A 139,630-nucleotide genomic window follows, 5' to 3' on the forward strand; every position below is an offset into this window, starting at 1 on the left:
CAAGTATTACAGAAGCATGTTGGGTGGCTTGAGAGAAGAAGTGTGGTCTTATTCTTCCAGTATTCTTGTCACCTCCCTCACCCACTAAGGGTAAAGCCCAATCTTGAGGAAAGGGAGCAACAAAAAGGTCGAGATTTGTGTTATCTTGGAGGGCCGAGGCCTCTTTGGCATTCACCCTGTCCGGAAGACTAGCTTTATCCAGATCTTGGACCACTACCCTCCCACACACCTTTTTTAAAAAATAGTATTTTTAGTTATACATGGGCACAATATCTTTATTTTGTTTATTTATTTATTTATATTTTTATTTTTTTTAAAGAGAGAGAAGAGAGAAATTTTTTTTTAATATTTATTTTTCAGTTTTTGGTGCACACAACATCTTTATTTTTATTTTATGAGGTGCTGAGGATTGAACCCAGCACCCTGCGCATGCCAGGCGAGTGCATTACCACTTGAGCCACATCCCCAACCCCTTGTTTATTTATTTTTATGTAGTGCTGAGGATCGAACCTAGGGTCTGATCACTCTACCGCTGAGCCACAACCCCAGCCCCCATCTTTTATTTAGCAGGTTTTTCTATTACCACTTCCTTCTTGGAATTCAACTCTTTCTCCTCCCACCCCCTTCAAATTTTCTTTAGCTACACACATTCCAGCCTCCCCCCCCCCCCCCCCCCCCCGCCATATTGTGTTTGAAGTCTCTGCAGATACTCACCTCCAGGTGACACTGCTGTTCCCACCTCTCATCGTCATCCCTTGTCAGCCTGGCCTCTCCCTACCCTGGCATGGTTCACGCCAGGGTCACTGATGGTGTCTGTTGCCAGAACCAACAGAATCACTTGATGTTTAGCAACCTGTGACCGTGCTTGAGCCCCTTTTCTCCAGCTCTCTTGGATGATGCTCTTCTTGCCCCCGTGCTTTCCTCTCCCTCTTTGAGGATCCCTCTTCCCACTTTATGGGTTCCTGCTCTGCTGCCAACACTGGCAATTCCCTGGGATTCACCCCAGACCCATCTTTCTCCTCCTTCTTCACACTCTCACCAGGACCTACCCCAGCATTCTGCAGTGGGGTCCAAAAGATACCTCCAAACCAGGCTTTCCTCCTAAGACTCAGATCCACACACCCACTTGCAGGAAGTGAAGATCCCAGTCCTCACTAATTCCTTTTAATTTTCCCCCCTGCCTGCAGGACCAAAATAACATATCTTAAAGGCCCTGCTTCCCCTTTGTCAATTCCCCAAGGCCATGATCTCATCTCTTGTCATTTCTGACCTCCCACGTTCATCGTTCCCATCATCAGTTTCTCAAACATGCCCTTCTATCTCATGCCTCATTCTCCTTCTGCCTCATGCCCCTTCTGAAGCACCTCCTCCCCACTTGCAGTCTCCTGACTTAGGCTGCCTTCAAGGTTCAACTGGAGTGCTGCCTCCTCCAGGAAGCCTTCTTGGAAACTCACACCCTCCCAGCCCAGGTAAGACACCCTATGGTCTCCGTGCTTCCCTTCTCATAGCAACCATTTTGCTATTTACCCATTTGCTTTCTCCACTGATCCCAGAATGGGGGCCTTGTGGTTTGTGGTTTTTTTTTTCTTCTACCTAGCAAAAGACTTTTATAATCGGCCTCAAATTAGGCTTTTTGAATAAATGATGAATAAATGAGCAAAGGAATGAATGAATGCCCACTCTGTGCTCCTCCTAGGGACCAGGTGATCTACTCCTTGGCCTATAGGCTTCCTGATCAGAAGTAAAGGGTTTATACCAGAGTTTCCATTAGTTCCTGAAGGGCTACATTGTTCTTCTCTCCTCTCTGAGATGATAGGTATTTCAAGATCAAGGGGAGCACACCATTAGTGCAAAAGGGAAGTGCGAGAGGTGAGGCTGGTCGGGGGCTTGCGCTCACCCAAGTAAAAACTGGCAAGCCAAAGAAGCGAGCCAGGTCATCTCTGATCAGAACAACTCCTGATCAGCAATGCGTGGGCTACCTGGGTTCCCTTTTCTGATTGTGATAGTGGTATTTTCCTCCCCCACCTCTGAGTCATACTGACAACTTCCCTCCATGCCTCTGGCCTTCTGACCACTTCTCTGCTCATTTCTTCCTCAGTACCTTTGTCCAGTGGTGCCTTCAGCAAGCCCAGGAGCTCAGAGTCCCACAGCTGACCTTCCAGTCATGAGCAGGACATGGACGGCCCTCCTGCTATTCCTGGGTGAGCATGGGCCCTGAGGAAGGGGGTCTCAGGAACCTGGGTCAGAGTGCTCCAGGCCCCTGAACTGTGGGGATCAGGGTCTGAGTAGGGAGAGAGACTTGGCACTAGGGGGAGGTTGGTATGCCTATAGGGCTTGGGATCTGGAGTTTGTGGAGGGAAAGGATATTAAGGAACCAATTTTGGGAGAATTTGCTGCTGGAAGAGAGGTGAACCACATTGACAATTCAGAGGTAGAAGAAATCAATTTTGTGCTGTGTCCATAGTGCCCCTTCGGACCCCACATTTCCCTAGATTCTCCTTCATAGAAGCCTCAGAGATAGTGGTAGGGAAGGATTATATTTAGAGCGTGGGTATTGCTCTGTGGAACTGGAGAATTGGAACTTGACAATGGAACAATGGGTGAAGAGCCATCTGTATACTGTGCAAAAGAGAAAAATGAGATGAATCTAGGAGCCCAGGAGGCCAGGGGACTCTGGGGTATTGGGCTTAGAGAGTAGAGCAGGAAGTTGGGGCCCTGGAAGATGGGACTGAGCAGGAGGAAGACCCTTCTCTCCAAAGCTCTCTTCTCACTCTCTTCATCAGCTTCATCTCTTGGCTTCAACTTGGACACAGAGAAGGTGACAACCTTCCGTGTGGACAGTGCTGGGTTTGGACACAGCGTAGTCCAGTATGCCAACTCCTGGTGAGGACCAGTAGTGACTGACTTCTAGCTTTTTCATCAGTTCCTCTCCCCACACAGAGCCCTGTCCTTTCCCTTCTCGCACTCCAGGGCATTATTTGCATACTTTCTCTCTATTGGGTGTGGCAACTTTTCCTAGTGATGAATGTTTGGTCTGATAGTAGACACTGTCTTGTTTTTTTAAAAAAATAATTCATTTATTTATCCTTGTTTTAAAATTTCTATTGGTTCTTTTTAATTATACTTAGCATTAGGATTAATTTCAACACAATTAGAAAAGCACGGAGTATAACTTGCTCTAAATCAGTCCCCAATACTTCCTTTTCCTGCCCCACTGTCTTGCTTTTTCAATAATCACAGCTAACATTTATTGAGCACTTACTAACTGTCAGGCATTTTAGCATGAATGGTATAGATGGGCACTAATTTAGTCCTCACCACAACCTTATAGGAGTCAGCCATTCAACAAATATATATTTAACATCTACTATATATTTCAGAAGCAGGGTACATAACAGAGAATGAGTCAGACAAAAGTGCTGCCCTTGCAGAATTTAAATTGTTCTTAATCTCCATTTTATAGATGAAATTGAGGCTCAGGGAGGAGAGCAAACTTTCTGGAGTGGCCGTCAGGCCCCAGCCAGGCACTCTTCACTGCAGTGTTCTTTGTCTCTCCATAGGGTGGTGGTTGGAGCCCCCAAGGAGATAAAAGCTGACAACCAAACAGGTGGACTCTATAAGTGTGACTACAGCAGGGGCACATGTAAGCCCATCCACCTGCAGGGTGAGTCACTGCCCTTGCCTGGGACACAGCACCAGGCTCCAATGCTCTAGGACCAGCGGAGAGCACAGGTGTTCCATTGGCCGGCTTCAGCTCTGTCTGCAGCCCCTCGACCTCAGACAGGAGGTTCCTGTACCCTCAAGACCTTCCAGCCCATTGCACCCCTGCACTCCCTCAGCTCCTTCAAGACCTGGAAGCCTCCTTCACATGTTAGACCTTTTTGTCTCCCAAGTTGAGGGGATGTCTACCCATATCTTACTGTTCTTGAGGGTGAATATGCATGTGTCTGTCTCCTTAGTCCCTCCGGAGGCTGTGAATATGTCCTTAGGTCTGTCCTTGGCAACCACCACCAAGCCCTCCAAGTTGCTGGTGAGTTTCCCTGGGTCACAAAAGGGTCCTGAGGGAAGGAGTGGGGACCTGGGACTCCTGAGATTGGTGATCTTGTGGATGGTAGAAGTGCTGGGATAGGAGGGTGGGCAGGACAGGGACAGCTGCTCCTACTAGCCTTCTGTGTCCCCAGGCCTGTGGCCCCACTGTGCATCATGCATGCAGAGAGAACATATATTTGAATGGGCTCTGCTTCCTGTTGGTCTCCCCCTCTGAGCAGGGCCAAAGGCTCCCAGCTGCCTTGCAGGGTGAGTTTTTGGTGATCTTTTGGGGAGCTCACATATATCCAACTGGGGGTGCATTGGGGTCAGAGAGACTTTTACCAGAGTGATAAGAAGGGGGATCTAGAAAAAATTTTACTAGACAGTGTAGTGACTCCAAACATGGCTTCCCTGCTGGCTTTGAAACCCTGTCCCATCACCGTTCAACGTACAACGTTTCCTATGTGACCTTACCCTCTGAGCTTTGGTTTTGTCATCTGCCAAATGGGGATAATAACACACCCCACACTGAAAGTAAGATAAGATGATCTGTGGCCAGAGTTTAGCACAGTACCTGGCACAAGGGGAGAGCTCCATTAATGCAAACTGCTATTATGTTTAGAGAGAAGGGGATTAATTTTCTTCCAGTGTGCTCTGAGATAGATATAACCAATTGATTTGTCCAGCAGTCTGGGAATGGTGGTAAGGGTGCAATCTAAGTTGTGTGTGTGTGTGTGTGTGTGTGTGTGTGTGTGCGCGCACGCGCGCACGCACAAGGGCATGTGTTCATACAGGTTGAGGCATCGGGCTTGTCTTCTCTGGTGTTGATGGGGAATCCAAGATAAGGAGGCTAAACAGTGAGTGAGCTTTTCAGACTTACCCATGTCAGACTGAGGCCACTCCCTGGTTTCACATTCACTCTGACGCCCTTGGAGAAAACTATATCTGACTACTGAAGGGTGTCCCTTCTATCACCTCCTTGGGTGGAGACTCCACCCACAGGGGCCATCAGAACCCCCAGGATACCAGTCTTACTATGGGAGCCCTCCAGGGAAGGAAGAGGAAGCTTGGAGGTGGGAATGGAATGGGGGCCTCCCCTGCTGATCTGGAAGTTTCCTTTTTCTGAGGACAGATTCCACATTTGCCCAGGAGAAAAGTAAGGGTGTATATTTAAGCTGAGAACAGAATAGGACCAGTGTGTAGCTGTGGCCAGGAATGATATTAAAAATAGTGAACAAAAGTACAGTTTAGCACTGACCAACAAGAACAAACACTGACCAGGGCTAGCAAGGCTTCTTTCTTTGCAAGAATTTGGGGTAGAGGGGAATAAGTGGGGTCAGGTCCAGGGGTAGGGGAGGCTCTCAGCTTCTTACCATCTGGATGGAAGGAACTTTCACTTTTCTGTTTTTTGATGGACGAGGCTGAAGCAGCTCAATCACAATTGTAGCCTCTCTGAGACCTTAGGAAACTCAAGTGCTCCATTTATTATATTTATTTTTTAGTTTTTTAGGTAGACACAATATCTTTATTTTATTTTATTTTATGTGGTGCTGAGTTTTGAACCCAGGGCCCCGCACGTGGGAGGCTAGCTCTCTACCACTGAGCCACAATCCCAGCCCCCCCCCCCCCCCCCGTACTTTCTAACAAGGAGAGGACCAGGGTGTTGGGGCTGAACTCTGATTGTCAGACTGGAGTGAGGGGGAAGGTGTTGGGAAACTGAGTTCTTGTGACCAGAAAGCTAAGGTCATGGGTTCTTTGGAGAATCCACTGGAGGACCAGGGCCACCTCCTTCCCTAGAATGCCCAAGGCAGAATCAGGATATCGTGTTCCTGATTGATGGCTCAGGCAGCATCTCTCGCACAAATTTTGCCACAATGATAAGATTCGTGAAGGCTGTGATGAGCCAGTTCCAGAGACCCAACACCCAGGTGAGCTCTTGGGAGAGGGGTGCAAGTCTGCTGGGCACTGCTTGGGGCAGGCTTGCTGGGGAAAGTCTGGGGACCTGGTGAAGCAGTCTCATACCCCAGCTCTATATGGTTCTCCCAGTTCTCTCTGATGCAGTTCTCCAGCAGATTCTTGGTACACTTCAATTTCAACAAATTCATCTCCAGTTCGGACCCTCTAACACTGTTGGATTCTGTATACCAGCTACAAGGGTCCACTCACACAGCCACAGCCATCCAAAAGGTCATGTGAGTCCAGACTTCTCCTACTTCCTTTCCCAAAGCATCCAGGTCTTCCTTTGAGCCTCATCTGCCTTCTCAAGAAAGGGACAGGCAGAGACTGAAAATCTAGCCTGGGACCCCCTTGCCAAGTTGGGGACTCTTGAGTGGGACTGCAAGGGGCATGGCCTCCTTTTTACAAAGCCCTCAAAGGCTGCTGTAGTTCTGTTCACAGGCCTCTGGACCCTCTTCTTTCCTGACAGAAACATACTGTTCACCACCCAAAGTGGGGCCCGCAAGGATGCCACCAAGATCCTGATTGTCATCACTGATGGGCAGAAGCAAGGGGACTACCTGGATTATAAGGATGTCATTCCCATGGCTGAGGCGGCGGGCATCATCCGTTATGCAATTGGGGTAGGGCATAGAGATGCTACCTACTACTACTCCCCAGCAGGCAACTTCCCTTTCAAGGGTAGAGATTCTACTGCCTTCTGGATTAAAACTCAGCTTGGGGACTCATGATCCTTGCCCTCAAATCTTTTGATGCTATCTGAGCCTTATTTTTCTCACCTGTGCTATAAGCCTGACGTGCAGTGTTCTTGGAAGAGATCAACACCCAGACATATAGGAATATTGTATTTCTTATTTTCATGGAGTTGGTCTTTTCTCTGGACAGGTTGGAGAGGCTTTTCAAAAGATGCATTCCTGGAAAGAATTAAATGACATTGCATCGAGGCCTGCTCATGAATACATATTTAAAGTGGAGAACTTTGATGCTTTGAAGGATATTCAAAACCAGCTCCAGGAGAAGATCTTTGCCATTGAAGGTAAGTCAGAGATAGAGCTACTTGCTTCAGAAATCCTCATCCACAAGGGCTTTTCCTTCCTTCCTTCCTCCTTTTTTTTTTTTTTGTACTGGGGATTGAACCCAGGGCCTTATGCATACAAAGCAAGCACTTTATCAATTGAGCTATATTCCCAGGCTCTTTTCCTTTTTGAATCTAGATCCCCATGTCATGGGCAATAACCCTTGTTGTAGGTCTTGATTTCCAATCCTAGATTCTCCTGAGAATCCTTCCTGGACTTGGAAAGGCTGAATTTCTCCCTGAAATCCAAACATCATGCCTTCCCCAGGTACGGAGACCATAAGCAGTAGCTCTTTCGAAATGGAAATGTCCCAGGAGGGCTTCAGCGCTGTGTTCACACCTGTGAGTGGGGTCCCTTCAGGCTGACAAAAAAGGATGAGGAAGATTGGGAGGAGGGAAGGCAGAGGAGGAGTGGATGGTTGTGTAGAGCCAATGGCAGACTTTGTTTGGCTTAGGCTGCCCTCTTGCTTTGTTCTGCTCAGCCCTGGAATCTTTTTCTCCCAGGATGGACCAGTACTGGGGGCTGTGGGGAGCTTTAGCTGGTCTGGAGGTGCCTTCCTGTACCCCCCACATATGAACTCCACCTTCATCAACATGTCTCAGGAGAATGTGGACATGAGGGACTCTTACCTAGGTGAGAAAAGGCTGTGGTGGGGGACAGGTAGGTGACAAGCTGTGGGAAGGGGAGGAGAAGCCTTAGTGCTGATGCTGGGCCCCCTCAGGTTACTCCAGTGAGCTGGCCCTTTGGAAAGGGGTACACAGCCTGGTCTTGGGGGCCCCTCGCCACCAGCACACTGGGAAGGTTGTCATCTTCACCCAGACATTCAGGCAATGGAGGCCGAAGGCTGAAGTCACAGGAACCCAGGTTGGTGTGGAGGGCCCATGTTGGTGGAACATGAGGGCAGGTAGGGTGGCTAGGAGCAGGGAGCTGATAGGGCAGGTCCTGGTACCTGGGGAGAGGCAGGACCTGGCCCAGAAAGGAGGTGCCTCTGGCAGGTGCAGGCAAGATGACTTCAGACTCTCCCCCCAGGTCGGCTCCTATTTTGGGGCCTCCCTCTGCTCTGTGGATGTGGACAGCGATGGCAGCACTGATGTGGTCCTCATTGGGGCCCCCCATTACTATGAGCAGACCCGAGGAGGGCAGGTGTCCGTGTGCCCCATGCCCAGGGGGGTGAGTGGTGATGGGACCTGGGCTGGGTGGGGCCCGGGTGTGAGGTGTGGATTGCCTGGATTGGACCTGGCACTGTTTTTTTTGTTCTGTAGAGGAGCAGGTGGCAGTGTGCGATCATTCTCCGTGGAGAGCGGGGCCATCCCTGGGGTCGCTTTGGAGCAGCTCTGACAGTGCTGGGAGATGTTAATGGGGACTATCTGACAGATGTGGCCATTGGGGCTCCTGGAGAGGAGGAGAACCAGGGTGCTGTCTACTTATTTCATGGAACCTCAGGACTAGACATCAGTCCCTCCCACAGCCAGGTGAAGCACAATTTTTCCTGTCACTGTGACAGCTTCCTCTTTGCTTCTCCTCCTTTCACAATATCAACTGGAAAAATGTCCCCCTTTAGTACATTTTCCTCCCTGCCATAGTACTGGGCATATTGTGGAAGTGAGTAAAACCCGAAGAATTGAGGCATGGGAACACTCACTGCTGTACGCCCTGCTTTGTATGGAGACTGGATGCTTGCATAATTTGCAACTCAGGCCTTTTAAACCCACAGAAGCTTTACCAGACTAGGCATTAGCAAACCCATATTCTTCTTCTTTTTTAACCTTTTTATTCATGCATTATGATTATGCATAGCAGTAGGATTCGTGTTACATGTTCATGCATGCACACACTAGAGCAGGATAATTTGGTCCCTTTAATTCCCGAGGACCTTCTCTTTCTTTTTCCTCCTCCTTCTCCCTGGTTCCTTTCTTCTACTCCACTGCTCTCCCTTATATTTTCGTGAGATCCCTCTCTACCTTGTTTCCTCCTTTTTCTTTCTAGCTTCCACATATGAGATAAAACATACAACCCTTGACTTTCTTAGTTTAGCAAACCCATTTTACAGATGTGACTTGACTTGTCCAAAGTTCATGGTGGACCAGGAATGACCATTAGGTTGGTTTGGGTCTTCCGACTTCTAGCCCAGTTCTCAGCCTTTCAGTGGCTCCTTGTTGCTCATGTAGCTGCCTCAGTCAGCCAGTCCACTCACTCCTCCATCTCACTGGATGCTGTCTGATTTTATTCCATTCCTGCCATCAGTGATCCTACCAAATGCCCATATAAGCAGGAACCTTTCACCCAGTGGAGCAAGAATTCCCTGAGAAGAGAAAGCTGATTTCCTTGGCAAAAAAAAAAAAAAAAAAAAATCAAGAAAGCCCAAATTAAAACACAGGTGAAGGATCTGAGTAGATGTTTCATCAAAGAAGACTTGAAAAAAAAAAGAGGGCGGTGGCCAATAAGCACATATTCACATCATTAGTCATCAGGCATCAGCAAATCAAAACCACAGTGATGTACAACTTCATACCCACGAGAATGACTAGAATCAAGAAGGTCAATTGGTGAGGATATGGAGAAATTGGTGCCCTCATTCACTGCTGGTGGTAATATAAATGGGTGCAACTGCTTTGCAAAATAGTCTGACAGTTTCTCAGAAATGTTAGAGTTGCTCTGACTCAAAAAATCCACTACTGGAAGAAGTCCACACAAAAACTTGTACATGAGAATGTTCTTTGCAGCATTGTTCATAATAGCCCAAAGATGGAAACAACCCAAATGTCTATCTGCAGATGAATGGATAAATAAAATGTGGTATGCCCACTAGATAGAATATTGTTCAGCCATAAAAGTAACAAGGTACTGACACATGCTACAACATGATGAATCTTGAAAACATTATATTTAGTGAAAGAAGGCAGTCACAGAGGACTATATATTACATGATTACATTTACATAAAATGAACAGAATAGACAAATACAGAGAGACAGAAAGTAGCACAAAAAAAGGTATCAAGGATGGTCCCTGTAGTTCTACTAATATCTGTATATTGGTCAGGTTACTCACCTCTCTGTGCTCAGTTTCTCTTTGTAAAATGGTGATCATAAGAGAATCAACCTCATATCGCTGCTGCTATGAGGGTGAGCATGATGGAGGGCTCATGATTACTCTTATAATCAGTTAATGTTGTAACTACTGTTAATATAGGTTCAAGAAGAGGGGTCTAAAGAAGAGGGTGAAAGACCTTGTGGAGAATAACCAGAAACTGCATTCAGTCCACACTAATTTGTTTAACTTCCGCTTGCTCGGAGGTATATCTGGGTAGATCCTTCGTTACAAATACCACCTGGGTTCTACCTGAAAGGCCTGACTCCAAGAGGAAGCCTTTCTGAATTCACTGACCCACCAGGATTTCCCCTTCCTTCCACTCCATCACTTGTCTCATCATACACTTGATTGGACTGGCCTTGCCTTGTTCTCTGCTGGCTCCTACACTAACCCTGAGCACACAGCACTGAGGTCAGCTTTTCTGAGAGTTGAGGCCCTGAGCATTGACTTGATTGTGCTGTTTCTACCCCACTAGCCTTGCCATCCTTAGTAATTGGTAAGTTTCTCTTTTTATTTCATTATTTTTCTTAATAACTATTATTCTGCTAGTCCTCACAGTGCAAGAGATTTAAGGGGATTAGGATTGGGCATTACAGCAGTAATGGAAATAAAGGGAAAAGAACCCACAGGAGTAATGCCCAGGCAGGTAGAATCTGGGTCTGGGTGTGGCCACCCCCATCCCAACTCGGCCTCTCCTGTTCTTTGAAGAGATAGCAAAAGGTGCCTTGGGCTTGGAGGCAGACAGTATGAGGTCTGGAATCAGCCTCCAAAAGGTCGTGGGAATTTGGCACAATCCCCCAACCTCTCTCTTTTATTTGTGAAATGAAAGGTGAGACTAGATGGATTCTGTGGTCACTTTTAACCTTGAGATTCATCAAAAAGTCACTGACTACTTATTTGACCATACTCTACGTGCTGTTCTAAAAACTATATGAATAAATTCATCTACGCTTATAGTTACACTTGGAAGTATTATTATTTCCTGTAGAAGATGGGGGAAACTGAGGTACATAAAGATTTGTGGAGAAGTTAGAATTTGAACCAGGGACTAACTGAATGAATGAATGAATAAATGAAACTCAGGTCAACAGCATAGCCTTCTAATCTCCACTTCTTTACTTCTTAGGAATTGTTTCTTTTCTTCAGTCATAATTTTCCCACTATAACCTCTTCTTTTTAGGCCCTTCTTGGTGACCTCTTTTCACATCTCACCCTTTCTATCTTTCACATTCATACCTCTTATTTTTTTTGTTGCTTATTTCCAACTTGTCCCATTACCCCATTTCACTCCATTTTCAGTTGCTATAACAAAATATATGAGGCTGAATAATGTATTTTTAAAAAGGCCCTTGGCTTCATCACATCATGTCAGATGGTGTCATGGTGGGAACACATGTGAGAAGTTGGGATTACATGGCAAGACAAGATGTCAGAGAGAACAAGGAGAGGGGATGGTCTTGTTCTTTTATAACAATTCTCTAGGGAACCAACTGGGCCCACATAAGAACTACTTAATGCTTTGAGAGGGCAATGCCCCAAAGACCCAATTACTTTCCACTAGCCTCCACCTCTTAAAGGGTCTGCTGCACCAAGAACCAAGCCTCTAATAAAGGAACCCTTGGAGGACCAATCAAATCCACACTGTCTCCTCCTGACTCACCTTCTCTTCTAAATAGAGAATTGCAGGCTCTCAGTTCTCCCCCACACTCCAGTATTTTGGGCAGTCACTGAGTGGGGGTCAGGACCTCACCATGGATGGACTGGTGGACCTGGCTGTAGGGTCCCAGGGACAAGTGCTGCTGCTCAGGTAAGAACAGATTCCTTCCTCAGATATTCCCCATGTGGTCCTAGGTCCAGATCGGATACCTGCACCCCCGTCCCCCATTGCAGGTTGTGCTCCTAGGAGCCAAGGACCTGTTCTCAGCTTGATGTTCTGCCCACAGGACCAGACCTGTTCTCAGGGTGTGGGTGACCATACACTTCACACCTGCAGAGATCGCCAGGTCTGTGTTTGAGTGTCACGAGCAGGACTCCTCTGTCCAGGAACTGGGTGATGCTACTATCTGTCTTGATATTTATGGAACTCCCAAGGACCAACAAAGTGAGTCCTCTCCCCCTCTTACCCAGAACACCCTGACCTCTGGAGTTCTCCTGCTTAGGACTCCTGTCTCCTGCCTGACCTTTACCTACCTGGGGAGTTTCTAGTCCACTCAGCCCTCTGCATGCCCTTCTTTCCCTACAGATAACCTCCAAAGCTCTGTGACCATTGACTTAGCCCTTGACCCCGGTCACTTGAGTCCCCGTGCTGTCTTCAAAGAGACAAATACCAGGATCCTTACTAGAGTCAAAGACCTTGGACTGAACAAGTACTGTGAACCTGTGAAGTTGCTCCTTCCGGTGAGGGGTCCTCAGATGGATGCAGGGAGAGATGTGGGTAGAGGCCATTTGGAGGCTGGCAGCAGGCTGTTCAGGGAAAGAAAAGGGCATAGAATCTGGCATGCAGATGGTGCTTCAAACATGTTAGCTAAATGAGTGAAGGAATGAACAAGGTGGGCTGCAACTGCAAGAGGTTACACAATTGGATTTCAGGAAAGAGAAAAGGGCTGCTGAGAGAACTCAGGAGCTTCCTTCAGCTAAGCTCTTTCAGGCATCCAGTGGGCACTTATTTATGGCTTTGCTTCTCTGAGACAGGCCCTGTCCTAGGGGGACACAGCAGGGAACAAAGCAGCTATTGCTCACAGGAAGTTCTGGGTGGGGTGGGGGGAATTCCAAACCAAACAAGTTTCCAGATAATAGGTGTCAGGTTGTGAAAACTACTAGGAAGAAAGACAAAATCAGGAGGATGTCAGGGAGGCCTCTTGGAAGAGTGTAGTTTGAGAAGACATTGAGCAAATCAAAGGAGCCATGTGTGAATATTGGGCAATGATTCTGCATGGTGGGGATAATAAGAACAAATATGTACTGAGTGCAGATAGCTTTCATTATTACTCCTTTTACAGATGCACTTAGTAACTTTGCACAGTATTTTTTTTAACACCCTCCCTTCAATGTCCTCTAGTCCTGTGTGGAGGACTCATTGACACCCATCATCTTGCGTCTCAACTTCTCTTTGGAGGGCAAGCCCATCCCTTCCTTCAGAGACCTCCGGCCTATTCTGGCTGCAGATTCTCAGACATACTTCACTGCCTCGGTGAGCCCTGGTGTTGGGGTCTCCCAGAGGGATAACACAGGATGGCCTCTGGATCTCTGGAAAATCCTGTGTTGTCTTTCTCTCAGCTCCCCTTTGAGAAGAACTGTGGGGATGACCACATCTGCCAGGATGACCTTGGCATCACCTTTGACTTCTCAGGGTGAGCTTCCACCTGCTTGGGCCTGACTCTGGGCCCCAGCCTCACTCCCACAACCTGGGACACCTGTCTCTGGCTCCCTAACATTCCCACCTGGGATTAAGAACCTGTCACCTGTCTACTTTCCACCTTCCTACCCCACATGTTATCCTCAGAACATTTCTAGCCTCAGTCACAGAGTCATTTCCTCCTTCCACCCCAATAACCTAGCATGAAGACCTTGGTGGTGGGAAGTAACCTGGAGCTGAACGCAGAAGTAACAGTGTCAAATGACGGTGAAGATTCCTATGGAACCACAGTCACCTTCTTCTACCCAACAGGGCTGTCCTATCGACGTGTGTCAGGGGGCCAGGTATTCTTTCTGGGGATGGAAGAGGCTGGGAATCAGGATATACCTGTGCTAGGTTCAATGCTCAGGCTGGTTGGCCACTGCTCAGCAGCCTCTACTGGTCCAAGAGATCTGGGCTGATCTTGGTTAGATGGATATAGTTGTGCTGTTTGGGGTTTGTCCCTGTTCATGCCTGCTATGTTTGACTTTGGGCATTTTTTGGTGGGGGTACTGAGGATTGAACCCAGAGGGACTTAACCACTGAGCCACATCCCCAGCCCTTTTTATTTTTTTATTTTGAGACAGGCTCTTGCTAAGTTGCTTAGAGCCTCACTAAGTTGCTGAGGCTGGCTTTGAACTTGTGATCCTCCTGCCTTAGCCTCCTGAGCTGCTGGGATCATAGGCATGTACCACCAGGTCCAGCTGAACATTGCATTTTTAAGACACTGACTAGGGCTAAGGATATAGCTCAGTTGGTAGAGCGCTTGCCTCACATGCACAAAGCCCTGGGTTCAATCCCCATACCAAATTAAAAAAAAAAAGACATTGACTATCAGAAATAAGTTCCTAGGAGGCTACTAGTATGGAGAAAGGGTAGCCTGCTTTAAATTTCTTTGTATGCCTCATCATATCCTCATTTAAAGGAAAACTTATCTCAACCCTCAAGTATTTTACAATATGGTTCTGTAGAAAGAATTTCTTGATTACTTTGAATTGGGGTTTAGCAAAGTTTTGCTATTAAAGGGCTAGATAAGAAATATTTCAGTTTTGAGGACCTTACACTTTCTGTCCCAGCCACTCAATTCCACTGCTGTAGAATGAGAACAGACATTGATATGAATGTGTATATGAATGAGCAAAGCTAGGATCCAATAAAATTTTATTTATAAAAATAGGTGGTGGGCTACTGTTTGCCATTCTCTCTTCTAGAAGACAGAACTATGGCTATTGGGAGTCAAAGAGAAACAGATTTTTTTTGCAAAAAAAAATTATTAGGAGAAAATTTAAACATTTGCAAAAGCAGCGAATAGTTCAACAAGTTTCCTAAAAACTTATCATGTAGATTCAATAATTATCAATATTTTGCTCAATTTGTTTCATCTTTTGTTTTCTTTTGCTGAAAATATTTTAAAACAAATCCCAGACATTGAGTTCTTATTTTACTCTGTAGTTCTGAACAATGGAGACATCTTGCATGACCCCAAAGCCCTTATCTCACTCAAAAAAAAAAAAAAAAAAAGAATGATTCCTTGGTATTTAGACCAAAGTCAAAGTTCTCTGATGGTCCCAAAAAATGTCTTTTTGTGCCTGGTTTATTTGAACAAGGATCTACACTAGGTCTGCATGTTAAATTTGTTTGTTATGTTTGCTATATTTCCCTTAGTCTAACATTTCCAATAGGATCATACTTTTTTTTAACTGGTTCCAAGTTATTTTATCCTGAATTTATTTTTAATGCCAATGACAACAAAAAACCTCTTTTACCTGAGTCATTTTACAGAACAGAAAACATGATTTCCTGAAATGGCATTTTAGAGAACTTAAAGGAAAGCAGTATTTGACCTGAGAAAGATGGAATGCAAATCACTTTGTTCACTTAGGGAGGGCTCTTCCCATATTGCCCTGTCACTGAAAGTGTTTCTAGACATATCAACCAAAGGCAATATGTAGACCTTGTTAGGTATTGATTTTAGCAAATGAGTAGTGAAAAATACCTGGAGATTGTCCAAGAAAATGGAACATGAAGTGTATATTAAGTAGTTACTGTTAATTTTTCTGGGTGTGGTTTATTGGGGTTTGTGGTTATGTGGCCCCGTTGCTTTGGGCTTGTGGTGAGGTATCTACTTGGTGGTAGACACTGAAGTAAAGCTGGATAAAACCATATGAAGTCTGGAATGTGTTTTAAATTATTCAGAAAAAGAATAAATGGAATGAATTTAACAAAATCATGTTGTATTCATATATGAAGGTACAAAGGGAATTTCACCAAAGGAAGTTTAGTAGAGCAGAAGAGGGAGAATATTGGGAGGAATAGGAGGGGCAAAGGGAATTCAAATCAAATTCCTTGCATGCATGATTTTATCACAATGAACCCAAATACTACATATAATTTTAATGCTCTATTAAAAAATAAATTATTCAGGAAAAGGTGAAGATAGCTGAATAAAACAAGTACCTTTAGAAATGACAATAAATAAAAAGGGAAAATTCTAATAATTAGAGATGTCTACCCTAGGAGGAAGTTTGCAGATAGAGTGTAGGGGATAACATGAAGGTAGATTGCTCAATTTGTTTTGTCTATTTTTTTCTTGTGCTGAAATCTTTGAAAACAATACCCTGCCTCGTCCCTACATTAGAGTCTCTTTGAAATTCTAATAAATAAGCATCTGTTTTTTTTTTTCTTCCTGTCTACCTTTTTCTGAAATCAGCTGAAGCTGCGCCCTGTGCACTGGACATGTGACAGCACCCCATCAGGGAGCCAGGGTACCTGGAGAACCAGCTGCAGCATCCACCACCTCATCTTCCACGGGGGCACTAAGGTCAGCCTGGCTTCTGCACACCCCCTCCTCCCCTGCCTCCACCAGGCTTTACTCCTTTGTGACCTCCCTATTCCTTTCTCTTTCTCAGATCACCTTCTTGGCTACCTTCGATGTCTCCCCCAAAGCTGTGCTGGGAGATAGGCTGCTTCTGACAGCCAATGTGAGCAGGTGAGATGGGCCAGGCCCAGGGGCAGCACCCTTCTCACCACCAGCCTCACATCCCATCCTCGTCCTCTGGGGCCTTTGAAAACTGACTTTTCATCTTTTTTTCAGTGAGAATAACTCCCCCAGGACCAGCAAGACCACCTTCCAGCTGGAGCTCCCGGTGAAGTATGCTGTCTACCCCGTGATCAGCAGGTACCCCACTGAGACCTCAAAAGGGTTCTTCTCCATCTTCCTAATTGGGAGAAGGAAGTGGTTTTCACCTCAGCAGCAGGTGAATGTCTGGGTTATTTTAGGTTTTATCATTATCCTTTCAAGTGCTAGGTAAATCTTCTAGTAGTGCTTATTAATCAATGGTTGTTTATTGTGGGATAGATATTATATCCTGCATTTAATAATCTAACAGAGCTTATAAATCTCAGAACACTTTCCAAAAATCCCCAAGATTGTTTCTTGGGTTCCTATTGTGTGCATGTAATAATGAACCCCACTATTATGTATAATTATAATGCACCAATGAAAATGTAGGAAAAATTAAAAAAAATAATACCAAAAAAGAGATTTTAAAAAAGATTCTCTTGGGTTCCCTAGGATATATGAGACAAGTCCCTGACTTGAGGTTTTTTACAACCTTATTGAGTAGCAATGTTACCCTGATCCAAGCCAGAATCTCATCAAGGGCTGCTCTATGGTTCTGTACCCTAAGATGGTATAGGTGTGTTAGTCAGCCTTTCCTCAATATAACAAACACCTGAGCTAATCAACTTAAATATAAAAGATTAATTTTGTCTTACAGTTTTGGAGGTTCTAGTTCATGATCAGGTGGCCCTGTTGCTTTGGGCCTGTGGTGAGGTATCACATCATGGCAGAAATGCTCACCTCATGGCAGAAAAGAAAGATACTGTGTATCACAGTTCCCTTTAGGAGCAGGCCCCAAATGACCTAAAGACCTTTCATTAGGCCACACCCACCTCCTAAAGGCTCTACCACCTCCCAGAAGTGCCACATGGGCCTTTGGCAGACATTCAATATCCAAACCACAGTAGTGAGTTTCCAAGGGGAGACTAGGGCCTCCTGTAAGAGGTGGTCTCAGATAAATTTTGAAGGGTCTACAGCCTTGGTCTTGACCAACAGTGATTCTGAAAGGGGCTCTTGGCATTTGGGCAGGACACTTCTTTTCACAGAGCAGATTTATACTATAGGACTTTAGAATCCCCTCCCCCTTTGCCCTCCTGGTAAGAATAAGGATAGATGATCTGCCTGCTACAGAGATTGGATGTCAGGAAGAAGTTGGATAAAAGGATAGGGCCTTAAAATGCTGCTCAAGGGGATTAGATGAGGTGTTTAAAACGAAGAAGTAGCCAGTTTTTAAGCAGATAATTTCCTTCAACAAATGCCTTCCTAGTGTTTGCTATGTGGCAGGCACAGTGCTGTGGTTACTTGCTATAAATTCATTTGACCTTCAACAAAAATCTATTGAGCTCATATGCATCATCAAAGCCAAATATAAGCCTCTGCTCTTATGGGACATGCCTCGCTAACTGATCACTTCCTGTTTAGAGTTTCACTTTCTCATTTGCACCTGCATGTTTGGGGTATCCCAGCCAGATGCATGCTGTGAACTTGTTTGCTGGGGTGTATACTGGGGTTCTCACACCTTCTTTCAGGGGACCCATAGGTGGGGTACACTATCATTATGTGTGACCCTACAGCTCAGCCACACTCTGCAGATGTGGCTCTGTGGGTGGGGACCCTCAAAGGGGGCCCCAGGCCCAGTCTGAAGCATTTCTTGCAAAAGAAGAATGAAACTTAAATTAGGAATAGTGGGCTGGAATTTGGACTGTGCAGGCAAAGGAGAGGTACCCAAGGGATGGAGCAGTGAGGGTCAGAGGTGAGACCAGCCATCATGTGAGGGTCCTTCCTGGCCACTGCATCTCTTGGCTGGGGCTCAAGTAGACCTCAGGAAGTATTGTGACAATGAGACCCGTGACGAGTCTGTTGTTGGGACCCCTCTCCCCAAGCCCCAGTTCAGGAAAAGCCAAGGAAACAGGAGAGGAGGGCCCTAGGGAAGGCCTGTGGGACTTCAGAAAGGGGCACAGTGCTTAGTAGGCACATGGTTGGCAGGGTCAGCTTGAGTCTCCCCCAATCTTTGCTGTGTCCTGTATGCCCACCAGCATCCTACATGCTCATGAAGGAATGAAAGAACTGAGGTGCAGAGAGGGGCAGGCTCTGGCTCCCACCCTCCCAGAAGCTAGTGGCATAACTGTTCTTTTCACTGCCACCCTGCTCAGTGCCCAGAGAAATCTCCTCTGTGGGCAATCCTGCAAGTACTTTACACCCATGTCAAAGCTTGGCCCTACTCTCGAAACCATCCTTTATCCCAACTCAGAACTCATTCCAAGTCATGCTGAGGCCCCACTGTCCACCTCTTTCATCATGCCAGAGTCACAGCCTCCTCAGAAGACCACCATGGATCTTCGAATTCACTCATGCCTTTTCTTTCTCCAGCCACGACCAATCCACCAAGTACCTCAACTTCTCAGCTTCAGAGGAGAAGGGAGGCAGTGTGGCCAAGCACAGATACCAGGCAAGTGGTGGAGACAAAGGAGCTTGGTCTAGAGAAGGAGCCCTGGAACTGGAGAGCCAGGAGGGATGTGAATCTGGCATGGGCTGTGCCCTCACTGCCTTCTGTGCAGGTGAATAACCTGGGACAAAGGGACCTGCCTGTCAGCATCGACTTCTGCGTGCCTGTGAATCTGAATGGAGCGCCTGTGTGGACAGAGGTGGAGGTCTCTCCCCTTCAGGTACCCAAAGACTGTGTTTGGTTCCTCCATTAACGTCCCTTACCTGGATTCCCTGTTTTTCCTCTTGAGCTGCCAATGTCCCAACTGAGACACTTGTTCTTTTCATGTATTCTCCCAGAACCCGTCCATTCAGTGCTCTTCAGAGAGACTAGTTCCCACAGAGACTGACTTCCTGACTCATATTCATAAGAATCCTGTGCTGGTGAGGTGGGCTCTGGGCTATTCACCACTTTAGCCACATATCAGAGAAATTTAATTTAGGAATCCTGTTACATCAGATTCAGATGTGGATGTTTCCCTCTAATCATGCAGTTTAAGTCTGTCTTCTACCTTCAAACTCACCTCCCTATGGCCTGATACTATGTCTCTTTACCTAGGACTGTTCCATTGCTGGCTGCCTGAGGTTCCGCTGTGACATCCCCTCCTTCGGCATCCAGGAGGAGGTTGACTTCATCCTGAAGGGCAACCTCAGCTTTGGCTGGGTCAGCCAGGTGTGTAGGCCCCTTCCCTCAGATTCAAATGGTACCTGATGGGTCTGCACCAAGTCTTAGGCCAGGTCATTTGCTGAACTCTAAGCTTCCCTCCCCAGATCCCCTCACCCTAACACTGTCTTGCAGACATTGCAGAAGAAGGTGTCGGTCATGAGTGTGGCTGAAATCACATTTGACAGATCTGTGTATGCCCAGCTTCCAGGACAGGAGGCATTTTTGAGAGCCCAGGTAGTGACTGTGTGGTAGGCAGTGGCCAGGCTGGTAAGAGGCTACTGATACTAAATCTGTGTTGCTGGGTGGGGGGTTTGCAAGCTTAGAGGGAGGAGGGAGGAAGGTCCCTGGGCAAGACAGTTGCTCTGAAGAGTTTGAGTGCTCCTGCATCTCACCTCTTGGAGCAGGGCCTAGGGAAGGAGGGGAGGGAGCTAAAGCCAGGAAAACTGGGTTGGGGTTGGGGGTTTCTGAGATTGCATGAGTCCCAATACTTTCTGATGGGGTCATCTCTACTCCAGATGAAGACAGTGCTGGAGAAGAATGAGGTCTATGACCCTATCCCCCTCATTGTGGGCAGTTGTGTGGGAGGTCTGCTGCTACTGGCTCTCATCACTGCCACACTGTATAAGGCAAGTTTAAACCCACTCTAGCCATGAGGGTAAGAAAGAGCTCATTTTGGAGTTGGATGTACATTCTCATTAAGTCTCTTCATATGAGAAATTCCCTCCCCTCATATTATCAGTCACCAATCCCCCCCCGCCGCCATTTGTATCTTCCTGATTCTCAGATATCATCTCATCTCTCCCTTTCTTTTCTGCTCCTTTACCTTTCTAGTCTTTCCCTTTGCAGCAGAACATAACATAAAGCCATGAATACTTGGATTTGAATGTTGATACCACCATTAATTATTTCTTTGACTGTAGGAAAGTGCCTAGTCCACTGTAAGTCTTTACTTTTTTCATTGTGAAGCTGATTGTACTTATGGCTGACAGAATCTGGATCTAATTCTAAATGATAACGAGTACAAAGCTCCTTATGCTGTGCTTTGAACATAGTAGGAGTTCTACAAATGGTGATCCCTTCCTCTTCCCCATTTCACCACTTTTCCTTTCTCTTACTGGACTTCCTGATCTTCTCCACAGGTTGGCTTCTTCAAACGTCAATACAAGGAAATGATGGAGGAAGCGAATGGACAGCTTGTCCCAGAAAATGGAACATTAGACCCCCAAGATGCTCAGTGAAAAATGACTTCCTGTTCTCCCTGATAGGTTTTCTAGTTCCTCTTACTCTCACCTATGTTGGGCCTAAGGGGGAAAGAGCATTCCACACGAAGGAGGCTGGGATCAGGCTGCTTTCACTTTTTGGGAAAATGCAATATGTCTACCCAGAGTGTCTTGTCTGGGAAGTTTTATTCATCTTGTCAAGGCTCCAACTGGAAACCCTGAGGACTGGGTCTCTGCCATGATCTACAGGGCTTGGAATTTCTACCCAGAAATCCATGGACTATAGTCTCAGGTTCCAGTCTCCCTCCCTCCACTAGCCACCAGTGATCTTTCTAAAATACAGAACTAAATGAGTCACTCATTCTCATCCATTGTCAGTGGCTCCCGTTACTTTCAGGATAATGTCTGAACTCTCATCTTGGTGTTAGACATCTCATTCCATTTCTAGAAGGTGGGCTTCATAGCACACAGCATGAGATGCTCTGTGTCTCCTTGTCATCCTCATTCTTAGTAAATTACTGTCATGTCAGTTCCTAGCTTTGTTTTGGGAATTTCAGTCCAGATTTCTCAAACTGAATTGGGAATGAAATGACTGTACACTGGAATTCATAAAGCTGGCTTCTGGCATTGGTCAGCATTGCTAACTGGGAGGGAGGGTATCCTCTCGGGAGGGATTCTGCCCCAGTGCTACTGAAGCTCAACCAGTTCCAGGTCCAAAGAGGCCTAAGCCCCTTCCACTTTTTGAGGCCCCCAATATAATAAATGAAGAAATGCCAGAACATTTTTAAAAAGTGTGTTTTAAATGTTTGCATTAGTAAATTAAAACATGCACAAAAAGATGTATGTACCTTTAATGGAAAATATGTTAAAAGTTCAGGCATTTTATGGAGGTAAGTCTTGGACATTAATGCCCATGGGGTCCCTTTACCATGGTGGACTCTGGCCAGCCCTGAGACCTGGAGTCAGGCCAAGACAGTTAACCAGAATGGGGATTAGGACCGTCCCTATATTGACGATAGATAACCTGACCTCTTACTCTACTCTGTTCTCTTGACTGTTGCTAATGGAAGCTGATGGAGCTGTGGAGAAAGACTTGGTGGGAAGAGGCAAGAACAGAGAAATGACAGCCTTCAGTGGCTTCTCTTCCATCTGGAGAGGTCATTGGAGTGAACCAATACACAAGTGTTTCTCACCAATCCTAGCATGTGTTGCAAAGCATACTGATTGCATATGGTTAATGATTCAATAACACTCTTACTTCCATATCAGGAACTTGCTTCTCCCCAAAAGGTCATTTAGTTACATTTTTTAAATGTAACTAAAAAGAACATATGTAACTAAAAAGAACAATCTTCTGCTATTTGTTCTTTTTAGTTACATATGACAGCAGAAATCTATTTTGATGTATTTATACAAACATGGAATGCATCTTATTTTAGTTAGGATCCCAGTCTTGTGGATGTATGTGATGCTGAGATTCACTGTAGTGTATTCATATATGTACATAGAAAAGTTATGTCAGATTCATTCCACTGTCTTTCCTATTTTTACCCCCCCTCCCTCCCCTTCATTCCCTTTGTCTAATACAATGAATTCTTCCTCTCTCCCCCAAAATCAATAAATAGGATGGTATTAAACTAAAATGCTTCTTTTTAAAAAATAGTTATTTTTTAGTTATAGGTGAACATAATATCTTTATTTTATTTTTATGTGGTGCTGAGGATCGAACCCAGTGCTTCACGCATGGTAGGCGAGTGCTCTACCTCTGAGCCACAACCCTAGCCCCTAAAATGCTTCTTCACAGTGAAGGAAACAATCGAGTGTGAAGAGAGAGCCTACAGAATAGGAGAAAAATTCTGCCACCTGCACCTCAGATACAGCATTAATTTCCAGGATATACAAAGAACTCAAAAAGTTTAACACCCCCCCCCCCAAATACAACAACAATAACAAACCCAAATAACCCAATCGATAAATGGGCAAAAGAAATAAACAGACACTTCTCTATGGAAGAAATATAAATGATCGGGTGAATTCATTGGCTGTGGAATTGGAACCAGAGGGTATTCTGGCCCCTGGAGGCTGGGGCTCATGCACCTCACTCCTTTTCTCAGTGCACCGACAGTTCGGAAGATTTATCTGGCAGCGTATGCATCCTGAGAACAGGAGTTGAATTAGTTCTCAAAAATGGGAAGAACCTACATTGTAGAAGAGAGTGTTGGCCAATATCTTTCAAACATCAGTCTCCAAGGAAAAGCTTTTGTCTCTGGTCTTTTGATAGGACAGAACACCACCCAAAGAAGAGCAAAATGAGAACCTCAAACATCCCAAAGCTAAGTTGGATAATTTGGATGAAGAATGGGCCACAGAACATGCCAATCAGGTATCCAGAATGCTACCAGGGGGACTTTTAGTTCTTGGAGTATTTATCATTACAACTTTGGAACTGGCAAATGATTTTCAAAATGCCCTGCGCAGACTAATATTTGCCATGGAAAAGTCTATGAATAGAAAAAGAATGTGGAATTTCACAGAGGAGGAGATCTCAGAACAAGTAATACTTCACATTTGCTCATCTACAAAAAAAAAAATATCTTGTCAATATTTTGGGTCATGATGTCCGTGACCCAAAGAGTTCAGCAAGACCAGCCGATTGGAAGTATCAAAGTGGACTGTCTACTTCATGGCTTTCTCTAGATTGTACCATTCACATTGATATTCACATTCCACTTTCTTCTACTTCTGTCAGCTATACTCTGGAAAAAAATACAAAGAATGGACTTCCACACTGGGCCAAGCAAATAGAAAATGGTGTTTATTTGATTAATGGACAAGTTAAAAATGAAGATTGTGATCTATTAGAAGGACAGAAAAAATCTTTCAGAGGAAATACTCAAGCAACTAGTCATTCTTTGGATGTGAGAGTGCTAACACAATTGCTTCTGAATTCAGACCACAGATCTACAGCCACAGTTCAGATCTGCAGTGGTTCTGTAAACCTTAAGGGTTCTGTGAAATGCAGAGCTTATATTCACAGCAACAAACCCAAGGTTAAAGATGCTATGCAGGCAGTGAAGAGAGATATATTGAACACAGTTGCTGATCGTTGTGAAATACTATTTGAGGACCTGCTTTTGAATGAAATCCCAGAAAAAAAAAAAGATTCTGAAAAAGAGTTCTACATTCTCCCTCGCCGAGTTTTTGTCCCCATTCCTGGATCCACTGTAAAGTTATGTGATTATAAATTTGGTGATGAATCAGCCGAAGAAATCAGAGACCATTTTATAGGATGTTAGATCATATGGTTCAAATAGAAGATTTGGAAATTGCAGAGGAAGTCAACACAGCTTGTATGAGCTCTATGAATAAATGAAGCTTCATTGGAACACAAAGATGATAAACAACTAGAGCAACCAATTAAAACTACAGTAATGTTGAAAATTCGGCAAAACATAGGTGTGATTGCAGCATTTGCAGTTGCAGTTCTTGCTGCGGGTATCTCCTTTCATTACTTCAGTGATTAGGGTGAGGCACAAAGAGCTTCCTGATCATCCAGAGAACATTGGTCAACAACTATGAATAATAAAGATATAAACAGTCCCTCTATAGTCAAGACACTAGCAGTCAGATCTTCTACCACACACACACACACAAAAAGAAAGAAATATAAACGGTCAACAAATATATGAAAAAATGTTCAACATCTCTAGCAATTAGCAAATTAAAACTACATTGAGGTTTCATCTTACTCCAGTCAGAATGGCAATTATCAAGATACAAGTTACCAGAATACAAGTAACATTAATTTAAGTATTAAATGTTGGTGAGAATGTGTGGAAAAAGTTACACTCATTCATTGCTACGGGGTCTGCAAATTGGTATAATCACTCTGGAAACCAGTTATGGGGTTCCTTAAAAAAACTGGACCTGGTTATACCACTAATCGGTATATATCTAAAGGAGTTAAAACCAAAAGGTCATTCTTTTATCATGCCACCTTTCCATCATAGAGCTCACCACGGTGCCTGGCAGTTAGCTGGGGATCAAAACATGGCAAGCCATTCTCTGCCTTCAAGAGATCCTACTGGTGCTGCCACCACCAAGGTACTTGGGCCATATATGTTTCAAATAGGAATAGAACAAGGAGGCAGTTGATCATAAGATCTGAAGGGAAGTTCACCTCCATCCAAAAATATCCTCCATTCACCATAATAGGGTCAAAAATTCCTTTGGATTTTGAAATTTTGAGTCCCCAGAATGATCAATTATTGTGCAATGTCCCCTGGCCCTAGAGTTGTGTTTTCCCAAATGTGTTTCATAAAACCATTAATGATCTCCTAAGTGGTAAATTTTGGAGAAAAAATAAAGCAAGAAATGATTTTATCCTCATAGATCTCAAACACTTGGAACTGGCAATTTGAATAGAAATAGTGCTGCCCCCTTAATAATTGTGTTCTTTTTTTTAAAGATTATCTTATTCTTAAAGCTTCCACATGGCTCTGAGGACTGCAAGGGCTCTTGTTTAACATTCAGGCAACAAGACATAAATTTCATATAATATTATGTGTTATTTTTTATATCCATTACATTTGCATTTTGGGGGTGCTATTGTGTTGTACTATATCCTCAAATCACAAAAATGAACCAATGGATTAAAACCCTGAAATTTTTAATAAAAATAACAATTAATACAATTTAGAATAATGTCATCAAAATCAGCATTGACTTTGAGTCCAATGCACACATAGAATAAAAATATATGCGGGGCTGGGTTGTGGCTCAGCAGTAGAGCGCTTGCCTAGCATGTGCGAGGCCTTGCGTTCGATCCTCAGCACCACATAAATAAAAATAAAGATATTGTGTCCAACTACAACTAAAAAATAAATATTAAAAAAAGAAATATATGAAATCTGGCATGAGTGATTTTTGAGTCAAAAACTAAAATATATCTAGAAACTATTGTACCATCTAAAAATTGGATTTCTTGGTTTTGGTATGTATTTGTTCCCAGTCTGTTTTCCTTTCTGAAACTTTGTCAAATAATAGTAGCACGAAGCTATCAGAGTTTTTGTGTCATTTTCAAACAAAGCAAAATGACCTCTGATGTAAAGCAACAAAGATTTCTTAAAACAACTGCAACATGATGCTTTCCCATCCACAATCAGACAATGTTATCAACTACAGAAAAGACAGCAGAGTTACAGTGACATAAATCAAAGTTGCTTTTATAGCAAAAGTGGGTCAAGTCACATAATTTCCAAGATGCTTATAAAAACAACAGTGAAGTTAATGCCTACATTGGATTATTGATTTTGGCTGCAAGTAACAAGAGAAAAAAATGCATAAGAACATATAAAGGGTCTTTCCTTAACAAGAGGTCAAGGTGCAGGTTGTTTAATTCATTGGTTTGACAATTATATTAAGATGCAGATTCTGACAGGTGTGGTTAGTCCTAGCTACTAGGGAGGCTGAGGCTGGAGAGTTACTTGAGTTCAGGAGTTTGGCACCAGCCGGGGCAACACAGGGAAACCCTGTCTCAATTAAAAAAAAAAAGATACATATTCTATCCAATTTTCCATCAGCCATCCAACCTGCCTAATGGGAGACAATATTTGCAATTAGTGTGGCTTTTGTCCTTACCATTCTCTTTTGGTTTCAAGAGGGATGCCATAACTCTGGGCATTATATTCTCAGATACTTTCAGATAACTCAGATAGGAAAGAAGGAGAGTTTCTACCCACATATCTCTTTATCAAGGAGGTACTTTTAAAAATATATTCTTATGTTTCCCTCTTCCAGGATTGATTCCACTTCCTCACTGTATGAGAACATGATCTTCTGCTTTTTGTAGGCCTAATAATAAGAGGAAACTCTGCCAGCCATGAGGAATTGCTGAGGTGAGGCTGGTGGTTGTTGAATAGATTTCCCACAGTGTCTGGCAAATATTTTGCTTGAAGAATAAGCTATGGGCAAAAATTCTTCAGCAAAGAAGAGCTTGGGCATTGTGTGATGTTAGGATTGGCTATTGAAATTTCTTAAATTTCTTAATTTAAAATTCATTTAAATTAAAATGAAATTATGTTACATACTTTTCCCTGATTTGAAGTTGTTATTTACTCATTAGGAAAACAAATAACAAATGACACATCATTGGGCATAATTAAATGTGACCTAAGACAGAATTAAGGTCCATTTACCACTATCCCTAAATCCAGAACTTAACTCTCCCTTTTAGAAAGCTCATTGACTTAGTACCTGATGAAGGTCTGAATATAATATGAGAAACTTCTCTATAACTGAGGGATTCATGTTTATCAGAAACTCCAGAGCTATCATACACAGCTATCAACACATGGCACCATTCCTGGTGACCTATGATTGATTGCAAGTTAGGATTTTCATGTTTAGTTAAAGAATAAGTGAGTAATGGGACAACCTGCCGAATGGGAGACAATATTTGCAAATTATTCATCTGACAAAATATTAATATACAGAATATATATGGAATGCAATAGCAAAAACCTCACAATATGATTAGGAAGTGGGTAAATGATCTGAAGAGATATTTGTCCAGCAAATATATGGAAAATGCTCAATATCATTAATTATTAGGGAAATGCAAATCACAATCACAATGGTATATCTTCTTACTCTAGTTACAGTGGATAATTATTTAAAAAAACCCAAAGCTAACAAATGTTGGCAAGGATTTAGAGAAAGGGGAACCCTTGTTTACTGTTGGTGGGAATGTAAATCAGTACAGCCACATTGAAAATAATATGGGTGTTCCTTAAAAAATTAACAAGAGAACCATAAGATGTAGCAGCCCTGCTACTAGGTAAATATCCAGAGAAAATAAAATAATTATACCTGCATTCCCATGTTCATTGCAGCACCATTTATAATAGCCAGAATATGGAATCATCTAAAGTCTCCATTGACAAATGAATTAAAATAGAAAGTGTGCTTTATATACACAATGGAATGTTTATTTGGTCATAAAAATGAAATCCTGTCATTTGTCACAATGTGGATGGAAGTGGACATCAGATTAAAAATAATAAGCTGGGCATAGAAAGACAAATACTGCACTCATTCATTTATGGAAGCTAAAAATAATTGATCATGTAAAAATATAAGTGGTCATTATTGTGAATTGAGCTGCAATAAACATTGAAGTGACCATGTCATGGTAGTATGCTGACTTTAAGTCCTTTGGGTATAGACCAAGGAGTGGGATAACTGGATCAAATGGTAGTTTCATTCCAAGTTTTCTAAGGAATATTAATACTTCTTTCCATAGTGGTTGTATCAGTTTTCAGTCCCAACAGCAATGTATGAGAATACCTTTCTCCCCACATCCTTGCCAACATTTATTGTTACTTATATTCTTTATAATTTCCATTCTGACTGGAGTGAGATGGAATTTCAGTGTAGTTTTAATTTTACTTCTTTAATTGCTAGAGATGTTGAATATTATTTCATATATTTTTTAACCATTTGTATTTCTTCTGCTATGGAACCAACTTCAGTGTCCTTCAACAGATGAATGATAAAGAAAATGTGATATATATATATATATATATATATATATATATATATATATGCACACACACACACACACATACATATACACAATGAAATATTACTCAGTTATAAAGAAGAATGAAATTATGGCATTTGATGGTAAATGGATGGAACTGGAGAATATCATGGTAAGTGAAATAGCCAATCCCCCAAAACCAAAGGCCAAATGTTTTCTCTGATAAGCAGATGCGGATCCATAGTGGAGCAGTGTAGGGGGAGGGTGGGGAGGAATGAGGAAACTTTGGATTGTGTAGAGGGGAGTGAGTGGAGGGGTGGGGTGGTAGGGATGGGTAGGATGGTGGAGTGAGACAGCCATTGTTACCCTATGTACATGTATGATTGCACTACTGGTGTGACTCTTCACTGTGTACAGCCAGAAGAATGGGAAGTTGTGCTCTATTTGCATACAACATGTAGAAATGCATTCTGCTACCATGTGTGACTGATTGGAACAAAAAAAAAAAAAAAAAGAAGGAAGACCAGTAGAATAGAAGAAGGGGAACAGGGAGAGGGAGGAGAGGGAAAAGGGAGGGACTTGGGAATGAAATTGATCAAATTATACTATTTTATTGTGTGAGTGTATGAATATATTATAACAAATAAAAGGAAATTTTTTAAAAGAATAGGATCCTAATTAGAATAAGTTATACTCAATGTATGTATAATATGCCAAAATATATTCTACTGTCATGTATAACTAAAAATAACAAATAAAAAGTAGTGGTCATTAGAAATAGAGAAAGGAAGGGGTAAAATGGGATAGAGAGGAATTAGATAAGTACCAAAACACAGTTAGTTAGACAGAAGGAATTAATTCTGGTGTCCTATGGCAGAATAGGGTAACTATAGCCTGAAAGAAGACTCCATAGGTTTCCAACACATAGAAATGAACAGTATCTGATGGGACGGAAATGCTAATTTCCCTGATTTACATATTTTAAACCTGTACAAGCTATTGGACTGTACCCCATAAATATGTGTGTGTGTGTGTGTGTGTATGTGTGTGTGTGTGTGTATTTTGGTGCCAACGATTGAACCCAAGAGCATTTAATCACTTAACCAATTCCCAGCCCTTTTTTGTGTTTTATTTAGAGAAAAGTCTCACTAAATTACTTAGGGCTTCACTAAGTTGCTGAGGCTGGCTTTGAACTAATAATCTTCCTGCCTCAGTCTCCCGTGCCACTGGGATTACAGGTGTGCATCATCCCATCTGGCAATATATATAATTACTATGTGTCAATTAAAAAACAAACAAGAACAGACAAAAAGACAAGAGGAAAGAAGCAAAACAAAGCACGTGAAAGTGTCACTTAAGCTGTGAGGACCTGTAACTCAGGCTCTCCATTACTGGGGCAGGCCTGGGTCATTCTGGTAAAAAGTTATGAAAAACAAATATACTTCCTCACACTGATTTAAGATTATGAGATATGTGGTTTGATTATTTTTTAGAAATAACTTTTAAAAAGTTATTGACAATTGGTGATTCTTGTAGTTATAGAGATCCTGGGAAATCCTCTGAGGATGCCCTGAGCTTGGGAAACGTCACCACAGCTTTGGGAGCCTTGGCAGCTCTGAAACTGGGCCTGGAAGGAAGATGTCTTCATGGCAGTGTGTGGTGTTTATAAGTTTGAATCTTATTGCATTCTGCCCTTATTGTTCTCTAAAAATGAGTAGGAAAACAAAAAATTTTGCTGAGATAAGTGATAACAAAATTGAGTCAAAGTTGGAAGCTTTAGCAATTGTTGAAATCAGCAAAACTTTGGCCTCAAGCACAATTTGTGAAAGGAAGTCCAAAATTAATGATTATGTATGAAATGTGATACCATTCAAGATTGTGTCTAAAAGATAAGATGTGATGAAAATGGAGGAAACGAAAAGACCTTTAAATTTTTGCATTAAACAGAATAATCAGAAAAGTTATTTTGTGGTTCCAAACTCAGAGAGAAGTTCACAAACTCATTGAACTGATGACAAGGTGCTTGCAGGTCGCTCAGTACGAGAGGGAGAAAGCTGCCTTTCAACCTGGCTTGACAGCCTTTGCAAGGAAGTAAGTAAATCAGCCTCAAAGTCAGTAATCACCGTCCTTGGCCTAGTGTCCTCCAAGGGCATTGTCCATATGTCAGAATTATTTTTTTCTGTCCATTAAGCATTAGCTTGAGTAAATTTAAGTATTTTTTTGTTTAGAAAAGTTTTATATTGTTTATTCTTGAAAATCTATGTTTTAAATGTTTTAAATAACTGTCACTTATAACACAAAATAATTTATGCCATAGGTGGAGATTTTGTCGTGTGTGTGTGTGTGTGTGTGTGTGCGCGCGCGCGCATGTGTGTGTCCGTGTATAAACAAATAAATTAATAAATCTTTTGTGCTGGGGATTGTACCCAGGGTCTGTCATATTTTAATCTTTAGTATGTTTCTGAGCTTTTTTTTTTTCAGGTTGATGCACTGTTTTTCACGATGGCATATTTGTACATGCACATAATATAGTTTGATCAATTTCAATCCCCATTACCTCCACTTGCCTACCCCTTCTCCCTTTCTCTGGTCCCCTTACTTTGCTGGACTGGTCTCCTTTCTAGTTTTACAAGATCTCTAGTTTCTACATATGTGAGAAAACATATGACTCTTGACCTGAATCTGGCTTATTTTTCTTAATATGGTACTCTCCTCTTTCAACCATTTTCATGCAAATGACATAATTTTGTTCCTCTTTATGGTTTAATAAAGATCCAGTTTGTATATATACCACATTTTCTTTACCCATTTATCAGTTTAAAAACACTTAGGCACTTTCCAGACTTGGCTATTATGAATTGTGCTATTATAAACCTGTGTGTGCATGTATGCTGACCTTAATTCTGTGGTTAAATACTGAGGAGTGGTATCATGGTCATAAGGTGGTTTTGTGTCTTATCTTTTGAGGAGCCTCCATTGGTCTCCACAGTGGCTGAAACAATTTATCATCCTACCAACAGTATATTAGTGTTTCTTTCCCCCCAAAGCCTCACCAGCATTAACTGTTGTCTTCTTGATGATTGCCATTCTAACTGGAGTGATTCACATTTTTTAAAAAATATTTTTTTAGTTATAGTTGGACACAATACCTTTATTTAATTTATTTATTTTTATGTGGTGCTGAGGATTGAACCCAGTGCCTCACACGTGCTAGGTGAGCACTTTACCACTGAGCCACAATCCAGCCTCATGATTCTCATTTCTAACTGGAGTTTTGATTTTTCTGATAGGTTGAGATGTTGAACATTTTTTTCATATAATTGTTGGCTATTTATACTTATTCTTTTGAGAAGTGTCTGTTTAATTCATTTGCCCATTTATTGAATGAATTTTTTTGGTGTTGAGTTTCTTTGAGTTTTTTACATATTCTAGATAGTAATCCTCTGCCACAAGAGTACCTGTCAAAGATTTTCTCTCATTCTGTAGGTTCTCTCTTTACACTGTTGTTTCCTTTGCTGTGCAAAAGTTTTTAAGTTTGATGCCATCCCATTTATCAATTCTTGGTATTATTTTCTGGGTCATATGTTCCTGGGCTTTCCTACATAGGATGCTTTTTTCATGTTTTTGAGAAATATTTACTTATTTATGCTTAATTGCAGAATATTTTGAATAGGCATAAAATCATACAGAATAAATAACAACCACTCATTTATCTACTTGTCAAGCTCCTCCCCAATTAAGCAAATATTAAAATATGAAGTGTTGAATGATAAGTTTAAGAAATGTTAAACAGTCCCTATCCCAACAGAGTCAATAGCTCTTCTTCATAGATTAATTTTGCCTGGTGCTCATTATGCATTCTTCTGTCTTTCATTTAAGATGAAACTGAGTTCATTTATGTGGTTGCCTACTTCTCTAGTCTGTTTCTACTACTGCTGAGTCCACTGTATGTATGAAGTTATATAACATTTTGGTTATCCATCCTCCTCTTGTGGGGGCCTGCTTTTTAACCAACACCCTGACCTAGGGGAGGCTACCTCCACCTCCCCAAGCCCTTGACACTCTGGGGTGGTACCCCACACTTCATGCTCCCATTGCTGTGTTGGGGCCTCTACTGCTACCTATCCAGCTTCCTTCCCTTCTACTTATGTGCAGTCCCAGGAAGCCCCAGAGAGCTAGGGGAGGGTGGTCTTCTGAAAGAAAGAAGTCAGAACCCTGTAGGTGGTGGTGGTGGGGAGAGTAAGAGGCATTTTTTTCCCAGATTGTCTTTGGCCTCTGCCCCAGGTCTGTTCTATGATTAACCAAGATCCTCTTCCCCACTTGCTCCTCCTCCCACCCCTTTGAGGGCCTGAGTCATTATTTTAACAACCCCCCAGGAGGCTGAACCCCTTCAGTGCTCTGTTGTCCTGCCCTTCACTTCCCAGTCAATGTGCTGCTCAGTGATGGTTTTCAGAGTTTTGCTTCTCCTGAATGGTGAGTTTGGGGCTTTCAGGACTGGGGAGAAACTCTGTGGAGCTGTATGTGCCTCCTGTAGGTCGGGCTGGAGGCTGGCGTACAGTTCTTACAGTTCACATGAGTTGCGAAGGGAATGGTGTTGGGAGGAGGGATTGCTTGGAATTTGGAGAAATATGATCTGAATGAAGGTGAGGGGAAATGGGCTTATGAGTTATGCTCAGTGGAGAATGAACATCTCTCCAGTTAGTCATGTTTTCCAAGGCCTTTCTGCTTCCCATTCGTGGAGGCCCTGGTGTGGGTGGTGTGTAAGAAAGAGAAGTCTGCCCTAGCATAATTCTGGGCGAGAAAGGCCATAGAAACCACCAGGGAGGTGGTCAGGATACTATCTCTCTGGGCCTGATTTTCCCCCAAGTCCTGATTTCAGACATGCTATCCTGTTGACAATATAGTACGCAATTTGACAACTGTCAGGAGCATATTCATATGTCATTTAAAAATGAGATCTCACGCAAAAACTCAAGATTTACATCTTTTCCTTAGAAATTGAAAGGCCTGGAAGTTCTTGTAACTAGATCCTGGTAATGGCTGCCCCCCTTAGAAAAGGCACAAGCTCTAAAGGATCATTATTCCCTTGTGCTCACTTCTACCCCACTTCACTACTGAAGTTACCTGCCTAATCCATGAGGCACTCCACTCTGTGCCCCTTGATATCTTCCCACTTATTACATATTAAGAACTTCTTTCAGGCTCAGAAACAGAATAACTTGAAGGTATGGAATGTGAAGCTTCTTTGCATGTGGCCACAGTAGTGTCCTGACTCCCTAAACATTTGGTCTCTTCCCAGAATCCCAGCGTTCAGGTGTCTCTCTGTCACCACCTCTCTAGATACTTATCCCTCTTAGAATTCCCCTATTCTTGGAATTGGAGTTGACTCCTCAATCCAGAGACAAATGGAAGTTCTAGAAAAATGGGAAAGAAAGATGGATGCTTGGGAGTAAGAAAAAACTTTTTGATCTAGGGGTCACCTCCTGATGCTTTGGAGCTTAACCACCAGCAAGGGGATTGTGACCAGTTGAGGATCGGGAGAGCAGGTTGGGATCCTGGCTGTGCCAGTGACTTGTGCTGTTCAGAATCAGTGAACAAATAGGAATTAGACAGCTGTGAAAGGCACTATGCCAAACACTGAAAAACAAGAAAAAAATCTTTTCCTCATGTTGCACTGAGAGAGGGGACATGAGAAACACACAATTACAAACAATTAATCACAAACTTCTAAGTCTGTTCCCCATCTGATTCTTGGGGTCTCTGTGTAATAAGAAGATGGAACAGGATATTCTTTATGGAGGGTGCCCATATGCCTTGGAGAAGTCCCTGTCACATTGTTAATGGTGTCCCTTTTACTCGCAGAAGGTCCCATTTTAGACAATAAATTTTATGGGCACCTTATCACATTCGTGATCTAACATACCAGGAAGCAATTGGCAATTTCAGATCCTGGATACCCTTTGAAGTAACTTTGAGGGGGTATTTCCTCAGATTGTTGTCCCTTGCTTCGAGGTTTGATCATATTTGAGGTAGGCAGAGGAATGGGAACCACGCAGATGGCAAATCAGTAGGCACAGTGGAAGGAGTGGCTTGGTCCTCCTGGGCAGGTGAGAACCAAGTTGGAGTGGGGTGGGGTATCAAGAGTCCAGGAAGACAGAGAGGATGAGGCTTTTAGAATCACTTCCAAGCCCCTACTCCTTGTATTCCTCAGTCCTGGCTTTTTATCATGGATTTAACCTGTATGTGGAGGAGCCCACAGTCTTCAGCAAGGATGCAGCTGGCTTTGGGCAGACCGTGGTGCAGTTTGGTGGATCTAGGTAAGCCCTGCTCACTTCCCCACCGCCATTCCCACTGGGTCCTGTAGGAAGATGGCTGCCCGTGGCATCCTAGGAGTTGTCCTGGAGGAAGGGTGGCCTGGGTGAGGAGTCTTCCCATGTCTCTTCTGAGGCCTCTGACACCACCATATGTATTATCACAATCCCAGGAAGGGCCACAAAACCCTAGGAAAGATCCATCCTTGAGAGGAAAGCCTTGAACCTGCTGTCCAGATAGGGCAGCTTCTTGGTTGGCAAACTGTGTAGTTGCACAATGCCCATACTCATTAAACTGGGAGTTTGATGATCTGCTCTCAGGCTCTTGAAATTCTTTTTTTTTTTTTTTAAAGAGAGAGTGAGAGAGGAGAGAGAGAATTTTTAATATTTATTTTTTAGTTCTCGGCGGACACAACATCTTTGTTGGTATGTGGTGCTGAGGATCGAACCGGGCCGCACGCATGCCAGGCGAGCGCGCTACCGCTTGAGCCACATCCCCAGCCCTGAAATTCTTAATGATTTTATTTTTGTAGATATATATTTTCTTTAGTAAAGTCTGATGGGAGGGTGGAGATGTGCTAGGAGTTTAGGGTCCTCACCTTATGAGAAGCCCACCTCCCACTACCTCCTTGGGAAGGAATTTCAGCTGCCTGCTCCCCTACCCCTGTCCAGTGACTGCTGGTGCCCTCCTCCCCTGGCATGAGCTAGACAAGGTCAGAATTGGGTGCCTTCGCCTGGTAAATATCCTGGAGCTTGAGGGAGTGTGACACTAAATAGAAAATAGAATGTACCAGAGAGGGAGGGAGGAAGAAAAGGGTGTGTGGGGGGGAGAGAAACAGAAAAATGGACAAAGCTCTTCTCAACCCCAAGAGGCTCCACATTTTCATCTTGCATTGGGACCCATAAATTATGTACTATCCCTGCCCCCCAGGAGTTTCCATTCTCTTGTTCCAAAGATGGGGACCCAAGGAGTTCAAGTCACCATGTGATGCAGGTGTGACAAAAGCATGGGAAGGCCAAGAGGGGAGAGAGCAAACCCAGGAGGGGAATTCCAGGAGGCCCACAGAGGAGGTGGTGTTGGCTGAGAGCCAGAGAGGACAGGTTTTTGATTGAGTTTCAGAGGTCACTGGGTTCTAAATGAACATCCCTCCCGCTTCCTCACCCAGCCGCAAGGGGGGGGGGAGATCGTAGCAAGTTTCAGGTGCTAGGTACAGGGATTTTATTTATCTAGATATCTATCTATCTTAGAGATGTGATGCATACACCAAAGTGCATAAAACTGAAGGTTCCAATTCAATGATATTTGGGGGGGGGGGAGATACTGGGGATTGAACTCAGGGGCACTTGACCACCGAACTACATCCCCAGCCCCATTTTGTATTTTATTTAGAGACAGGGTCTCACTGAGTTGCTTAGTACCTTGCGGTTGCTGAGGCAGGCTTTGAACTTGTGATTCTCCTGCCTTAGCCTCCGGAGCCACTGGGATTACCGGCATGCTCCACCATGCCTGGCCCCAACTCAATGATATTTTTTTGCTGTGTATACTTGGGTAACTACCACTTAGATCTGGCCTTCCCCCGGTCCTGCCCCTCCTAACCACTCAACAAATGTAATCACTGTTCCAGCTTTCATCACCATTAAATTGTTTTCAGACCCTATTAATAAAAAGGGATTACAACACTGATTATTATTTACCAATATTAATTACCAATATTATTATTTACCAAACAATATCAATAAACATTAAATAGTTGATGATATTCTAATTACTACAAAGTTATTGTTCTTCCTGGCTTCTGTTGAATTATAATCCAAATATTTAAAAAATTGAGTGCACCTGTAAGGAATGGGTTGGATAAAGAAAATACTTGCAGGTTGACAGTTTAGACTAATGCTTGTTCTGAGTTTATGCCAGCAGCTTCGGATCCAAAGCTGCTACTCCTCTGGCCATCTGTTAGGTTTTTATCTGAAAAGTTTTAGATATTCAATGAGTCATGATGCAAAGGAATTGGGACTTTCTGTGAAGAAACAGCTCTCCTAAAGGAACCCTAAAACTGTCCATTTAACTAAGCCTTGCTCAGCTAATTAAAATACCCCAGTATTTTGTCTAGTTTTCTCCTCTGGGTGGGGAAGTTGTTGGTAGTGATGTTTCCAAAATTTAAAAAAATTTTCTTAGGGAATTTTGCAAATAAAATATTTGCATGAATATGATAATAGATGTGGATATGGATTCTGATATAGCTCCTATAAATTGTGCACCCAATCTAAATTGTTTACATTGTGTTTAAATTAGTTCAATTGTTTGAAAAATCAACTTTTTTTTTTTTTTAAAACATGTGGCTTCATGAAATTGTTCCATTTAACTTGAGGTGATTATTTTGGGAGTGGTTCAAAATGATAGCATCTCAGGAACACAATGTACTTACCAGTATTTGGGAAATGTCAGTTTTATTTTCAGATAGTTTTTCAACGGGCAGGTGGGGGGCAGGTAGGTAAATGTTGTAAAAGTCCAAAACATTTATATATCCAAAATACATAAATATTTTTATGTGTGCACACTGAAAATCAAACGAAAACCCCAGCATGGTCCTTAGCATTTGTAGTTAAACTCAGGCCCTGATTTTTGAACTGCCGCTCAAGAAGCAAATACCAAGAACTTCCCTCACAAAGTCTCACTTTCTCTTTGCAAGATACTTCCTTGCTTCCAATCTGCCATTCTCTCACCTCCTTCTACTCTTTCATGGTTTTACCTCCAGGCTTGTGGTAGGAGCCCCCCTGGAGGTGGTGGCAGTTAACCAAACAGGACAGTTATACGACTGTACGTTTGTCAACGGCACGTGCCAACCCATCTCATTACACAGTGAGTGATGATCCTGATATCGGGACCCTCCACTCTCCTAGGCCCAAGCATCCCCCCTCAGCAGCTTCCAGCCCAGGCTCTCCCCCTAAATGAAGGTATGCTGTTGAGTGTAACCATGTGTATCTGTCCTCTCAGTCGCACCAGAGGCTGTGAACATGTCCTTGGGCCTCTCCCTGGCAGCCTCCAGTAATGGCTCCTGGCTGCTGGTGAGTTGCTCTGGGTCACAGGAGGGTCACGAAGGGAGAAGCAGGGGCTGGGGGAGGCTGGGACAGAGAGGAGGGGAGAAGGAGGGGGACTGGAGGCCTGCTACTCACAGGTCTCTATCTCCAGGCCTGTGGCCCAACTATGCACAGAGCTTGTGGGGAGAACATGTATGCAAAAGGCTCCTGCCTCCTTTTGGGCTCCCATATGCAGATCATCCGGACAGTCCCAGTTGCCCTGCCAGGTAGGTCTCTTGGAGACAGGGATTCTCTGAAGACATGCTGGCATTGAGGAGTGGGTGGAGCATGAAGCCTTCTTAACCCTCTGTACCCATGTTCCTCTCCTGGAGGACTGTGTGTGGCTAAGCAGAGGCTCAGCAGGTCCAAGAGGGTGGGAGGCCTCAGATGGTAGAGGGGGAGAAGGTCTAATGAAGGCAGAGAAGCCCATGCATTGACTGTGGGAGGTCTGAGGGTCTTACAGTTGCCGACAGGTGTATGGACACTTCTTGGGTTTCAGATAAAAGGCCTTAGATGGTAAAAACATGCAGTAAGGATGAGAAATCCATGAAGAGGCAGTTCTGGATGGTTCCCTGCTGCACTGCCAGGATTCTCCAAAGGAACTCTTCCCCTATAAGGGGAGCAAATGTCAGAGTTTTGAGAAGTGTGATGGACAATTTTATCAGTGTCAATGTCTTCCACAGAGTGGGACCTTGGCCATGACAGCAGCATCTCTCTGAGAGTCAGTCTGCATAATGGTGGTAACCAAGTTTAAATTTTCCACGTCCATGTGCAACAGTTTAATTTTCTATGCTTCAGTTTCCTCACTGGTAAAATGATGCTTAATAATCATGGTGATTGTAGGGATAAGGTCATGGCTCAGTGGTAGAGCACTTGCCTAGCATGCATGAGGCACTGGGTTCAATCCTCAGCACCACATAAATAAATAAATAAATAAATATTAAAATATAGTAATCATGTTGATTATAAAGATTAAAGGATTTAATGTATATAAGGTACCTAGATCCCTGCCTGGCACATAATAAATATGTAATAGCTCTTATGATCATCTTCAAGCTGAGGACTCTTATCTTAGGACTAAGAGGAGGATACAGATAAACTTCCTCATCTGTGATACAATTAGGAATTCCAGCGGCTACTCAGGATGCTGACTGAGAACAGTGCTTTAGATTAGAGAAGACACAAAGCCAGGCATGGTTTTGTGGTGGGCTTTTCACCAAAAATTAAGCAACAGAAGAAATATACTGAAACCAAATTGTGAGAAAAAAATCTATACAGGAGACAGAATGGAAGAGGGTGGTCCAGGGGCCTTGGGGAGGGGGACCATGTCCAGTCTGAGATGTCTGTGAAGCCAGGGATAGGTAATGTGGCATTTAAACATGAGGAAATAGCTGTCTTCTCACAGATGTTTCTGGAACTCATAGTGTGAGATACCTAATGAAAATGAACATAGGATCAGAAACCTGGCACAGCAAGGCAGGTTTGGGTAGAGATGGAAAGGTTCACTGAGGTCCACTGAGTACCACCAGAGTACCAGGAAGTCCATGGTGCCTGATAGACATCATCGTATTACATCCTTACAAGATCCCTGGGTGGTAGACTGGATGATTCCCATTTAACAGGTAAAAACACAGATTCAGAGAGATGAGTTCCCACCAGTAGAAAGAGGCAGAGCTCAGAGCTTGAGCCAACATTGCTGACTGCCTTAGACCTTTTTCAAAAGGTGCTCAGCTCCATCCAACCAGCTGTTGGAAGCCCTGTGGATATAGTAAGAGGAGCAGGAAACAGGAGAGATATTATGATTAAAGCTTGCTGGTTTGATAAAGGACAAGGGTGATGATTGCAAGGTATGGGTGAAGGAGGGGTCACCTGAGGGATTCTCAGTTTGCTGTGTGGATGATTAGATTTTCTAGTCATCAAAGAAGCAGGAAGGGAAGTGATCTTCCACTTCTCTTCAGCATCCTTAAAGCAACAGGCAATGGAGCAGGTGGGGTAGGGGCAGGGCAGGGAGAGAAGAAAAGACCGTTTTACAGTAGAGGGCAGGAGGCAGTTACTGCTGCTCTATGGTACAGGCTTCACACCTCAGTGCTGTGGTAGCCCACTCTTCTAACACCCGATAGAGACACAGGATGTGGGTGTTGGTGGAGGCACCAACTGGGTCTTACACACAGGACATGAACCCCTGCATGAGTGCAGGGCAATCTAAAATGTCTTATTTGTTTCTCTGCGTGTGGCATGTCTTTCCCGTTATAGTGTGAACTCCACTAGAGCATAGATTATGCCTTTTAAACTAGGATCTCAAGGTCAGATTTTCCCAGAAATAGACTCCTAAGTTTCATTTGGGAGTGTTCTGGAGCAATACCTGTGAAAGGACTGGGTTGAGACAGGATGGAGAGTGATGCAATTCTAACAGAGGCCTTAGCCCACTCCTGGAGAGTGTGGATGTGGGTTGCCCCCAGTGTAGGAAGGTGTAACCCCAGGCAAGGCCATTCCCTTCTGCTTAGGTGATTCCTGGGAAGGACCTCAGCTGAGAGCATTGGCAGCCCTGTAGCTAGAAAGGAGTGCTTCAGTCTTGAAGTGGGGTGGGCCTGGGTGGCACACAGCAGGATCCACCATAAGTGTATCCAACAGGTCTTGAAAATGCCCAACACACAGTGATGATAGTAATAACAGCAACACTTACAGAGGGCCAGGCCCTATCTTAAGCTCTTTATATACATAGTAATTAGTTTTATTCTTGCAGTTATCAAATGTGATAGGCACTATTTACAGACAGGAAAATTGGAAGCCCAGAGAGATGAACCAATTTGCCTGAATCACCTACTAGTAAGCAGGAGAACTGGGATGTAGGGCCAGGGAGGTGCCCAGGGCCAGGGAGGCTCCAGAATGTGCACTTTGAACCACTTTGATAAACTGCCTCCCCACGTTCTCTAATGACATCCCTAGAGCATGTGTTTACTGACTGAATGAATGTGGAGCTCTATCCTCTCTACCTCCCCTTTTCCAGGTCATGTGGAAGGAGGGGAGCAACAGGGGCTCCATTGAGGGGAGAAGAAACTGGAGTAACAGATTGGGGTCTTTTTGGAGGAGGGGTTGGGAACTGGGTGGGAATGCCATGCCCAGCCCCCTGACTCTGTTGAGTGGGAAGGGATTCTGGGACCCAGAAGATTAAGGGGCTTGCACAAGCATCTTTGATTCCTCTTCCCTCTCTGCAGAGTGTCCAAATCAAGAGATGGACATTGTCTTCCTAATTGACGGCTCTGGTAGCATTCATGAAAGTGACTTTAACCAGATGAAGGACTTTGTCAGAGCTGTGATGGACCAGTTTCAGGGCACCAACACTTTGGTAAATACTGGGCACTGAGACCTGATTAGGGGAGCAAGACAGACCTGGGAAGTGGGCCTGGCATCACTGGGGGTGGGTTGGCTCATGGAGCTATGTCATGATGAGGCTAGGGCCAGGGTCAAGGTCCCAGTGCAGGGCCAATTTGAGTCTGACCAGTGGCATTTAATATGTATCTGTATACCACATGTTGTTTAAAAACTACAAGAATGAGATCCTAACTAGAACAAGATATACTCCATACATGTATAATATGTCAAAATATACTCTACTGTCAGGTGTATCTAAAGAGAACAAATTTTTTTAAAAGAAAAAAAAATCATTGAAAGGCAGCTGGGTACAGTGGTGCATGTCTGAAATCCCAGTGATTTGAGAAGCTGAGACAGGAGGATCACAAGTTCTAGGCCAAACTTGGCAACTTAGAAAGACCCTTAACAACTTAGTGAGACTGTCTCAAAAATAAAAAATGAAAACCAACTGGGGATATAGTCCAGCAGTAAAGTACCTCTGGGTTCAATTTCTAGTATCAACAAACAAACAAAAACCCAAGGAAAAAACATTTAAAGAACATAAAAATAATAATTTTGAACTGTGCACGGTGGCATGTGTCTATAATCCCAGCTACTCAGGAGGCTAAGGTAGGAGGATGGCAAGTTTGAGGCCAGCCTGATCAATTTAGCAAGGCCCTGTCTCAAAATAAACTTGAAAAAGGGCTGGAAATGTAGCTTAGAGGTAGAGTGATCACCTAGCATGTGAGAAGCCCTCAGTTCAATCACTGGTACTGTAAAAATAAAGGAAATAAAATGAAACAAAAATAATTCTGCTGTGAAGTTTGGCTGAAGTTAACTCAGCCAAGTGAGTAGTGCTTTCTTCATTATGTTTTATGTATAACTCATGACTTCTTTATTACTTTCTAGTAACTACTTTGTATGTAAATACAAATTCTTAGAAAGAGAGGAAATATCTAAATTGATTTCACGTGTTATACATTTTTTAATGTAAGTTTAACAAATATTATCTTTGGCATGGCTATTCTTTGTAAATCATGAAAGAAGCATTATTTAATTTTGATTTTCCCAGGTTTTTTTTTTTGTGTGTGTGTGTCTTTAGAGCAATTGTCCCCCTACCCTGTGTTTCATTACATTATTTGTAGGGCCTAAAACATATGGGGACGATTTGTAAATCCAAAGTTTTTCTGAGATAGAAAGTCATTCACTAAAAATAACACCAAGGGTAACCCACAACAAGCTCTGATCCCTGGGCCCTCTGCCTTGGTCTTTGCAGTTTTCTCTGATGCAGTACTCAAACCTCATGGAGACTCACTTCACCTTCACCGAATTCCAGAATGGTTTGAGCCCTCAGAGCCTGGTGGATCCCATCATCCAAAAGAAAGGCCTGACGTACACGGCGACGGGCATCCAGAAAGTGGTGTAAGCAACCCCCCTTGCTGTCCCTGGCTGCCATACCACTTCCTAATGCTGAGTCAGTACAGCTCACCTCAGGCTGTGGGAAGCTCTGAAGAAAGAGGTTAAAGGGGAGTGTGGGGGCTGCAGCAGAGTCCTCCCTGGAGTGCCCCTGGCTCCTCAGTGCTAGGTTTCCCTGATATGGGACTAGATTTCTCTATAGCTGAGTTTCCCCTTTGTCTGGTTTTGGAGATGCTGAACTCTGGCAGCCCACCTGGGGCATTCAGGGGCATGGGCTTTGATTCAGATACATCTGGATTCTCTTGCTTGCTACTTGTCTGATCTGGGAGTTATTGACTCTAACTACCAGAAAATGTTAAGGAAGGGTAGACTCACAACTTGTCCGCAAGAATTAAATCAGATCCTATGTGTTAGGGGCTTGGTCCTGGGTATACAAGGAGGTGCTAAATAAATGGCTGAGGTTTTAATCCAGAGAATGGCACCACCCCTCTTTACCTACCAGGCAGTGACAAGTGTCTTTTTTGTATCTTTCTTCCCACTAACCTCCTTCCTTCCGTCTCCTTTCTTCTCATCCATGCATGCCCTCTGTGTTAACGGGGCACTTATTCTGTGCCTGCCCACCTCGGAGTCAGGTGGTCCATGTTGAAAATGACTTAAAAGGTGGAACTAGAAAGAAGAGGATGTGGTTCTTGTGGGAAGGAGCTGGTCTGAATGTCTTGAGTCCTTGGCTTCCTACACACCTCTGAGTGCTGTGCTGGGTTTGGTGCTGGAATGTGGTGGGAATCATCCCAAATAAGATATGCTGCAGACAAATGTAAACTCTTTGCTTATGGGTGGTTCTTCTGCCTTGGACACTGATCCTTTGGAACTGGAAAACCAAGAGGCAAGCTTCTGTGAATTTAAAGTCACACAGGAATAGTCCTCTCCCTGAGTTCCTTCCTTAACATTCAAAGTTCTTCCAGTGGTGGGGCCTGGGAGGAAAGGTAAAAGAGGCAGAGGTGACATGGTTCTAACCAAGTCCAGCCCTCTTCCTCATGTCCCAGAGTGCACTGCGTTTCCTAGCAGTTTCTCTGCTCCCCAGAGCCAAGTCCATCTCAGAGCTGGATCAGCTACTGCTGGGTCCTCCCTGATATTAACTGTTTTTTTTTAAATGAGCAATAGATTATTATTTTATTTTTCTCATGATATAGTTCCTATTCATAATTTACATTTTAAATCAAAGGCTTTTTAATATAGGATGTGTGCCCATTCTAGAAAACTATAAATATGGTAGAAATAAAAAAATATAATTGTGTCACCAAAGACATCTAAAGTCAAAGTTTGGTCTATTTCCTTTTGATATTGTTTCAGGTCATAGCTGTGTATTTTATTAACAACTTTATATTACCACTACTGCAATTAATGCTACCACCATATTTACCATACACCATTTACTGAAAGAAACATTATATTGTTACCAGTCACACTACATATAAACCTGACAGTTTCATATTTTTTAAAAATACCATTTACAAATAATAAAATGGAAATTCAGAAAAGTAAAACAAGTTTTATAGGTGACAGGGCTACAGTTGTAACTTCAAAGTCTTTTTAAAAAACATCTTTTATTTTTTGGTACCAGGGATTGAACTCAAGGGCACTTGACCACTGAGCCATATCCTCAGCCCTATTTTGTATTTTATTTAGACAGGGTCTCGCTGAGTTGCTTAGTGCCTTGTAGTTGCTGAGGCTGGCTTTGAACTTGTGATCCTCCTGCCTCAGCCTCCCGAGCCACTGGGATTACAGGTGTGCACCACCATGCCCGCTAAACACATTTTATTACATAAAATTTATCCTAAAAACTCTTCTGTATTCTGCTTTTTCTTAAAAATGTTTAATCTCCCTCATATAATCTCCATCAATACTCTTTATAAACAGATTTTTTCATTTCTACTTTTAATTTTTTATCTTTTAAAATGTTCTTATGACTGTGACATAGTTATACGTAACAGTGGGGTTCATTTTGATATAATCACACATGCATGCAATATGATTTGCTACATTGCAGTTCCCAGGTCTTCCTCTTTCCCTCCCCTCCTCCCTCTCCCTGTTCTCCTTCTTCTACTCGACTGCAATTCTTTCTATTCACTTACTGTTTTATTAATTGATGCTTTGTATATATGCATAAAGGTAGAATTCACTATGGTATATTCATATACCATATGAATATACCATATGTGTACATAGTATAATTTGATTAATTTCATTTTGCAGTTCCTCCCTTCTCCCATCCCTCCTCCCTGTCCTTCAATCCCTTTCCTCTACTGAATCACTCACTTTTCCCTTATTTTGTCTAACTTCTGCATATGAAAGAAAATATTGATGCTTGACTTTCTGAGTCTGGTTTATTTCACTTAGTAAGATGTTCTCCTGTTCCATCCATTTACCAGCAAATGCCCTAATTTCATTCTTCTTTATGGCTGAGTTAAACTCCATTGTATATAAATGCCATTTTTTTTATGCATTCCCCTGTTGAAGGGCACCCGGGCTGGTTCATCGCTTGGCTATTGTGAACTGCACTGCTGTAAACATTGATGTGCCTGCGTCACTATAGTATGATGATTTTAGTTCTTTTGGATAAATACCAAGGAGTAAGTTTCATTACAAAAAAGACAAAATGAGGATAAGATTAAGAAAATTTTTTAAAGAATTTTTATCCACAGTCCCTCTAGTTGACCACCTTATAGTTTTTTTTTTTTAATTTTTATTTCTTTTTTTTTTTAGCAATGAGAAGGATAAATAAATAAATAAATCCCACCTGCCTAGCAAAGGGTAATTTCCATCCTTGTCTTTATTCAGAATTTTTCTATTTAGTTCCAATAAGGGAAGAAACTATTTTCTTTTCTTTTCTTTTTTTTTTTTTTTTAGTTGTTGATGGACCTTTATTTCATTTACTTATTTATACGTAGTCCTGAGAATCAAACCCAGTGTCTCGCACTCTTGTAAAGGTTGACCTCCTTTATAAAGCAAGCGCTCTACCACTGAGCCACAACCCCAGCCCTAGAAACTATTTTCATCTTGTTTTTTAAAAAATCCAGGTCAGGGCTGGGGATGTGGCTCAAGCAGTAGCACGCTCGCCTGGCATGCATGCGGTCCGGGTTCGATCCTCAGCACCACATACAAACAAAGATGTTGTGTCCGCCAATAACTAAAAAATAAATATTCAAAATTCTCTCTCTCTCTCTCTCTAAAAAAAAAAAAATCCAGGTCATGTAACCTGTTTCACAGGTTACATTTTATCACAGTTTTCATTTGAAAAGGATGTTTATCTTTCAAAAAAGGAACTAGGTCATGATCTCCTAAATCCTTTCCCTAATGTTGGGCATTTAGATGGTTTCCAGTATTACATTTAGCATGTGTTTATTATTTAGCCTGTGTGTGCATGTGAGTGTGGGTATGTTCGTTCTGAGCTTATAAAGCTATATGAACATATATGTACATTTTTAACATGTTTATAGCTATTATCTAATTAATGCTTACCTATAGGCCATTCACTGTTGTAAAGGCTGACCTCCTTTATACTTCTAAAAAACCTGACACTATTTCCTTCAGTTATCTACTGAAACAATGCATTAACAAATACAGTGGCTTCAGTAATAACACTTTTATGATTTTTCACAATCCCAGGGATGAGGCTGGCTGCCTCCTCTGCTGCTCTTGTTTAGGGTCTCTTGTGGGGCTATGGTCAGATTTCTAAGACTGGGCTCTTGAGAGCTTCATTCATATGTCTGGTGCCTAGGAAGGATTGGCTGGACAGTTGGGCTCAGTTGGGGCGGCTGGGCCCCTTCTGTGGTCTCCTTCCTTGTGTCCACTCCATGAGGTGCCTCCAAAAGGGTAGCCAGACTTCTCTCACTGTGGCTCAGGACTCCCCAAAGTGCAAAAGCAAAAGATATAAAGGATTTTTAGGCTCACCAATGTCATAGTGTTAGTTTTACTGCATGCTACTATTCAAAGTAAGTCACAGGCCAGGCCAGGTTCACTGTGGGAGGAGAACCAGCTGTGGTTCTGTACTCTCCTCTGGTACAGAAAGAAGCAGAGGTTCACAGGTTCAATAATTTACTCAAAGCATGTCTGACTCCAGAGCTTCCACTTTGAACCATACTGCCTGCTGGGACTGAAGTTCAGTAATAGAATTTTAAGAAAAAATTATATGAGTACTCTTAATATTGGTCTTACTAATTATTGCCAGTATGTTTAAAAAAAAAAAAAAGACTGAATCATTTTCTTAACATGCCTAATAGAGTCTGGCTGTCCTGGGGTTAGGACTCCTCAGTTTTTCCAGATGAGCTTCTTGTGCTACAAATGATGTCTTTTCATAATCAATCATTCTCAATAGAGTCATTTTCCTTTCCTTTCTGACAGGACAGAGCTATTTCATAGCAAGAATGGGGCCCGAAAACATGCCAAGAAGATCCTCATTGTCATCACAGATGGGCAGAAGTATAGAGACCCCCTGGAATACCGTGATGTCATTCCCCAGGCAGAGAAAGCTGGCATTATCCGCTATGCCATTGGGGTATGGCCTCTTCTACATTGCTCCCTCAGACTCAGCCTAGTAAAGGCCAGTGGGTTCCTTCTCCTCAGCTGCCTCTCTGCTGCAGGTGGGAGATGCTTTCCAGGAGCCCAGTGCCAGACAAGAACTGAGCACCATTGGCTCAGTACCCCCTCAGGAACATGTGTTTGAGGTGGACAACTTTGCAGCACTCAGCAGCATCCAGAAGCAGCTTCAGGAGAAGATCTTTGCAGTCGAAGGTACTTGAGCATTGGAGTTGAAGGGGTCCCTACCCAATTGTCCCCTGTAGTCTTGACAGTGCATCCCTGTTTACAACTAACCCCAAATTAATCCCTAGAACCTGAGTCACAAGCCTATGATCTCTTCCTTCTGCTTTGAAGCTTCATGATCTCATGGCTTTGAAGAACCTGTTTCCCTACAGGAACCCAATCGAGGACAAGTAGCTCCTTTCAGCATGAGATGTCACAAGAAGGCTTCAGTTCAGTGCTAACAATGGTGGGTACAGTGTGTACTTGATAAACAGGTCTCAAGCATCAGCTCTGGGCCAGCCCTGGGCTGGGAGCTGGAACCCAAAAGTAAATAAGAAGCAGATCTAATCCTCAAGTTCACTGTCAGATCAGGGAGAAACATCAGGCAGTGCATTTGGTGCTAGAAGAGGAAATTCAGGGCTTCTGTACTCCTGGAGGGCATAATCTAGTGGGCAGAGAATACAGACAAAAGAGTTTTGGACTGTGCTGTTGGGGTAGGAAAAGAAGGGTGGTCAGAAGAGGCTGAATGATTAAAAAAAAAAAAAAAAAGAACAAGCCTATGGAAAATCTGGGGAAAGATTGCTTTAGGTAGAGGCAAAAGCAAGTGCAAAAGTCTTCAGGCAGAGACAAAGTTACTGTGATGGAGCAATCAGAAGGGCCAGCATAGCTGGAGCAGAGGGAACAAGAGACAGCAAGCAAGGAGAGGACTAGAGAAATGGGAAAGACCAGACAGGGCAGACCAGAGAGATGACAATACAGCGAGACTTGTCTGAAAATAGATGTGTGTTCAAATTATCCAGAAGGATTGGTTTCAGAATAATTTGCAGTGAGCAGGGAGTGGTAGACATTAAACAAGGTTGGTCATGAATTGATCACTGAAGCTAGGTCAGGGTTATTAGAGGTTAATTAAATCAAAAGTTCAAAAAAGCAATAAACTAAGTTCACTGAGGAGAAAATGAGAATTGTTTCCTGAGGGTGCTAAGGAATTAGTCACAGAGGAGATGGTTTTGAGGTTGACGGTTGGAGAGAGAGAGGAGCGGAGAATAAGGGAGAGAAGTGGCTAGGTCAAAAATTTAGTGGGGTTCAGAACAGAGAATAACTTCAAGGGTTTGCTTGCAAGGAGTCCCAGATGCCATTTTAAGGGCTTGGCAATGGTTTTCCAGCAGAATGATGCCTTCACATTTGGGTTTGGGGATGTCGATTGCTTGGGTAAGAGAAGGTAGAGCAGACAAGAGCAAAGTAGGAAGCAGAAAGGGCAGGGGTGAAGGTGGGAACAGTGGCAGTGGGGATGGACTTAGACATACTAGTGGTTGGGGTACATAGGGTGCTGGTGAGCTCTAAAGAAGAAAACTTGAAATGATCAGAGGAGTTAGGGGAGGGCATTTCTTTGGCTTAGGCTGCCCTCTTGCTTTGTTCTGCTCAGACCTGGAATCTTTTCCTCCCAGGATGGACCAGTACTGGGGGCTGTGGGGAGCTTTAGCTGGTCTGGAGGTGCCTTCCTGTACCCCCCACATATGAACTCCACCTTCATCAACATGTCTCAGGAGAATGTGGACATGAGGGACTCTTACCTAGGTGAGAAAAGGCTGTGGTGGGGGACAGGTAGGTGACAAGCTGTGGGAAGGGGAGGAGAAGCCTTAGTGCTGATGCTGGGCCCCCTCAGGTTACTCCAGTGAGCTGGCCCTTTGGAAAGGGGTACACAGCCTGGTCTTGGGGGCCCCTCGCCACCAGCACACTGGGAAGGTTGTCATCTTCACCCAGATATCCAGGCAATGGAGGCCAAAGGCTGAAGTCACAGGAACCCAGGTTGGTGTGGAGGGCCCATGTTGGTGGAACATGAGGACAGGTAGGGTGGCTAGGAGCAGGGAGCTGATAGAGCAGGTCCTGGTACCTGGGGAGAGGCAGGACCTGGCCCAGAAAGGAGGTGCCTCTGGCAGGGGCAGGCAAGATGACTTCAGACTCTCCCCCCAGGTCGGCTCCTATTTTGGGGCCTCCCTCTGCTCTGTGGATGTGGACAGCGATGGCAGCACCGATGTGGTCCTCATTGGGGCCCCCCATTACTATGAGCAGACCCGAGGAGGGCAGGTGTCCGTGTGCCCCATGCCCAGGGGGGTGAGTAGTGATGGGACCTGGGCTGGGTGGGGCCCGTGTGGGGTGTGAGGTGTGGATTGCCTGGATTGGACCTGGCACTGGTTTTTGTTCTGTAGAGGAGCAGCTGGCAGTGTGAGATCATTCTCCGTGGAGAGCGGGGCCATCCCTGGGGTCGCTTTGGAGCAGCTCTGACAGTGCTGGGGGATATCAATGGAGACCATCTGGTAGATGTGGCCATTGGGGCCCCTGGAGAGGAGGAGAACCAGGGTGCTGTCTACTTATTTCATGGAACCTCAGGACTAGACATCAGTCCCTCCCACAGCCAGGTGAGAGCCCCTGTTTTCAGCCTTGTGTGGTCCTCCTTCCTTTCTATGACGTGGATTTACTGAGCACAGCCTCCTGTGACTGACCTTAGGAGTTGTCATTTCCCTCCTTCTTTTGGTTGCCCTTTCGTTCCTTTTCTTTTACAGGATGGGGGATTGAACTCAGTTTAAACTCAGTTTACCTCGCACATGCCAGGCAAGCATTCTACCACTGAGCTACATCCCCAGCTCAGTAGTTTATTTTCTGCAATTTCACCAGACCCAGCTAAACACAAATCATCTGTCTTTGGTTCCAAATAGCCTTCAATCTATTGTGAACAGCTTAATGGTAAGAGATCAGACTTTGAGGTCAGACCCCCATGTCAAATTCCTGGCCTTACCAGCCATCAGTAGCTGTGTGGCCTCAGGCAAGTGGCTAGCTTAGCCTCTGGGAGCTTTAGTGTCCTTTTGTGGAACATGACAACCATCAAACCAACTCCCCCGGCTTCTTGTAAAGAAAACACAATGGATGCACTAAGCACGCCATTCATCAAATATTTATGAATGAACATAGCAAATGATGAATAAGCAAAGTGATTATTTTGCTATTTTTAGGCTCCTATTTTATTGTTAGCCTGTAGCCTCAGGATGAGTTGAACCAAAAGCTCTCCCTTCCATCTGGGGGTCCCTGAGGTCCTCACCCTGTTTTCTTTCAACTCCCGCCCCTTTATCTCTCCTTTTCAATTTCTGTATTCAGGTCTGCTTTCACTACAAGCTGTTTCCAAATCTGCTTATCAAATCTTTGCACTCACCTCCCTTGAATTCCACTTTTTCTTTCCCTCTATGGCCAGCGGATCACTGGCTCCCAGTTCTCCTTAAGGCTCCAGTATTTTGGGCAGTCGCTAAGCGGTGGTCAGGACCTCACTCAGGATGGACTGGTGGACCTGGCTGTGGGGGCCCAGGGGCACGTACTACTCTTCAGGTGACAACTCCCCAACATGCTGCCCTCGCCTGCTGTGTGTGTGATTAACCAGTGCTCTCCCCTACCTTAGTCCCCTCTCAGAGGCCAGTGTCCTGCCCTCAGCACCTACTTATGCCCCTCAGGAGCCTGCCAGTGCTGAAAGTGGGAGTAACTGTGAGATTCACACCAATGGAGGTGGCAAAGGCTGCGTACCAGTGCTGGGAAGAGGTGACCACCTTCCTGGAAGCTGTGGAGGCCATGGTCTGTCTCACTATCCACAAGAGCTCACTTGACCAGTTAGGTAAGGCCCAGTCCCTTGTCCCATTAGAGGACTCCAAGGCTATTCTAAGAACAGAATGGGCTCAGGAATCCAAATCTCATCCCCGTATCTGCTCAGCTACCTATGTGTCAGAAACCTGGGTCCTTTCCCTCCCTTCTTCTCACACCTACACCTGGGGTTCCATCCCCAGGGTAGGTATGGAGTCTGCCCACTTCTTTCTCCTGGCCCTAGCCACTGCCTTCCTGTAAGCCACATCTTCTCCTTCCTACCTACACCAAAATAAAGACACTTTGAGCAGTTCCTCTGTCTATTTTTGCACCCTCACTCATTCTTCACAGATGAGGGGATATTAGAACTCATTTGGTCCTAATATACAAATCTGGGCTCCTCAACCCTACCTCTTAAGACCCCTAAATTGCTCCCACTTGAATCTATAAAGACCTGAGTCCTTCCCTGCAATGTCCTCTCTGACTTGGTCCCTCCCTCAATCTTCTCTCACCTCATTCCACTTCTCTCTCTCTCTCTCTCTCTCTCTCTCTCTCTCTCTCTCTCTCTCTCTCTCTCTCTCTCTCTCTTTGTACCCAGGGGTGAAAAACATACCCAGCCCTTCTTATATTTTATTTAATGACAGGGTCTCACTGAGTTGCTTAGGGCCTACTTAAATTGCTGAGGTTGGCTTTGAACCTAGATCTTCCTTCCTTAGTCTCCTGAGCAGTTGGGATTACAGGTGTGCGCCACCACGTCTGGCTCACTCCTCCTTTCTCTATACATTTTTGGTAAATGTGCCAGCCTCCCTCTCTCTTGGAGCCTTAGCTACTCTAGTCACAGTCTGGGACATTCTCCTCTCTGTGCTTCACCCTCTAGGTTGTAGCTTAGATATGGTCTACCTAGGACAGCATCCCTGACCAAGATACTACTCATGCTGTGACATTATGGCCATATGACAACATATGACATATGTTTGGCTCTTTTTCTGGAATATAAGCTTTATGAAGGCAGGGTCATATCCATCTTCTTCTCAGTGTGTATCCCCAGCACTTGGTACAGTTCATGGCCCATAGAAAGTGCTCTGCAAGTATTCATCACATGAACAAATAAATGAAAAGAGAACATTGTAAGTTTTCTCTGCCTTTCCTTTTTCTACTTCTTTTACTTCAGGTAATGTCCAAAGCTCTGTCAGGTATGATCTGGCTTTGGATCCGGGTCGTCTGATTTCTCGTGCCATTTTTAATGAGACCAAGAACTGGACTTTGACTCGAAAAAAAACCTTGGGGCTTGGGGATCACTGTGAAACCGTGAAGTTGCTTTTGCCAGTAAGGACTTTGGGTTTTAGAAAAAGGAGAGGGAGGAGGATCCCAAGGCTAGCCTATAGAATCCATGGGTGAGGACACTGGGTCTGGAGAGAGGAAGGTTGGGGCAGGAGGACTTGGCTTCACAGCTTGGTTGGGCTACTGTCTAGATGGCAGTGAAAAATCCCCAGTGGTGGAAAGTAGGAAGGATAGTGGGTTCTTGAAAACCCATTCTCTTTCAGGACTGTGTGGAGGATGTGGTGAACCCCATCATCCTGCGCCTCAACTTCTCCCTGGTGAGAGACTCCACCTTATCCCGGAATCTTCACCCTGTGTTGGCTGCAGGCTCACAAGACCTGTTCACTGCTTCTGTGAGTCTTCCAATGAAGTCCCAATGAAGTCCCAGAGATGTGATGGCTTTCTTAAGAGCCCACAATAACCCACCCACCACATTTCCTAGCCTCCACCCAGCGAAGGAAAACCCTGCCACATTTGGACCCTGAAACATATCCCAGTTGGTTACCTACTTTACCATGATATAAACTCTCTTGTTCCCATTCTACTGATCCTTCCCAACTTTTTTCAGCCCTCCCTGTCGGACTTTGTATTCTATCCCCAATTTGAAAAACATTTCCTCCTTCTATCTAAAGGATCTTCTCTAATTCTCAAAGCTCTGATCTTGACACCTTCTCTTTTTTGGGGGGAGGGTGATTACTGAGGATTGAACTCAGGGGTATTCAACCACTGAGCCACATCCCCAGCCCTATTTTGCATTTTATTTAAAGACAGGGTCTCACTGAGTTGCTTAGTGCCTTGCGGTTGCTGAGTCTGGCTTTGAACTCGTGATCCTCCTGCCTCAGCCTCTCAAGCTGTTGGGGTTTACAGGCATGTGATACCACGCCCAGAGACTCATTCTCTTTTGAAAACCTGCACTCAACAGTTCTCACTTCTCTGGCCCCCAATTACTCCAGGATCACAAAAACATCCCAAATATACACATCAGGGGAATCATAACCATCTGCATATACATTTGCATCTGTCTTGGGGATTGTATGTTCCTTGAGTACAAGAACCACATCTAATTTGCCTGAAGTTTTCATTTCCTCCAAACTGCCAAGCCTGTCCTCTTACTGGCATTTAATGTTTGTTGAATAATCTGATTTGATACAACTGGACTTTATTGTCCTTGAAGCCAAGGATATTGTCTTTTTTTAAAAGTTTAGTTGGAGATGAACACAATAACTTTATTTATTTATTTTAATGTGGTGCTGAGGATTGAACCCTGTGCCTCACATGTGCTAAGGCAAGTGCTCTACCACTGAGCCAGAACCCCAGCCCTTGTCTTTTTTTATATTCTAACCTCCACACCCAATCTCTACTCTTGCTAGTATCAGTAGAGTACTGGGTGCAGAGGTTCAGTAAGAGTCAATGTTGATAAGCATGTTTAATGAGGGGGCTGAAGAAAAATTAAAACATGGAATGAGAAGAGAATATATACTGATTTTCTGCAGCTTCCCTTTGAGAAGAACTGTGGGCAGGATCACATCTGTGAGGGGGACCTGCGTGTCAACTTTAGCTTCTTAGGGTGAGCTCCATCTCCTTTCATATCCAGATATTCAAGTTTCTGAGTTTACTAAACTCCTAGGATGATTTTTGCTTCTCTTTGGGTGTTTGTCTAACAAAAATGATTCTGACAGGAATGTTATTGGTGCATGATTCATGAGTTCCCCAAATCCTGTTCTTGCCCCTCGATCCAATTACAACCTACTTCCAGAGAAGTCACACTCCCAATCTTGTCCTTCCTTTCAGCCTTCAGACATTGATGGTAGGAAGCTCCCTGGAGCTCAATCTGATAGTGACTGTATGGAATGAGGGTGAGGATTCCTATGGAACTGTAGTCAACTTCTACTACCCAGCAGGACTATCCTATCGCAGGGTGTCAGCAACACAGGTAAACACCTTCCTTGGGCTCTAGCTGACTGGGGTCTTGTATTAGTCTGTTTTCTGTTGCCTGTAACAAAATGCCACACACTGGGTAAATTACAAAGAACTGTTTATTTTGGCTCACTATTTTGGAGGTGCATGATCAAGAGGCCACATCTGGTAATGGTTTTCTTGTTGGAAGAATCCTAAGATAATGCAAGCCATCATATGGCAAGAGACAGAAAGTAAATGTGTGTATGTAGGTTGGTCTAGTCTCTCTTCTGTTTCCTATAAAGTCACCAGGATGCAACTGTGGGACCCCCACCCCAATAATTTTATCTAATCCTAATTGCTTTCCCAAGGCCTTGCCTCTAAATACCATAGTCAGATTAAGTTTCCACACTCTTAATACATAACAATGGAGATTATATTTAAAAGCATGGAACATTCAAACTGTATCCAAAACAAAGCAGGCCCCTCCACTGTCCTATACTTTCTAAGTGATCACACACACACACACACACACACACACACACACATACACACACACACATACACACACACATAGAGGGAGACAGAGAAGTCATTAAGCCTATGTATAGTTTAATAAATTATATTAAGCAAAAGTTCATAAATTTAGCACCTGGGTCAAGAAATAAAACACTGCTAGTTTTCTCAAAGCCTTCTTACCATGTACCTTATCTTATCACAATCACAACCTTTCCCCAAGAGTAATCACTATTCCAACTTTGCAATAATAATTTCCTTGTATTTTTAAATAATTTTACCAATCCATGGGTGTATCCCTAAATAACATTCTTCAGTTTTGCTGCTATCTGAACTTTATATGAATGAAAACATGTTATATGTACTCTTTTGTGCCTTGCTTCTTTACCCAATATTATGTTTGTGAGATCCATCCATGCTGTTGTATGTGGGGATAGAACATTTTCATTGTTATACAGAATTTCTTTGTATGAAATGTATCACAATTTATTTTTCTATTCTACAATTAATGGCTATTGAATTGTTTCCTGATTTTGGCCATAATTGAGTAAATCCTCGTGTACCTATACATAATATTTTGAAGACACAGAATTACTGAGTATATTATTACTATATATATATATAATGTATATATATATATAAATTACACACATTATATAAATATATATACATTAAATATTATATAATATATATCATGCAATATACAATATATATTTATATAATTTTATATAATTTATATAAATTTATAAATTAAAAATAATTATATAAATATAATTTACATTAAATATATAAACATATGGATATATAAAATAATTTATATATAATTATACATTTATATATTATATAAATGTATATATTATAATATATATAAAATGTGTATTATATATATATATCTTCAATTAACAAGTAAAGTCAAACCATTTTTAAAAGTATTTTCACTTCCATCAGTAGTATGTGAGAGGTCCTGTGGCTTTCTTTAACACTTGACATCATCAGACTTTTAAATTTCCGTCAGTCTGGTGAGTGAGTAATACTCTTTCCTTACAGTCTTAATTCTGTAGAGGTTGAGCAAATTTGCATATATTTCCTTGTCATTTGGATCTTTTCTTTTGGAAAGTCTCTGTTCCCATCTTTATTCTATTCTTCAAGTGAGTTGCCTGTATTTTTCCTACTGATTTATAAAAACTCTTCACATATTCTGGTTATTAATCCTATTCCAATTTTATATGTTCAAATACCTTTCCCATTGCCTTTTATAATGTCTTTTAAAAAACAATGTCTTAATTTGTTGTTGATTTGTGTCAATCTTTTCTTTTGTACTTCATGTTTTTGTGTTAAGTAATACTTCGATACCCCCAAGGTTATAAAAATAGTCATCTATATTATCTTTTAAAATCTTTAGTTTGTTTTTTTTTCACATTTGAGTCTTTCATACAGTTGTAATTTATTTTATTGTATGGAATGAGGTAGGAGTCCCACCTTTTCTCTTTTTTGGTATAGGTCAATTTTCCTAGCACCTTTTGTTGAAACGTCTGTTCTTTCTCCTACTGTTATGCAATGCCACTACTGTGATATATCAAGACTGTATATGCATATGGGTAACTTTTCAGAATTCATTTTCCTTCCCTAGAAGCAACCCCATCAGCGTCCACTGCGCCTGGCATGTGAGGCAAATCCCACTGGGAATGAAGGCCTGAGGAGCAGCAGCTGCAGCATCAACCACCCCATCTTCCGAGAGGGTACTATGGTCAGTGCTCCCCACAAAACCTCATCACTGTTCTTCCTTGTCCTGATCCACTCCCTTCCCTTACTCCCTGCTCCTTCCCTATCCCTCTTCCTTCTTTCTTCTTCCCTCAGGGCACCTTCATTATCACCTTTGATGTTTCCTACAAGGCCACCCTGGGAGACAGGTTGCTTGTGAGGGCCAATGCAAGCAGGTGAGCTCAGGCCATGGTATGTCCCTCACTCCTTGGTCAGCAGGAGACTCCTCTCCTGGATTCCTTTCCAATTGGGTTCCCCTCTCTTTCTCCAGTGAGAATAATAAGCCTGCAACCAACAAGACTACCTTCCAGCTGGAGATCCCAGTGAAATACGCAGTGTACACAATGATCAGCAGGTGCTTAATCCCTATCCCTCCCCTTAGACCTTTAACCTTCCTTGAAGCCTAGTTTCTTCTGCTGCAGGTCAGCCTTTTGGTGTTGGGCATCTGTGTTAATCCATGTTACTATAATGGGCTATCTGAGGCAGAGTACTTATATAGACCAGAGGTTTATTTAGCTCATAGTTTCAGATGCTGATTGTCCAAACAGTGTACTGACAGTTCTGGTGAGGACCCCCCTTGACTACATTGTGGCAGATAACACCAAAAAGTGTGCCAGAGGATGAGATCGCAGGATGAGATAGGAAACTTGAGCAAGGGGGAGGGGCTGATCTTACAACATCTCACTGGGACCTGCCTCTTAAAGGTCCCAGCACATCTCAACATTGCTACACTGAGGCCCAAGGACCCAACACATGAACTCTTGTAGCATGAACTCAAATCATATCTAAGTTACAGCAGTACCTAAATTATGTCCTCTGATTTCTCCTATGAGAATGATTGTGTGGGTGGCCAGCCATGTTTATAGTAGAACATGATGGGCCACACAAATTCTTGCTTCTTCTCTGATGAACTGGCCCGCTGGTGGGACACACATACGCCTTATCAACACTGTCCATTTTCTCCTCTCCCTCAAAAATTCAGGCTTCTTTTAACATGAAGGCAATCCTTTCCTTTAGGCCAAACATGAACATGCTAAAGTAAAGCTACTAGATTGAGACCACTATAAGCACTCTGAATTGGGTAACCAACAGGATATGGTCTGTCACCACACAGAGGAAAGGAAAGGTCAGGTTTCTACAAAACTGAGAGGAGGGTAGAGGTGTGAGAAACTGTTGGGAAGGTCTCTAAAAGCTCAAAGCCAAGGAAGGCCACAGGAGAGGCAAATGTAGGGCCATAGCTATGGATTCTGAAGATGGGTGAAAGAGCTGGGGCCAGCCAGGCTGGAAGCAAAGCGAGGGACTCCACACACTGAATTGTACTCCAGAGGGTTAAAGTGCCTAAGAAGCTTATAATAGTGACATGGGACAGATCTTGCTGCTGTTGCTGTTAAATTTATAGAGGAACTAGGGAAGGGAATCAAGCAGTGTTATTATTGTCCATCTAGGACTCATGAACCACATTTGTCAGTTTCCCCTTTTATCCACAGTAAAATACTTATGATAAAAGTTTACAGTTATATATTCTATGACAAACATTTTTTTTGTTATCATTGTGGGTTTTTTGCATTGTTTTTATATTCATTTAATCCTCCCAATAATTGTATTGTTATCTCCATTTTATCAATGAAAAATTAAGAGGTTAAATAACTTGATCCCATCATTCACCAGGTAAATCATATTGGATGCCTTACAAGGATACCCTGGGAGACAGGTTTTTTGCTCGTGAAGGCTAATACAAGTTAGGGAGCCCAGATGGTTTGATTCCAGGGCCTGTGTCCATGGCCATATGCTATATGCTTCTCTGAAAACTCAGGAAAGTCGGATGATTTGCTTAAATTTAAAAAAAGAGGTTTAGAACAAGAAAATTTAAAATAAGAAAACTAAAGCATAGGAGGCAGGGGAGCAAAGAGAAAGGCTAGCACAATGAGAGAAAAGTAAATGCTAACATTTATGGAGGACTCACAGGTGCTAGGTGCTGCTATAACCCCCATCACAAGTCTGCTACAAGTAGGCAATATTATAAGCACCCCTATTTTAAGGAGGAAAAAAAACTATAGGTCTCCAGAGAGGCTAAGTTGCTTGCCTCAAGTTACTTGAGTAGGAAGTGCTAATCTGAGATGTGAACTCAGGCAGCTTCTCTGTGTTCTGAGGATAGGATTCAGGGCCTTGCACATGCTAAGCAATTGCTCTACCCTAGACTACAACCCCAGTTCCTGTGTTCTTACTTAGCAAGTAATAATGGGAAAATTGCTGGGGCCCACAAAGTTTCTGTGTAGCTGGTTTGGCTTTTGTGCTCTGGGTGCTAGGGAAAAGTGCAGGTCTTTATTCTTGACTGTTTGATTCTACTGAGATCTTAAAGCTCTGAGAAGGCAGAGATTGTGGATTAACTGTTGAATCTCCATGGCCATCCACATAGCCTGGTATATGGTAAATATTTTCTGAAAGAAGCCATAAGTGGAGGGATGGATGGATGGATAGATGGATGGAAATCCTCCTGTAGCCTGAAACACTTATGTCTCTTTTGTAGGCTTAAGTTCACTTACTATTTTCCTTCATATTTACTATCCTTCCCCAAGATGACCACATTTACCTTCTTCATTGCCATCACAGAGGAGCCATTATTTCGCTTTTTCTTCAGCTGTCACTCCCTGGATTCCCCTTAGGGTTATTTGTTCTGGCAGCAGCCTCTGCAAGCATCATCTGAGGCCAGTCCTGTATCTACTAGAGAAAGCAATGTGAATGCCTTTTTCCTATAGGAAAAATTTTAGATATTCTGAGAGGTGATGTTCAAATTGAGCGTTTAAATGAAAATTTCCAGAAGAGGAGTGGGTAAGGACATTCCAGGCGAAGAAAGAACTTGTGCAAAGTCATGGGGATGTGAAAGAGCCACAGGTATCAAGGGAAGAGCTGGTAGTTTGGGGTGACAGAGGCAAAAGGCAGTGAGGGGGGACTAAGCTGAAGCTGAGCTGCAGAGGTATGTGGGACCTTGGTGTTTGCCTAGGTCACTTTCTGGGCCCAACATTGCTCTCTGCAGCAATCTAAGGCACAACTGGGGATGAGGGTAGGGCTGTTTTTTCACCAACAGGCCCTTTCTCTCCAGACAGGAAGAATCCACCAAGTACTTCAGCTTTTCTATTTCTGATGAGAGCAGCAGGAAAGAGGCAGAACATCGATACCACGTAAGAGCTGGGACATATTCATGTCTGTCCTTCCTGGTGTGCATGGAGTTGGAAGTTGGTGGGAAAGATGCAGAAGACCCCAGGGTTATCGCTAGGAAAGAAGTGGGATTTGGTATGTGCCAGGGACTATAATGTCATTTGGTCTCAATTTTCTGCAGGTGAATAACCTAAGTCAGCGGGATCTGGCCATCAGCATAATATTCTGGGTTCCCATCTTGCTGAATGATGTGCCTGTGTGGGATGTAACTGTGATGGCCCCTTCACAGGTGCTTGCCTGTCTTTCCTCTCTCTCCAGGAACTGATCCCACAGGTACTGCACACCCTCTTATCAGGGAAATGTTGATCCTTATGCTGCTAAGAATTTTTTTTTGTCAACTAGAGTCTCCCCTGCATGTCAGAGAGGGAACCTCCCCAGCATTCTGACTTCCTGACCCAGATTCCAAGGAGTTCTGTGCTGGTAAGAAAGACCCTGAGTCCCCACTATCGGACCAGTCCATATTGGAGGATATAGCAAAAATGTATTGCTAGATTATAGAATTATGCATTTATCTTGTAATTTTTCATCTATTTTCCACCCAAACTCTGCATCCTTTATTTCGTTTTATGGTCTCCCCCACCCTAAGTGAAGATCTTCCTCAACTTCTTTCCTCTCCTGTCTCAAGAACTGTTCCATTGCTGACTGCATGAGGTTCCGCTGTGACATCCCTTCCTTCGGCATCCAGGAGGAGCTTGACTTCATCCTGAAAGGCAACCTCAGCTTTGGCTGGGTCAGCCAGGTGTGTAGGCCCTTCCCCCAGATTCACATGGTATCTGATGGGTCTGCATCAAGCCTTAGGCCAGGTCATTTGCTGAACTCTGAGTTTCCCTCAGAGACAATTCCCTAGCTCCCCTCACCCTAACACTGTCTTGCAGACATTGCAGAAGAAGGTGTTGATTATGAGTGTGGCTGAAATCACGTTTGATAGATCTGTGTATGCCCAGCTTCCAGGACAGGAGGCATTTTTGAGAGCCCAGGTAGTGACTGTGGGGTAGGCAGTGGCCAGGCTGGTAAGAGGCTCCTGATACTAAATCTGTGCTGCTGGTGGGGGGTTGAAAACTTAGAGGGAGGAGGGAGGAAAGTCCCTGGGCAAGACAAATGTCCTGAAGAGTATGAGTGCTCCTGGATCTCACCTCTTGGAGCAGGGCCTAGGGAAGGAGGGAAGGGAGCTAAAGTTTGGAGAACCCTGGGGAAGTCTGAGGCAACATGAAACCTCATGCTTTCTGATCTCCAAATCAGATGGAGACGCTGCTAGAAGAATTTGAGGTCTATAATCCCATCTCCCTCATCGTGGGCAGCTCTGTGGGAGGTCTGCTGCTGCTGGCTCTTATCACAGCCACATTGTATAAGGCAAGTACTTTATTCCACTCCTAACACTACCAGCAGCCAAACCCAGCTCTGTCACAGACAGGATAATAGAGTGAGAATCTGACTATAGTGCCAGACAGGACTAGGCACACATTTTGCCTCTAGAATTTATTTACTGTATGTTAGCAAGTTGCTCAACCTCTCTGAATCTGTTTCTCATTTTATTTATTTATATGTGGTGCTGAGAATTGAACCCAGTGCCTCATACATGCTAGGCAAGTGCTCTTTACCACTGAGTTACAACCCAAGCCCCTTGTTTCTCATTTTTTAAATGATAATAAGGCTTACCTCATAGATTACATGAAATTAGGCAGAAATGAGGCCAGGGTATATGTATAAATCTGCCTGCCTGCAGAATCTATGCTTTTCTATTCTAGATTATGTGTATAATACTGTGCTCAGCACACAACAGATATTCAATATATGATAGCTGTTGTTCATATAAATGTTCTGGCACAAAAACATAAGCTTACTTAGTTTTCTTCTTCTCTCTCAGTTTCTTCCTATTCTCATACCCAGTATTTCTGATTTATTTCTTTTCACAGCTTGGCTTCTTTAAACGTCAATACAAAGAAATGTTAGATGGAAAGCCTGAAGACACTCCTACATTAGGAGGGGAGAATTTCACCTATGAGGCACCAAATTTGTCTTTGTCTTAATAATCCACTTTTAAAATTTATCTCTACTTCCATGAGTTAGTTTTGTCCCTACCTATGAATCTACTTTCACATGGATCTGGACTTGCCTGAGCAACCTATCAGGTATTAAGCCACCTTTCTGAGGAGTTGAAAGGTTTTTATATCTGTACATATCTCTTGGACTTTTTCAGGATCAGATATGATGCCAGCATAAATTTTCATATGGATATTTGTCATACAAACTGAGAATGTTTATCACATTTTCCTTGTATGGAAGAGTTCTAACCCAGGGATGAGGTTCTAGAAATAGGTAGGGAAACCAAATTGTGGGATTAAAAATGTCCTCTCACTTTCTCTGGTACCTGGGAGTATCAGGGGGAGAGATTTAAAGGAAGTGTGTGTGTGTGTGTATGTGTGTGTGTGTGTGTGCGCGCGGGCATGCGTGCCAGGAGCATATTGGTCTGTCATGGGCTATGCACAGGCTTCAGGATCTTTTGTCATGAAAAGTGGGAAAGGCGGTGGAATGTTCAGTCAGACCTCATTTGAACCCAAGTTTCCCTTGAATGGGACCCCAAAATCCAGGAGAGCCAGGCTTCCAGAAAGGACTCTCATTTCCAGACTAATAAAGAAAAGCATCATAGAGAATGACCAAAATATTTCAAATCCAGAATTAGGTCATGACACCTCACACAGAGGACGGCAGGGCCCACATTTGAAATTAGGGCTATCTGTAGATAGCCAGGATTCACAGATGCCTGGGTGTGTCAGGGGAGAGTTACTTCAGGTCTGCATTCCTGGGTTCCCATCGGACCTTTGATCAGCTGCAGACAATGAAGTCGCTGAGAATCTTAGGTTCCTCCTCTAGAGAAGAGGAACAAAATTATATCTGGATTCGGTTATGTGAAAACCCTGTACAGCCTAGAGACCTAAATATTAATGGGTAAGAGAGGGGGACGGAGATTGCCTACCTGTTCACGCAGGTCCCTCGAGCACCTGCCATTATAAGCAACTTGGGAGTAACGCGCGAGAGCAACCACGCAGCCCGCGCATGCGCCGAGCCGAGAGGCCGAGCCCTGGATAATCGGTGCAGCCCAGCCGGGCCCCACCCAACCCTTCGCTCCCGCTGTCCCCAAAAAGCCTAAGGACACAAAACTTTCACACCTTTATTGTGCTTGGGATTGTCCGCTGGGGCTTCAGGGGTCTTCGTAGCCCGTGGGCAGAGGGTTGAAGTGGGGATTGTGGAAAAGGGTGTGGTTGCCGTCCCCCCAGGCGAAGGGCTGTAGAGAGAGCCGAGAAGGGACAGAGAGTGTCAGAGCGGCCCCGGCCAGGGGGTGTCCCCGCACCCCCTTTGCCCGCCCTCTGGGTCCCGCATACCTTGGTGCGAATGCGGAGGTGGTGGTAGGGGATGAACTCTGGGCGCTCTCGGTGGCCTGCGTGCAGCCAGCAGTTGACGGTGCACAGAGCCACACTGGGGAGCGCCAGCACGAAGGTCAGGAGGCGCCAGGTGCTGGCTGGGTGACAGCAAAGGCGAGGGTGAGAGAGAAGGTCAAGGCCTCCAGGCGGAGGCCCTCGGAAGGTCTGGGGTCGCTTAGCCGGAGTAGGGGGTTGCCCGGAGGCTAGGCGTGTGTGTGTGTGTGTGTGTGTGTGTGTGTGTGTGTGTGTGTGTGTAGGAACCAGGTGGGCAAAACCAGTAAGCAAGAGGGTCAGGCACGCTGGCTCCACTCACCTCCTGCCCCTCCGTGGTCTCCCTTGGCTGTGCTGGCCAAACCCCTACTCAAGGACCTCAGAGGCAGAGCCATTGTGGCAAGAGAAGCTGGGAATGGCACTGTCCTTCCACTCTCCTTCACTGAGGCTTACGTTCTCCTCCCCTTTTTTTGAGCCAATCACCTGTTGAGTCGGAACTTGGGTGGCTATTTTTAGGGGTCTTCTATATTTAAAGTGGGGCCTGACTGGAAGGAGATCCTCTCCAGGCGGTGGGTTTACTGTGTCTTTTATTTTGACAAGGGGACATGTAAAGTACAATATGCTGTTTTTAAAATAGTTGCGGAGAACTAATTTATTCCATATTCCCAGTGGCTGGCACACAGTAGGCCTTTAATAAGTATTTGTAGAATAGATCAAGGGTCTTTTTGAATCCTTTTTTCCAACTGTAAAATCTATAATTTGTACTTAAATTATTTTTTCTAATGAAGTTTAAGTAAAATAGAAGTGTGCCAGTTTAAAGTCTGACACAAAACAGTCATTTAGTATATGTTTTAATCACAGTTCCTTGCAAAGAACAGAACTCATAACTCGTTTTGAAAGATAAGCAGCTGACAATCTTAGTTAGCTCAGGGTATTTCTGGTACAGCCAGAGAGGCCTCAATCTGCACAGTGAGAAATGAACCGTTTTGAAGGCCACTGCTGAACCCTGGATGCCAAAAACTTCCATTTACACAGCCTTGGGAAGCTAAATTTGTCCATCCTCACCCTGTTTTGAAAATGGTTTCCTTGTGAAGTTTGTTTCCATGGGTTTCTCTCTTTTTAATCAATAAATCATGTGGGTGCACCAACTGGCAATACCTGGTCATTTTGCTTGTGATCTAGTTGCAAGAAAGTCTGGGAAGGTGAGTCTTGGCTTCTGTCTTAGGCAGGCAGGAATTATACTGTGGGGAAAATCCTCAAGAATGGGAAAATTATTCAGAAAATTCTGGGTAGCCACAAATCTAACAAATGTCTTCTGCAAAATGTGTTATTTCACTCTGACTTTTTTGGAGAGAAAAAAGAAAGCATAGGCAGGCCTGCATGCAGCTTGTATCAAGGCAGGTCACCATAAAGCTACAGGACCAGGCAGGGATGACGTCTGCTTTGTTCATTGTCATATCCTCAGCACCCAGCATTGAACCTGGCATGAAGTAGATGTTCCAAAAATATGTATTTAATGAATGTTTGAACCATCTTCTTTTGGTTAACCCTATAGAAATGTCTTTTCAGAATTTAACAGGATGCCTCCAACATTTATCAAAGGCTGATATGCTGAATATGAATTTAAGAAAAATGAAGAAGGTACAATTTCAAGAAGGGGCTCTATAACTGTGCCTCCTGTTGGTTCTAAGCTGAACCACCTTCTTCCTTCTTGTCCTCCCTCCCTCCACCCCTTCTCTTCTTCAATCTTGTTGAATGGTCAAATGTTACATAGCGTGGCTAAATTATTCCTGAGCCCTCACTGAGCTATAGAATTCTTTCAATTGCCTTTTCCCAGTGACTGGAGTAGCTGTGGAGATGGGACTTTAAATTTCCCTGGCATCTCCCTCTGTTCACAATCCATCAAATCCCTTCTCTTCAGATATGCCAACTGTAGCTCCTGAAGAAACAGAAATGACAAGGGGGTGTGTTTAATGGGAAGGCTTGTAGGTTCTCTTTCTTCCCTGAATATCCCCTCAGGTTTGTTTGCTGACGGTTACCAAACACTGGAAATTCCAACCCCTTTGGTTAATGCCCCAAGGGCTGCTACTTTCCTCTGCTGCTGTCGCCATCGTGTGGTGCATTTGACCAAGTACCCAAAGACTTGTACTTAGTTTGTGCTTTTCTAGGCTGATCATACTTCTGTCCTAACTGCCTCCATGGAGAGGCAGCAGTCTTTGTACCTACCATTATTTCTTAAGTTCTCTCTCACATAAATTAATTGGTTTTCTGCCAAAGCTTCCAAGTTCTAGAGGTTTCATTTGTTCTTTATTTTAGGTAGAGGGAAGAACAAACTTTCCAGTTGTTAAATAGACCCCAGTGAGTAGCATTCCCATCCTTTGTGAGACATACTTCAGCTACTGGTGGTGAAGGCAGAGGGACAACTCTGTCAGTTTCTTTTATGCCTCTTCCTGGGTCATACTATGACTAGATTTTCCAAAGCCAAGATCAATCACAACATGTGATCTATTAAATATAAATTTTGTGTGTGGTGTCCTAGAATGGAATACTTGAAATTGGAAATGTCCCACAAAAACAATTATATGATGACACAGAACATGGGTTAACTAGGATTAACAGTAAAGAGAGTTGGAAACAAGACAGAATCAATAATGGCAATAGAATGATAGGGTCTTGTGTCATCTTTGAAGAAAAGGACAATAAAATACTATGTCCCTGAAGGGACCCTCCCCACACCCCAAAACCTAGACAGGTTAAGGGAACAATGAGACTGAGTCTAGGCTCAAATATCCAGATATAAATTATCCTGAGGGACACTGGCTTTCTCTCGTATGCTGGGAATTAGGGCAAGTTAGTGTTATCAGTACAAAGTGGCTTTTTTTGCATTCACAACAAGTTCCTTGGGATGCTGATCACAGGTAAAAAAAAGCAAGCTAAATTGATGATGTCACTACGTCTGTAGCATAATATATACAACCCCTCTTCTTGTGGTATCAGAGCGCTGTGGAGAAGGAGTGCTTGTCCAGCTGGCCGTCACTGTACAAAGTGTTGAAGGGGGTTGGAGGCACTATTTTATGGTGAAGCACTGGAGGCACCTTGTGAAATGGAAGCACCTGTCCACCCCATTGCCATTGAGCTTTCTGGCCAGGCACCTAGATTGTTGCCACTGGATCTTCCCCATAAGTGTTTCTTAGTAAACCTTATATCTCACATCCCATCTTTAGGTGTCTTCTTTGGTCTCTCAGCAACCTATCCCACTACCCTAGCACAACTGGGCTGTAAACATTACAGGCCTCAAGAGGGGTTGTTAGCTCCCTCTACCATTGGGAGGGCCTATAATCATGTTATAATGGACATCTATTATTTTGTATCATGTGCTCAATATATCTGTAAAAGAAAAACTTTAAACAAATTAAACATAACAGAGTTTATTTGAACAAAGAATGATTCATGAATAGGGCAGCACTCTAAACTGAAAGGTGTTGAGAGCTCTCCTGTGCAGTGTAGGCCTTGAGCTTTCATCGGCTGAATAGCAAAGTGAAGTACAGAAACAACTTGACAGGTTATAGTTAGGCATTTGCCTTTATTCAACATTGCCTGACAGTTGGTTGCCTGTGATTGACTGGATTTGGGTTGCTTGTGGTGGGCTGAGATTTTGCTGTTACAAAAAACAACAACACTCCCAATTTAGATTTTGGTAGTTTTCATATTAAATTTGATTGTAGTTTGTTGGGTAGAAACTCAAAGTATGGAATAGTCTCAGGCCAATGGACTCTTATTTATTGTATTTAACATATCCATGTCTTCTTCTTCTGATAATAGTACCAAAGAGTCTCTTTGTGAAACTACTACCTTTTATTTCAAGTTCACAGTCCATTTGTGGTTGACTTCCTTCTCAAGCTCTATGAGGGGACACATGATCCAGGCCTAGGCAATTAGAATATTCTGTTCTCTTGGTTATGAGTGATTGATTTAGGGAGGAACTGAAGTCTATGGGTCATGAATTTTGGGACTTCTTTCTTATACTATTGAGACATGGAGCTGCTGGAACCTCAGACTGGAGCAGTAGACTGAAGCCAATATTGAGACCATTTTTAATAGCAGACCAAAAGATGGGGAAAGATTTTGCCTTGTTTTTTGGGTCCTAAATAAAGATGTGCCAGAATTGATAAACTTCTGTACCCTGAATTTTCAGTTATGTGAAATAACAAATCTTCCATTTTTAAAACTCAATTTGAGATGGGGTCAGGCATGGGAGTGCCTGCCTGTAATCCCAGCAACTCAGGAGGTTAAAGCAGGAGAACTGCAATTTTGAGGCCAGCCTGTTCAACTTAGCAAGACCCTGTCTCGAAATAAAATTTAAGGGCTGGGGTTGTGGCTCAGTGGTAGAGCACTTGCCTAACACACGTGAGGCACTGGGTTTGATCCTTAGCACCCACATGAAGAAAAATAAACAAATAAGGTAAAGGTATTGTTTCCATCTATAACTAAAAACATTTTTTTAAAAAATAAAATTTTAAAAGGGCTGGGGATGTAGCTCAGTGATAGAGCACTCTTGGGTTCAATCTCCAGTACCACAAAAATAAATAAATTTGAGTTGAGGTTTTAAGTCTTAGTTTATTGCTAAAGTCTGTGAAACTACAGCATATCTCTAAAATTTTATCAGCAAATTTCTAATTTGTTCCCTGTACTGTGATCCATGTTTTATTGAGGATTTTTTGCCTTCTTTTGGAGATAGATAAATGTTCTGGGGTATGTATGACTTTAATGAATTTAATGTAATGGGCACTTGAGGGAATTTAATATTCATTAAAATAAAGTTAGTCAAACAAATTACACATTGGGAGATAGCCCAAATTGCAAAATATGTAATGGTTGAGGCTTTATACTTTTATTTTTCCATTTCATAATAGTATAATGTTACATTACAAAATAAATTCACATGCTACAACCTGGTTTCCCTCAAATCTATATCTAATGCTGAGGACACAGGGTTTTGGCTGAGCTGACCACATCTGCACACTTGTGCTCAGTTGATCTCATGACTGGTAGAACTCAAGCCAGAGCTAGAATTAACCATGGGACAGAGGTTGAAGTGGCTATTCCCTTGTGAGATTTTGTCTCACATTCTATATGCTGTGTGCATTAGACAGTATAAAAGGGGCCCTGAGATCATGGCTTATTAATCTCAGATATTTTCTAAACCAGTATTTTAACATTAGCAAGTGCTGATTATTAAAGAGATATTTTGAAGGCCTTTTTCTATTATCACTGATGCTGCTAAAAATTTGATGTGACCATTTGGTAATTTGTGGTAATCTCATTACTCCAAGTTGGTGGATGAAATGCACCTGACCCAAATAAAGAACATTGTTTTTAGTTGCTTTTCTCTATTATCACTGTAGAATAACCATAGAATCAGTGAATGACAGGCAAGGTAACCAGGAAGACATAGATTGGGTATCATCACCTTCATGATCACCTTAGTTAACCTTTTAAGTAGGTTCACATTGTATCATAGGAGACAACAATGATAAAAAAAACCCTGGATCTTAGCATAAAAATTTGTGTAGAGAAAAACAAAAAGAGAGAGAAGCAAGAAACAGGGGCAAAATAAAAAGGGGCTGTTCATCTGAGCTGCCAGCTTTATTTATATCTATAGGTTTCATTAGATCATTGACGTCATTAGTACATATTGCTCATTGTATAAAGTTACTGTTCTGTGGGCAGGTTTAGGTGCAGTGACACATTGGTGTTGTCTAAGAGAGTTCCTTTATTCCCAGAAGCTGAGTGTTTGAGATTAAGGTTGAGGCTGATAAGACTCTAGTCCAGAGCCTCCTCCCAAAGGACATTACCATAGCAGCTAGGCACTGAGCATGTATTAGTCATCTTACTAGTTCCAGGGAGAAACTGTAGAATATCCAAATGAAGATAACAGGGCACCTGTTACCCTCCAGGAGTTTTCTCACCAGAGGAACGCTGCCTTGTACATATCCACAGCCAGAATCCTTACAAACTTGACCACCTGGTAAATTAATTAGAGTATAAACGAACAACACTAAGGGCCAATGAAACAAAGAGTTGGTTCTTTGAAAAGGTAAGATAAAACCAAGGTTGATAAACCTGTGGTCAAACTAAGCAAAAGAGAGAGAAGACCCTAATTAATATAATTAGAGACAAAAAGGGATATTACCAACAGACACAACTGAAATCCAGAGGATCATTAGGAACTATTTTGAAAAGTTAAATTCTAATAAATTGGAAAAATACAGAAGAAATGGATAAATTTCTATGACCTACACAAAAATCTAAACAAGCCAATAATAGGCAGTGAAATTAAAACAATAATAAAGTCTCCTGAGAGAGGCTGGGGTTGTGGCTCAGTGGTAGAGCACTTGCCTAGTACATTCGAGGTGCTAGATTTGATCCTCAACACCACATAAAAGTAAATAAATAAGATAAAGGTATTGTGTCCAACTACAACTAAAACAAAAATATTAAAAAAAAATAAACTCTGCTGACAAAGAAAATCTCAGGACCAGATGGATTTGTAGATACCTTTTACAAGAACTAATACCAATGCTCCTCAAATTATTCCATGTTATAGAAGGGGAAGGAGCACTTCCAAACTCATTCTATGAAACCAGTATCATGATGATTCTAAAACTGGATGATTATACATCAAGGAAAGAAAATTACTAATGAACATAGATGTAAAAATCCTTAATACTTGTAAACTGAATTCAACAATACATTAAAAAGATCATATGTCATGATCAAGTTGGTTTAATTCCAGGGATGCAAAGATGGTTTAACATATGCAAATCAATAAATGTGATTCATCACATATGTAGAATCAAGGACAAAAGTAACACGATCATCTTAAAATATACAGAAAAAGCTTTTGACAAAATTCAACACCCTTTTATGATATAAAAAAAATCTGAAGAAAGTAGGAAGGAACTTGCCTAAACATAACAAAGTCTATATATAACAAACTCAAAAGCCAACATCATATCAAATGAAAAAAAACTAAAGGAAGAATTTCCTCTGAAGTCAGGAACAAGACCAGATGTCTACTCTCAGCACTCCTATTCAATACAGTACTTGAAATTTTAGCCAGAGAAATTAGGCAAAAGGAAGCTGGGTACAGTGGCTGCAATCTCTGTGGCTTGGGAGACTGAGGCAATAGGATCACGAGTTCAAGACCAGCCTCAGCAACTTAGCAGAGACCTTGTCTCAAAAAATTAAAAAAGGGCTGGGAATTTAGCTCAGTGGAAAAGTACCCCTAGGTTCAATCTGCTCTACCCCCAAAAAAAAGAAAATAAGAGAAATAATTTAATATTAACCATTATTATTAATACATCACTTTATATTACTCATGTCCATACCAAGAACATATTTCAATAATATACCTTTGTTTACCACTTGCCTATTTCCTTTACTCTGTAGACTGTGAGATTTAAGGAAAAGGAGAGCAAAGAATTCAAAGGGGGGAAAACCCCAAAAACAATGACAAGAAAAAAAAACCTCACCAATATACAAAACCCCCAGCATTTCTGAGGACAATTGATGTGTAAAAGAAAACCTTTTAGAAGCTAGTATGGGTGGAAGAAAGGAAATGTATGGCTGTTCCACAGGTGTACCTGAGAGGCTATACAAGGTCTCACTTAGACCTGCACTGCATGGGTTCTTTGGTGTCTGGCAAGGTTAGATGGCTGGTTGGAAGTCTTCCCACACTGGAGGCACTGGTAGGGCTTCTCTCCAGTGTGTGTTCCATGGTGGTGGAGTTTGGCGCTCTAAAGCCACACCCACAGTTGTTAGAATGGATAGGACTGGTCTGCATTGAGTCCTCTAGTTTTGATTCAGAGTAGCCTGTTGCCTAACCACTTCCCACAAGTTTCACACTTGTATAGCTTCTGGGTCTCATCACCCTCAGCCTCCTGAGTAGCTAGGTGGGTAGTCTGATGGTGCCTGGTCAACTTCTAGGCCTCCTGGAAGCACTCTTGGCACCTGGGGCAGGTAAAAGGCCATTCCCCTGAATGCATGTTCCTGTGGTTGATCAGGAGGACATGCTGAATTGAAGCTCCAGCCATACTCCACACAAAGATGTGGTTTTTCAGCTAAAGTGCATCTTTCTGTGATGCATCAGGAAGGAACTCAGAGCAGATGTAAGGCTGCTCATCTGTATGGGTGCATTGCCTGGGAAACTCTTCCCACACTGAGAACAGGTAAACTTGGCAGCCATTGCTTCTGGTTCACCACAGGGATAAACTTGGAATCTGGATTCTGCATGAGTCCTGGGATAGATGCAGCACTGGGAAAGGAGAGTAGAGGAGGAATGGGGGAAATTTGATATGTTGGGGAGTGGAAATGGGTACATAAGTGAAGGTGTAAGGATGGGGTGAGGTAAGGAATCTGGGGAAAATGGGTCTGATCAGAGGTTGGAGACTGAGTAGGGTGGGCGGCAGAATCAGTCAGTGTGTTTGAGGGGATAGGATAAAGGGACATGAATAGGAAGAGATAGAAATAGAAGGACCTGAACATCTGCTGGGCTGGAGCAAGGGGAGGACTGGTGTGGCTGGAGCCTTGGTGTGGGGGTGAGGGGGTGCCTGAGGCTGGTGCCAAGCAATATGGTAGTTGAATTTGGTATGGAGGCTGAAGCTAAGGCTTCTCCCCTGTATGCAGGCAGATGGGCTGGGTGACGGAGGTCTTCTGACTAAAGCTGTCTCCTCAGGTGGAGCAGTAGAAAATACATTGACCTATATAGACTCTGGTGGCATATCAGCTTCAACTGATCCCTAAAAGCCTTCACATACTGGGGACAGACATAGGACTTTAACCCAGTATGCATTCCCTGTTGAACCAGCAGCAGAGAGCTGCCCATGAAGCCCTTGCCATGTTCCCCACAGATATAGGTTTCTCCCCAGAGCGGATTTTCTGGTGCTTAATGAGTTTGGAGCTTTCACTGAAAGTCTTACTACACTAGGGACATTGGTAGGGCCTTTTGCCAGTGTAGACCCTTCTGTGCTGGATAAAGGATGCATTCTAAGCAAAACCTTTCTCATAGGACCTGCTTATCTCTCTAGCAAATCCGCTGATGCTGGAATAGGTTGGAATGTTGGCTGAAATGTTTTCCACAGTTGGGACAGGATTAAGGCTTCTCACAAACATGACTTTGAAGATGATGGGTTAGAGAGTAACTGTTCAGGAAACTCTTGCCACAGTCAATGCAGCTGTAACATTTCTCACCAGGCATAGGTTTCCTGTGGCCAGTGAGTTCACAGTCTGGGAGTTGTACCCAGCCCCAAAAGTTTTGGCAGTCTATGGCACCAAGCGGTTGCCTTGAGATTTTCCTAATTTAAGATTCTGAATGTTTTTCTTGAGACTGAGTCCCCCAAATAGGTAACACTGTTCTTGAGCATATCCCTTGATATCCTCCATCACAGTGTCCTTCCTCATGAATAAGCTTGTCCTCATTGTTGTTTCCAGGTCCTTGGAAGAAAATAGATATTTCAGATTCATTATAATTCTCTTCAGAGAGGGAAAGTAAACTATACAAGGCATATATTTTTTACTATAAATCTGCAAAGGATTTGAGCATCGTGGTGCATGCCTGTAATCTCAGCAATTTGGGAGACTGAGGCAAGATGATAGGCCTGTATATATGCAGGGGCTGGCAGTGGTGGGGTTAAGGGCTGAATCCCATGAAGGACTTGGGCCAGTAGTAGGAGGTCGTGATTCCAAGGCCAGGTCGGGGTGCATTGCAGCAGGTTACCATTTAGGATATGTTACAGCGGGGAACGAGTTAGATCATGGGATAACTGGGCTCCAGGAAGAGCATGGAGATGGTAAGCTGAAACACTCCAATGTGTTTGCGCAGATTCGAAACCTTCTCGGGATAGGGCTCGGGGCCTTGGCAAAGGCACATGTTCACAAATGCCCCCTTTCTTCAGGTAGCAGGCATCAAGCCCAGGCAGCTGCCCTTCTGCCTGCCTCCTGGAGGTGCAGTCAAGTGGGAGCTAGTCACCCTCTCTCTCCTGAGAGGATCCGACCCTAGCTCCGCACCCTAGCAGCGCCAAGAGGGGAGGGAACGAGGCGAAGGACCCTTGGCAGCAGCCTTCGTGGGCTTACTGGGAAGGGAGTCCCCACAAAGGGCCCTGGGAGCGGGAGGTTGACCGGGTCGCCTTAAGGCCATCCATGTGGAGGCCCCCACAGCCCCACAGAGGGTCCTGAGCATCCTCAGTTAGCCCCAGCCCGGGGAGCTCCATTCCCGGCCGCCTTGCTTTCATCTCTTTTCCCCCAAGAACTTTTCCCTCCTTTCTCACTGGATTCCCAAGTTGGACGAAGTGTTCAGGGCAGTCCGTGCACCACCACCGCGAAGAGCTGCCTAAGACCCGCCCTGTTCCAGCCCCTAACAAGAAGAGGGAGAACTAGGAGCCATCTTTCCTCGGGGGAAAAATTTTAGATCCCTGCGCACCACATTAGGCCACGTCAGTTAGGGATCCTCCCAGCTGCACTGAGCAGGTCACGTCACACACGTGACGGCGCCGGGGTGTGGAGTCTGAGCTGTGCGAAAGCGACAGCTCCGCCCCTCCTGGAGTGCGCTCCTGCCACCGAGCTTCTAGAGGGTTGGTTCACCAGGGAATCAGGAGAAGTGCGAGGCATCAGGCAGAAAAGCCTTCCAGGAAGCGGAGAAGGTTTGCCCAGGTTGAAGGGGAACACTGGGTTGCTGGAATGTAATCTCTTGGTGAGATGAGGCATTGACCTTTGGCACTTGGCACGTTAACTTCTGGCACAGAATTTAAGGAGGCGCCAAAAAAAAAGCTTTAGTAATTAATGTGGGCAAGGAGGCCCATGCCTGTAATCCCAACAACTTGGGAGGTTGAGGCAGGAGGATCACAAGTTTGAGGCCACCCTGGGCAACTTAGTGAGACCCTGTCTCAAAAAATAAAAAGTGGTGGGGATTAGCCCAGGAGTAGAGTGTCCCTGGAGTCCCTCAGTCTGGGAGTAGGGAGATTTAGTAATCAATATAAACAGCATTTTAATTTCAATAGCTCAAAAAATTACTGCCAAAAAAAAAAACACCCAATAATGAATAAAATACCTAAATTCTAAGAGACTATTCTACCCTGCATTTTCATGACCCTGACTTACTGGTCTCACTATAATGCCTGGCTGGCCCTACATCCAATAAATTTTATTTACCAAAACAAGTGCACAGGCTGTGGTTTGCTGATTGTTTAAATTTTGCATTAAAATATTATTTCTCTTGATTGCTATTTTGGCAGCCACTTAAAATTTGCATTAGAGATTAGTGCCTCACTTTTACCCTATTCCTGCTTCTGCCAGATACCCTCAGATCTGGGAGCCACATCTCGGTCCTGGAATCAGGCAGGAATTGGGCTTCAAATGGGCAGCACTCTGATAGTCTGAATTTTGGCACCCATTCTAAGATACTTTGGGCCAGTTGTGCCCCACACCAGCCTCAGTCTGTTATCAGCAGCTTAGCCTAGGAATCTTGCTTGATTTCCAGTTGGCTGGATTCCTCCACATGCCTGCATAGGAAATAGGCAAAGGATGGAAAGGGAAAAAATGAATTTTATGCAGTTTGATTAAACGGGGAGAAGCAGCTAGATTGCTTCTCTGCCAGCAGTTACAATTAATAGAAACAAAAACCAGATAATGGGGCTGGGGCTGTAGCTTAGTGGTAGAATGCTTGCCTAGCATGTGAGAGGCCCTGGGTTCGATCCCCAGCACCACACACACACACAAAAAGTAAATAAATAGAATAAAGGTGTTGTGGAGCCAGGGGAAGTCAGGTAATGTACCTAAGTAGATTTAGCCAGGCTATGTTAATCAGAAACCTGTCAGTCTTAACTTCCTTGGCCCTTAGCCACAAGGAGAGTGGGGTGTGCAACCCTTCAACCTTTACTTTTGTTACAGAACTGAGGCCTTCCAGGAAACTGAGGCAGCATGAAGACCCCGCTTCAAACCCCAATTTTTGGAATCAATTCAGAAAGATTTCAGACATGTTGATCAAAGTAACAGAAATGAGCTTATTAAAGGGAACACTCTCAAGGAGAGAGAGTGAATCCTCTCAGAAGAGAGGCAGAGTGCCTCCCCTGCACTCCAATTTTATTAGGGATCCCAGAAACATTTCCAGAGTCCTGCCCACCTCTTGACTTTTTTTTTTTTAAAGAGAGAGAGAGAGAGAGAGAGAGAGAGAGAGAGAGAGAGAGATTTTTAAAAATATTTATTTTTTTTTTAGTTCTCGGCGGACACAACATCTTTGTTGGTATGTGGTGCTGAGGATCGAACCCGGGCCGCACGCATGCCAGGCGAGCGCACTACTGCTTGAGCCACATCCCCAGCCCACCTCTTGACTTTTGACAGCAGGATGACATCAGACTTTTAAGTCCCCACTGCCACAACTTCAGTTCTAATTGTATTCTTAATCATTTTTACAGGTACTCCTTCATAAAAAAGAGGGTTTTTTGTTGTTGTTGTTGTGACTGGGCATGAATGAAACCAGGGCTTCATGCATGCTAGGCAAGTACTCTACCAACTGAGTTGTCTCCAGCCCTCATAATACAAAATGTTTAATGGGATTAAGATCTTTCCTGGGAGTTGAGTGTATGAGTTTGGGTACATGTGCTTGGAGAACTCTGATTTTTTATTTCCCAGAGGCCTCCTTGACATCACTTCTGGAGCTTAGCAGGGTTCTGGATGGGGAAGGCTGGCAAGTCTTGGGGAGGTCACACTGATATCACCGGTTATTGGTGACAAGTTCTGCTTCCTCACATGTTTAAGTATAACATTAGAGAAGCATGCAGAGGCAAGCATACAAAGCAAGGTTTATTTAAAAAGAGGTAATACAGACTTCTTCTGGGATGGATGAAGAGGCCAGAGCTGGTAACCCAAGAAGTGAGAGCATACTGCCTTTTATACATCCTAGATTTTCTTTGTTCTCCTGCTCTCTTCCTTCTTATCTCTCTCCTTCCTGTATACATGACTAGGCTCAGGAGCATACTAGGTTCAGGAAATGCTCCTATGGAATGGCCAAAAGGTGAGAAGCAGATGGGTTGGAGGGGCCAAAGTAGACTGATCCAGGCAGGAAGGGGGTCCCCATGCATTAATTAACAACTTTTACAACTCCCTATAGGGAGGAACAATCCCTGGAATAGGTTACCTTAGCAACAGGTTGGAGCAGGGGTAGGTAATTTTGATAAAGGTGGAGAGAGAGCTCTCAAGGCATTAACATTTCAGTTTCTCAGGGGTGGTCTCCAACTTGCCAGACCCAAGTGGCCTTCACTCTAGACCCAATCAGGATCACCTACCTATCTGTACTGACTGTTTTTAATTCTGGCTTCAACACATGAAAGTCCTCATCACCAAGTTCTTCACTCTCATGACCCCAGTTGGAGCTTCTGTTTCTTGCCTCCTCCCTTCCAACTCTGAGCAACTATAGCACAAGGGCTGAAGTGGGTCTGGGAGTCAAGGAAGGTGACAGGCAGCATGTCCATGATCTGGAGAAGCCAGTGTGGGGAAGCAGTGGAAGGAAAGAGGAGGGGAGGCTTTGTGGACATTTCCCAGAAGTAGAGTCATAACTTTTGAATTCCAGCCCCCAAACCAGGACTTACCTTAGACATTTTCAGAGATCTTCACACTCCTAGGATTAAACTTGGCCAGGGTAGAGAGGGAAGCATCTTATTAGATCAGAAGGGGTTGTCACATTCCTGGACTTCTTGCTAAGGACTTCTCCCCTACCCTTCATGGGTTGCTGAGGGGTCAGAAAATCCCCAAACTCCCCTTTTGCCTTGGATCTGGTCAGCAATCCTCTTGCCCACAATACTATTTCCAAGTGATCTTTGCCCTTTCCCTTTGTCTTTGCCCTTTCCTAGGCATTCCCCTGGCCCCCATGCAGAAGTTAACTGCTCTGGGAACTTCAGCCTTTTGGCTGGGGTGGGGTAGGAAGTGGGCAGGTCTTCCCTAAGCCATCTCATCCATTCCTGGTACAGTCTTCCCCTCTTCTTCTACACCCTTGGGAAATAGACTTGTAATGGAAATTGCACTCAGCAAGTGCTCTTAAGTTCTGGGACTGGAGCTGAGGTTACATGGGGCTTTTATAGGAAAATTGACATCATTTCTTAACTGTTACAAGATTAGTGGGTTTGAATTCTTGGTCTGTGAGACCAAAGAGCATGCAAAGGAAATTTATGATAAGAAGTTCAGAGGTGTAGAACAAGACAGTGAAACACTAGTGAGTGTTATTGCGATATGGCCTTCACCATAGGCAGCAGCAACTCAAGATGACTTGAGTTTATCTCCCTAAGAACTATATTTCTAAGAACAAAACCTAAGAGGTTATAGTTTAGACAGCAGTTAATTGGCATAGCAATTAAGTGTGGAGTTACATTCTACAGAGTTCAGAAAGTTTCAAAACATAAGAAACGACTCTTTTTAAAGGAACCTGTCTGGCCTTGAAAGCCTACCACAGGGATATAAACATTCCAAGAGAGGGAGATTCCTAGAGAAACCTATTTACAATCCTATAGGTAGGTTCCCTGAAGAGAAGCTGACATTGGGGAGTGGGAGGATTAACTTTTTCTTCATCAGACCCACATCCCAGGGAAGAGAAGCTGCTAGACAGCAATTAGGCCTTTCTCAGGACTCTCTGTACCTGCCCATATAGATGCTGGGACTTAGCAGGTACAATGCATACACAGTCCCTATGCTCCTGGAGTATGTTTATGGCCAAGTCCTGAGAAGGGAGTTGTCCTGGGGTAAGGGGGCACTGCTCCAGCATCCCATAACATCACAATAACACTCGCTAGTACTCCAAAAGTACCTGCCTTACCAGTTCAGCTTAGTGATAAGTAGGACTCCTGTTGTCAGACCATGGTCACGTGCAACCCCACAACACCAGCTTTTGCATGATCCACTAGACTCACATGGGGGAACCTAGATTCCAGGTCTTTATGAGATCAACAGAATTATAATTGTACCACAATCATTCTTATGTCCAGAACTAGATAGATGACCAGCCCTCCCCACTCCACTCAGGCCTTAGCATTTAAGAGTGCTTCCACACTTGTTTGCTTGTTGATTCCCAAAATAACTCAGTGAGGAATGTCTGGGATGTGGCAGGTACATCTCCTTGAGGCCTACAGGGCCCAGTACTCTGACCTCTGACCAAAGCACGAGTCTGCTTTGCCATCTTTCAAATTGGGAACGGAGCTTTAATAATAGACTGAAATCACCATACAGGGCTCAATTTAGGGGACAACTATGGATGGGGAGCAGGAAGTCAGGTTCAAGTCTGTCACTGGGGGGGGGGGCAGTGAGGGGAAGGGGAAAGGAAATAGGAGGACAGGGAGCAAGAAGTGATAGAAGATCTTTCTCACCCATGATAGTGGTTTGGGGACTGTAACCCCAAATGTATTCTGTAGAGGTCAGATGAGTAACACAAAGGAAATATGTTGAGTCAGGGATATAAGGAGTGGTGGGGACTGTGTGTGGAATAGACACAACTCGACAGATTATGTGTTATGATCAAATGTTGCTGAATCTTTTACTTAAAAGAAAAAATACACAAAGAAACAATCCCCTCCCCCAGAAATATAGATTGTGAAGTCTCCTGATTTAAATGTTATTTAAATAACACACACACACAGTGAGGGACCATACAGATGTATTTGCCATCTGTGGTCTAAGGACTGGTCACATGGTCCTACTCCCAGCTCAGGGAACAGTAAATGCTGGATAAATGCTGTTGGATTAAGCTGTACCTCCTGCTTCTGAGGTCTGTTTCCTTTTCTGGTCAGGACCTGTTTTCTGCCACTGGAGAGGAGAGGGGGCCCAGGGCTATTTACCCTAATGTGAGAGATTAGCTTTCAGTTCTCTGAAAGGGATTTTGTAAACAAATCCTGTTTCCATGCTCCCCTGTACCACATACACAATATTCGTATATAGGTACATTTACAATACTTGGCACTTGCTCAGTGCAATTCTGAGGAAGCCGAGGCCCAAAGATCACTAGTAAGTAGTAAAAACAGGACCAGATCATAGCAACTATTTATTGAGAGCCTATTAGGTATGCACTGGGGATAGGTATACCCATGGAATCTTCACTACAACCTTGTGAGGTAGCCCTCATCATCCATTTTACAGATTAAGGAAAAAAAAAAAAAAAAAAAAAAAAAAAAAAAAACGAGGCCCAGAAGAGGTACAGATCACACAGCAGGTAAGCGGCAAACCTGGGCCCTCTGTGCTAGAAACTGAGGGTGGATCACTTCACATTCCTTCCTTCCAGCCTCTTCTTTGTGGGCACAGAACTAGATGCTGCAAGCCTGATTAAAAGTGCCAAAATTTGGGGGTAGGGGACCAGAGGCCTGGGGATGATAGAAAGACTATCCTCTAGGAGTGGGCATTAGGTCCTCAAGACAGATAACCCTTCTCAACTTCAAAAGGGCTATTTTGTGCCTAGTCCAGGAACACTAGTAGCTATGAGAAGGAAATGGACTCTCTGCTTGAGGACAGAGTACCGGAATGCTTTGAGAAGCCTACCTCCTGGCTCCAGTACACACTGTTTTACTAGCAGAAAGAGATTTGTGTGGGCAACCTTCCTCCGTGCCATACAAAAGGGTTGGTTAAGGGGATATGAGTCACATCGGAAGCTTTTACCATATTTGTCACTCTGTAACTGCTTTGATGATGAATTTTGCCTCAAATGCCACAATTTTGGCATTGGAGGATTTTTGAGATTGTAGGACCATTTGGTCTTGGCAGAAGCTTCTTCCTCCCCAGCGGCAGAGCTTGACCTATATAAGTACTGCAGGCCTAGCAGCATTTCCTGGGCGGCTGACTGCTCTGGCCACACCAGAAAGGGCTGTTCAGGCTGCACAATTTCGCAACGCAGAGACAACCGGAGGGCTCCCCGGTAGCCTGATGTTCTATTCCCCTGAAGCTCCACCACGTCCGGATTATCCCTAGCCACATAAGGCGCCGTCAATTCCATCGCGAGTGAAGAGTGCCCGTTTCCTAGACGTCAGTTACTCTGCTCACTAGCAAACCCAGAGCAAGGGTAAGATATAGGGGTCTAGCACCGGAAACGGAAAGGTCCACAAGCCTGTGCCCCTCTAGGAAGAGGCTGCGAACCTTCTCGGTAGGTTTAACCCCTCATTCACCTGGTCGAGCGAGAGCTTTCCATCCGCAGCCGCTGTCAGGAACGTCACACTGTCGGCCTGGCTCGGGGTTCCAGGAGTCCATCAGCCTGGACTTCGGGGCCCCAACTATCAAAGCAGGGCTAAAGGAAGAAGGGCGGTCGCTGCCAAGGACATACCGGGAGAAGAGTTAACAAAGTCATTCAGAGCAGCACAGCACAAAGACTCCATGGTCGGACGTCTGGGTTCTCCAAAGCACCAGCACACTTCGAGGCCCTAGGAAGAAAGTTTCCCTTCCATCTTAAAAGAGGCGTGTTAAGCTTGGTGCTGACTACATATCCCAGCATACACCTCACGCGCCTCAGACTCGCACAACATAACTACCATTCCCACGTGCCTTCTGCGGCTGTGCAAGAACCAGAGTTCCGGAAAAGAGAACTACGGTTTCCGACTCGCATGATAACTGCGGCGGCGCTATTTAAGAAGCGTCAGCAAGGAGTAGTCTGGCCACGCCCCTCTCTTCCAGTTCCGCTGTCTCAGATAAGCGGCGAGAAGCGGGGCGGAGCCCTAGGCCCGAGCCAAGATGGCGGCTGCGAAGCCAACCCTTACGGACTCGCTCTCATTTTGCCTCGCGCAGCTCACGGCGGCAGCAGGGGAGGGTCAGGGTGGGGAAAAGGACCCAGCTAGCAACGAGACACCCCTGGGCCGCGCGCTCTTAGCTCTCCGCACGCGCCACATCAAGGCAGCGGGGGGAATCGAACGCTTCCGGGCACGCGGCGGGCTCCGCCCCCTTCTCGCGCTGCTACGGCGAGCGGCTGCAGCGGACCCCGCCCCGTCCGAGGCAGGTCCTGGCTCCGCCCCCTCGTCGGTTACGTCAGCTGCTTCTGGTCCCGCCCCTTCCTCTGACTCCACCCACTCTGTTGGGTCGACGCCTTCGCCGCCAGTGCGCCTGCGCAAGACGCTGGATTTGGCGCTCAGCATCCTAGCCAACTGCTGTACGGAAGGGGCGTGCCGGGCTGAAGTGCGCAGACTCGGAGGCATTCTCCCTTTGGGTAAGTGCTCCGCCTCCATTTCCTACAATGATTTCACCCGCGCTTCCCCCGTGTCTAGTCCTAGACTGTTTTGAGTACTTTGTGTCAAACCCTGGAATAACGTGTTTCATGACGGCGCCGCCCACCTATCTCTCAAGATGTCACTACTCTCCCATGACGTCACTACTTTTTCTGTAGGTTATACTCGAGCTCAGACCAGATAATTACAACCATAATCTAGGTCAACACCTCTCCCGCATCTAGGCAGTTGGAGACTAAAGGATTACTAATGATACTTAAGATGATTCTTGTCTTGCATTTATGATATTAATAGTTTGACCTTGTGCGATGGACTGAAACCCCCCTTGGATGAGCTGCAGGCAAAAAGGTGAAGTTCAGAAATTGGTGTAGTTAACTATACCAATAAAGGCACCTAACACCTCCAAAACTAGGATTCCTTGTAAAATGAAATAATAATAGCCACCTTGCATAATTGGAGTATGGAGAAAACTTAATGCAAAGATAGAATGCATAGACTCTATGCACAGGCAGGGTATTTGGAGTAATTAAATACTCATACAATAAAAAAGAACCCAACAAAAGCTTTTCTGTTTACCAGATAAATTGGTGCCTCCTAGTGGCATGCAAACGCAGTACACCCGTATACAGTACACCATGCAAATGCATTATACACGTCATGCCTGTCTTCTGAAATTATTCCAGTTTTGATGTAAGCTCAATTTTTTTGGATAAAGGGAAGTATTAATATATTTAAAACTTGCATAAAACATATGTGGACTATAATGAGTTTGACAAGAGCCTGGAAGATTAATAAGCCCCTCAGTAAGCAATAGAATTTGTTATCACTCCCATCATTCAGTCACTATTTTGCATTTTAAATATCTCTGAAATCCATCTCCTCCTGTGTTTCCACCATGTGATCAGAGACTGCTTGTTCTCAGCAGTGCAGTAACTTATTTGGTTCAGACCACTGTCCATTCTCACCTGGTCTCTTTGTCACTCTCAGACTCTATTCCTTTCTCCTATAATACATCCCCCCATGGTTGCCAGATTGTATTGTATTGCTTCCCTTCTTAAAATCCTGTGTGTCTCCTGTGTGTCCTGAGCTCTTGATCTGGCATTTGAGGCCCTTCATTAGATCATGGCACAGATCCTCGGTGTTACCTCTGGGCTCTTGCAAAGGCTGCTTCCAAACCCAAAATGCCTTGTAATATCCCCATCCACCATCCTTCTAGTAAATACCCTCTAGACCCAGCTCATGTGTTAGCTTCTTTCAAAGACTGTCCCTGACTCTCTCAAGCCATATTCTGGAGGTGACTGATAGAGAAATAAAAGGCTAAACTCTCTTTTCAGTGACCATTCTTCAGTGTGTGAAGACAGATAGCATCCAGAACCGAACAGCCCGTGCTCTGGGGAACTTAGCCATGGAACCTGAGAGCTGTGGGGATATCCACTCTGCTGGTGAGAAGGCTATGAGGGTGGGGTTAACTGGGAATTAGGGTGGGATAAGGGCTTAGGTAGATGCCTTTGCTCACCCTTTGTCCTCCCCTTTCCTCTCCAGGTGCTGTTCCTTTGCTTGTTGAGAGCCTGACAGCTTGCCAGGACTCACAGTGTCTGCAGAGTGTGGTGCGTGCCCTTCGCAACTTGGCAGACTCACCGCAGCACCGCCTGGCCCTGGCACAGCAGGGAGCAGTACGCCCACTGGCTGAGCTCCTGGCTGCTGCCCCAGACCCTGCGTTAACTTCAGCCCTAGTCCGTGCCCTCCTGGAACTCAGCCGAGGCTGTTCCCGGGCCTGTGCTGAGCAGCTAAGTCTGGGTGGGGGACTGGGCCCACTTGTCATCCTGACTTCTCACCCAAAACGGGCAGTACGTGAAGCAACCATCCTGATCCTTGCCAACCTGTGTGCCCAGGGCCTAGTACGGCCTGCACTAGGCAATGCTGGTGGTGTGGAGGTGTTACTAGGTGAGCTCCGGCGGCGTCGAAGCACCAATGGAGCCAGCTCGGCTTCCCAGCAACCGTTGGTGCGGGCTGTGTGCCTTCTGTGCCGGGAAGCTATTAACCGTGCCCGGCTTCGGGATGCTGGTGGTTTAGAGCTGCTCATGGGCCTACTGCGGGACCCTCGTGCCAGTGCCTGGCATCCACGTGTTGTAGCTGCTCTTGTGGGCTTTCTTTATGATACTGGGGCCCTGGGCCGGCTACAGGCTCTGGGACTTGTACCTCTCCTGGCTGGGCAGCTGTGTGGAGAGGCTGGTGATGAGGAAGAGGAGGGAACAGAAGCGGCTTCTTGGGACTTCCCTGAGGAACGGACCCCTGAGCGGCCTGAGGCTGGAAGCTTCCGAAGCCTCAGGTGAGTCCTCACCACAGGGCCTAGGAGGGTGGGTGATATATTTTGGGATGGGGGCTTGTCTGCTTTGGCCCTCTTTACACCTCCACCCTCCATTCTGTCTCAGTAAGATTTTGTTGTTGTTGTTTCTAACTCCTGATTCCTTCTTGTTCCCTGACACGACTACTTTCCAGTCCTGTTAAACACAGCTTCTATCCCTTGGATCTGCTTTTTAACATTGGTTCTATCTCATCACCTTGAACTTTGGGCCCCAGACAAATTCATTGGGGGATAGTACGTACACTGATTATTTATAGTGGTATGTTCTGGAATACAAGTTCTTATTCTGTCACCATCACTTACAAACTGAGACATCAGGGGAAGGCTAATTAACTTCTCTGGGTCTCTGATTCTTTGTGCATACAATGGAGGATAACAACATACCCTACAGAGTTGTTGTAAAGATTAATGGCACAAAGCAATGTTCAGTAAATGTCAGCCTTGTGAATTCTGTGATTCATCTCTGATCATTGTCCGTGGTGCCTGTTGCACTCTTAGAACTGGTCTCCTCCTTATTTTTGAACATGACAGGAAGGTGTTATCTGAGGACCTCTCTGGTTGCTGTTCTGTCTGCTTAGAATACTTTTCCTCTTGCATGCCTTCATCTCTCACCACCTTCAAGTCTTTGTTCAACTCTTGCCACATTTGTAGGGGATCCATCACCACTCTATTTTAAATTTCAACTTTTGCCTGCCTTGGATCTTTTAATACCCTTTTCTTTTCACTATTATTACTTCACACCACACTAACATGACACTAATCTACCATACGGTTTACTTACTTAGGTTGTCTGTTTCCCTTCAGTAGAACATAAACTTCAGGAGGGCAAGAACTTTGTTTTATTCAGTGCTTCTCCCCAGCACTTAAAAAGGACTAGGCACACGATTAATATCAGTAATTACTGAATGAGGATTTATTATTATTATATTATGTATTATTAATACACCTTCTTCTTCCCCTACTGGCTTTACCTTCTTTTCACAGTTCTTTTGACTCTTGCCTTGGCTCTGGGTTCAGTCTTCTTTTCTTTTTGCCCTCTGCAGGTCATGGCTGATCTCTGAGGGCTATGCTGCAGGCCCTGGAGACATTTCTCCAGACTGGTCTCCTGAGCGTTGTCCATTGCCAGAGCCAGCAGAGCCAGTCAGTCCCACCCCTGGCCAGACCTCGCTGCAGACACCTCGTACACTACGCATGCAGGGTCGTAGCCCTGCTGCTTCTGCTGCAGAGGAGCCTTGGGGACGTGAGGGGCCGGCACTACTGCTGTTGTCACGCTTCTCCCAAGCTCCTGACCCAAGTGGTGCACTTGTGACTGGTCCGGCACTATGTGGCTTGCTGGCCTATGTGACAGGTGCACCAGGCCCACCAAGCCCCCGTGCACTACGCATCCTGGCACGTCTCACCTGCAACCCTGCCTGTCTTGAGGCCTTCGTGCGCAGCTACGGTGCAGCGCTGCTGCGAGCTTGGCTAGTGCTCGGTGTTGCACCAGACGATTGGCCTGCACCACGTGCCCGGCCTGCACTCCAAAGCCAGCACCGGGAACTGGGTATGACTTCCGTCTTTCTGCTTACATTAGTGACCCCATTTTCCTCCTGTGCCTTCTGTGGGCCCAGAACCTTGACTTTACTGCTCATCGGCCCTCTCACTGTCCTCTCTAGCCCACCATCCAAGCAACCCTAGACACCAGGTGTTGGGGGTGTTGAAGAGAACAGGAGGTCTTGGGACTATCCCTTCTGCTCCGTAGCATGTAGAGAGAGTTCTGTTCTACCATCTGTTTAAATCTTGGAGCTCAGATAACCTGACCTCAGGCTTGGCTCCCAACAACCTAGAATCTTGCCTGTCTGCATTTCTTTACTCAATAGGTTCTGCGTTGTCCTGACTGCTTCTGCCCTGGGCATACTGACTTGTGAACCCAGACCCTGCCACCATTTTCAACACTGCCAGGAAGTTCCCTGTCTTCTGTGCCCTTATGGTAGATTCTTTTAGTCCTTGAGAGCCAAGAATCACATCCCCTGTTGGTCAGGGAAAAGCTTTTTTCTGTTCTTGCCCTTGATTTCTAATCCCTAGTGTCTTAACCCTCTCTCTCCAGGGCCTAAAGTCGTCCCCCTCTTCTGTGCCTCGATTTCTTGTCCTGAGGTTTTACCCCTTCCTTTCAAGAGCCCAAAGTCCCTGTCTTATCCATCCTACCCCAGTATTTGACATCAACTCCCAATCTGACCTGGTCTGCTGGCCCCTGCAGGTGAGATGCTGCTTCAGAACCTGACCGTACAGGCTGAATCGCCCTTTGGAGTCGGTGCCCTCACTCACCTGCTGCTCTCTGGGAGCTCTGAGGAACGTGTAGCCTGTGCACTGACCCTGCCCTTCATCTGTCGGTGAGGGGGATGTGGGTGTCTTGCAGGGGTGGGGGAAGAGGGTTGCTGTTCCAAGTCCTAACCTTGTCCACCTTCTGAAAGACCCCCTTTCTCCCTTTAGGAAGCCCTCTCTGTGGCGCCGGCTACTTCTGGACCAGGGTGGCCTCCGTCTCCTCCTCACAGCACTTACTCAGCCAGCTCCACATCCACTCTTCCTCTTCTTTGCTGCAGACTCCCTTTCCTGTCTCCAAGGCCTGGTGTCTCCCACTGCGAGCCCAGCCTTTCCACCTGCAATCCCCTTGGATCTAGAGCCACCCTCCCCTTGCCTCTATGAACCTATGCTGGGCCCAGCCCCGGACCCAGCTCCTGACCTGCACTTCCTCCTGGACTCAGGCCTACAGCTCCCTGCTCAAAGAGCTGCCTCAGCTATGGCCTCCCCTTTCTTCCGGGCCCTGCTGTCTGGCAGCTTTGCCGAAGCCCAAATGAACCTGGTGCCACTGCGAGGGCTGTCACCCAGTGCAGCCTGGCCTATCCTGCATCACTTGCATGGTTGCCGGGGCTGTGGGGCTGCCCTGGGACCTGTGCCCCCACCAGGCCAACCCTTGCTGGGCTCAGAGGCAGAGGAGGCCCTGGAGGCTGCTGGCAGATTCTTGCTGCCTGGGCTGGAGGAGGAGCTGGAAGAGGCTGTGGGCCGCATCCATCTGGGTCCTCAGGGTGGCCCACAGTCAGTGGGAGAGGTATTCCGCCTGGGCCGGCCCCGATTGGCTGCCCACTGTGCACGCTGGACACTGGGGCCAGGGCAGTGCCCAAGGAAGCGGGCCCTGGCCCTTGTGGGGCTTGTGGAGGCAGCAGGTGAGGAAGCAGGGCTCTTGACTGAGGCTTTACTAGCTGTGGTGATGGGGATTGAGTTAAATGGCAAGGGACCCAGCCTAGACTGTTGATGTCTCTTGGGAGAGGACCTAAAGATGGATTGGCTGTGCAGGAGGCCTCCCTCAGAGTATCACAAGAGAAGCCTGAGCAGAGTTGTTATCGAGGACTGAAGAGAGGATGGACCTGGACCTCAGTATGGTCTGAAGACCCAGGAGTGAGAAGTCAAGGCCAGGGTCTGGGCATGGGGCCCAGAGGAAGGAGAAGAGCCCAGGGACCCGGGCATCTGACTTGGCCCAGCACTATGGGGTTGAGATTAAAACTTTGCAATTGAATATTATTATTGTCTGTGTTTTTGCTTACTTTCCTGTGGGAGTACTCCCACCCCTTCACACACCAAGCATGGTCTTGTCTAGATCTCTTTGTCTTGATACAGGCCACCCATAGCATGTAGAAGTTTATAAGTAACTTTCTAGTGGTTCCTGGTGCCCTGAAATAGGGTGGAGTTGCCAGTTTCCTCCCTGGGATGTGGTTTTGGGCCCCATGGGAAGGATCTCATTGCTTAGAGTCAACCACCTGGACACATAACTTGGTCAGGGCTGAAAAGAATGCTGTGAAGTAGAGTTTAATGCCTTGGCATCACTTTTTTCTGTTGGGCCCTTAGTCTCAGAGTCCATTTTTGTCTCCTGGACCAAGTTTCTTAATGCTTTCTGGGTGAGGGAAGGCCTGCTGTGTTCCATATATTTCAAGGTACTGTTTTAATCATGTCCAGAGAGAGCCACAGCCTTGTGCTTGCATTCAGGTGAGGGAAGGACTCACATTGCTTTGGTCTCCAAGGTCTCTATCATCTGACTTCCAGATCCTTGATTACTTGACAGCCTGACTCTCAGGAGAACTCTGGATTGGGCCTACCTGGGTCTGCTTTGGGGAAACTAAGATTGGCACATGCTGTTGCCTCTTTGGATGTTAGTCTAGGTCTCTGGTTGTCAGGCTGTGCAGAGAGCTTTTTTAAAAAATATGATGCCTGTGCCCTTTCGGATGGAATTGTACTGGAGGGCTGCCCTGGGCATCAGTACTTTTTTTAAAAAAAAGTTTCCCAGCTTCTGACTTGCTCCTGGGTTAAGACCCACAGTTCAGTTCTCAGGTCTATCTACCAGAGTGGCTGCAGGACAGCTGTCCTTGCCCATCTCTTGAGTGTCACTTTTTTTTTTTTTTTTTTTTTTTGAGAGAGAGAGAGAGAAAATTTCTTAATATTTATTTTCTAGTTTTCGGCGGACACAACATCTTTGTATGTGGCACTGAGGATCGAACCCGGGTTGCTCACATGCCAGGCGAGCAAGCTAGCACTACCGCCTGAGCCACATCCCCAGCCCTGAGTGTCACTTTTCTACCTTGAGTTCTCAGGGTGTTGGTCAGGGGAAAGCTTTTGGTTAGTTTGGGGCTGGAGTCTCTGTCTTGCTTTCTTCTCTTTCATCAGAATCTTGGGAAGGGGCTACTTTGGAATAGCCTGGGGCACCTCAGGGTTGGGGAAGGGCTTAGTCTTGCAGACTGACTGGGAGTGCTGAGTCTGTTTGGGGCTTGGGCCTGGGTTTCATTTTCCTTGTTCATTTGTATATCATTTTCCAGGTTTCTACCTTAGAGTCTAGTTGGGCTCAGTGTCCTCTGTCTCTGATTTTTTTTTTTTTGGGGGGGTCTAGTAATGTATACCTCTTGGAGTCTCTGTATTTGATTGTCTGTCAGGGTCTCCAAGGGAAGGTCTCTGAACCTGGGATCTGACAGATCCTTAGAACAGCACTCCTGTCCCCAGCTCAAAAATTCTGTCAGCTGACAAGCCTCTCAGGAATGCCCTGGGTGGAGGGGCCTCTGTCTAGGACTTAATACTGGCTTTGGGCCCGGAGTAGTCTGTGGTTATGAGTTTCATTAGACAGGGGCTCTACAGCCTGATCTGGAAGAGCCACTTCGGGCTCTGGCTCTGGCCGCCCTGGGCTCTCTGTTCAGTTTAGGCCAGTGCCGGGGTGTGGCCGTCTCCACGGCAGGCCAGCGGGCTGGGTTTGGGTGGGCCTCGGTGCTCCCTTTTCGTCCACGCCCCCACCCCGGGTTCCCCGGTTCCTCGTCACTCCCCCCATCCCCATCCCAACGGGTCCCAGCTTCCTTACATGGTCACGGCCGGCTTCCAGCTCCCGGACGTCCCCCCGCCCCCCGCCCCCACCGGACACGGCCCCCGCCCTGCTCGCCCCGCGCCGCCAGCCCGCGCCCCGCCATGGAGGATCTGGGTGAGTGGGGCCCGGAACCCGGGGTCCCCAGCTTCTCACCACTGCCTTGAAAACGCTTCCCCACCCTTGCACTCCGCACATCTCCCCATCCCTGTCTTCTCACTCCTGCTTCTTTCTCTGTCCGCTCGAGACTCCTTTCCGACTCCACTCCACGTCCCCCTTCCTGCCTCTCCCTTCCTGCCTTTCCTGGGCTGGCCGCTCCCTCCCTTTTCCTTCGCTCGGCTCCTTCAGTTCTGACTTTGGATGGTCAGGGAAGTGCAGCGCCTGGACTAAGAGACGCTGGAAAGGGAGGGGTTAAAGGAGCCTTAGGTTCCAGGGACTGGGAAAGGAAACCGAAGAGGTGTGTGACATCAATTTTGGAAATAAAAGTGACCAGCGGGCCTGCGCCAGGATTTCGGGAAGGAAAGAGTTAAGGGCTCCTAAGTATGGTAAAGGTCAAGTCCTTGGGGCAGGATAGAGAATAATAATTGAGGAGTGCCAAGATGCTACAGAAAAGTAAAGAGTTCCACCAAGATGTTCAGAGAGGAAGAGTGAAGGGGCAGGGGCTTCTAGATTCTGGAAGGGAAAGGGTTCAAGGCACCCAAATCTAGTGTGGGATGTTTGGGGGCAAGAAGAAGGACCCAGGTATCTTGTCCTCTCTTTGCTGAACTGGGGCAGAAAGGCTGTGTCTTCCATGTGAGACAAGATGTTCAGGCACCCTGCAGTAGAGGGTGCTCCTCAGTAGAGGGAACTGGTATTGGTACCTGGGAGAAGAAAGGAATCAGAAAGCTGGTCCCAGCAAATTCACCAATGAGGAGTTTAGGGTGGGACTCAGTGGGGCTGGGAAGTGGACCAGGCTGGGCGGGGGCCTGTTTAGATAGAAGGAGGAATTAGCAAGTATCAGGAAGTTGGGTGCCAGGCAAACAGCCAATTGAGCAATTTAAAGTGGATCCAGATTTGGCTCGAGTAAAGAGTCAATTTTGACTGCATTGGGAAAGACAGTGGAGAGTAAATGAAGCAGGTGGCTGGGTTTGTGCTGGACTCTGGGTTAGCTAGTCTGGATGTCTGCTCATAAATACTCCTTGCTACCCTTCCACGTCTCTGCCTTGGTCTGGCCCCATGTTTATGCGTTTTGATCTCTGCTCTTAATATTGCCTTCTGCCCTTTCCAAATAATGCCTACTTGGAACTATTATCCTCTAATCAATTAAGGCCCTGTCTCTGCCCTTAACCTTAACTCCTTAATCTCTCACCCTGAGGGCCTCTCCCTGCAGATGCCCTGCTCTCTGACCTGGAGACCACCACCTCACACATGCCAAGGTCAGGGGCTCCAAAAGAGCGGCCCCCAGAGCCACTCACACCTCCCCCACCCTATGGCCACCAGCCGCAGGTGAGATAAGATATGGGGGTCTGGGGCAGCCACTCTGGCCTAGGAGAATTTGAGCCCGTGTGGGGCAAAGCACAGACCTGTCATTCCACACATGGTGTCTCTTCTCTCTGTAGACAGGGTCTGGGGAATCTTCAGGAGCCTCTGGGGACAAGGACCATCTATACAGGTGAGGGACCTAGGAAATAGGGCACTGAGAAGGGGAAGCCTCTTGAGGCTCAGGTGAGGAGGCTTGCATTACCCACTCCTAAACTCAAGCTCCTACCCTGTTTCTCAGCACGGTATGCAAGCCTCGATCGCCAAAGCCTGCGGCCCCCGTGGCCCCTCCATTCTCTTCTTCCAGTGGTGTCCTGGGCACTGGACTCTGTGAACTAGACCGTTTGCTTCAGGAACTTAATGCCACCCAATTCAACATCACAGGTACCAGGGTTACTGAAACAGACTTTGATGGGATGGGGGCAGGGCAGGGCAGAGACTAAGGGGCACAGACTTTCTAAATGTCCAGTTAAAGGGACACAAACCTTTGAATGGGAGGGTGGCATGAACATGGCCTCATGCCCACTACTTATCTCTTATGTCTCCAGATGAAATAATGTCTCAGTTCCCATCTAGCAAGGTGACTGCAGGGGAACAGAAGGAGGAACAATCTGAAGACAAGAAAAGACCCAGCCTGTGAGTTTGGCATTGTTGGGAGAGCTGGAAGAGAAGTGATGGGTCTTGGATGTTTGAGTTATTAAAGGGAAATTACTCTGGGAGGCTCTGAGATGACACCAAATATGATTTTGCAGTCCTCCCAGCCCATCCCCTGTTCTCCCAAAGCCTTCAGCCACCTCAGCCACTCTGGAGCTGGATAGACTGATGGCCTCACTCTCTGACTTCCGTGTCCAGAACCATGTGAGTCAGGCCAGGTGTGGGCTAGTGTGAACTTTGACTCCTTGACCTATTTTAGACCCTTCCACATCTACTGCCTTGTTGACTCAACTCTTATGTCCTCTCTACTGTAGCTTCCAGCCTCTGGGCCAACCCAGCCACCAGTGGTGAGCTCCACTAATGAAGGTTCCCCATCCCCTCCAGAGCCAACTAACAAGGGCAGCCTGGACACCATGCTGGGGCTGCTCCAGTCTGACCTCAGCCGCCGTGGTGTTCCCACCCAGGCCAAGGGTCTCTGTGGCTCCTGCAGTAAACCTATTGCTGGGCAGGTAAGTGGATTCCTGTGAGAAAGGAGATAATATCCACAGACCCATCCTTATTGAGAATCAGGTTCAGGGTTTTTCCTGTTGTTCCCTTTAAATAAATAACATTGTAAAGGGGATATTATTTATTTATAATTTTTGTTTTTCTGATTTTTTTTTTTTTTTTTTTTTTTGGTGCTGGGGATTGAACCCAGGGCCTTGCACATTCTAAGCATGTACTCTACCACTGTGCTATACTCCTAGCCCACTATTTATGTTTTGTGGGTGAACTGAATCTCTGACTCACACAGCAAATAAGTGGTAGAGAATTCCAATCTAGTTACTATTGTGGTCTTACTGTCTGCCAGGCACTGTGCTAGCTCCTTTCAAATCCCCATCTCACAAAAGGCTCACTGGCTTTATCCAGCATCTCTCAGGCACCCACAGGCTTTCTTTTCCCCTTTAGAGTCTGGTCTGGTCTGGGAGCTCTGATTCTTGGCTTATGACTGAGCAGATGTCGATAACAACAGCTGTGCCCAGTGGTTGACCTAGAGTCTCCTGATAGATAATGTGCTTGATTCCTATCCCAGGATTGCCAGTCTCAGCAAAGTTGGGTGGCATTGACTTTCTTGGGCTCTAGGCATTTTCATCTTTATGGGTCCCTTCTGCTATTTAAAAAAATCATGCCTGTGCTGTGTTGGTATAAAGATGAAAATATTGACATTATATATTAAATCATTTCTTTTTAAATTTATATATATATATATATATATATATATATATATATATATATATATATATTTGTTGTAGATGGACAAATACCTTTATTTTGTTTATTTATTTTTATGTGGTGCTGAGGATCGAACGCAGGGCCCTGCACATGCTAGGCCAGCACTCTACTGCTGAGCCACAACCTCAGCCTCTTAAATCATTTTCTTTTAGTTCATCTTTTGTTGTTCTGATTTTGAAAGAAATTAAAACCTTTCCATGGGCCCCTAAAAGTATTGTGAGCTGTATGCACTGTGCCTGGCATACCTTGTGGATAAGTCAATCCTGGGGCAAAGTTGGAAGAACTGAGTTGAATCTCCATCAATTACAGGTTGCAGGACCTTGAATGTTAGATTTTTTCATCCTAGTCTTTCAGAGATAAGACTTGAAAAGTGCCTTGTAAAGTGTCCAGTGCTCAATGGGCATATGGCAGTCTTAGGGCCACTCGGTCCCAGACCTCTCCCCCAATCTCAGGTGGTGACAGCCCTGGGCCGCGCCTGGCATCCGGAGCACTTCGTTTGCGGTGGCTGCTCCACCACCCTGGGAGGTAGCAGTTTCTTCGAGAAAGATGGAGCCCCCTTCTGCCCCGAGTGCTACTTCGAGCGCTTCTCTCCACGATGTGGCTTCTGCAACCAACCTATCCGACACGTAAGCCCCGCTTGGCCCTTTAGATTGCATATTTGTCTCATCTAGAGCACCTGTGAGGTGGGCGTCACCCTGATTGGTTCCACCTACCCACCTGCACCTCCACCGCAACTCTATCACTCCACAACTTCCGTGGCCCCTTGGACTTGGCTTTCTCTCTTTGACTCTAGAGTTCCGTGTTAGATCTTATGCACCTCAGACTAATTCCTCAGCCCAGTCACCCAGGTTCCAGGCGGGAGCAGGAGGGGAAAAGGGACAGAGGGCCACGCTGAGTATTCCCTTTCCTTCTCCGTAGAAGATGGTCACCGCCTTGGGCACCCATTGGCATCCAGAGCATTTCTGCTGCGTGAGCTGCGGGGAGCCCTTCGGAGATGAGGGTGAGAGCTGCGCACCCACCTTAACAGCCGTAGATTCACTGGCTATCTAGCCCCTCCCGGACTTCTGAGGACCATGACTTTTCTCCTGGACCCATCCCCTCTCATTCTGCTCTCGCACCAGACCCATCCCTGAGTCCCTACCACTTACTCACATTGCCCCACTGCTGGTGCTGCAGTCTCAGATCTTTACAGGTCTTCAGTCCTGCCCGCACCATTTTTTTTTCCCCAGTCCTTTCGATTCTTGCTTCTAGGTTTCCACGAGCGAGAGGGCCGCCCCTACTGCCGCCGGGACTTCCTGCAGCTGTTCGCGCCGCGCTGCCAGGGCTGCCAAGGCCCCATTCTGGATAACTACATTTCAGCGCTCAGCGCGCTTTGGCATCCTGACTGCTTCGTCTGCAGGGTGCGGTGATGTGGGACCCGATTTTGCAGGGAAGGGTCAGCGGGAGGCAGGACTAGGGAGGGCGGGGCGGGGCGAGGCTTAGCAGGGGGTCACGGGTGAGTTATTCCAGTACTAACTAGTTATCTGGTCCGGGCTTTGGCTGCTGACTCATTCTTTCGCGGCCTTCCTTCCCTAGGAATGCTTCGCGCCCTTCTCCGGAGGCAGCTTTTTCGAGCACGAGGGTCGTCCGCTATGCGAAAACCATTTCCATGCGCGGCGCGGCTCGCTGTGCGCCACGTGTGGCCTCCCAGTGACTGGCCGCTGCGTCTCGGCCCTGGGCCGCCGCTTCCACCCGGATCACTTCACTTGCACCTTCTGCCTGCGCCCCCTCACCAAGGGCTCCTTCCAGGAGCGCGCCGGCAAGCCTTACTGCCAGCCCTGCTTCCTTAAGCTCTTCGGTTGATCCGCAGAGCTTCCCGTTCGTGAGGCCGTGCTCCCGCAAAGAAAAAGAGCGAGTCCTCCAGACCCCAAGGTCTTGCTTTCTGAACTTATGGCTGTTCCCAACTCCCGCTCTTTATAGCCCCACCTGCTGAAGAGAGCCGTCCTTAAAGTACACTACGTCCCCCGGTGGCCAAGTTCAGAAAAGGCCCCACCCATCCTAACCCACACGCCCAAAGAGGATCTTAGGCTGAAGAGAGATCCCGAGTGAGTCCTTCACTCTATTCCCACCCTTGAAACAGCCCCCTGACTGGAGGACGCGTCCTTGCAATTCCGACCAATCAGAGGCCAGATCAGGACATCCCTGCTTCCCGCTCCCTCACCATTCTGTGCACTTTTTTTCTACGTACATAAATACACATTCCACGTCTCATTGGTGCTGTGTCTCTGCGCCGAAGAACCTTGCCATCGAAGTCCCCGTCCCTTGTGCGGCTCGGTCGGGAGTTAAATTCTAGGCCGCAACCCTGTGGCCAGAGCAGGAACTACAGCCTCAGATCTTGGGTATTTCAAATTATCAGTTGAGCCCCAGGCTGAAAAGGCCAGCCACCTGCGCAGGATTGTACAGATAGTGGCAGAACCAGGACAGCAGCCTGGGGCCCTATTGAATCTTCTGCCCTCATTCCTCCTTTCCTCAGCTTCCTCTATCCTTGAAATAAGGAAATTGCTGTTCTTTCTTTGGTTTCCAGATTTTATCCCCTTAAAGTAACCTCAGAGATTGTGCTCCTTCCATAAGTGCCAAGTTATATCCACCGTTTGGATCAGTGCTCTTTGCCTCTTACTAGTATTAACTCCCCCCACCCCCATATGTTCTACCCCCTGTAGGTGTCATGTAGACATGGCAGGGAAGTCAGCACGTTCAGACTCATCATTTACTTTCCCTGCTGGTTCATCAGTAACTCCATCAGGCATGCTGGGTGGTGCTGAGTACACAGAGATAAATCATGCCTAGGCAGAACTTCCCAGGCTGGTGGAAGAGATGGATAACACGTGGTGTGGCCAGGAGAGTGACTGAGAGAAGCTCTGGGGGCTATGGGAGATGGAAGGAGGCTTCTAAATTAGACCAGGAGTCAATGATGGCTTCCTGGAGGAAGTGATACCTGAGATAAGTCAGAGCAGAAAAGGGTGGGATCAGGGGTTTTCAGGTCTGGAGGAGTTCTGACTCCACGGAAGTCCCCAAATCCCAGAGACCTTTATGAGTCTTAGAACCTTTACCTAGGATCCTGCAGTTCCTTAGGGAGGGTGCCTAGACCCCTAGGAATACATGCTGTCCTCTGGCAGATCTTCTGATCTTTTCAAGTCTTCCTGGTTCTTCCCAGTTCTGCTTTTTCCCTACCACATATCCTCCCTGGGGAATGCTGTCCATTCTCTAGTGTCAACTACCTCGCTCTCTTGAGGATGCCCAAATTGGCCATCTCCAGTCTTGATTCATTAATCCACCAAATTTTTACTGAGTCCTTACTGGGCCAGACTTGGGTGGGGGTGAGGGAAAATGGGTAACCCAGCAGATGTGGCTCCTTCTCCTCAGGGAACTAAAATGTAGTAGGGAAGACAGCTGACAAACAAGTACACGAGTGATAAGTGTAATGAAGGAAAAGGACCTTCCCTGTCAGCTCTTCCCCAGTTTTCCATCTCATGGCACCTCCCTAGCTTCCTCATAGCACTTATCATTTGTGATTAGGTGTTTGTTACTTGTTTTTGTCTGTTTTTGAATCTGGAACGAAAGCTCCTGAGAGCAGGCAACCTGTTTGTTTGGCTGACCATTGTTTCTCCAGTGTCTGGGATGGTGTCTAGTATATAATGAGTGCTCAATAAATGTTTGTCAAGGAAGGAAGGTACAGGGAAGAAAGGAAAGGAGGGAGAGTGAGAAGGGAAAAAAGAGAACTAAGAGGAGATGGGGAAAGAGCCAGGGAGTTGGAGAAAACCTCTGTGAAATGTAATGTCTAGGCTGAGACTTGAAGATTGAGAAGATGCCAGCCAAGCAAAGAGCCTAAGAACATGCACTCAAGGCAGAAGAAACAGCAAATGCAAAGGCCAGGGGGTAGGAAAGAGCTTGGCATATTGGAAGAAAGGAAATAAAGCCAGTGTGTCTGGGTTAGAGTGAGCTATGCCAAGAGTAGCAGGAGATGAGATCAAAGAGAAAATAGATGTCATGAAGGGCCTCGTAGGCCCTTGTTTAAGGAATATGTCATTATTCCTTAAACAATAAGGTACAACAACTATGTATACAGCATTTACATTGCATTAGGTGTTACAATCTAGAGGTGATTTAAAGTATATGGGGGAAGTGAGTAGGTTATATGCAAATATTATGCCATTTAATCCAAGGGAGTTGATTGTCTCTAGTTTTTAGCATCTTCAGGGGCCTCCTGAAACAAATTCCACACAAATACCAAGAGATGAGTGTACATCAAATATTAGATAAGCCACAAGCTGGAAAGCTGGTGACCTCTGCAAGACTATACAGATAGTGGTGAAGCCAGGACAGGAGCTCAAGCTGGGGCCCCAGTTGTAAAGAAAAACAGAGAGAGAGAGAGAGAGAGAGAGAGAGAGAGAGAGAGAGAGAGAGAGAGCAAGCAAGGTGCAGGGGTAAAGTTAAAGTGCTGCTCCTCTGAGCTGCCAGCTTTATATATATATATATCCATAGGTTATATTAGGTCATTGACGTCATTAGTACATATTGCTCATTGTATAAAGTTACTGTTCTGTGGGCAGGTTTAGGTGCAGTGACACATTGGTGTTGTCTAAGAGAGTTCCTTTATTTCCAGAAGCTGAGTGTTTGAGATTAAGGTTGAGGCTGATAAGACTCTAGTCCAGAGCCTCCTCCCAAAGGACATTACCATAGCAGTTAGGCACTGAGCATATATTAGTCATCTTACTAGTTCCAGGGAGAATATCCAAATCAGAGCACCTGTTACACTCCAGGAGATTTCTCACCAGAGGAATGCTGCCTTGTACATATCCACAGCCAAATTCCTTACACCCAGTGAATCTTCCCACCTCCATTCCTCCCTCTTCAGCTCCCCAAGTAAGTGTGATTTGCTCCCCATTCTCTGCCTATTTTGGTTTCAGACTTTTCTCATCTGAGGGATTTATTTTGAAGGAAACCATATTAAAGCATTTCTTAAGCAAATTCATCATGTTCCCTAAAATGTTTTTCTCTGTTTCCCATAGCAAGGGTGATTGTAGTTGCCATAATCAGATAGGAGTCCCCTGCCACCATTTCCTGACTTCCAAGTCTGATCAGTCCTAGAAAGGCAGATGTGCAAATAATCACCATCTTTTCTTACATCTGGTCCTATGCTGAGCAATGGGAGTCTAGGGATGAATTGGATCAGTCCCTGCTCTTGAGGAGTCTCTAGTTTGTTGGGGAGACAGACCTGGACAAGGGTCACACAATGTGCTCAGAACTCTATCAGAAAAATCAGAGAAGTCTTTATAGACTTCTATATAGGTGTCATAGACTAGATACTGAGTGCTGAAGAAGAGCTGGCCATTTGGGAAGCAGGGAGGTGCTCTAAGCAGAAGGCACAGCAAAGTTAGAGGGGCATGAAAATTTCCAGTTCAGGAATAAAAAGAGAAAAAAAAAAGATAAAAGAAAGTCTGGGTTGGATAGGGCAAGAAAGTGGTAAGGAAATTGTGACTTCATTCTAGTTTTGGTATGGAGAAGCTAGGGGGCTAGGCAGGAATCAGGGCTTGGCAGACCTGGAAAATTGAGCCAAGGAGCTTGTACTTCTCCTGAGTGTCTTGGGGAGCTATGGAGGATTTCTTAGCAGGGGAGTGATCCTAACAGATTTGGGTTAAAAATAATCTCTCACCAGGCATGGTGGTGCAGCTCTGTAGGCTGAGGCAGGAGGATTGCTAGCTTGAGGCCAGCTTCAGCAATTTAGCAAGTCCATAAGCAACTTAGGGAGACCCTATCTCAAAAAAAATTTTAGGGCTGGGGATGTGGCTCAGTGGTAAAGCACCCCCGGGTTCAATCCTTGGTAACCCCCACCACCCAAAATCTCTCTGGATTAACAGAACCTGGATTAGCAAATTTTCCTAGGCTGAAGGGGATAACATTTTTAGGGGGTGAATGAGGTTACTTTGAGCCTGGGACACTGAGGAGGGGGTGGAGGCTAAGGCCCAGAGAGGAGTGTTTCTGAACTTGAAAGGGCTCAGCTCCCCAGGACCAGCCTTCGGCCTTGATATGGCCTGATTCAGCTAAATAAATCTGCAGAGGGGGGACGAGACCTAGGAGACTTGTCGGCTCATTGCCCCTGAGGTAACCATTAATCCCTCCCCTAGGGGAATCCAGATACTGGTCCCTTGAGGAGCAGATCCTGGACAGAATGGAGGAATATATAGAAGCAGGCTCTGAACAAGGACTAGGGGACCAGAGGGTCCTAATCGACAATCCTGCTGACATCTTGGTCATTGCCGCTTATTTCTTGCTGGTCATTGGTGTTGGCTTGTGGGTGAGAAGTTGAAGGGGTATTGGGTTTCTTGGGCCTGGGGGAAAAGGTCTTATTGGATACCCTGAATAGGTGTGGGGGAAGGATGCCTGGATCTTTGAGGGAGAAACGCAGGGTTGGGAAGGCAATCAAATCTTTTGAAAGTCTCAGTGATGCCTAGCCAACATTAACTCCTTGTCTTTCAATCTTCGGATTGTGCTAGATGAGGGGGATCAATGGATTTTCATTAAGTTTAGCACTCTGAGGCCTCTGTTCCTTTGTCTACATTATGGCTGACTATCAGCCCATATCCCAGGTCCTCAGAAAAGTCAGGTTAAAGAATCCAGCCACACTCAGGCTTGAGTAGTTGGACACCAGGATTGGGGCCTGGGTCACTCTGGATGCCTGGGAGAAGGTTGGGGGTGGGAGTATGAACAAACAGGGGAGACGAGTGCTAGTTAATCTTCAGCCTGGAACAAGGCTGAGGAATGTGTTGAGGAGGCTAATGAAGTCCAAAGATGTGCCCTGAACCCAGGTTTCCCCCATTTTTGTCTCCCAGTCTATGTGCAGAACCAACAGGGGCACCATTGGTGGCTACTTCTTGGCAGGACGAAGCATGATTTGGTGGCCGGTGAGAGCGACTCAGCCATGGGAAGGGGAGGAGGGACTCTAGAGAAGCCGCCTGGCTCATCCCCATCTCTGGTCACCAAGGTTGGAGCCTCTCTCTTCGCCAGCAACATCGGCAGTGGCCACTTTGTGGGCCTGGCAGGGACTGGTGCTGCAAGCGGCTTGGCTGTGGCTGGATTTGAGTGGAACGTGAGTTTTCATTTTCCACAATAACCCCATCCCAGCAGGAACCCCTAGAAGGGTCCTTGGGGAAGCTCCTGGTAGGGGGGCATATGAGACTGGGGTGGGATATCCAGTCATGGGTTGAAGTTGGTTTGGAGGTAGGAGGATGCACAAGATGATCGCTTTCAGGGCAGGGGTATGTCCTGCCCCTGACTTTCTATATATGAGCAGGTACCAGCCTCTACCCTCTCTAGGTGTTGATACACTGCTCTCTGAAGTGGCCCAAGCAGCTCAGAGGCAGAGAGGCACATGTTCTGAAGCTGGGCTCTGTGAGGATCTCTGGTTCAAATTAAAGCCCTTTGTTGAAGTTGATGAAGAGACAAAGCTCTGGTACTAGGGCTGACCTTAGAGGATTGGGGGAAATCAAGGCTTTGAACTCAGGGCTTCCTTCCTCTGAGCTGAGGCTGGACAGACAAAAAGTTTGAGTGGGTGAAGAAGAGAGGAGAGACAGCCATGCCTAAAAGATGCTGAGGTCAGTCTGCAGGTTCTGTGCTTGGGTTCATATGCTTGAGAAGGCATGGAGGAACATAAGGATCCTCCTGGGAGGGACTGACGGGGCATGGGGTGGAGGGGGTGGTGGAGGTAGCCTGAGAGGGACTAAAGGGCTCTAGTTAAGGATCCATTAAGGTGTCAAGATTCCTTTCCTTAATGCCTAGGGTCGAAGGTCATCTTTTGCAGTTGTCCTCTGGGCCCCAGTGCAGACCTTCCTGGGACCTTCTTGTTCTGGAAGAGAAGGTCTCTCAGGTCCTTTAGGGGCGAGGCGAGACTCATGACAGGATGCTAGACATGGAGTCACCCTTAACTGTCACGCTGCACCCACAGGCGCTGTTCGTGGTGCTGCTGCTCGGCTGGCTCTTCGCTCCTGTGTACCTGACCGCAGGTGTCATTACGATGCCGCAGTATCTGAGCAAGCGCTTCGGTGGCCATCGTATCCGCCTCTACCTGTCTGTGCTGTCACTATTTCTGTACATCTTCACCAAGATTTCGGTGCGCATGCGCGGCGGGCAGTACTAGCTCCTAGAAGGGCGGGGCCATCTAGTGGAGGTCTTTACAGATATCAGGAGGGTGCGGGATCTAGGAGAAATCATTTTAAGAATCATGATAGGGGCGGGGTCTGAAAGGAATAGGTTTCAGGGGCTGTGACCACATTGGGTAGGACCTGAGAAGGCCGGGGCTTTGAAAAAAGAGGGAACCTTTAAGGTTTGGCCACATAAAATTGTGGCCTGGGCAGGAGGTGAACTTGGTCATTGCCCTTGCCCCTGGGTCCTGACCTGTATGCTTGCTCTTCTTCCCCAAGGTGGACATGTTCTCCGGTGCAGTATTCATTCAGCAAGCTCTGGGCTGGAACATCTATGCTTCTGTCATTGCCCTCTTGGGTATCACCATGATTTACACTGTGACAGGTAGTTACATCAAGGCCTTAGGTGGAGTGGGCATGGGGTTGGGAGTTGGCTTTAAAATGTGCTGGGAACTGTGGTTGGGGTTTAGGAAAGCCATTAGAGGAAAGTGGGACAAAGAGGTTTGGAATGTGATATGGTCCAGTCAGAAGGAGCTAACTCTTTGGAAAACAAGCTCATATTCTGTCCCTTCTGTCCCTTGGATTTGGCCTGGAGGTTTGGGTGCCTAGTTGGTGCTGGGCTTAAGAGTGGGGACTGAGGATAAGTGAAAATTTTGCAGCTCTTGCTCTTCTTGAATGGACATAGTGGCTTGGCTATTCTCTAATACCTCTAGCAAAACTCAGTGCAGTTTTGAGGATCCCAGGGTGGAGACCAAGGTCAGAAACAGAATAAAGTAGGTGGTGTCTGGTGCTAAGGCAGGCTTGTCAGACAGTCTCTGGGGATGGGATGGAACAGAATTAGACCTTAGAGAACCACCGCCTTTTACTACCTAAACAAGAAAACAGCCAAGAGGGATCTATAGCTGGGATACTGCATGTGGGTGCTTTTCCAAGAAGTGCATCAGTGGGCCCTAAAACTCAGCCACCCTCTGCTTGGTCCAAGCCCTGCTTCTCTGTACTCTAGTGCATGAGCCTGGAGAATGGGCCATCATTTTGAGATATATTCTTCAGAGAGGGGTTCCTTGTCAAATTCTCAAAAAGACACCGTATATGCTAGGGATCAGGAGCTGGGCAGTCTCCACTAATTCAGGCCTGTTGCAGGAGGACTGGCAGCACTGATGTACACGGATACTGTGCAGACCTTCGTCATTCTGGGGGGTGCCATCATTCTCTCAGGTTACGGTATGGGGCTCAGCCAATGGGGGAGGGGCATGGAGATCTCAACCCAGAATCAGGGACAGGATATTGCAAGTCACTAGTATGTGGGTCCTAAGGATGGTATTCGTATTGGTGTTAGTCCCCTGATGGCCTTGTCTGCACAGCTTTCCACGAGGTGGGTGGCTATTCAGGGCTCTTCGACAAATACCTGGGAGCAATGACTTCGTTGACGGTGTCCAAGGATCCGGCTGTGGGCAACATCTCCAGCTCCTGCTATCAGCCACGGCCCGACTCTTACCACCTGCTCCGGGACCCTGTGACAGGGGACTTGCCTTGGCCTGCACTGCTCGTGGGGCTTACCATCGTCTCAGGCTGGTACTGGTGCAGTGACCAGGTGTGAGGTCAGGGCATGGACCGAAGTGGATTTGGGGTAGAATCCTAAATGCCTGAGCAGAGCTGAGATGGGTGGTGCCTGACCCCATGCCCTCATACCTCACCTCTGCCCCTGGAATTATGTAGAAGGCATAGTTTGATGGGGTGAGAGCCATGCCCTGGTGGAGCTAAGACAGAACCAGGTGGCAGGATCTGAAGATGGAAACCTACAAGGGGCATCTCAGAACCAGAAGCAGGGCGCAAATTAGAGCTGGGAGGGGGTGGCAAGGCCTGAGGGGTGGGGTGTGGGGACAGTACATGGTAGTTGAATGCACCTCTCATAGGTCATAGTGCAGCGCTGTTTGGCTGGAAAGAACCTGACCCACATCAAGGCGGGCTGCATCTTATGCGGCTACCTGAAGCTTTTGCCCATGTTTCTCATGGTCATGCCAGGCATGATCAGTCGCATTCTTTACCCAGGTAATATCTGCATTCCTGTCCTGCCCAACAGTCTGTGCCCCATCCAGCTCCCTTCTTATGCAAGGATTCAAGTGCCTATGTCCTATTTCTTGCTACTTTTTTAAATTTTGGGAATCCAGTATCCCAGCCCCACCTTCCACCAGGGACCCCCATCTCTCTCCTCTGCTGGTATTCCCAGTATCTACTAGGGAGGCAGATTCTCTGTCCTAGCCTGTTGTGACTTCTTTTTGCAGATGAAGTAGCCTGTGTGGTACCGGAGGTGTGTAAACGCATATGTGGGACTGAGGTGGGCTGCTCCAACATCGCCTACCCACGGCTTGTTGTGAAACTCATGCCCAATGGTGAGGACAGGTGCCTGGGATGCTCCCTGCCCACATGTGCAGGGAGGCCAGGAGACTGTCAATGTAAAGGGTCACTCTTTGCCAAGCCTGCACCCACCTTGCGACACCCTGGAAGCCCCATCCTCACAGCTCCTGTTGATGCACAGGTCTTCGTGGACTTATGTTGGCTGTCATGCTGGCCGCACTCATGTCCTCGCTGGCGTCAATCTTTAACAGCAGTAGCACACTTTTCACCATGGACATCTATACACGCTTGCGGCCTCGAGCAGGCGAAGGGGAGTTGCTGATAGTTGGACGGTGCGGCCTAGGTTCCCTCTACCCTCCCCCAACTCCTGCCCCACAAATGAGCCTGGGGTGGGGGCATAAAGCACCTGCAAGGTTATGGGAGACAGGAGGGAACTGGGTAAAAATCTTTTGATGGCTCCCAACTGCAGGATCTGGGTAGTGTTCATTGTGGCAGTGTCAGTGGCCTGGCTACCAGTAGTGCAGGCAGCACAGGGCGGGCAGCTCTTCGATTATATCCAGTCAGTCTCCAGCTACTTGGCACCACCTGTATCTGCAGTCTTTGTGCTTGCCCTCTTTGTGCCCCGTGTTAATGAGAAGGTAAGCAGCGTACTTGTGAATGTGGGGCAGGGCTTGGGCATCCTGAGCAGGCTAATGATGTTTCTTCCACAGGGTGCCTTCTGGGGACTGATTGGAGGCCTGCTGATGGGCCTGGCACGCCTTATTCCTGAGTTCTCCTTTGGGTCTGGCAGCTGTGTGAGACCCTCAGCATGCCCAGCACTCATTTGCCGGGTGCACTACCTGTACTTTGCCATCATGCTCTTCGTCTGCTCTGGCCTCCTCACTCTCATAGTCTCCCTGTGCACTGAGCCTATTCCTCAAAAGCATGTAAGTGTTGGCCTCTGGACAAGCTGGGTGACCAGACTTGCACTGTCTGAGCCAGAACCATCTTCATCCCCATCTGTCAGTCTGATTCAAGAAATACCCAGTGAATTTCTATGCTAAGGATTAGTAGGAGCTGGCTGGGAGACCAGTTTGAAGTTGCATTTATAGAGCAAGAACATTTTTATTTAAATGATATTTATTTGAAGTAATGGGGGGAGGGTGAGCCGAACATTTTGGAGGGTTGGCAATTAGTTTCCCAAAGCCAATTCTGGGTATGGCCTTTGGAACTCAAATGCAGAATACAACTAGTAGCTGAGAGGGACAGAGTATCATCTTGTAAGAGTTTGGTCTTATGCTGAACCAAGGCAGGTACTCCAGAGCAGGGCTGATTGAGGCAGGCAAGACAAAAGGGCTGGGCCTGCAAGGACGGGAAAGTTTCCTCAGCAGCAGGAAAACTGTGAGCAAATGCCCATAGGAAAGGAACACTGTGAACAGAACTATAAGACCAGTCTATAGTACTACAGTTCTGGGTGGGTACAGGAGACTTGGCGTGTAGAAGCAGGGGGTGAGCAAGGTCAATGGTTTTAAGTACCTAGCTGAGCAGCTTAGGGTTTGAGTAAGCTAAGCCTGGGTTAGATATGTAGACTGGACAAGGGTATGTGAGGGAGGGCAGTGACAAGGCTGGTATGCCACTGTAGGCAAGAGGTCCTTAGGGACAGAAGTGGGAGAATGAAACTCCTACTTGGTCTCTGTTCCCACCCCTTCCCAGCTCCATCGCCTGGTTTTCAGTCTCCGGCACAGCAAGGAGGAACGAGAGGACCTGGATGCTGATGAGCTAGAAGGTCCAACCTCTCCCCCTGTACAGAATGGGTGTCCAGAGCATGCAGTGGAGATGGAGGGTAAGGCATTGCCTAGGGAGGTGGGCCCTGGGAACTTGGGGGGCGAATTTCCTTCAAACTAACTGTAGTACCTCAATTTCTCTTAGAACCTCAGTCCGTGGCACCAGGTTTATTCCGCCAGTGCCTGCTCTGGTTCTGTGGAATGAGTAGGGGTCGTGCAGGTGGTCCTCCACCCCCTACCCAGGAGGAGGTGGCTGCAGCAGCCAGGCAGCTGGAGGATATCAGTGAGGACCCAAGTTGGGCTCGTGTAGTCAACCTCAATGCCCTTCTTATGATGACTGTGGCCACATTCTTCTGGGGTTTTTATGCATAACATCAAATGTGTTGGATACCATGAGCCATAACTAGGGTAGGGCTCATCCTCACAATAATTGGGGATGGAGAACCTATAGTAGTTCCCAGGGAAGGGAGGAAAAGGGGCAAAAGTAGAATGGGAAGGTCTTCGTTCTTCCTGCCTTATCTCTGCCTGGGGTCCAGTCCATCTGATTGGCAGTCACTTCCTATGAGGCCTTGGCCAACCTGCCATAGCAATTCACCTAAAGCAAAAATAAAGTTGCCTTTCCTATGTCCTGTTGTGGTCTAAGTGTCCTTGCTCCATGCTCCTGTCCTGGGCCCTGGGCCTTCATCTGGACTGCTCACAAGACCTTCTTTTCTGGAGACAGGAACCACGTGGCCCTCCACTCATCCACCTCTAGCTGGTGCTTCTCAGTCTTCCAGCCAGCTGTCTGTAATCCTGGGGAAAGGTCACAGGATGATGCTACGAATGGTGGGAGGAGAATCTGGGCTGACCCTTGGAAGGTGGGTAAGGAGAGGCACAGCCAGATGCAGACTCTATGCACTACTTGGGCTCCTCTGCTGGGGGAGGTTGAAATGAGGCTGAAACCTTATCTGGTTGCAGCAGAATTCAGAGACAGCACATGGAAAAGGGGCAGGATGGAGTAAGTACTGGATAAAAGGACATCATAAGTTAAGGTGAGCCCTCTTCTCTCCCCTGTTTCCTAAATTCCAACTGGGATTACACAGACATTCAACATCAACACAGCCTCAGAGACATCCTAACTTCCTTATCTTATCTTATTGATAGGGAAACTGATTCCCAGACTTAAGATTACAGAGAGAAGTCATGTCTTTTATGTCCCAGGTAAAAAGCATGGGGTAAGGATAGGCAAGCACCACAGGAGAGGGCTTTAGGGTCGAAGAAGCCACAGGGTCAATGTTACCTTTCAAGAACTTTGGGAACAGTTTGTTCAACACTTGATGTGTCTCTCTGATGATGACCCAGCTATCTTTCTCAGCACCTGGGGTGGGATGCAGAACCAGCTCTCATACCTTACCAGGACAGATGTTCCACCCCTCTCTGAGTCATCAGTAGTCTAGACCATGAGGTGCTTACCTGCCCGCACTCGGTTTCTTAGCTCTTCCAGCTCTTCAGGAAGTGGTCCATCTTCTTGAAGGGCTCCAAGTACCAGCCCATGTGTGGCAGCCCTTAGGATTGTCTCAGGGCCTGCCATCTGGCTCAGAACTACCTGTACTTGGTCTGGAGAGACCCAGGGGAAAGATGGGTATTAGGGAAGGGCCACCGACCCAAATGCCCTTAACCCTACACCACTTATGCTTCACCTGTGTTCCTCCAGAGGCCTTAACCAAATATGGAAGGCTCTCTTCCCACCCTTTCCCAATCTAACTACATCTCCTGTTGCTTCCCAATGGTCAAACTGAAATGCTCAATTCACAATGCAATTTCACAGCAGCCCACTGAAGTGGGTTTATTTTGCTAGTGAGGATTAACACCTTTTAACACACATATCAACATATCAGCAATCTCGAGGACTTGTTTCTCCAAGAGGTGACTCAGGATGGGAGAGAAGAATGATTCCCCAGGGATAGCCAAAGATCATAAACTTATTTCAGTGCGTGGCAATATACAAAGTGTTTTTATGTCATCACCTTATTTGACTTTCAGAAAAATGCTAAAGGTAATAAGGCAACTACTATGGCTCCATTTTACAGAGTGATAAAATTAATTTCATAAGGGCATGTAGTTATAAATTGAATGCATCAAAGTTTTAGTTTAGGGTGCCCTCAAAGACACAGGCTGTCTCTAAACTGTCCACAGAGGAGTAATGAAGGTGGGTTTAAGGCTAGGAGAATGTGGCACACTCACTTCGTGACTGGTTCCAGCAAAGGAGGTAGGGTTCTTGATGCCCCTCAACCAGCTGCTGCAGCTCAAAGACACTGGTGGAGAGAGGAATGCAGTGGGGGGAGGGGAAAGTGAAGGGAGGAGTCCTCATCTGGTCAAACTGTTAAGGGTGGGTCCTTCACATAACTGTCCATACTTTATCTGTCTTTCACTCACTTCCCATCTATTCCTTAGCCATAACCTATACACCCCAGATCCATCCTTCCTTTCTTTCTATATGAAATCACCCATTTTCCCACCAGCTTTCCTTCATTCAATAAACCGTATTTCTTTTATACACTATATTATATACCCTGCTGCTCTCAAGATCTCATGCTGACCCTCAAGGCTGTTCAGTGAAAATGAAAAACATAGAATAGCAAAGTGGAACCTGGTGAGGAGAGGCAATTCCATGTCTGGGAATTGTGGGAAGAAGCAGCATTGAGTGGGATACCTGGGCGACTCACCTGGAGATCAGGCGGTGCAATGGAACCCCCAGGGAAAGAGACAGAGATGGCCAGAAACCTGTGGGAAGCTGGAGTCAGTATTCCCAGGCATGGGGAGAGGCTGGGAAACACTGGTTTTGAGACCAAAGGGTTGGGTCACCTGTCCACAATGGCTCCATCTGATTGGCTGAAGTGGGGTCAAGTACCTCTCCCCTCTGAAGGAAGTGCTTCAGGACCAGCTGAAGCCGGCTTTCATTCAAAGTCTCTATGACAAGGGCACGGACTGCCCGGTAGTTGGCATAGATGTGAAGAGTAGTGAGGAGGAAGAAACATCCAAGGCTGAGGCTGGGGCAACAGAGTGAAAAGGCCAATGGGGGTAGAGACCCAGTTGGGCATCTGCTCCCCAGTCTTGCTCCTGGCTTACCTAGGGCAATCTGACACCAGAGGAAGCATCAAGAGGCTGACCAGGAGCCCTGCTAGGTTCACCAGCGTCTCCTGGAAAATGGCAGAGGTGTCAGGAGTTGGAAGGCTCCCATCCAGGCCAGACTTCCAGTTTTAAGTAACTTTCACTGCATGCCTTCCTACTCTGACGGGGGTACTGAGTAAATTTCTAACATTTTTGGTGAGTGAATCTGGACAGCTACTACTCTGCCCATGTACATTCAATACCCTTAGAACTGCCCTGGAACATGTCTTCTTTGTTTGCAAGTCATCCATACTTAGGCACTCCCTGCTGTGTGAAGAACTACTTTTAAATAGTCATTTAAAAAGGCAAATGACTCTCAAATTTCTTGGTATGCAATAACTGACAAATCTGCAAAAGGGTCAGGAAACCACACAGCAGGAAAGGAACAAAAGGGCCCAAACCTCTTCCCTTGTGAACTCATGGTATCAGAATATGCTGATGGCCAGATGGAGGATACCATATGTGAAAAGATCCCAGACTGCCTGACTCCAAATCATCATGAGGGAGGAGGAGGAGTCTGGATTGGTGTTCCTGACTAGCTGGGGTTCCAGGGAGAGTTGATCCTGGCACAAAGGGTGCAGAAGCTGGAGGGCTCTTTTTATCTAGCCTTCCTGGTAAGGTGTGGGCTGTGGAATGAAGGGTGTGCATGGGGGATCAGGGCCCTTGGAGTACAGGAACAGAGGAAACTCCTCTTTTATAGGCAAAACAGTCATTTCTAGTAGCTACATGGAGTGGCAACAAAACAACATCATCAGAAATCAGGGTCTGCTGTGGACCTACAATGTGGTGCATGTTGCCCGTGTGTATTACTGCTTCACTGAGGAAGCCCTAGAACCTTGGAAAAAAATTGCTTGGGATGAGGCAGGGCTGGGAGCCAGTGAGAGACCAGGTCAAGAAGCTGGGTGATCCTAAAGAGAAGGGCCCAGTATTTATTTTTTCCACTTTTAACAACCTTGTAGAATTAGAACTGGAAGAGACCCTACAGAAGAACTAGTTCAACCATTTCTTGAGAGAAAGGACTTGCCTAGGGGCACTTACATGGATTGGACCTCTATATTCTTTACTTCCTCATCTGTACAATGGTCCTAATGAATATTTACTACAAAATAACACTAAGGATTTAAGGAGTTTTTAGAAAGGAAATACTTGGCATGTGATTAGGCTTTAAACATGTTAGTTTGTGTTAGTATTATTGAACAAAACAATATGGGAGAAGGCAGGAAAGTAGGACTGGATAGAAAAGAAGTTCTTAAATTGCTTCAGTGTCAAAAGAAAACCACCTCACATCTCTGGAGCCTCCCTGGGCCTTATTTTTGTCATCTGTTAAGACAGGGATAATAATAGTATCTACCTTAGAGGGTGTTTGGGGAAAATCTAATACCTACAGGATTCAGTTTTAAGAATGTCCCTATCCCCCTTCTCCAGGCTTCGTTGGTCAGGGCCTGCCAAACTGCTAAGTGGAGGTCTCTGGTTTGTGATCCTAACAGCCCCATGTTGAGTACATTTTGACTTGCCAAGTGTCTTTGTATGCTGGACCTCCTGTCATCAGAACATCCAGCTCCCGAGGTGGGATATGGCCTAGAAAGCAAGGGTGAGGGCTCACTCTTAGTCATAAAGGCAATGGGCAAGGGCTGAGATCAGTTTGGCTTTGTTGACACCAGAGTGGTGTCCTCAGACCTGTGTGTGTGTGTATGTGTATGTGTGTGTGTGTATCCTGACAGTCACAGTAGCAACACTTCCTCGGTGTCTTCCATCTCTTCCCTTCCCAGGGGCACTCAGGTACTTCTCTCCATACTCCCAACTTGTGCTCTGGTCTGACCTCTCCCCTGCCCTCCCCAGTCCCTCCAATCCTGATTGCTTACCTGGCTGCTATCCTTGGCTGATACATCGGCCATGTTGTTTCTCCGAGCCTGGTGCACAGTCAGTGCAGCTCGAGTGGCCCCACCAGCCACACTCACAATGCACTGGGTGGGGAAAGGAAAGAATGAAGGTCACCCTTTCTGTGGGTAAACCAAGTAAATGACTCATACCAGTTTGAGAAAACAAGTCCTGAAGTGACCCCCCAGCAAAGCACTGAAGGCTGCCCTGGTATCCAGTTCTCACCCTGCACTCTTCCTAGGTACACCTTTCCTGTACTATTCTAGGAGAAAACTAAAGTCCTGCCTGCCAATATCTCCCTGTGAACCTGGCCCCAGGAACCTCAATTTCCTTCTTCAAGATGGAAGCTTAAAGATCATTCTTGGCTCAGATATTCCCCAACCTCTAACTCCTACTTTGGCTACATCCTCCATCTTGCTAAGCAACCAAGACAAGTCTGGTTTCCAACTTTATGCCTGCCTGTAACATCTCAACTCTTTCTGTCCCAGTTAAGCCCTCTTTAGTCTTTCAGGATAATTCAAAACCTACACTGGAGGCCCTGACCTCTCATCACCTTCATTCACTTTATGTTTATATTCACTATATATTTAGCTCCTTTTAGATGCCACACAGTAAATGTTCAATAGATTTTTTTAATATATATATTTTTAGTTGTAGGTGGACACAATACCTTTATTTTATTTTATGTGGTGCTGAGGATAGAACCCAGTGCCTCACATGTGCTAGGTGAGCACTCTACCACTGAGCCACAACCCCAGCGCTCAATAGATATTTTACTCAAAGAATGGAAAATGGCCAGGAAGCTTGTCTCCAAATGTTGATAGAAGACTAGTACTTACCCTCAGCTTAGAGCTCCCTCAACAGTGGTTCTGAACCTGCCTTGGACTGATTTCTGAGTAGGGCTATCTGGCTAGAGACAGATCAGAAAACTTGGCTGGGTCTGAGTAGAAACATCTTAACTTTCTATTCTTTTAGAAATACCTTGAGCACAGGCCCAGATGAGCCCACACAGAGCCCTACCAAGGCAGATGGATCTTGGGCAAAGGGGTGCCCTAGAGGTGGATACCTTGGCCAGGTTGCTGGTGCTGACGGTCATGGTGAAACAGATTGGGTAAATAGGAGCCATAATCTCGAGGAACATGGCTAAATCGTTGAGAATGTCAGCAAAAAGCCTGGTGGAAGGATCAGAGGTTAGAAGTCACAGACAAGAGACCTTCATAGTAGAAGACGACTCCTCCTCTCTGTCCCAGTCCTTTCCTCACCTCCACTGCTTTGCATTACAGTCCAGTTTGCCCCTGCAGGGAATAAAATGTTGTTGCAATTTAAAATGAAGGAGAAAAAGGAGAAAAAACATCCTGTGGGCAGTGTGGGGAGTCCTAGGCCATGACAAGATCTAAAGAGTTCAGGGAAAACACATACCTCTAGCCACACATCTGTTCTCATATCTTGTCACTGCTGTCTAAAATGTGACCACTAAGTGGGAGAACCTTCAGGCAACTGTTTTCCCCTTACTAATCCATGACTTACCAAGGGAAAAATCTGTTTTGTGGCTGACCTCTAACCTTTGCCATCCTTTGAGTGAGGCTGGGTTCTTCACCTCTTTCCTTCCTGCTTCATTGAGGATATCCAGAAAAAAAGTCCATATATTTTAAACTGGTAAACACTAAATTCAGTATAATTCTGCATGTTACTGATATCTGATACAAATTCTCTTGGATCACATCCACAGTGGGTGGAGATGGGAGAAAGGCCAAGAAAAGAGCTGGGGTCTAACATACATAGAGGATATTTCTGTTATATGACACCACAGATGGCTACCTCTTCTGTCCTTGTGTCCCAGGCCTGTGCATAAACACCTGGATACCATGTCTCTAAAATCCCAGTGGCAGGAAATGCTGCAGCCCTCAGGCCAGTTCAGAATTTACAGCATTAGTCCCAAACCTTAATTTGAAATCTCCTGGAGGAAAAGGGAGAGCATTCTTGGGTAGGGTATACAGCAAGTACAGAGTGGAACTTCTGAATATATGTGCCTGACTGGGGGTTCTGCCCAATAAACCAGTTGATACCATTGAAAGAGTACATGCTTTGGGTTCAAATCCTATTTCACTAATACAGATCATATGGCTTAGGTAACAAGCCTCTTCTAGGCATGATTCACATCTTTAAAATGTACACATTCAATCCTACCCTATAAAGTTGTTATAAGGATTCGAGAAATATATACAGTGCTTATGGGACACAGTTGAGTCCTTATTATGTGCCATGGCACATTCAGACTATTGCATTGACCTTTGCAATCATCATTGAAGGTGACATTATTACTATCATGACTACCACAACTAGGGAGTATTGCTTTAGGTCTGCTGCCTAGGAAGAGAAACTCACCCCTTCCACCAGGCAAAGATGATACGGCCCAGCATGCCAGTTGAATCTGGGGGAGAAAGGCATTGGTAAGGAACAAGGAAGAGATTTAGGAGCTGCAGAGCCTGGCAGACTCTAGCATGGAACTGGCTAATTTACCCTGGGTCACACTGTCCTTAGGAGGTGCATGTAGTATGATAAGTTCTGAACAGACATAGCTGTCTGATGTGGTCAGAAGTGCCCAAGAGAACTATGTACACATGTACACTGAAAGACACAGACAAGAAATATTCTTTGCAGCATTGTTAAAAACAGCAAGAAACTGGGATACTGCAAATGCTCACTGAGAAAAGAATGTATAAATTCTGGTGTGTTCACTCAGTGGCATATGAATAATGCACAATGAACCCCAACTCCTCACATCAACATAGATGAATACTAGTATTAAAATCTTGCATGAAGCCTAGATAGCACAAGATAATTTTTCAGAGAATTTTAAAACTAAAACCACATAGTGCTTAGGAATATATATCTATTTGGTAAAACTCTTCAAAAGATCTGTTTATGGATTGTCGTGATTGTTTTTGTGACACAATGATTGAACTGAGTGGCTATGACTACACACCCTGAAATGGGTAAAATATTTATCACCTGGCTCTTTATAGAAAATATTTTTAATTCAGGTCATATCTTATACTGAGATAGCACCCATTAAGCTCAGCAAGGGGATCACAAGGAAGGAATGTTTGAGAACCAGATAACTGGGAGGTACTCACATGGTGGGCACTGGAAAGGACAGGTAGGATAGGCAGAGAACTCCAATTTGCTTGAGCTTGAGGTGATAGACCCTCAAGAGAAGGATCCAGGGAGAAAGGAAACTAGGTTGTGGGAATGAAGGTTAGGAGCATCCTAAAACATACAAAGGTGATGACATAGGCCAATCCTCCCCATTTGCCAATGAAAACAGATGTGCAGTAACTTCTGTTCTTGGGCACTGAGGTCTTTTAATGGACATGCTTCACAAACTATGGACTTGAGGGAGACTGTTAAGCACTCTGATGGACACCTGACATACCTACACCTATCAATTTTCACTCATCCTATAAACTTGGGAGGGATCATTCTCTTTCACAGACAAAGCCACTGAAATTCAGAGAAGACTTATGAACAAAATTGGGATATCTTTATAAGAAAAATTGAATTTCTAGCTTTTCTGGAAGACTTTGAGGACATGACTTATTTTCTGGAAGACTTTGAGGTCTTACTTCCCTTACTATCACAATCAGCTGGGGCTGAGCAGTGGCTACCTCATTCAGAGGATGCATGTATATAACCCATTCCCATCCAGCCTATTCTACTTCATTTCTGTCCCCTTTCTGACCCTGGAAGTAATACCCATCAAGATGGCTTTATAGGCTTCCTCTTTTCTGTCACTCACCTTATCCTCTTCCCTCAAGTACATTACATTCTAAATAAAATTCTCATTGTTCCATTTAAATTCTTATACTGGATCAACTTAGTGACTTAAAAAATGGCAAAACCACTTTTATTGGTTGAGAGGGAGGGGAGCCCACTGGGCCAGACTCCATTTATCTTTCCTTTGACTATACAGTCAACAAATTGTGTATTATCTTCCTCAGCCACTTAACACAAAGGGAGCCTACTCTACATTTCTTTGAGGCAGTTTGCAGGGCACCCATCAGCACCTGCAGGTTGGCATAAGGATGCATTAATAATATAATAATACCTCCCTTAATATGTGAAAGTCAATATTGTCCACCAGAAAAGGAAACTTAATTCCCACCTACTCTTCCTTATCTCACAATTAGCAGAGCTGTAAAATCTAGAAACGTCTGAGTCTAGTAGGAATCAGCTGTCTGCAAACTATATTTGACTCTACTCTAAAATACTAACTGGCACAGTGTGATAGTGAAGAGTGGAACACAGGCGTCAGTCAGCCTGGATCCAAATCCTGGCCCTAAGTGAACTTAGACAAGTTACTTAACTTTTATGTGCCTCAGTTTCTCCAACCTGAAAAATGAATAATGGTATCCAAGGCTGCTGCAGGGATTAAGACATATTTACATGTACATGGGCAAAACACCTGGCTTGCAGTAGGCTGTCAAAGTATTAGCTTCTAGTAGTAGTACTATTACTAATTATAACAATTAACCTCATTGCATGAGGTTTGTAGCTGAAAATGTTCACATCAAAAAATTACAAGGGAGTTTCTTATATGATCCTCTGCATACAAATTTCTTATGTTTGATGGAAACAAGCTCGTAAAATCCTAATTAAGAGGGCTTCTTTTAACATGAAAACAGATTGTAAAATAAGTGGATATTTTTTTCATACCTTCAAATTGTCTTATTTTTTATTAATAACTTATCTGAGTTGAAGACATACATAGGCAACATACTGAGGGATGAGACTGGGGTGCTAAGAAATGACATATTAAAAAAAAAAACAACAACTACTGACCCAAATTCCAACTGCTTTCCAAAAACTTAGCCAACAGGAGAGTAATGGAAAAGATTCAAATTCAGCAGGATATGGTAACATGAAAATAGACTCTGGAGGTAAATCACTTAGGTTCAAGTCCATGCCCCACCACTTGAACCTAAGTATTTAACTCCACTTAAATTGGATGTGAGCAGTGAGTTTCTCATCTATAAAATGGGGGTAATGGCTATATCTATGTCAGAGCTACTGTGAAAACCAAATCAGCATACAAAGACTGACAGTAAGCACTGTTAGCAGTAACTATCCTTGTTTTCATTAAACAAAGAGACAATCAGGACAACAAGCCAGATTACCATCACCTCTCCACTAGTATGCACTATCAGAGAAAGTTTTCCAGAGGTGACTCTTATCTGGACAGTTTGCTCAGCCTTATTAATAAGATATTAGCAGAAGCCTCCTGATTCTCCAAAAGATATAGAAAGGCTCACCAGAGGTGTGGTCAGACAGAAGCTAGGAGAGAATGCACTTCCCTTTAGATTTGATTTAAACATCCATTAGGAATAGAGGTGAGGGACAAAGGACAGTGGCCAATGTGTACTCCTGAAGAATGAGTGGTAGTTTCCCTTTTATTCTATACTTCACTTTGTAGGTGACACAGTACCAAACTATATCTTTTTTTCCCCCTCAGTGATTTTTTAAAAAATTGTACACACTCAGCAGATGGTCACTATAGTTACCACTTACAGCAGCATCTAGTATCTTAGAGGATACAGGATACCATTTATCCTTTCTAGAACCTTCTTTTACTCAGGACCAACTATATCCTTCTCCCCCCACGAACTAACCAATTTCCATAAAAAAATCAATCCTAGGCGGTTGGTTTTATTCAAAAAATTACATTTTCATGCAAATCTCTACAGAGACTTGGTGTAAAGGGGAGGGGGCAGTTAATTTGGGGATTTGGGATCCAAATGATTTAGGGACTCTGCAGTTTGTATGGGCAACTAGTGCAGGGGCCGGGCTGGTGTAATGGATGAAGGTATAAAACACTGTTCTAAGCACTGGGGATACTTGGCTTTTGTATGCTACCTGCAGCATACACATGTCAGAGCCCAGAGCTGGAGGTCCAAACACTGATCAAGTGGGAAAGCAGGGCTGGGTTTTGCAGTGGAGGAAAAGGAGGCCAAAGAAAAGGCATGGCTGAGAGCAACAGGTGAGGCTCCAGGGGTCCTGCTCACCTTTCACAAGCCAGGTGGCCGTGGCAGCTGAAACAGAGGCTTTTGCGTTCCCCACACCTATGCCCAGCAAGACTGCATGCGTGGCCAGGGAGCCGGACAGGCTGGAAGCAAAGGCCTGAGGAAGAAAAGAAGGGGAGTGAGAAGTGGTCGCAGGAGCAAGGCGGTCTACGTTCTATTATCGATTCTTCTTGGTGTATGGCCTAGTACATGTCATAGTTACTCTCTGGGATCCAGTCTCGCGTTTATTTATTTATTGGAATCAGGGATTGAACCCAGGCTTAACCAAAGAGCCACATCCTCAGTCCTTTTTTATATTTTATTTAGAGACACGGGCTCGCTAAGTTGCTTAGGCTGGCTTCAACTCGTGATCCTCTAGCCTCAGCGTCCAGAGCTGCTGGGATTACAGGTGTGCGCCAAGGCTCGGCCAGTCTCCCGTTTATAAATGAGCAGGGAGGTGGCCTGCTCCGTTCCCTAACCTCCAGTCATATGCCAACATCTGCCCCGGATGGCTGGGCTGACCTGCACGGAGTCCCATATCTGGTAAGGCAGATAATCGGGGCTGACGCTATCGGGGAAGCCTTGAGGCAGGAAAACGGCCTGCAGACCCGACAGAGGGAGTAAAGCGGCCCCAGGAGACCCCTCTCCGTCCGCTTCTCGTCCTCTGGGTTTCACCGAGAAGGCGGGGAACCTCCACCAGCGCCTTTCCTCCGCTTCCCATTGCAGGCTGCCGTCTGGCGCGGCGCGGCAGCCCCGTGCAGCTCCGGAGCCAAACTGTTCCGAGCACAGTGGGGTTTCAAGCCTCGCCACGTCAGCCATCTCTACCCTCTTGGTTGGAATCTTGCTAGAAGACAGGCCAGGCTACACTTCCGGCTCGGCTACGGCGGCTGCGGAGGGGCAACATTCTTTCGCTAATTGGCAGCGGGCTTCTGCAACCCTACTTGAATACTGCAGGATTGATCCGGATTTTTTTTTTTTTTTTGGGGGGGGGTGGGGGTGTCGGAGGCGAGGTAGCAAATTGTATTTGGACACAGAAGCAATGGGGGCTTTTGGCCTTGAAAGACATTTTCATTCTTTGTGACCTGAACTTTCACTTATGGGGAAAAGGAAAGAAGTCATCTCTAGGGAAACGGTTTTAATCGTTAGACTTTGTGGGGCTGCACAATTTTTAGCTGTGTGGCTTTGGGTTAATCAGTCTCTCTCTCTCTCTCTCTCTCTCTCTCTCTCTCTCTGCATCTTGAAGGATGTACAGGCTTCAGATTCAAATCCCTTCCAATTGATCTCCTTTGCTATGAGGGTAAGGACAATATTCTCTCTCTCTCTCTCTCTCTCTCTCTCTCTCTCTCTCTCTCTCTCTCTCTCTCTCGTCAGTTCTACCTAACTCACAGTAGATGCTAAAAGATACTTATGAATGAATGAATGCGTGAAGAGAAGAAATTTCACAAGATGATCCCTGAGGCCCTATTGAGCCACTCAGTTGCCCTACTCTCTTCTGGTGTCCCTGTGTAACTCAGGGAAAACCTAAATAAGCCCCTTAGCTTTACTTGCTTTTAGTTGTCCTTAAAAATAAAAAAGAAAATTTGGACGTCACAGTAGCTGAGCAATATATAATTAGTCTCCCACTAACTTTGCTGTAGATAACACTTTTAGACCTGTTGGTTATGATGATAACAGTTTTGCCTAGGTTATTCTTCAGGGACTTGAAGGCTGCTTTTGCTGAAGGCATTGACTCTTCACTTAGGCCTGCAGATATCCGACTGGCAACTAAAATAGGATGAAAAGGCTTGGCTTCTCTGCCTTCATACTGTATATCTCCTTGCTACCTTAACTTTTAGATTAGAATGTTTCTGCTCAACTCTGCATGTTGACATATTAATCATTTAAGAAATGTTTTATCTGGGACAATAATACAAGATTGATTTTATCTAAATTTACCTAATCTTTCTCTTTGTCTTTGAGACTTAAGACACCAAGGTAAGAGTAACTAAGATAATGTTGGGTTCCAGGCCACTGGAGCAGCACCTAGAAGTCTTTAGTCATCAGTTTTTCTTGAACAATGCTCCCCTTGCCCTGCTTTTCTTCCCTAGAAAGTCTTGCATACTTGAGTTCCGCAAGATGGTCTTGGTTAGAGATAGCCTCCCATTCTCTTGGGTTTGCTGGATTTCCAAATAAATCTCTTTCATTGTCCCAATAATTTGTCTTCAAGTCATTAGTCTTTTAGAGGGACTTTTCAAGTGAGTAGATGAACTTGCTTCAGTAACACATAGACTTGACTAGAAATTTTCTGCCCTTCAGACATCCCTAAGACTAGGAGAATATTATTTCTGAAAGCCTCCTAAGGAGTTGAAGGGATGAAAAATATCAAGGGATTGCAACAATAGTGTCAGATAACAAGATAAACAGGAAGTTTTTGTGTGTTTATTTGGGGAGAAGGTCCATGAAATTGGGAGGAGAGTCCAAAGACAGAATATTTCTTTCCCTTCCAACTCATATTATATGCTCCCTTTTTTATCTTCTAATGCAGTGTCTTCTCCAAGAAGTAGAAATTTGCCAGGAGCATTCTCTTTGTTTTAAGTCAGAAAATAAAATATCCTGGTTCCTTAACCTGACATTCTTGGACTCCCCTCAATCCAGTTTGGTCCCAGTTGAAAATTCTCTCCCTAAAACTTCTGGTTCTCCCAAACTACCACCTTCTCATGGAAACCTTTCTACCACATCTCACCTTATCTGACACCTACATAGAGTCTCTCTGAGGCTGAGATAAACCCAAGTACTTAATTTTTTTTTAATTGAGTTTCCTGGTGAAAAATTGAAAGGTTATAAATACTTCATTAATTTTTAAATATTAATTTCTGTGAGTGTACCTAACTCTGAGACCAACTTCTATGAATGAATTCCATCCAAAGGCCTTACCTTGAATCTAGGTTCTGTTCCACTATGGTTGTACCTGTGAGATCTTAGACAAGTTACTCATTTTCTGCTCTTTAGTTTCTTCATTTCTACATGGGAACAATATTAGTGCTTACAACATATGGTTAAGATGAGGATTAAGTGAGTCACATGTGTAAAGCTCTTGAACTGTATATGGCACAAAGTACATACTATTTAAGCATTAGCCATTGTTTAAGTGTTTCAATGTGAGGCCCTTAGCTTCATATGAGGCAGGCCAAGTGACATTCATAATTAGTTTCATTGTATAATTTATTGTCTAAACCAGGACTTTTGAGAGTGTCATCAAAGAATTACTATTAGTAATTATGTTGATATAACAGGTCTAAAGTGGAGCTGTCCTGGGTTAACTGATATGGTCGCACTATTTATAGGATTTCTTCAGCTTTACTGACTATCAATGTCACATTGACCTATCCCTGCTCAGAGACCATGGCAGTCCTTATTCATTGTAATACCTGTTTGGCCCTTAAAATGCTGCCTTGAGCCACTTTGTATTTCATTTTATTAGTTATCTCTGTCATGTCCCAGGTGGACTTTAAGTCTTTGAGGACAAGGACTTATCATACACCTCCCCTGACCCAAGGGTGCAGATTAGTGACTTGAAAAAGAAATAATTTCACTTCCTTTACCTTTTGGTAGCCTGCCCCTAACTCCTAGCACCAAGTAGTATGTTATGCCCTGGGCAGAATAGTCCAAACTCCTCATATTATTGGTTTTACTCTCATTGATCTCCCCAATTCTACTCCTCTCTCTCTCTCTCTCTCTCTCTCTCTCTCTCTCTCTATATATATATATATATATATATATATATATATATATATTCCAAAGACCTCATAACTTATAATTCCCTTGCTTAAAATCTTTCAGTGGCTTTTCATTATTTTTAAGGAAGGAGATTTCGGTATTGAAGCTCTTCAATGACTTTTCTTCACATTTGAAAATAAACCCAAACTTCTTGGGATGGCCCATAAAACTTTGTAGATTGGGTCCTGCCTTATCTCTCACAGTTTGCCCCTTATAATTCATTCCTTCAAGTCCCCAACTAGAGGTAAGCTCCAAGAAGACAGGAACTTTATCTTTGGTGTCAATATATTTTGTTGCCTCATATCAGTGCCTGGCACAAGGTAGATGCCAAATATCTACTTGTGGAATGAATGAATGAATTTTTTTCCAATAATTCTTATAAAATAGACATATTATTATTTTATTCTTCCTTCACAGAATAAAATCTGACACATATATTTAAAGTGAATTCATCAACATCACAGAGCTGAAAAGTGGCAAAACCATTCATTTATTCATTCAACAAATATTTAGTGAACAGCTATTAATCTGTTAGGAAATGAAGCAGGATTCAAACCTGAAATGAACAATTTTTAAAATACCCTCCTTTACTTTCTTATATTACATTAATTTTAAGAATTAAAAAAAATTTTAAAGATTTTTTTAGATGTTAATGGACCTTTGTTTTATTAATTTATTTATATATGCTGCTGAGGATTGAACCCAGTGCCTCACACATGCTAAGCAAGTGCTCTACCACTAAGCCACAAACCCAGCCCCTAAAAAAACAGATAATTTTTCTGCTATAAAATAATTCAAATAATACTAAGAGGTAAGGTCAAATTCTCCCTTGCAAGAATTCCTCTTTCCATTTTCCCAGCCAATAACAGTCCCTCTCTAGAAGTTAACAGTCTATCATTATACACATAAATAGTTTTGAAATTAATTCCTACTCCAGTATCCTGGCCTGGTTTAATTTATTCAAACTATAGTTCATTTAACATTGTCTTAAAGATATTTCATATTAGCACATATGTATCTACACTTTTTTATTTTATTTTTTATTTTTTGGGGGACAGGGGAATTGACCTCAAGGACACTTAATCATAAGCCACACCCCCAGCCCTTTTTATTTTGGGACAGGGTCTCTCTAAGTTGCTTAGGGCCTTAATAATTTGCCGAGTCTGGTCTCGAACTTGCAATCCTCTTTCTTTCAAGATTCTCTCTATTGATAAAATTTTATATTATTTCTACCTTTTCATCTGTACAAACTGGGATGGCAAATTCCTTGTACAAGCATATCTATGTGTTATAAAAGTAGAGTCCAAGGTAGAATCCAAAGCAGAATCATTGGGTTGAAACACATATGTATTTTAATTCAAAGAATTGTAAAATTATCCTTTAAAAAGTTTTACCAATTTATACTCCTTCTAAAAGTATATGAAGTTGCTTGTCATAATCAAGATGTTTGTGTGTGTGTGTGTGTAAAAAGGGCAATCAGCCACTTCTGCATTTTAATTCTCACACTTTATTCTGACTCCATGTAACCAAATTTGCTTTCTTCCATTACAGATTAATATTGCCTATTCTAGAACTGCATACAAATAGAATTATAGTGTGCTATATGTAGTTTTATAGCTGTCATCTTTGGTCAGCATGTTTATGAGATTCATTCATATTATCATATTATCAAACATTAGTCTATTCTTTTAAAAAATTGCTGAGGAGTATTCCATTGCATGAATATACTGCAATTTGTATAGCCATTCTTTGGTTTGTGAATATTTAGATTGTGTCCAATTTAGGTCAATGATGAATAAAGGTGCTATGAACACCTGCATTTGCATTTAAGAATTTTGTAGACATGTATATTCATTTATCATGGATAAAATACCTATGAGGGTATTGCTGGGTCATGTGGTAAGTGTCATGTGTATCATGGATAAAATACCTATGAGGGTATTGCTGGGTCATGTGGTAAGTGAACTTTTTAAAGGAAATTGCCAAATGGGAATGGTGGTAACTATAAAAGAGTAACACAAAGGAGTTTTTTTTTTTTTGGAGGGAGTGATGGAAATGTTCTGTATCTTATTATGGTAGTAATTATGTGAATTAATATGTGTGTTGAAATTAATGAACTAAACCAGAAGGCACGTGGTTTTGCTGTATGCTGTTTTTCAAAGTGATAGTACCATTTTACACTCCCAACAGTAATGTATGATAATTCTAAATTGTTCCACAACCTCACCAACACTTAGCCAGTCTTTTTAATTTTAGTCATTGAAAGGGGCATGAAGTGATAACACATTGTGGCTTTAATTTGCATTTTCCTGATGAGTAATGATACTGAACATCTTTTTCATTTGATTATTATCTTTTTGTATATTTTCTTTATGACATGTGTTCTAATATTTTGACTATTTGAAAGATTGGGTTATTTGTTTTATTATTGAACTGTCAGTTTGTTATTGTTTCTATATATATGTATTTTGTTAAGTTGTAGTGTAACTATTCCTCCTAGTGCTAAACATATTTTCTGCTCTAGATAAATGAAAACATATTCACACAAAAACTTGTACACAAATGTTTATAGAATTTCTATTCATATTTGCCAAAACTGCAAACAATTGAGATGTCCTTCAGTGGCTGAATAAATAAATTGTGGTGCATCCATACAACGTACACTCAGCAATGAAAAAGAACAACTTATAGGTACTTGTAACAATTTGGATGAACCTCAAAGTCATTATGCTAGGAGAAAGAAGTGGGTCTCAAAGGTTATGCATTTTTTTATGATTGATTCCATTGACATTACATCTTTAAAAAGACTGAACTGTAGTGATGGAGGATAGTGATGGAGGATGTTTAGTTATTGCCAGGTTCAGGAGTGGAATGGAGGTGACTACAAAGTGAAGGAGTATCACAAAGAAGTTTTTTGGGTGATGGAAATGTTCTATATCCTTATCGTGGTGACAGTGATGTGAATCTATATAAGTCTTAAAGTTAATAAACTGTACACCAAAAAGAAGTCAATATTGTTAAATGTTTATTAAGAAAATACTGTAATCAAAAAGCAAATTAACAAGTCACTATGAATATATAAGTGTCTATGAATGTTGTTTTTTAAGAAATATTTATGCATTTATTTATTTATTAGTTTTTACGTGGTGCTGAGGATTGAACCCAGTGCCTCACACATGCTAGGCAAGCACTCTACCACTAAGCTACAACAGCAGCCCCTGAATGTTGGTGTTTGAGTGGCAAAAACTACAACAGGAAATACATACATCCTTAATGCTGGTTACTTCTGTGTGGGCAGAAAAATGATCAAAATTTTCAGTGTACACATTTGTATTTCTTTGATTATTTTGATTAGTATGTAGTGATTTTGAAATTTGAAAATAATCTGTTAGAATGGAAAACATTAGGAAAAAATTTAAAAATAAGAAAAAGTATTTCTGCTTTATTGAATACTTGATGATATGTCTGAGAACAAGATAAATACATCTCCATTTTTGTGGAACATATCCTGATCCACATCTTTAGGATGGCTCATCTGCAAAATATGTCTAAAAGGATCCTCAAAATAAAGATAAATAGTACATGTTTGAAATAGTGCCTGGCACAAATGAATAAATGTAATGTAGCTGTTATTAGTATGTCATCTATAGATAGGGAGAAGGATTGCCCTCACACTGTATTGATGATGTAAAGGTGCTTGTCACGTAACAAGGGCTCAGTTAATGTTAGTTTCTTGAGTACTTGGATGGGATATTGGATATTGGGTTGAGGGGCAGAGGGCAAACATATGTTCCTGGTTTAGTTTTTGCAATTTTTGGGTCTCTTCGTTTATCTATTTTTCTTGGGCTGTCTATCTCTCTAACTTCAGGGAAGCCTCACCCTCCTTCTCCACCCTAGGCTGACCTATCACCCTCCCTCAGAACCTAGATATGTGGGGTTTTCTTCTGAAGTGAACACTTGACTTCATGCCTGCATCTAGCTCAGCACAAAGGACATAGGGACTCTGTTAGACTTGAAGGTGAGTCCAACTTGGGAAAAATGTGACTTCAGAGCAGAGCAAGATTTGAAAAGTTTTGGAAAGAAGGTGTACCTGTAAAGCACCAGAGACCTTTAAAGGCAGTGAGAGAACTGAGGGAAATAACCAAGGGTGAGGGAAAGGGATATTTAAATTCTACCTCTTTCTCTATACAGGCAGATGGCCCATCTTCAGTCTAATAAGGATCTCATTTCCACGGGAATGAAGGAATTTAATGTTCTGCTGAATCAGCAGGTAAGCCCAGGCACTGTTTCAAAGGACAGGCCTGAAATACGTGTGCTGGGGTGAGGACAGAGAAGGGAGAATAATTTGAAACTTGAGGGTGATGGTGGTTAATGGAATGAACTAAAGATAGGGAATATAAATCAAAGAGATGTGAGAGTTTGTGAGACTGGTCTGGTATTCCTGAATCACATTGCTGACCACATTCTTCCTTGCTAACTCTCTCTCTACTTTCCCCAGGTCTTTAATGATCCTCTTATTTCTGAAGAAGACATGGTGACTGTGGTGGATGACTGGGTGAACTTCTATGTCAACTATTACAAGCATCATATGAAAGGGGAGCAGCAAGAACAAGTTGGGGCTCTGCAGGAACTCCAGCAACAGTTGGACATTCTGGCAAAATCTTTTCTGGTTAAATATAAGGACTTCCTGAAATCCCATGAGCACCCAAACCATAAGCTTCCTTCCTTCTAACCCAGAGATCCAGGCCTTCATCTTCAAGAAGCCCTTAAATTCTGGCTTTGTAGATCATGTACTCAGGATGTGCTTCTTCATGATACCCCAATAAATACCAGTACTGGTTTTACTGGACTTCCTGGCTCTTTTTCCATTGTCTGGCCCTGGCTTATGAGGGCAGTTGGTTTCTTTTTCTTCAATCCTTCTTAGATATGATCTCGGAGACTTAATTTAGTAATAGAGGTTAGCAGGTTTAAGTAACCACTGGGCAATACTAAAATAGGCTGAACTAAGGGCCAGGAAGGCAGGGACTAAAGAGAAAGTGCTGGGATGAAGTGGGTAATAGAAAAAGGGAGATAAAAGCCTTCCAGAAATTATGGTCCAGTGATATGTTACTCTAGAAGAAAGCTGTTGCAAGTCTCCTTGGTTCAACCAGAGCCAGGTTTACTGCCACGATTATTCAATCACCTGCCCTTAGCTCCTACTTGAACAATATTCTAGGATTTTCTGATTCCAAGGCTACTACAGAATACCTTTGGGGGTACTCCCCGAAGTATCTCAGGAATTCAGAGTTAGAAAGGATATTGGGAACCATTCAATACGTCTGGTATATTTCAGATGGCCAAATCTTTACCCTTTGGCTCCACCATCCTTCAGACCCAGATCCCAGGACAGGGAAAAATCAGAAGCCAGCCGTTCCCACTGCTTAAGCCGTCTCTGTCACTTTCCTCTTTTCTCTCAGACCTCCTGACTACTATTAGAGCTCTGGGGTGAAACCACAATAGGGTCAGGGTCATTACTTTTGAAAAACGAAATGAAAAAAAAAAAGTCACAAAACTATAAGTAAATAGATCAGTAAGGTACAGGGAAGGGAAAGGGGAGGGAGGATAGGAGGGAAAGGGAATTGGGAAGTACTGGGGACTGCATTAGAACAAATTATATTCCATGCTTTTATTATTATGTCAAAATGAATCCTAATGTTGTGTATAATTAAAAAGAATAAAAACAAAAACGAATACGAAATGAAGGTTTTAGATTGCAGAGCTAACTCGTCTGAAAGCCCCGAGGCCTTAGGGACTGCGCGGGGCAGAGGGGCGGGGCGAGGAGGCGGGTCACGTCAATCAGATCCCGCTTGGCGCCGCCTAGAGCTTTTCTGTGTTTCTTCTAGGGTGGGGAAAGTTTCAGGGCTGAGGCGTCGTTCTCCAGTTCCTGTCACTAGCAGGCTTTCTCGGATCTGTGCACCCCCATCTCTTTTTTTTTTCTTCTCCTTTGCAGTTTGGTTTATCCTGAACTAGACCTCAGTTCAGTGCCCCTAGTCATTCTTCCAAAGTGTGGATGTGTGGGGGCCTCAGACTCTGCCAGAAAATGCTCGCCTCCAATGGAAAGAGGCTGCCAACACCTCTGAGGTGGAGCCGGTGCCCTAGGCAGGGGCCAGTGCCTATCTTCTGTACCCCTCAGAAAAATCTCAGTCTGTTAACTGGGACCTGGTGCTCACTCACTGGGACAATAGTCAACATCCTCTCCTTTGGACTAGTGTGCATGAGTGGAAGAAAGTGATGGAGAAACTACATGAAAAAAGTTATTGGAGTTATACTGTTGCTGTGTGCAGTGTAGCTGAAAGGAATAGTTGGAAGCTACTTTGGTTCAATTCGCAAAGATGCTCTTAAATTTAGAACTATCTAACCTTGGGAACTATTTAGATGACCATTCCTCAAGTGTTCAAAGAAAGATGACCAATTAACAGGCATGTGGTAAGAAATACTTTTTTAAAAAAATTATTATTTGAAAATATTTTGCTTGGGAATGAAATTTTGTATTTTATATTTCTTATAGTGACATATAGTGACATAAGTATAAGGTTTGGTACAAAAGATTCTTACAGCGGGTGGAAAATTCAACATCTAATTCCATTTCAACTGTTTGTAAGCTGTGTGAATTGGAGAAATTGCAAAAAAGTTTCTTTTTTGACAGAAAACCTTTTGATGACTCTGCATATTCTAGCATTCATATTATTTGTCTATTTAGAAGTCTATTTAGAAGTAAAATTTGGAAAATTTTGACTTTTCAGAAATGGTGGTATGAATCATCAGGATCTGATGATCCATGAGAATAAAAATAAAGTTACTGAAGCAGTGAATACCCTCAATCCATTATTATTTCTGAAAAATTAACCAGAAATAGCAAAAAGGATAATGCTTATTTTGTTTGACAGCAGTGCCTGAATCAATTCTAGAAATAATATTGTAAATAATAGGTGAATTATTATAGCCATAACCCTTCTTTATTCTTATTTTGATGTTGATTCTCACTTTAGGGCTGACCCTGAACTTGAACTCACTTTTAATTCTCCTTCAACTCTCACACCCTTCTTCCTACCTGCTCTTAACCCTGAACAGGATAGACACCTTACCCTCAATGATCCTGAACATGACAGACATTATTTTCAACCTCACACTGCTCCTCATGATGAACTAGACCCTAACTTTAATCCTGACTGTGATCCTGACACCTACCTGAATATTACCTTGACCTTTATCTCCGACCTTCATTATGTCCATGAGCATGACCCAGAACCTCACCCTAGCAAGGACACTACAAATAACTCATCTTGATTTCAGAACCTGACTCTGATCATGAATCTTATGCTCAACATAGCAACACCATAAACCCGAACATCAGCCTCATTCACCTTGTTGGTGATTTGAACTTTATCATGAACCTGACCCACACCTTGATACTTCCCTGACTCTCCCTCTCACCCAGTTACTGTTATGATTTGGATATAAGGTGTCCCCTGAAAAGCTCATATGTTAGGAAATGTAGGAATGTCTGTAATATCATCAGAAGATTAAACCACTTGTCGATTAATAATTTAAATGAGTTACTGGGATTGTAATTGTAGGTCAGTGGGATGTGGCTGGAGAAAGTAGGCCATTGGGGACATAGCCTTGGGGATTATATTTTGTCCCTGATTTTTTTTTCCTCTCTCTCTGCTTTCTGGCTGCTATGAGCTGGAAGCTTTCCTCTGCCACTTCCTTCCAGCCAAACATGGACGGAGACCCTCTGAAACTGCAAGTCCAAATACACTTTTCCTCCTCTAAATTGTTCTTGTTTTAGTCACAGTGACAAAAATCTGATGAACACACTTACCTTTCACTCAGGCCCTCAACCTGACCCTGATACCAACTCATATGCTCACTCACTTTCATGGATGTCCCTTACACTGAACATAATTCTAACTTTGACTTTAACACTGACCCTTCCAAAGAAAATCCACCAGACTATGACCCTGGCTGTGACTCTTATCCTGGTTCTTACCCTTCTCCTTATTCTGACTTAACTGACCCTAACTCTGTTTTTTATACTCTTGTACCTCACTATGTTACAATCCTGATCCTAATCTGACCTTAACTCTGACTTACCCTGACCACAAACTCTGATTCTGACCACAAAGCTCATTTTAACCTTGATTCTAATTCTTATCCTCACCCTGACCTTGGAAACTGTATCACCCTGATTCTGACACTGAACACTATTATTTTAAAAAACTTATTTTTTATAACAAAAATTTAAAAGTATCATATACAAAATATTTTGAAATATGTATACATTGTGGAATGGATAAATGAAGCTAACTACCAGATGTATTACCTCACACATAATTTTTTTGTGGTATGAATATTTAAAATCTACTCTCAGCAATTTCCAGAATACACTACATAGTTGTTAACTATAGTCATTATGATGCATATCATAGATCTCTTAAACTTATTCCTTTGGTCTAACTGGGATTTTATGTCCTTTGACCTACATTTCACCAATAACCACCCTCTCTCACCCAGATTCTGGTAACTAGCATTTTACTCTCTGCTTCTGTGAGTTTGAATTTTTTAGATTCCATGTATTAGTGAGATCATTTAGCATGCATCTTTCAGGGATGGGCTTATTTCACATAACATAATGTCTTCCAGGTTCATTCACATTGTTCCTAAAGGCAAGATTTCCTTTTTTTTTTTTTAAGGCTAAATAGTATTCTACTCTGTATCAGAACCACATTTCCTTATCCATTCAACCATTGATAGACAATTAAATTGATTTCATATGTTGACTATTGTGAATAATGCTGAAATGAACATGGGAATTCAGATATCTTTTCAGCATACAGATTTCATATTCTTTGGGTATATAGCCAGTAGTGGGATAGCTGGATCCTTTGTAGTTTGTTCAGTTTTTCCCCCCCATCCAACTTAGAGTTTCTTTTTTTTTAATTTTTAAAAAATATTTACTTATTTTTTTAGTTTTTGGCAGACACAACATCTTTGTTTGTATGTGGTGCTGAGGATCGAACCTGGGCCACACGCATGCCAGGCTAGCGCGCTACCGCTTGAGCCACATCCCCAGCCCCTAGAGTTTATTTCTTGTTATCCTTCTTAGCATGTAGTTTACTTTCCCAAGATTTTTTTTTTCTTTGCTGCCCTGGTTCACATTATAAATTAATTCACAAATATAGAATTGTGCTAGAAACGATATTTATAAAAGTTCATATGCTTGCTTACATACAAAATTATCCATAGAAATGGCTTTCTGTACACAGAGTAAGAGAGTAGGTAGTCTCTTGTTGTCTTTCTGCATAATGGTTAAAAAGTAATGGTGGCATGATCTTTACCTCATAAGCTAATAATTTTTCCTACTTGCTCTATTTCAAAATAACAATAAAAAATATTGTATCTTAAAGAATACTCAGAAAAAAAGTTTTTTTTTAATAATGTGCATGTAGTCCTGTTTCTAGAAAATTTCAAACCCCAGAGTAAAACTCAAAAAACACAACAGAAAGGCAACTCATTAATGGAACGCTGTTCCTAGGAATCCAACAACCATTCATTTTTGATTAGCACTTTTAAAATAATTTGCTATTCAACAAATAATGACCAAGTGTTTGCCATGTTATGTACCAGGTCTCTGCTAGGTGTAAGAGGAAGTGTAAGAGTTATGCAAGGCAAGATGCCTCTGAGAAGTGAAAGGGGATGCTAAGATACATAAAATCATTAGTTTTAAAGATTTTGACCATAAATGGTTTATCATATTAAAAACTATAAAATTCCACTTTAAAATTATTTTTAATAAAATTCTAACAATACTTTGTTAGGCAATGAAACACCCAGGACAGGAGCTAAGAGGGACAGGCTAGGAGGGGCAGGCTGCCAGGCTGCCATCATCAATTGGTTCAGCAGTCACCGGAGACCTTGGATTTGGGCAGAGAGAGTGAGGCAGAGCTGGTGGGGTCCACTTTCTGCTGGGGGGAGCATTGCCAGGGACTTCCATTTCAACCAGAATCTCTGGTCAAGTGAGATCCAGTTCCTGCTATGCCTACTTACTTATGTCTGCCCATGATGCAGTTTGTTTAACAGCCAGGATACATGTTACCAGCACCATCTCTGGAGCCAGGCCCAGCTCCACCATTTGTTCTTTGGGACCTTGGGCAAATCACCTCTCATCTTAAAAGCCCACATCCCTTGCATTGAAAGCAAGGCTCTGCTGCCACTCCTGTGAGGTGAGGTTTCTTTGGGCTCATGACTGTTGAGTCTAGAACATTTTTTGGTACCTAGGACTTTCTGCACAGTGAGCTGGGCACAGCTCAAGGATTTGTAGTGCTTCCTGGCACACTGATAGAAACTTTAACTGGAGGCCAAGGACACAAAGTTGGAGATTCCCTATAAAAAGCCAAATTACCTGGCTTTTCTAGAAAAATCAGAAAGCTGCTGAACATAGCCAGCTGCTCCCGGAGCATTTGGCTGGTGGGTCCAGCCACCACCTCCAGGTGCCAGCTGCTGACCTTTACCACCTAGCCACTTCAGGGCTTATTCCAGCTGTCTGAGCACCTTTGAGCCCACCTCCTGGCATAGAGCGACAAGCCCATAGACCCAGTCCCTGCCCTCACAGAGCTCTAAGGCTACCTGCCTTGGAATGCAGGTGGACTTCTCCCCAGAGGCCCATCTCTAGAAGACATGTAAAGCTTTCTGGGGTCTAGGAGTTCCCTGCCACCTGGTTCCTCCACGGTAGTAACAGGATCATCCGGGAGCTCAAAGAAAAGCAGAACCTTAGCCACCCCATACCCGGGACTGGAAATCCGCACAGCCCGGGACTCAGGTGTGCTGTGGAAGTCTGAGAAGCAAGGTCCTTCACCTCAGAGCCCTCCCGCGGGTAGTTCTTGACCTTGCCAAGGTTTTAGAAGGGGCTACTGAATGGCTGCACTGACCCCAGCCAGGAAGGGGCTGTAGTAGAAAGATCGCTGGCTGCTGCCGCTGCTGCCGCTGCTGGTGCTCAGCGATAAGGTTTCCGCGGAGGCCTCGGAGATGGAGGGGGCAGGGAAGGCGCTGCTGGAGGGCAGCTGAGGGCCCCGGACCCCCAGGTGGAGGCTGTGGGGCAAGCGTGCTGGATGCTCCCGCTGCAGTCCACGCTTGGGGTGCTAAAGAAGGAGCTGAGGCAGGGGGCGGAGGCTAGCACCGGGCCACCCGGAGGGGACACGGGGCTCTTAGCGCCCTCTGGCTCAAGCGACTGCGCTGGCAGAAGCATAGAGGAAGGGCTGTCTCCCTCCGATGTGCAACCCACTGTGGTTCCCAGTCCCGAGGACAGCCCTTCTTCTGACTTGGAAGTCCCTGCAACCACCGCAGAGTTGCCGCTGGCCTTGAAGCGCCGCTTTCGCTTCGTTTCCGTTGTCAAACATCTTCTCAAAGTTTGGATCCAGAATCAGTAGTTACCTTTCCCTGGGTCATCCTCATCGCTGGGCACCATCTAAAAGCAGTCTTGAGCGACAGGTTGTGGCGAATGAAGTTCTGCCGGCCAGCCTCGATGCGTTGGTATGGCAGTGGCGCGCTCTGGAGGGCCATGGCGACGATCGCTGAGTAGAGTGACCGCACAGCCTGCCCGGAGACAGCCATTGGGGATTATCCAGCTACTGATTGTGTAAGCCAACCTAATAAATCCCCTTTTTATAATTATACTACCTGTTGATTCTGTTCCTCTAGAGAACACTGACTAATACACTTGGCTTAGTAGAACAACTCTGACACAAACTCAGTGAAAGTACTGCACTGTAGTGGATGAGTGTTGCCACAGGGAGGGGCACAGAGGCTGACACCCTCAAGAATTGGATGCGTGGGGATCCTGCCCTTCAAGACCAGGAGTGTGACTAGAATTGAGGGCAATTACCCACACTAGTCCATTCACTCCTGTTTCCAGCACTGTGTCCAGGTACCTGTCACTTACAAGGCAGGGAATAAACTCTGTGGTTCTGCTGCTGCCCCCACCTGTAGGGGTATTATGGGGCTGTCTTGAGCAATACTGTGGCTATGCCTATTGGAATGTCCCCAGAGTATGCAGCTTAAGAAAGTCTGGAGATAAGCTTTGCCTTGTGCTTTTTACTTGCTTCCATGAGAACACCAGCTGAGAGAAATCTTGCCCAGCTCCAACTATATCTTACTCCTGTTCAACCTCTGGTGTGTACACTGTTGACCCACAAAGACAGTGGGCCTCTGTGATTCTGATATGGTGATCATTGTGTCCAAATTCACTGATTACAGTCAAGGAAGATACAGGGATATTATATTACTGTGTTCAGTTACAAATAAACTCAACATTACATAACATTGCAATACCCTAAGACACAACTTCAGGAGAAAGCTACTTACTAAGAAGGCCATTCCATAAAAATGGTAGAAATATCCATTGTATCAGAAGCACAAATCTCAACGTAGGGATGCAAGAAATATGGAAAAACAAGGTGCTGCCCCCATGCGGACAGCTGAACTTAAGATCGCTCTTGTGAATTTGCAGGGTCACCAAATAAAATACAGACACAATTTGCCTTTACACAAGTTTCAGGACAGCTTCCCCACTCTCGGCCTCAGGCTCCCCAAATGGGAGAGCAAGAGAAAATCACAAGAGGCTGGTGAGAGAGAGGGGACACGTTCAGAAGTGAGCTTTTATTGGGGGAACTCTTGTTCTTAGAAAGTTATGTCCAAAAAAGGGCAGAAGGGGCAGGACTACAAGGGATGGGTATACCCTTAGGGGCATACCCACAAGGAAAACCCCTTATTATCCAAGCTAGATCCTGCCCAAGTCACAGTAAATGCAGTGGTTGGTCAGAATCTGAGGCATCAGGACTGGAAGGGTGTGGTCATTTATTGTGGCTCCCCACAAGGTATCCTAGCACCTCTGAAAGATCATAACTCTTTAGTAATAGTCCCCAAAATATTGAAGTGAATGAAATGTCTGATAAACAATGTAAAATAATGATTTTAGAAAAGCTCAATGAGATCTAGAGAATATATACAAACAGATGAAATTAGAAGAAAGATAATGAAAGAAATTCAGCAAAAAGAGATTTTGGAAAATAACCAAACAGAAATCTTGAAAACAAGAGCTCAATAAGTTAAATTAATTCAGCCAAAGACCTCAACAATAGACTCGATCAAGCAGCAAAAATGATATAAGTGCTCAAAGACATATTTTTAGAAACTTGTATTTAGGGAGAAGGAAAAATGGTGGAACAGAGGAAGGGTGTATTTTACAGCTGCTTCATGGCTCAAAATTCATGCAGCAGGAGTATACCTTCTCAGTGAGGTGGATGACGGAGGGGATTCACTGAAATTCAACATCAGACAGTAAAAGAATTGAAGAGATACAGAAATCCAATTGCATTGTACATAGGACAAGAAAAAGTACTTGGAGCCAGGCCAGTGGTGCCAGTGGCTCCAGTTTATCGAAGAGAGGAGGGGTGACACATGCATAAAAGGAGAGAAACACAGTGAAAAAATTTGGTAATCCTGTGAAACAGAAAAGCAGTCTAATCTTAACTGAATCAGAGGCTGTGTGGTGAGCTGGTGTTTGAAAATCTCTGTTTCTCAGCTTCCCAGCGTAGGGCTGAGGTGGAAGCCATCCTGAAGTTGCTGAACTGTCACTTTCTGCTGAAACTGCCCAGGAGATCATAAAAGTCTTACTAGACAGTCCCAGTAAGCACCTGCAACAGGGCCTAGAGTGTCTCTGGTGGGGCCCAACAAAAATGGGCACAGAGGGGATTGTGCCCAAGGAGATTCAGGTTGGGGATATGGAAGGGATTGTGGCTTGCTTTCCCCTTGGGTCTGGCAGCACATGGGACCAGCTGGGGAGAGCCCAGAATTTGGTCAGGTGTGTGCAATTGCATTTGGTACTGATCCAAAAAAGACCACATTTGTGAGTGCTGAAGTAGGTGAGACTTGTGGGGTGTTAGTTATCTCACCCTAGGAGTGGATCTGTGGAGGGTTAGTTGCCTCACCCTGTGGAAGGATTTCTTTGGAAGTCTTAAGATATAGATACCCAGCAGAGATTGCATCTTCCTGGCCCTGGAGTGTGCTGATAAAATCTCTCAGGAGCACATACCTCCAGGTAAGGTTATAAAGTTCTGATCAGAGCTAGCTGCCAGCTGCCAGTCTTGGGATCTTCCCATTTAGAACTCTACATTAGTCCCTCCTGGGAGTGCATCAGTCTAATCTGTCTGGACAAAACTGTGATTGTCAGTACTTCCAATTCTATCCTACCTTATACTGGTAAGAAGGGAAGTGGGGTGCTATTACAACCAGCTGTGATTCCAATTATTGCAGATAGCAGATTGATGAGCAACACAAATAAGGCTGTTTTTTTTTTTAAGATGTCTCTAGGTGAGTTTTATTCTTTGACTCCTCTATCAGAGAAGGGGCATGCTAGTTGCATCTCACCTAAAAGGAATGCTATGGGAATTGGGGGGATTGCAGGTGGAGATGTTTGATGGGAGTTGTCAACCTTAGCAAATGAATGTAGCTGGTGTATTGTCTCCATCAATCCTTGAGCACCTGGCCTTGCAGCCTGGAGAATGATCAGAAGAGATGCCTAGGAAGTCCCCAGAGCTTTACTATACCAAGATTCAGGAGGTATAAACAACAAAGGAAAAGGCTTTTTTATATTTCTGCCCATTTTAGGAGCTGTAGATAGTTTTCTTTTCTTTTTTAAAATTACCTAGGGAATGTAAAGCTTATATTCATAGATGAGTCACTGTTGAATGCCTACCCCAAATGGTTTCCTTAATGAGTCATCACTTAACTCAGAATACTACAATACAAAGGTCAAAGCTCCAGAATTCAAAAAGGAAAAACAACTTGCCTGTTGCTCAAGCAATTACTAGAGTTTTAAAAAACAAAATTAAGCAAAAAAGACTTTTTCCCAAATGGGCTCAACTGTCTTTGTATGATCCATTCATAAGAAAGCCACATTCCATTTCAGACAAAACAACTGCTTAGGATGGAGTTAAAACAAAATCCTTGCCTTTGTGTGCTTAGTTTTCCTTTGCTTAGTTTCTTTAAATTAACCTATGAAATTCTTATTTGTGCTGCCTTCCTGAAAACTGTACCATGTTTTTACAAAGAAGAAAGAAAATTGCAAAGAGGTGTCTAATTTGGCAGGTAGTATGTTATGACAAGCAGCTGAAGATCTTCCTCACCCTTTTTTATTGTTGTGGTGCATTTGAAATAAATCACCAGGTCAGTCTTGAAGCAAGACCTGGAAGTTTTATTTGTTGGCAGGACAAGGGGCAGCAAGAAAGTCACCTCTGCACCCCTTGACCCCTTTCAGAATGTAGGATATCACTTTTATAGCCCCAAACTATAAGTCAAAACCATGGCGATGTAGGAAGTGAGTCAGAATGACCCATGTCAGGGTACAGTCCCCTGCCCAAGAAAAATGGGAATTAAAGTGAGAATATCTTACAAATGCATTTCCTAATAATACGTTGTATTAGAATGAAAGAAACATTTTTTCAACCACAATGCATTGAGAAACAGAGTGCGTTTAGCAAAAGGTGGCAGAGGTGGGGTTTTCTCACGGGAGAAGAATTCTTATATCAAATGGAGTCTCAGGGTAAAATGGAGTTTTGTCAAGGCAGGTATAGTTTGGTCCATAACATTATGCAACAAGATGGGTTCATATGTTAATTTTTTTTGGTGTCACATGAGGACTGAGTTTGAAATAAAATAAAATAAAAACCTGCACCACACTTCTCACAGTCATAGAGCTTCTCCCCAGTGTGGATTCTCTGATGCACACTAAGTCTTGACCTTTGCATGAAAGCCTTACCACATTAGTTACATGTGTAAAATTTTCCCCCATTATGGATTCTCTGATGAATCCATTTGAAGATGGATATGAACTACATGTGAAGATATGAACTACACATGAAGGCCTTCCCACTCATTACACACACAAGGAAGATCTCCACTCTGAATTCTCTGATGGACAATAAGGCAAGAGAGCTGACTGAAGGCTTTCCATATTCATGGCAGTCATAAGGTTTCTCTGCAGTGTGAATTCCCTGGTGCACAATAAGGTGTGAAAAACAGTTGAAGGCTTTCCCACATGCTTTGCACTCATATGGCTTCTCACCAGTATGGCTTTGCTGATGGACAATAAGACTTGCACTATGGGTGAAGGCTTTACCACAATCAGTACAAGCAAAGGACTTCTCCCCAGGGTAAATGTAGCACTTTTCTATGATGTGGACTTTCTTGTGCTTGGAGAGTTGTCAGCCCTAACTGAAGGCTTTCTTATATTCAATGCACTTAAAGATTTTTTCTAAGGAGTGGATATTTTTGGTGTACAGTCAGATTTGAGCTGAGTGTGGAAGCCTTCCCACATTTTGTGCAAACTTATGGTCTCTGTCCAGTGTGGATTCTCCGAGGCACAATAAGGTTTTCACTGTGAATGAAGGCCTTTCCACACTGATGGCACTCAAAGGGCTTCTCCCCAGTGTGGATTCGCTGATGCATGACAAGGTTTGCACTCTGACTAATGTCTTCCCCCCAAATGCTACACATAAAATGCCAGAACTGTCATAGCCAGGCCTAAGATGCCATTTTGCTGCCTTCTATAAAAAACTGTTACAAGATCTGTTTCTGAGAAACTGAAATGAAGGCTGTATTCTTATTTAAAAAAATTGTTTTCTGTACTTTGTACCCCACAAAATGCAAATAGATTCTTGCCCCTGATAACCCCCCTGCTTGAATTCAGGATGGAGTTGTCTAACACCTGCTCAGACCCAAAATGCAGTTGTCTGAGCTGCTCTGCTAACTGCTTTTTCAGCTTCTGTAATCTGCTTGCTTGCTAACTGGAAAATTCCAGTCCTGTAGAGCTCTCAGGTTACACTAACTACTGTTTTAGCTTCTGTGATTGGCTTGCTTACATGATGCTAAGGAAACTCCCTGAGCTGTAGTTTTCATCCAGTCCTGTAGAGCTCTCAGGTTACACTAACTACTGTTTTAGCTTCTGTGATTGGCTGGCTTACATGATGCTAAGGAAACTCCCTGAGCTGTAGTTTTCATCCTTAAATTCTCAAGACACAGGCCAGGAAATTGCTGTTCTCCCACAGAACTTCTGTCTCTAGGGGTGACCATCCCTGGCCAGGCAATAAAGCCCTCTAAATTGTTTTAAATTCAGATTGAATGTTTTCTGAAGCAGCTCCCTATAACAGTCTCAAATCTTTCTTCTCCCTCTTTATTTTCCATCTCTTTGCCTATTTCCTGTTTCACATGATTCTCTTAATTCAGGTCATTGGGTGTCAAATTTCTGGATTCTTCCTGATATTGTGAGGGGTTTTCAGTTTTATTACATATCTCAGATTTTGGAAACAGTAACTGTAGGTTCTTAGTTTCAATACCGGTTCCTCCTCTTCAGATATATCAAGGCCTGTCTGAGTCCCCCTCCTGTGGGGTCCCAACTTTGATGTTCTCAGAATGTGCTTGTTGGTTGGATGTCTGACTTAGGAAATTGTCCTCGTCTTTCTCCTTTTTCACCTTCACTGGGGTCATGACCTCTCTCAATTCCATAATCATCTTCTCTGCATAGCAGATCTCCTATAGTTAGGGGATGCCCAGTAAAGGTCAAGCCCCTTCTAATCTTTTAAATTCAAAAGTTTCTTCTTAGGGGGGTGACTCAAAATGGGGTAGGGAGGAAGAACATGAGAAGAAGATTACCACTAAATAGGAAACAGAGGTGGGAGGGAAAGGGAGGGAGAAGGGGAATTGCACGGAAGATGGAAGGAGACCCTCATCGTTATACAGAATACATGTATGACGATGTGAGGGAAAAAAAAAAGTGTGTCACATTAGATTGGGTAGAGAGAAGTGATGGGAGGGGAGGGGAGGGGAAGGGAGGAAAGGAAGGACAGCAGAATAAAATAGACATTATTATTGCTGTATGTATATACATGACTGCATGACCAATGTGATTCTGCAACCCGTACACTCAGAAAAATGAGAAATTATACCCCATCTGATTCAAATGTATGATATATCAAGATCATTGTACTGTCATGTGTAACTAATTAAAACAAATTAAAAAAAGTTTTTTCTTCTTGATTTTCTTCTCAGGACCAGGATAAGTACTGTCAGCATAAGAACAGTGCAGAGGCCTGGCCCAGGCACACCAACTAAGAGCAAGAGGTTGGTGCTGCAAGAAGACCAGTTTAACAACTCCCCAACCCTTGCTCTCTCTCTAAGGGGTACACAGTCCAGGAACAAAGGGAAAGAAAGATGGTGTGGGAGAGGTAGTGAATATTCATCCTTATCAACAGTTTTGGCCACCTCTTAGGAAATAACCTCTTCGTTTTCCATTAAGATTTTGTCTTTGCTTTTTTCCATTATGTGTGTATCTGTGCTGATTGACTCTTGGAGATATATATATATATATATATATATATATATATATATAAATTATACTATTATCTATATGCATAAAATTGAATAAATAAAAAACCCCAAACCCTTCAAAGATAAAACAAAGTGAAATAATAGATGAAAAACAACAAAAATGATATATAAAATTATATATAAAGTTATCTATGTATAATTATATATAATATATAATATTATAATTACATGTACAATTATATCTAAATATAATATATAATTATGTTATATATATAATTATGCATAATTTATATATTTACTGTTATATTATGTAATATTTAGTAATTACTAATTACATAATATATTTTATATGTAATATATAATTAGATAAAATTATATTATGTATAACTATAATTTACATATGATTATGTATGTAATTGTGCATGATTATATATTTGTAATGATTTCATATTACATAAATATAATAATAATTTTACATAATATAATTTATGTATTTATGTGTAATATAATTATATAATTATAACATAATATATAATATACTATAATATATGTAAATTATAATATTATAATTATAATATATAGTTATACATTATAATATTTTATTTATAATTATTACATACTATATAATTATAATATTATATGTATAAAATCAAACAAACAAAAAAAGCCCAATGAATTCTAACACTTCAAAGATAAAACGAAGTGAAAAAGCAGGTGAAAAAAGCCCAGTTATTCCTCTTCTTAGATTATACCCAAAGGACCTAAAAACAGCATACTACAAGGACACAGCCACATCAATGTTTATAGAAGCACAATTCATAAGCGCTAAACTGTGGAGCCAACCTAGATGTCCTTCAGTGGATGAATGGATTAAAAAAAACATGGAATTTATACACAATGGAATATTACTCAGCACTAAAAAGAACAAAATCATGGCATTTGCAGGTAAATGGATGGTGTTAGAGAAGATTATGCTAAGTGAAGTTAGCCAATTCCAACAAACAAACAAACAAATGCTGAATGTTTTCTCTAATATAAGGGGGAGAGACTCAATGTGGGGTAGGGAGAGAGAGCATGGGAGGAAGATTATTTCTAGATAGGGAAGAGGGGTGGGAGGGAAAGGGAGGGGAAGGGGAATAGCAAGGATGGGGGAAAGTGATGGTCATCATTATACAAAATATATGTAAGAAGATTTGAAGTTGGTGTCAACATACCTTATATACAAACAGAGATATGAAAAATTGTGGTATATATGTGTATTAAGAATTGTAATGTAAAAATAAAAGAGAGTGCATGTATAATGGCATAATTTGGCGTGAACATACTTTATATACAGAGTTAAGAAAACTTGTGCTGTAAATGGAAGAACCTGGAA

The 139,630-nt window shown here is 44.3% G+C and overlaps 8 protein-coding genes and 1 pseudogene across 19 annotated transcripts; 7 read left to right on the plus strand and 2 right to left on the minus strand.

The window, feature by feature from the left end:
• Nucleotides 1–2,079: 2,079 nt before the first annotated feature.
• ITGAX (integrin subunit alpha X) lies at nt 2,080–22,623 on the plus strand. The gene is made up of 30 exons (XM_081299541.1): nt 2,080–2,201; nt 2,784–2,883; nt 3,561–3,664; nt 3,960–4,030; nt 4,182–4,296; nt 5,827–5,957; nt 6,076–6,221; nt 6,455–6,608; nt 6,871–7,021; nt 7,329–7,402; nt 7,565–7,694; nt 7,783–7,925; nt 8,091–8,231; nt 8,324–8,533; nt 11,830–11,960; nt 12,097–12,254; nt 12,396–12,550; nt 13,212–13,343; nt 13,430–13,503; nt 13,711–13,852; nt 16,258–16,368; nt 16,457–16,536; nt 16,642–16,725; nt 19,039–19,117; nt 19,227–19,334; nt 19,453–19,536; nt 19,712–19,825; nt 19,952–20,053; nt 20,335–20,445; nt 20,959–22,623. The coding sequence occupies exons 1-30, from the start codon at nt 2,165–2,167 to the stop codon at nt 21,055–21,057; spliced, it is 3,471 nt and encodes a 1,156-aa protein (XP_081155667.1). The 5' UTR covers nt 2,080–2,164; the 3' UTR covers nt 21,058–22,623.
• A 357-nt stretch (nt 22,624–22,980) lies between these two features.
• LOC308651955 (protein odr-4 homolog) lies at nt 22,981–24,664 on the plus strand (annotated as a pseudogene). The gene has a single exon. The product of its transcript is annotated as a protein odr-4 homolog (transcript).
• Nucleotides 24,665–31,774: 7,110 nt separating this feature from the next.
• Nucleotides 31,775–62,883, plus strand: ITGAD (integrin subunit alpha D). Of its 2 annotated transcripts, XM_081299533.1 has the most exons (30): nt 31,775–33,055; nt 34,794–34,899; nt 37,650–37,753; nt 37,889–37,959; nt 38,084–38,198; nt 41,187–41,317; nt 42,599–42,744; nt 47,140–47,293; nt 47,379–47,529; nt 47,712–47,785; nt 48,984–49,113; nt 49,202–49,344; nt 49,510–49,650; nt 49,746–49,955; nt 50,783–50,913; nt 51,036–51,193; nt 52,331–52,485; nt 52,704–52,832; nt 53,973–54,046; nt 54,271–54,412; nt 56,522–56,638; nt 56,749–56,828; nt 56,924–57,007; nt 59,753–59,831; nt 59,990–60,097; nt 60,211–60,288; nt 60,494–60,607; nt 60,744–60,845; nt 61,108–61,218; nt 61,782–62,883. In XM_081299533.1, the coding sequence occupies exons 1-30, from the start codon at nt 33,010–33,012 to the stop codon at nt 61,893–61,895; spliced, it is 3,498 nt and encodes a 1,165-aa protein (XP_081155659.1). In that variant the 5' UTR covers nt 31,775–33,009; the 3' UTR covers nt 61,896–62,883. The 2 variants fall into 2 exon arrangements, with proteins under 2 accessions (XP_081155659.1, XP_081155658.1); XM_081299532.1 differs by lacking the exon at nt 31,775–33,055 and having other exon boundaries at nt 34,136–34,899.
• Nucleotides 62,884–63,023: 140 nt separating this feature from the next.
• COX6A2 (cytochrome c oxidase subunit 6A2) lies at nt 63,024–63,758 on the minus strand. Its single transcript, XM_081299556.1, has 3 exons — nt 63,601–63,758; nt 63,249–63,385; nt 63,024–63,151 (listed from the first exon to the last, which is right to left on the minus strand). The coding sequence occupies exons 1-3, from the start codon at nt 63,671–63,673 to the stop codon at nt 63,068–63,070; spliced, it is 294 nt and encodes a 97-aa protein (XP_081155682.1). The 5' UTR covers nt 63,674–63,758; the 3' UTR covers nt 63,024–63,067.
• Nucleotides 63,759–78,327: 14,569 nt separating this feature from the next.
• Nucleotides 78,328–87,434, plus strand: ARMC5 (armadillo repeat containing 5). The gene is made up of 6 exons (XM_081298423.1): nt 78,328–81,495; nt 82,849–82,956; nt 83,057–83,843; nt 84,923–85,422; nt 86,116–86,248; nt 86,349–87,434. Exons 1-6 carry the CDS (start codon nt 81,027–81,029, stop codon nt 87,166–87,168), a joined length of 2,817 nt encoding a protein of 938 aa, XP_081154549.1. The 5' UTR covers nt 78,328–81,026; the 3' UTR covers nt 87,169–87,434.
• A 1,663-nt stretch (nt 87,435–89,097) lies between these two features.
• Nucleotides 89,098–94,944, plus strand: TGFB1I1 (transforming growth factor beta 1 induced transcript 1). Of its 2 annotated transcripts, XM_081297822.1 has the most exons (11): nt 89,098–89,367; nt 90,620–90,735; nt 90,849–90,901; nt 91,010–91,152; nt 91,317–91,404; nt 91,521–91,626; nt 91,737–91,931; nt 93,147–93,320; nt 93,613–93,694; nt 93,946–94,094; nt 94,270–94,944. In XM_081297822.1, exons 1-11 carry the CDS (start codon nt 89,355–89,357, stop codon nt 94,534–94,536), a joined length of 1,386 nt encoding a protein of 461 aa, XP_081153948.1. In that variant the 5' UTR covers nt 89,098–89,354; the 3' UTR covers nt 94,537–94,944. The 2 variants fall into 2 exon arrangements, with proteins under 2 accessions (XP_081153948.1, XP_081153947.1); XM_081297821.1 differs by lacking the exon at nt 90,620–90,735 and having other exon boundaries at nt 89,100–89,367.
• Nucleotides 94,945–98,902: 3,958 nt separating this feature from the next.
• SLC5A2 (solute carrier family 5 member 2) lies at nt 98,903–105,362 on the plus strand (the record flags this gene model as incomplete). Its single annotated transcript, XM_081297775.1, has 14 exons — nt 98,903–99,028; nt 99,564–99,635; nt 99,716–99,820; nt 100,676–100,840; nt 101,151–101,256; nt 102,012–102,092; nt 102,233–102,462; nt 102,785–102,920; nt 103,154–103,261; nt 103,408–103,558; nt 103,696–103,864; nt 103,937–104,152; nt 104,919–105,048; nt 105,135–105,362. 14 exons carry the CDS (start codon nt 98,903–98,905, stop codon nt 105,359–105,361), a joined length of 2,022 nt encoding a protein of 673 aa, XP_081153901.1. The 3' UTR covers nt 105,362.
• A 10-nt stretch (nt 105,363–105,372) lies between these two features.
• Nucleotides 105,373–117,276, minus strand: RUSF1 (RUS family member 1). 2 transcript variants are annotated; one of them, XM_081297776.1, is made up of 13 exons: nt 116,599–117,276; nt 116,080–116,194; nt 112,403–112,448; nt 111,280–111,312; nt 111,084–111,189; nt 110,002–110,103; nt 108,098–108,168; nt 107,834–108,018; nt 107,695–107,752; nt 107,213–107,283; nt 106,442–106,585; nt 106,269–106,346; nt 105,373–105,805 (listed from the first exon to the last, which is right to left on the minus strand). In XM_081297776.1, the coding sequence occupies exons 1-13, from the start codon at nt 116,893–116,895 to the stop codon at nt 105,684–105,686; spliced, it is 1,428 nt and encodes a 475-aa protein (XP_081153902.1). In that variant the 5' UTR covers nt 116,896–117,276; the 3' UTR covers nt 105,373–105,683. The 2 variants fall into 2 exon arrangements, with proteins under 2 accessions (XP_081153902.1, XP_081153903.1); XM_081297777.1 differs by having other exon boundaries at nt 105,376–105,781.
• Nucleotides 116,205–124,676, plus strand: AHSP (alpha hemoglobin stabilizing protein). Of its 8 annotated transcripts, none has more exons than XM_081297783.1 (4): nt 116,205–116,619; nt 123,701–123,850; nt 124,024–124,102; nt 124,331–124,676. In XM_081297783.1, the coding sequence occupies exons 3-4, from the start codon at nt 124,028–124,030 to the stop codon at nt 124,562–124,564; spliced, it is 309 nt and encodes a 102-aa protein (XP_081153909.1). In that variant the 5' UTR covers nt 116,205–116,619; nt 123,701–123,850; nt 124,024–124,027; the 3' UTR covers nt 124,565–124,676. The 8 variants fall into 8 exon arrangements, with proteins under 8 accessions (XP_081153909.1, XP_081153906.1, XP_081153911.1 ...); XM_081297780.1 differs by having other exon boundaries at nt 123,730–123,850; XM_081297785.1 differs by having other exon boundaries at nt 123,753–123,850.
• The last annotated feature ends 14,954 nt before the right edge of the window (nt 124,677–139,630 follow it).

The sequence above is a fragment of the Spermophilus citellus genome, assembly GCF_964194105.1.
Source record: "Spermophilus citellus genome assembly, chromosome: 6".
In the NCBI taxonomy this organism is placed as follows: Eukaryota; Metazoa; Chordata; class Mammalia; order Rodentia; family Sciuridae; genus Spermophilus; species Spermophilus citellus.

Excerpts from the sequence above, each read along its gene's own strand:
- ITGAX (XM_081299541.1), top strand. The coding sequence starts at position 2,165 with ATGAGCAGGACATGGACGGCCCTCCTGCTATTCCTGG. Across the intron at positions 11,961-12,096 it reads GGACAAGTGCTGCTGCTCAG|GACCAGACCTGTTCTCAGGG; the intron begins GTAAGAACAGAT and ends TTCTGCCCACAG. Across the intron at positions 13,344-13,429 it reads AGACATACTTCACTGCCTCG|CTCCCCTTTGAGAAGAACTG; the intron begins GTGAGCCCTGGT and ends TCTTTCTCTCAG.
- ITGAD (XM_081299532.1), top strand. The coding sequence starts at position 34,745 with ATGAGGCTTTTAGAATCACTTCCAAGCCCCTACTCCTTGTATTCCTCA. Across the intron at positions 42,745-47,139 it reads ACGGGCATCCAGAAAGTGGT|GACAGAGCTATTTCATAGCA; the intron begins GTAAGCAACCCC and ends CCTTTCTGACAG. Across the intron at positions 49,651-49,745 it reads TGTGCCCCATGCCCAGGGGG|AGGAGCAGCTGGCAGTGTGA; the intron begins GTGAGTAGTGAT and ends TTTGTTCTGTAG.
- COX6A2 (XM_081299556.1), bottom strand. The coding sequence starts at position 63,673 with ATGGCTCTGCCTCTGAGGTCCTTGAGTAGGGGTTTGGCCAGCACAGCC. Across the intron at positions 63,386-63,600 it reads AGACCACGGAGGGGCAGGAG|CCAGCACCTGGCGCCTCCTG; the intron begins GTGAGTGGAGCC and ends GCTGTCACCCAG. Across the intron at positions 63,152-63,248 it reads ACCTCCGCATTCGCACCAAG|CCCTTCGCCTGGGGGGACGG; the intron begins GTATGCGGGACC and ends CTCTCTCTACAG.
- ARMC5 (XM_081298423.1), top strand. The coding sequence starts at position 81,027 with ATGGCGGCTGCGAAGCCAACCCTTACGGACTCGCTCTCATTTTGCCTC. Across the intron at positions 83,844-84,922 it reads GGAAGCTTCCGAAGCCTCAG|GTCATGGCTGATCTCTGAGG; the intron begins GTGAGTCCTCAC and ends TGCCCTCTGCAG. Across the intron at positions 85,423-86,115 it reads AAGCCAGCACCGGGAACTGG|GTGAGATGCTGCTTCAGAAC; the intron begins GTATGACTTCCG and ends TGGCCCCTGCAG.
- TGFB1I1 (XM_081297822.1), top strand. Across the intron at positions 90,736-90,848 it reads CCTATGGCCACCAGCCGCAG|ACAGGGTCTGGGGAATCTTC; the intron begins GTGAGATAAGAT and ends TTCTCTCTGTAG. Across the intron at positions 93,695-93,945 it reads GGAGCCCTTCGGAGATGAGG|GTTTCCACGAGCGAGAGGGC; the intron begins GTGAGAGCTGCG and ends TCTTGCTTCTAG.
- AHSP (XM_081297778.1), top strand. The coding sequence starts at position 116,585 with ATGGCTGGGCTGACCTGCACGGAGTCCCATATCTG. Across the intron at positions 116,620-124,023 it reads TGCACGGAGTCCCATATCTG|GCAGATGGCCCATCTTCAGT; the intron begins GTAAGGCAGATA and ends TTCTCTATACAG. Across the intron at positions 124,103-124,330 it reads ATGTTCTGCTGAATCAGCAG|GTCTTTAATGATCCTCTTAT; the intron begins GTAAGCCCAGGC and ends TACTTTCCCCAG.
- RUSF1 (XM_081297776.1), bottom strand. The coding sequence starts at position 116,895 with ATGGCTGACGTGGCGAGGCTTGAAACCCCACTGTGCTCGGAACAGTTT. Across the intron at positions 108,169-110,001 it reads CAGCCAAGGATAGCAGCCAG|GAGACGCTGGTGAACCTAGC; the intron begins GTAAGCAATCAG and ends GCCATTTTCCAG. Across the intron at positions 107,753-107,833 it reads GATGGAGCCATTGTGGACAG|GTTTCTGGCCATCTCTGTCT; the intron begins GTGACCCAACCC and ends AGCTTCCCACAG.